This window comes from Trichomycterus rosablanca, chromosome 18 (assembly GCF_030014385.1).
Source record: "Trichomycterus rosablanca isolate fTriRos1 chromosome 18, fTriRos1.hap1, whole genome shotgun sequence".
Classification (NCBI taxonomy): Eukaryota; Metazoa; Chordata; class Actinopteri; order Siluriformes; family Trichomycteridae; genus Trichomycterus; species Trichomycterus rosablanca.
The window spans coordinates 27,727,591-27,871,129 of record NC_086005.1 but is presented as its reverse complement, the minus strand read 5'-3'; the positions used below and the strand labels follow the sequence as shown (position 1 = coordinate 27,871,129).

The following is a 143,539-nucleotide window of genomic DNA, read 5'->3' as shown; positions in this document are numbered from 1 at the left end:
TGCGCTGCCAGCGGCACAGGAGCAGCTCCACCTGTTCTTTGAAGAAACTGGTGGTCAGGGTGTACAGGATGGGGTTGATGGCGCTGTTGATGGGTAGGATGAAGATCACGACCCATGAGTTTATAGTACCTGCATGACAGATACATGTAGTTCCTTATTTAAAAAACAAAAAGCATCATTAAAATACCCCTTATACTCAGTGGATTAGTCTAGTGCTTTCACCTTACAGAGAGAAGGTACTGGGTTCGAAACCCCAGCAGGGTTAAGTCTGAGTGCTTGTCAGGCCAGTCGGAGCTACTAAAAATGGCTATTTGTGGACTGACAGCCGGCCAGACGTCTACACAGACATTATTAGAATAAGACAGGGTCTCCCTGCCTTGCGCCCAATGTTTCCTGGTGGAAAAAGGACCAGTCACGACCCTGACCAGGATAAAATGGTCAATAGTGCTGCATTTGCTTAATATATAGCTTACATTAAATGTTTATCCATTCATTTAATAAGCGGGAATAAATATATTATTACACCAAGGGCGTACATCTAATTTCTGTTTGGGGGGGACAATAAACAGTAGAATTTCTCAAGAGGGGTGCCAAAGGTGCTACCAAAAGTACTGCTGTAAAAGTTTTAAATAGGCTGCAAGTTAGAATAATCAACCAGTAATACCAGGAATGGCCTGTAGATGATGCACTACAGTCGTTTATAAATGTGGCACAGTTATTTTTACAATGATTTGGGGGGGGGCAACTGCCCTGGGATTTCCACCCCTGGAAAAGTTCAAATTAAAACAGCTCACTAAAGATAACACCATTACACAAGTCATGTTTCACAATACACACACCAAACTATAATAAACTGCATGTTACTGATGTACCTGGTATCTCCACCTTCAGCAGCGAGAGCGTTTTGACCAGGAATATGGGGATCCAGCAGAGGGCATCAGACACCACAATGAAAAAGAAGCGATTGGCCACGGCCACGTCTTTGTGCAGGCGACTGCGCAGGTCTGTGGCGTTGATGCCAGTCTTGTAGATGGAGTAGAACATACTGGAGTAGCAGAAGACGATGATGAGGAATGCCAGCAGGTTCAGTCCTGTTAACACACACATCCACGTGTGACCCAAGTGTGTGTAAGCAGGCAGGTCCTGCACCTTACACAACACATCAGCTCATTATCTGGGCAGCGATCGGTGTGATTATGAAATCTGAAGTCTGTGAATAACTCCCACGGGGATCGGGTATGCACCCCTCTCAAATTTCCTGATGGTAACTGATAACAAGCATTAATTATGAACTTAAATTTTACATTCCTTCCTTCCTTCTTTCCTTTGTTCCTTCCTTCCCTTACTCTCATCCTTCCTTCCTTTACTCTTGTCCTTCCTTTCTTCCTTCCCTTACTCTCGTCCTTCCTTCCTTCCTTCTTTCCTTCCTTCCCTTACTCTCGTCCTTCCTTCCTTCTTTCCTTCCTTCCTTCCTTTACTCTTGTCCTTCCTTCCTTCCTCCTTTCCTTCCTTTCTTCCCTTACTCTTGTCCTTCCTTCCTTCCTCCTTTCCTTCCTTTCTTCCTTTACTCTCGTCCTTCCTTCTTTCCTTCCTTCCTTCCTTCCTCCTTTCCTTCCTTCCTTCCTTTACTCTCGTCCTTCCTTCCTTCTTTCCTTCCTTCCTTCCTTCCTCCTTTCCTTCCTTCCTTCCTTTACTCTTGTCCTTCCTTCCTTCTTTCCTTCCTTCCTTCCTTTACTCTTGTCCTTCCTTCCTTCTTTCCTTCCTTCCTTCCTTTACTCTTGTCCTTCCTTCCTTCTTTCCTTCCTTCTTTCCTTCCTTCCTTCCTTTACTCTTGTCCTTCCTTCCTTCTTTCCTTCCTTCCTTCCTTTACTCTTGTCCTTCCTTCCTTCTTTCCTTCCTTCCTTTACTCTTGTCCTTCCTTCCTTCTTTCCTTCCTTCCTTCCTTTACTCTTGTCCTTCCTTCCTTCTTTCCTTCCTTCCTTCCTTTACTCTTGTCCTTCCTTCCTTCTTTCCTTCCTTCCTTTACTCTCTTCCTTCCTCCTTTCCTTCCTTCCTTCCTTTACTCTTGTCCTTCCTTCCTTCTTTCCTTCCTTCCTTCCTTTACTCTTGTCCTTCCTTCCTTCTTTCCTTCCTTCTTTCCTTCCTTTACTCTCTTCCTTCCTTCTTTCCTTCCTTCCTTCCTTTACTCTCTTCCTTCCTTCTTTCCTTCCTTCCTTCCTTTACTCTTGTCCTTCCTTCCTTCCTCCCTTCCTTCCTTCCTTCCCTTACTCTCGTCCTTCCTTCCCATGTAAAATGAGAAACTCTACAATGAAAATGCCTTTTTGTTCCTTCCTTCCTTTACTCTTGTCCTTTCTTACAAAAAATCATGGGTCAGAACCCACACCAGACACTAACCGAGGAATATTCCGGTCGAGTATCCCCTAGCAGTGGGCTTCTCCAGTCTGTCAGAATGTAGAGGAAAGCAGACGCCGTTGCGCCCGTAGTAGTTCCCGAAGAGGTCGTCGCTGAGCAGAGGCACGCCGGCGATGAGCAGCCCCAGCAGCCATATAGAGACCAGCACCAGGCCGGTCTGCAGCTTCCCGGGTCTCAGGTGGCTGAAGGGGAAGACGATGACCAGAAACTTCTCCAGAGTCAGGTAGGTGAGGAGGAGCACGGACACCTCGGAGGAGAGCATGGCCAGGAAGCCGATGGTGCGGCACTCCAGGCTCTCCATCCACAGCAGAGCGTTACGGTTGTACTCGCCGCGGAACTTTACGTCAAACACGCCCAAAAAGAACAGGTACACGCCCATCAGGCAGTCTGCACCTGCAAGAGTATATAGAGTATGGTATACTACAGAGTATGGATCCTATAGAGTGTGGATCCTATAAAGTATGAATCCTATAGTGTGGATCATATAGAGTGTGGATTGTATAGAGTGTGAATCCTATACAGTATGAATCCTATAGATTATGGATCCTATAGTGTGGATCCTATAGAGTATGGATCCTATAGAGTGTGGATCCTATAGAGTATGGATCCTATAGAGTATAGATCCTATAGAGTGTGGATCGTATAGAGTGTGGATCCTATAGAGTATGGATCCTATAGAGTATGGATCCTATAGTGTGGATCCTATAGAGTGTGGATCCTATAGAGTATGGATCCTATAGAGTGTGGATCCTATAGAGTATGGATCCTATAGAGTGTGGATCCTATAGCGTGTGGATTGTATAGAGTGTGAATCCTATACAGTATGAATCCTATACAGTATGGATCCTATAGAGTATGGATCCTATAGAGTGTGGATCCTATAGAGTATGGATCCTATAGAGTGTGGATCCTATAGAGTATGGATCCTATAGAGTATGGATCCTATAGAGTGTGGATCCTATAGTGTGGATCCTATAGAGTATGGATCCTATAGAGTGTGGATCCTATAGCGTGTGGATCGTATAGAGTGTGGATCCTATACAGTATGGATCCTATAGAGTATGGATCCTATAGAGTGTGGATCCTATAGAGTGTGGATCCTATAGAGTATGGATCCTATAGAGTATAGATCCTATAGAGTGTGGATCGTATAGAGTGTGGATCCTATAGAGTATGGATCCTATAGAGTATGGATCCTATAGTGTGGATCCTATAGAGTGTGGATCCTATAGAGTATGGATCCTATAGAGTGTGGATCCTATAGCGTGTGGATTGTATAGAGTGTGAATCCTATACAGTATGAATCCTATACAGTATGGATCCTATAGAGTGTGGATCCTATAGAGTATGGATCCTATAGAGTGTGGATCCTATAGAGTATGGCTCCTATAGAGTGTGGATCCTATAGAGTGTGGATCCTATAGAGTGTGGATCCTATAGAGTGTGGATCCTATAGAGTATGGATCCTATAGAGTATGAATCCTATAGAGTGTGGATCCTATAGAGTGTGGATCCTATAGAGTATGGATCCTATAGAGTGTGGATCCTATAGAGTATGGATCCTATAGAGTATGGATCCTATAGAGTATGGATCCTATAGAGTGTGGATCCTATAGAGTGTGGATCCTATAGAGTATGGATCCTATAGAGTGTGGATCCTATAGAGTATGGATCCTATAGAGTATGGATCCTATAGAGTGTGATTCTATAGAGTATGGATCCTGTAGAGTATGGATCCTATAGAGTGTGGATCCTATAGAGTATGGATCCTATAGAGTGTGGATCCTATAGAGTGTGGATCCTATAGAGTATGGATCCTATAGAGTGTGGATCCTATAGAGTATGGATCCTATAGAGTATGGATCCTATAGAGTGTGATTCTATAGAGTGTGGATCCTATAGAGTATGGATCCTATAGAGTGTGATTCTATAGAGTGTGGATCCTATAGAGTATGGATCCTATAGAGTATGGATCCTATAGAGTGTGATTCTATAGAGTATGGATCCTATAGAGTATGGATCCTATAGAGTGTGATTCTATAGAGTGTGGATCCTATAGAGTATGGATCCTATAGAGTATGGATCCTATAGAGTATGGATCCTATAGAGTGTGATTCTATAGAGTGTGGATCCTATAGAGTATGGATCCTATAGAGTATGGATCCTATAGAGTGTGATTCTATAGAGTGTGGATCCTATAGAGTATGGATCCTATAGAGTGTGGATCCTATAGAGTATGGATCCTATAGAGTATGGATCCTATAGAGTGTGGATCCTATAGAGTATGGATCCTATAGAGTATGGATCCTATAGAGTGTGATTCTATAGAGTGTGGATCCTATAGAGTATGGATCCTATAGAGTGTGGATCCTATAGAGTATGGATCCTATAGAGTATGGATCCTATAGAGTGTGGATCCTATAGAGTATGGATCCTATAGAGTATGGATCCTATAGAGTGTGATTCTATAGAGTGTGGATCCTATAGAGTGTGATCCTATAGAGTGTGGATCCTATAGAGTATGGATCCTATAGAGTATGGATCCTATAGAGTGTGATTCTATAGAGTATGGATCCTATAGAGTATGGATCCTATAGAGTGTGATTCTATAGAGTGTGGATCCTATAGAGTATGGATCCTATAGAGTGTGATTCTATAGAGTATGGATCCTGTAGAGTATGGATTCTATAGAGTATGGATCCTATAGAATGTGGATTCTATATAGAAATGACAATAAAGCACCTCTTAAACTTACAGCACAGGACTTTGATGCACGCCGCATGCAGGCTGTTCTCGGCACGAATGCACGATCGCATCCCGATGACGAAGAGGTTCCCGAAGCAGGTGATGAAGGCCATGACCCAGACCGAAACCCTGAGCACCACGTTGGCCAGCAGGTCCTCGAACGACGAGATCCCGTCCGTGTTGGGCTTGCACTTACGCACGTGTGGAGCGTAGGAACAGTAGTGGAAGTCCTTGAAGTATCTGCATGACAATAGAACTTCTGTTAAAGCAAACACAGCGCGTGAAACGTAAACCGATGGCGCGGCGATAAGACTGGACGTACATGTGAGACAGTTTGCCCATTGGAAGAAACATCTTGGTTTGTATGTCTGGAATCTCAATGGCCTCCAAACCTCTGCAAAATATAAATATAAACCATCACCGCCACAGGCATAACATTAAAACCACCTCCTTGTTTCTACACTCACTGTCCATTTTATCAGCTCCACTTACCATACAGAAGCACTTTAAAGTTCTACAATTACTGACTGTATTCTATCTGTTTCTCTACATGCTTTGTTACCCCCCTTTTATGCTGTTCTTCAATGGTCAGGACCCCAACAGAGCAGGTATTATTTAGGTGGTGGATGATTCTCAGCACTGCAGTGACACTGACATGGTGGTGGTGTGTTAGTGTGTGTTGTGCTGGTATGAGCTGATCAGACACAGCAGCGCTGCTTGAGTTTTTAAACACCTCACTGTCACTGCTGGACTGAGAATAGTCCACCAACCAAATACATCCATCCAACAGCTCCCCGTGGGCAGCGTCCTGTGACCACTGATGAAGGTCTAGAAGATGACCGACTCAAACAGCAGCAATAGATGAGATGAGCGATCGTCTCTGACTTTACATCTACAAGGTGGACCGACTAGGTAGGAGTGTCTAATAGAGTGGACAGTGAGTGGACACAGTGTTTAAAAACTCCAGCAGCGCTGCTGTGTCTGATCCACTCATACCAGCACAACACACACTAACACACCACCACCATTGAAGACCTTTAAAGTGCTTCCATATGGTAAGTGGAGCTGATAAAATGGACAGTTATGGCTGATCAGTGTATGTCATATATTACATTCACGTGTGAGTTACTTTGCTTAATAAGTTGGTTGTGACTTTTACTCACAAAGACTCGAGCTGAATCAAATGATCGAAATGGCCAGCATGAACGTCAAGCAAAGGATTGTGGGATATATTCCTGAAAAAAACACTCAAGAAATTAGCAAAGAAATAGATGCAAAACTGTAAAATATTAAAAAGAGAACATGTTCATGTTGCAACATACAGTTTCAGCAATGAGATCAAACTCTTGAATATCTTGTTGGGCAGGTCAGCAATCCTGTTGCAGGACAAATCACTAAAAAAAAGGAACAGAAAACGAAGAAATTAGAATGAAATGAGAGCATCTGGTTGAAGATGATTTAGTACAGCAAAGTGGAAATTGGTTAATTTGCTAATACAGAACAGAAGTGGTTTAACTTAATACTCACAGTTCCGCCAACACTCCGAGTGACTGAAACGTGTTTTCTGAAAGCATCGTGATTTTATTGTCATGCAGTGACCTGAAACGTGCAGGAAAATGTAAGTACACCGCTATATATAACCGCTGACATTAATAGAACACTACATCTGTGGTAATACATTGATACGTTTTTATGACTGCTTAATAAGAACATGTGAAGCCTTGGGCACCTTGGCATGATTTTTTTTATATTTTTGTATTTGTCGGGGTTTTTTCACAGGGGCACGATGACCTGAAGCTCGCACACATGGTGCTCTTTCATTCCCCGAGATGAGTCTGTGTTGTGCCCGACAGAATGGATTGTCCCCTACAGCACGGGACAATGTGCCAGCGTAATGATTAAGACCTACCGCCGAAGAACAGAGTGCGGCTTCGCTTTTCTCATCTTATGTACAACCACTGAAGAATGAATATCGCTGTGCTTTAACAATCGTAATAACGTTCATTTCGAAGCATCATAGTTAAAACAGGGACCGGGATAACAGGGACGAGATGTTTGGGAGACGTGGTGTAAAAGCATGACAGCATGGGGGGGGCGGGGGGGTGCTGGAGTCTATCCCAGCTTTTCAATGGGCGCAAGGCACACAGTAACACCCTGGACGGGAGGCCAGTCCATCGCAGGGCAGACACACGCGCACACACACACACACATTCTCCTATAGGGCAATTCAGTGTCTCCAATTAACCTGACTGCATGTTTTTGGGCTGAGGAAACCCACGCAGACACGGGGAGAACATGCAAACTCCGCACAGAAAGGACCCGGAATGCTCCACCTGGGGATTCGAACCCAGGACCTTCTTACTGTGAGGCTATCCACCGACCCATGCGCAACAAACTGTGCTGCTCTGTGTATTCTGACACCTTTCTATCAGAACCAGCATGAACCTCTTCGGCTCGTCTGTTGGATCGGACCACACGGGCCAGCCTTCGCTCCCCACGTGCATCAATGAGCCTCGGCCGCACTTTTGATAGATACTGACCACTGCAGACCGGGAACACCACACAGGAGCTGCTGTTTTGGAGATGCTCTGACCCAGTCGTCTAGCCGTCACAATTTGGCCCTCGTCAGACTCGCTCAGATCCTCACGCTCGGCATTTTTCCTGCTTCTAACATCAACTTTGAGGATAAAATGTTCACTTGCCTAATATAAGAATATCCCCCCCCACTAACAGGTGCCGTGATGAAGAGATAATCAGTGTTATTCACTTCACCTGTCTGTGCTCATACTGTTATGCCTGGTCGGTGTATAATGGACATTGTGGATGGTGTCCTATTGATCTTATCCTAGATCTGAATCAGGGCATCAAGGAGCTCCTGGAACTTCCTGACATACTGGAAACGTCTCACAGGTTCTTAACTAGATTCAGGTCTGGGAAACTTAAGGGCCAGTCAATGGCACCAATGCCTCTGTCATCCAAGAAGTGCCTACACACTCTGGGTAGATGAAGCCGGGCACTGTCCTGCATCAGGAAGAACCCAACACCAGCATAAGGTCTGACAATTGATCTGAGTTTGTGCAACCGTCCAAGGCTCTGCCTTCCCAGACTGGTCATGCTGGATGATGCAGTCTCCAGGCTCTGTGTGAACCTGTTTTTGTATGTAAATTTGTTAGGAAAACAGGGCGGAAGATATCGGGACCAAACATGCACACCAGTATGCACCTGGAGGTCATTTTGTAGAGTTCCTCCTCGCACAGAGGAGCAGATACCGGTCCTACTGCTGGGTCGATGCCCTGTTACAGCCCAGAATCCAGTTTTTTTTTGTAGGGTGAAATTAGCCAGAAACAAAGCACTTATTTGAGCAGTGTGTAGTTTTTGTGTCTAACTCATGAAGGCACAATGAGAGCGGTATGATGTGACCGGCTGCACGTTACATAAAACGCCTTGATTCACCGCCAGGCTCACACTGTGCTTTACGAGCCCTGAATGAAGCTGCTTCTTTCTGTCCTGTTATCGATCTGTAAAGCCCTTTGTTGGTCAGTAACTGCTACTCATGAGCAGCTACTGCTGAGATCTGGGGATCTAGGGTTCGAATCTCAGGGGTGCTGTCGGGGCATCTGCATGGAAACGATTGGGTAATGGCCGGGACGGGGGTCTAAAACTGCCCTGCAATTGAGAGGTGCACTTGTCAGATAGAAATAGAAATAGTAGGGTTGCATCAGGAAGGGCATTCTGCATTAAAAAAAAAACACATCAAGTCTATGGCGACCCATAATGTTTATAATATACACCGATCAGCCATAACATTAAAACCACCTCATTGTTTCTACACTCACTGTTCATTTTATCAGCTCCACTTACCATATAGAAGCACTTTGTAGTTCTACAATTACTGACTGTAGTCCATCTGTTTCTCTGCATGCTTTGTTAGCTGTTCTTCAATGATCAGGACCCCCACAGGACCACAACAGAGCAGGTATTATTTAGGTGGTGGATGATTCTCAGCACTGCAGTGACACTGACATGGTGGTGGTGTGTTAGTGTGTGTTGTGCTGGTATGAGTGGAGTTTTTAAACACCTCACTGTCACTGCTGGACTGAGAATCGTCCACCAACCAAAAATATCCAGCCGACAGCGCCCCGTGGGCAGCGTCCCGTGACCACTGATGAAGGTCTAGAAGATGACCGACTCAAACAGCAGCAATAGATGAGCGATCGTCTCTGACTTTACATCTACAAGGTGGACCGACTAGGTAGGAGTGTCTAATAGAGTGGACAGTGAGTGGACACGGTATTTAAAAACTCCAGCAGCACTGCTGTGTCTGATCCACTCATACCAGCACAACACACACTAACACACTGTGCTGTTAACACACTAACAGTGCTGAGAATGATCCACCACCTAAATAATACCTGCTCTGTGGGGGTCATGTGGGGGTCCTGACCATTGAAGAACAGGGTGAAAGGGGGCTAACAAAGCATGCAGAGAAACAGATGGACTACAGTCAGTAATTGTAGAACTACAAAGTGGAGCTGATAGAATGGACAGTGAGGTGGTTTTAATGTTATGGCTGATCGGTGTATACGAGAACAGCTGATAGAAATAGAAATAAATGACTTACAGTACTGTGAGCTCGGTGCATGTCATTAATGTGGAGAAGTTCAGCACCTCAATGTGGTTTTCTGCAAAATCCCTGTGGAGAGAAGCAGCAAGAACCAAACAGCATTAATGAGATCAGCGGAACGTCTTTATACTTAATTATATAAACAATAATTAATAGTTAAACAAGATTGAATATGCAACCATGCTGATGAAGTAAAAATAAAAGACTGGAGCGAATCGTTCGTTCATCAATGACAGGAAATAAGAGTCAAAGGTTTGATTAACAGACGCACAAACGAGTGCAGCATGGTTGATGAGACCAATAAGATGCGAGTCAGTGAATGACTACCCTACTGTCCACCGTTAGCTGTTCACCCCGGATGATGGGGTGCATGAATTCGGCAGCGCGTACGGCGATTCGTCAATGAGCGAAAAAGAAATTCAATAGAAGGAGGACAGCTCCCACAATGCACTTAATAATGCCTATTATTTTCTCTGTGCTGCCCCCCCATCATCACCACACAGAGGCGATACATCAAAAAGGTTTACTGTCATCCATCCGGATGATGACCAGAACCCAGAACCCAGTGCAAACGATTATCCTCCAGACGAAGCTATTAGGGTGAAACGGACAGCGGGGCGGCACAACTATTCATTTCTGCTCTTTTATTTTACAGGTCGAGATGAATGAAGTTATTTAAGGCGGTTCATTTCACCCCTAACGGCAGCGCTGCTTTTTGACAGCAGGTCATCGATGGGTTTTTTGCAGGGAACGCGTCAGAAAGCCGTTTGCTTCATTATGTACAAAGGCACAACGTGTTCCTATTTTACATTCCCATTTACTCCATTACTGACAAACCTGAGCTCTCTAACTACCATCAACACTCGCACACAAACTGATCATCTAATCTGGAGTCTCTTATACCGTCATACACTGTCTGGGGTTGATGGAATGACAGTAGAGCGTCAAAGTGATTCTTCATTAAACAGTACTCACTACACCTGGGAGAAATGCTTTAAAGGTGTACCTGGGACCCAGCTTTGAGCTGAGACTTTTGATTCCCTGATCCCTCTAGCTCTTAGTAGTGTTTTCAAGCTAGTTTTCGAGTTGGTAAACAGTAGTCCTACTGCTACTATTTTGCGAACGGGCGGCGTGGCAGCGTCTCAAGTTTGTTAGCCACTGCCAGATACTCCGAGTGTCCCTGTTTTGGTTTCCAGATGAGAAGGTGGGTTGTGGCTCGCTGGTGGATTGAGTAGCTGATGCACTCTTTGGTTCTTAAGCTCTTGCTAGCACTTTCAAGCTTTAGTCTCCAGGAACTCAGATGGTAAACGGTAACAGGGTTTTGTTTTGTATCTCACACAAATCTTCTTCTGTTTACTATTTTGTTAGCAGGTGGTGTAGCAGCTTCTCACGTTTGTTAGCCACTGCCAGATACTCTGAGCATTTGGTTTGTGGCTCGCTGGTGGATTGAGTAGCTGGCGGAGCTGCACCCTAACTTTCTTTTGTGCCTTTTGAATCTGTCAATCTGTTTTCTGTGTTCACTTGTCTGTTCTGTTTTCAAGTCCAGCTCTGGGCTGCAACTTCAATATTGTTTTGGTTTTGTTTTATTATTTTTTTAATTGTTTGTTTGGTTATTTTCCTTTTCTTTGGCTTTTGATCAACAGTATCGCTACGCCTTGATTAGGATTTATTCCTGGTCTTTCTGGCGGGTCATCTTGTCTTTCTGTGAATCTAAAAGCTGCATCCCTATTGTCACATTCTACTTGGAAGTTCGGGTCAGTCTGACCTAAGCCTGTAGTGAAAAACTCTTATCTCCTTTCAAGAAGTCCAGAGAGCTCTCCGAATACGACCTTCTCTCTCTCTCTGCTCTCTATTCCGTCTTAGATACAAAAACACGATGACAGACTTGCATGATGGACAAAAGAGCAGCAAAAAACAGACATAATGGACCCCTGAGCACGTCATACGTGTACGTTAGTGATTTACGTTTGCACTGCCTACGTGTGCATCTGGCAACTCAGTACAATAGGATCCATGTTACTGCCACTGTTTGTCTAAAGATGCAGCACAATAATTTCCTTGTTTTTATTACACTTAAAGTCTTTAATTTCCTGATGAACTCTTTGACTATTTTGCTAATGCTATTCCCAGCGGTTTCAAGCTTTTGCTTCCAGGAACTCAGTCGGTAAATGGTAGCAGTTTAGTTTTGTAGCTTCCACAGGCACCTTTCTGTTCTCTCAAGTGTGTCGCCTAATGAGCATTTAGGATGTGTTTCGCCAGTGGACTGAGTAGCTGGCGGAGCAGCACCTCAGCTTTCTTTTGTTTCTTTGCGATCAGATAAAGTAACTGCCAACCTAAGCTACTAAATGAACCAGCCACACCCAGTCTTGATTACTGCCAGACCTGCCGAATCTAAATGTCACTTAAATAGAACCTGTCTGGCAGTGTGCAGCAACCTAGAAGGTCTGAAAAAGCTGCTCATTATTCCACATTCACTGGCTCAGCCACAGAAAGAAGTATCATATAAAACGCACAAACGTTGTGTTATGAAGAAAGCCAAACTAAGCATGATGGCCCATATTTGGTATGGCAGGTGGGCACATTCCAGCCCACTTTTCAGACCTGTGCTTTGCACGTGCTAGAACATAAAGGCTAAATTTAGGCGGAGGTCCTGCGGGACACATACGACTCACAAGCTTCCTGTGGGAATGAAGCTAAAAAACTCAAACGCTTGACCCGATCCTCTTTCTTTAGGGCTAAACCTTGTTTATTTCCAGCATACCGTGAGCAGTCATGTGATCAGGAGCTTTTTAGGGATTAATACGCTCAGTTTATACTTAATAATAAGTATCATTATTTATTATTAATGATTAATTATAATTATAAGTATAATAATAAGTATAAATAAATAAAAGTATAAATATAATGAGTATAAATAAATAAAAGTATAAATATAATGATTATAAATGAGTATTAATAAATAAAAGTGTAAATATAATAAGTTCAAATATAATGAGTATAAATAAAAATACATAATTACAAATAAGTATAAATAAAAATGCCTATAAATATAGTATAAATGTGTCGTAATAAATACATATTATTATAAAAGTATAAATAAATAAAAGTATAAATATAGTGCATATAAATAAGTAAATACATATAAATAAATAAGCAAAAATAAATCAAACTATACATTTAATAAGTATAAATGTGTACAAATAATAATATATGACCCTAAATAAGTATAAATATGTGTATAAATGCAAATAAATACAAATAAAAACAAATAAATACAAATAAATAAAAGTATAAATTTAATGAGTTCCAAACAGGAATTACACTACTCTGTCCCTGTCCCATCTATTTTGGAAAAAAGCACTACTTTCTGTTCATATTTGCATATATTTGCACTGTCGCAGCTTTTTGGAATTAAGGTCGCACCAAATAATAAAATAACAAGTAAATAAAATCGTTCTCACAGCCAGCTGAGTCGAGGCATGTAGTGACACAGGCTTCGTTTAGAGAGCTGCACCAGGGACGTGTTCACCATGGACCTGAGAGAAACACACGTTATTACGTGACTCATTTTCATTTTCATGCTGCTCAAATTCATCCACGTAACTTTCACACTAAAATCAGAATCAGATCACGTCGGCCTCGAGCTCTCCTGCAGCCTGGAACCCATCACACTCAACAGTGCTGGATTCTAAACGGTATAAAAGAGCTTCTGATTCTCAAAACGATATAATGATAATAATAAAACACAGAGCGATCATATCCAGCTTACACGCTCAGTGGCAGTCGCAGAGTTATTTGCCAAACCCCGTTTTTGCCATCCTGCTCGGCTTCGGTAATCGGTCAGTATCTGATGTCCTGCAATGGACTGGAATTCATCACAGGGACACCGGACCCCAGGACACATCCATCTTTAAAATCACAGTCAGATCTGCATTTCCTGGCACCCTTAGTAAAATAAGTCATTAAAAATGTCTCTCTTTGATTTATTACCTCAAACTCAGGCTGGATATATTTAAAAATATCTGAACTACAATTAAATGATATATAATGTAAGAAAATACAAATTGGACGTTGGATATCTTGCACTATACTGTATAATGCCAGAGATTTTGGAAAATGGGAACAGAGACAACCAATGAGCAGCATCGTTTATGGGGCAGGACACAGACACACCACACAGTGATGCCAATACAGGACAACATGTGCTATAGCTGCCCCTGATAAATTGGCACCAAAGGCCCGTTACCCGGTCCTTCCCCACATCAGCTCGGCGTTACCGGCGTGCAGCGAGAGCATCCGTGCAAGTCCTGTTAAGCCAAATGCAAATAAAAAGCTTTTCTTGTAAAACGCGGAGTGCACGACTTTTAAGTAAAAGCACCCCTGCAGGCAAAACAAATCAAATAGATTAAAAAAAAGGGGGGATTTCCAGAGCACAACAGGGCACGTCCCCAGGAACGCGGCCGGACTAAACGGAAACGAGTTCACTGGGGGAAAAACAACTTAACTCCAGTTCGTCAGTGGAGAAGAAGCAGAAAGCGCTAATGATTGGAACACCAAGCATGAGAATAAAATACTATAGCACATTTGTTGGGGCTTATTAAACATTATTTTAACCATTACTGTTTGAAGTAAGGATTCTGCATCATTAGAATCTGAAGTGCACAAAAATGCATAAAAGAAGTGACATTTTTACAGTTCAGTTTTACAACAGCGACATCAAACATGCATTATTTCCTAAAAGTCTTAAATAAAAGAAATCTAATGGATCTAGGCAGGCCATTGGATGTCCTCCACACCAAACTCCACGTCTTTATGATATTTTCTTTGTGCACGAGGCCACGGACATGCTGGAGCAGACTACTGAGACAGAACTGGAAGCATATAATTTGTTCTATACATGTTCTGTACACGTTCCAGGGGTATCCGCATACTTTCGGCCAAGTTGTAGCCAAAGGAAATGTAATCTAGCAATCAGAAACCGACGTGACGCAGTTCTACTCAACAGCTAAACACGCAAGCCCTCCACTGCTGAGATTTCATGCTCTCAAGTTCGAATCTCAGCTCTAATCACAGACACGACTGGCTGTGTCTGAGGGTGGGCGGGCCGATAAGGATTCCTAATTCCTGCTGCAATTGCGACCTCTGCTGGCTGGACGAAGGATAATGGAGATCGACACGTGACTCTCGATACGTGACACTGAGCCCTGTGTGGACCCGCCTCAGCAGGTGAAAAGAAGCTGTCGGCTACTACACACATCGGGGGGGGGGGGGGTTAGGTACGACCCTCCACGGCCAGGGTCGGGGTCTGCACCAGTGGAGGACATACAACCGGGTAATTGGATATGACTCGATTTAGAGAAACAAGAAAAGATGCATGAATAGAATTTAAAAAAGAATAAATTACATGTTAAAGCCAGGCCAATATATTTATCATAATCAATATCCTAAAATTAATTTTACACTGAAAAATAGTCACATGAGATACAATAAACGTTAATTAGAAGGTGATGAACACTTACAGAAATATTAATGACCTGAGCCCATTGAATGTGTCGTGAGAGATGCTCCTCAGAGGGTTGTGATCCAGGACTCTTACAAATAAGAACATTTTTATTAGAAATAAACATACTTAACTACACTAACAGAACCACAGATTAGAGCTTATCTTGGTAATGCCATCATGGCTGTGCCACTCGAGCGCCCAAGAGCTTACATCACATTATACCAGTTTAAGGCCAAATATATATAATATTTACTGGAATTATTCAAGCTTATATAAAACATTTCTGGTTGTTTAAAATCCTGCACATTGACCTAATTGCCATAATTGTGGTGATAAAATCATACTAATACCTGACTGCTTATTTCATAACTTGTACCTTCTAGGTTCTGCATTATTTTTAGGACAAATATGGACACAGTAACATAATCAGTCCAGTTTCTCTAGCTGTCGATTTATATTGGGGTATATAGTGATATTACTAAGTTTTAGCATTGTATAGCATTTCTACTATTAAAATATATTAAAAACAGCCAAACTTCAAACGCTCCCCTTTAATATTGACGTTTAAGTTTCAGTCGGGTACTTTCAGTCCTGAAAGAATCGTGTGCGCTCCTTCTCTAAGCTCTTTAAAGCTAATCATACTGTATTTGGTTTCAGCTCGGTGTAGATTTCTGTCTCTGATATACTGTAAGTTTAAAGAACAAATCCATAATCTGATCGTTTTTTAAAAACGCCACGTCTGTGGGGTCCCTGGTACTTACAGCCACTGTAATTTGTGGAGATCTCTGAAGACACCAGGTCCCAGAAAGCTGATGTAGTTTTGGCTAAGGAATCTGTGTCAGACAGAAAAGGAAAATACTGTGTAAATGACATGCAACACCATCACACAGAACAGACCTAAACTCGTATCATTAAACATCATTCATGTCTGTTTTACCAGCGCTTTAGGGCGGCACGGTGGCTAAGTGGGTAGCACTGTCGCCTCACAGCAAAAAGGTCCTGGGTTCGTTCTGTGTGAAGTTTGCATGTTCTCCCCTTGTCTGCGTGGGTTTACTCCGGGCGCTCCGGTTTCCCCCCACAGTCCGAAGACGTGCAAGTGAGGTAAATTGGAGATACAAAACTGTGTTCGATATAACCTACTACTACTACTAAAATCCTAATAAACAAACAAACAAACCAGCGCTTTATTCTATTTAGGGTCGCGGACAGGTCACCAGTCCATCACAGGGCAATATTTACAGTATTTATTCACAGTATGTTGCACCAAGAGAATAAGCTCAGCACAGATGTTCAAAGTAAGCAATTTGGGGTAATAGAAGACGTATCCTTAATGTAAGCCAGTAGTAGCCATGAATATTTAAGGGGACCGAATCTACTGGGGGGCACCCATGGGAGTACTGACAGATCTTAACACTACACAAAGCTGGGTATGAATATGGTTGTATTTGACGATAGCATCACGGCTCTCATAGCAATATTGCTAAACATGTCGTACATGGTCATTATTCAGTTGTATTTTATTTTCTCTATTTTATTCCCTCTGTGTCTTGTGTTCCCTTATAAACCCTTGATGTGATTCATCGTTAGAGTTCCAGCATTAAAAAGCCATGAAGTGAACATTAAGGGGGGCAGGGGAACCAAATCTACCTGTGTATGGGGGGGGTTGGGGTTTCATTCCATTCTAAAACACTCCTGCTTTTAATAACTGACAGGAACACAGACAGATCTTAACGTTATGCAAAACTAGTGAGTGGAATATGTTTATTTATAAAGGGATGTAACGATGCACCACAAGACAGTTAGTAAGGATTCAAAAGTTCTGCGATTCAAATCGATTTGAGATGTAAATATGAATCGATATTTACATTAAGCAGCAGAGAGCACTGGCGCTATACACCTCGCCTGGTTGACGTCACTGTCACTATACGCCTGGTTGCCAGATTCGGGGTTTTCAAATTGGGCTTAATTAAAAAAATTTTGGCAGTTTGTACCTACCTCAGAAATAAAAGGGCATTCATTATTTAAAAAACAAAAGACAAGCACAAATACAGGATTTTCTTTTCTTTTTTAAGAGAATAAATAAAAGGAAACTTTGTCATAATTTTCTTTAATTTCGGTTTAAAAAGTCGGGAAAAGATCGTATCGTGAACCCAGTATCGTTACATCCCTATTCATTTATCATTTTTATTATTATCAGAACACCCATCTGATTTGGACTGCTGTAGTGGTAGTATTAAAAACAAAGCTGTTCTGATAACATAACTAACTTTTTAAAAAAATTTCAGAAAGAAATGAGACAACAGTCAAAATTGTACCCAGGTACATCGGGGTAGATGGAAATAATCCAAACGACTCACAGTTTTCTCAGTTTAAACAAACCGCTGAATGTATGACTGGACACCGTCTGAATACTGTTGTTCTGTAGGAACCTGTGTGAGAAAGAATTTCACCATCAGCTCTAATCCTCAGGTCTGAGGAAATCAGAATCACACTAAATTACATTTGAAATGTTCATAGTATCACATCAGGTACCACCAGCATCACTGAATTACACACAATTACGTAACAGTCACAATAAACACATGCATATGAATAATTAACGTCAGGTAACAGATCATTGTGCAGCCATCACCCGTTCTGCAAATTTTATTAACAACAAAGCATAAGGATGAAGGTTTAGGGAAAAAAACCTTCTATTCTGGCTTCCCAGAATTTAATTTCATCAGAGCCCAAATCTTGGCTGTGCGCTTTCTGTCTGCTCTCCACTTGCTTTTAGTTTTTAGTTCTTTTCTATCTCTTATTTCTAAAAGATAGAGCTCAGGGCGGCACGGTGGCTAAGTAGGTCCCGGTCCTTTCTGTGCAAGGTTTGCATGTTCTCCCCGTGTCTGCGTGGGCTCTTTGGACAATAGATAAAATTAGACACCTATCTATCCACTAGCCGTCAGACTGATCGATCTATCTATCCATCCATCCATCCATCCATCCATCTATTTATCTAAAGAACCAGGAGATCAGTGGAAAGTGTCAGGATTAATACGCTGAAAAATCTGGCTACCATTTATCTAATCTCCATGAAAGATTGTAAACTTTGATAAACTTGATTGAAAACTCCCAGTACGAGCACTGGTACTTAATGCTGTACGGCTGCAGCGTATCAAGTCAAGTCAAGTCAAGTTTATTTATATAGCACATTTTACAGTGGACATTGTCTTAAAGCAACTTTACAGATTCCAAGACCAACAAACCAAAAACCCCTGTTGAGCAAGCCGAGGGCGACAGTGGCATAGAAAAACTCCCTTAAAATACAGGAAGAAACCTTGAGAGGAACCAGACTCTTGGGGCGGCCTGGAGTGTATGTAGTTAAACACTTGAACATGTGACCTACAGATGATGGGGGCTGCTTTTCCGCATTGTTCTAGGCGGCAGAATCTGCTGAGACTGATGGTTGTAACTATAAAAGTCTCTAGTGCCTAAGTGGGCTGATTCTCAGCAGGATCGAATACTGACGCTCCTACATTTAGGGATTTTTTTTGAGTAACATGACTTTGTTTGTAGCATAACAGCACCTCTCACACACTCCCGGTTCTTCACTCCACGCCAGGTCACGGAGTTTAGTAAACCATCAATCCAAAGTTTTGCTCGTAGTCACATAAACACACATCCTTTACCACACAGATTCAACTGTGTGTGTGTGTGTGTGTGTGTGTGGCTAGTTCCTAAGCTCTTTTATACAGTGATTAATGAGTAAAAGAATTAGGCCTGTGTGTCACCTCATACTCATACCATAGAGAAACAGGAAATCCTGACACACTATGTAAAATATTTGTAACATCAAATATAAACAAATATATACTGTTAAATTTCACATTCAATACTGTCTATGGGAGCCAGCAATATGACATATAGATTTCTAAATCATTATAATTAATTTATGTTTAATAATTTGAGCCTTTTTCTTTAATCATTGTACTTCTAATAAACACATCTTCTGTCTTCTGTTCATGTTTTCCAGGGATGCCAATATTTGTGGTGTGTGTGTGTGTGTGTGTGTGTAAATGACTGTAAATTGTTCAGACCTACATGATAAAACTAAGACAGCAGATAGCGACTATATATCATAAACTAAGCCGCTAAATCACCAAACGCTTTCACTCGTAGGAAAGAACGAGCAGTGATTTAATTATAGACCACAGTCAGATCATAAATCCAATTCCACTAAAATCCCTCCGGCGATGTAAATCTGTCTACAATACTGGTCGGAAATAGAGCTGGAATGCGGTTCCTGTTCAAGCCACCGCTGACGAGTGAGTCAAATCTTCCAACTTACAAATGAACATCATTTTTCTTTATTATGTATTTTTTTCTTTTTTTAGATTGATGGTACGTTTAACATAGATCGTACTGTAGTAGTAAAGCTAGCCCTGTACTGCTGAGATCTGAGGATCCAGGGTTCGAATCTCAGCTGTGCTATCAGCCGGTCGGCCTTCTGCATAGACGTGATTGGCTTACAACTGAGAGGAGGGGGTGGCCAACGTTGGCACAGACAATAGTAGGTGCACTTGTCAGTGAACTCTGCTCTCAGTGCAGGTCCCAAGCCCGGATAGAAGGAAGGGCATTTGGTGACTTAATTCTTAAGTCCCTGCATTCTGACCCCAGCTTCCAAACAAGCTGGGAAATCAAGGCGTTCTATTCTATTCTATTCTATTCTATTCTATTCTATTAACAACCATGCCAAGTCTGGGATGTGGACCAGATCCCGTAATTACGTCACCATTAAATAATACCAGATAAATTGCAGAAATATTTTCATATTCTTTTAAAAAAGAGAAATAAAAGTAAAATGTATATGAATACGTGAGGGTAACAGGACTGAGTGAAAACCCGGGGACGTGACTAAAACATGGATTTTAACCACATTATTATACATTTCTTATGGATAATAAATATTAAAAACATTGATGGGATCTGGAGTCACCAAACACTGAAAGGACAACAGGATTTTACTCGTTATATTTCATTGTAAAGTGTCGTGTTAGAGAGTGGGGACATGAAGAAATACTATTTTTTCAGTGTTATAGGTTTTTTTTATTATGTTTTTAATTATTTATTATAAATTTGCAATTAGAGCAATGTGCAGGACACTTTGCTTAATTAAAACATATTTTTTTATATACATTTATACATATAATAAAAGTAATATTGGAAATTCTGAGGTCATTTTACACGACCTATTGATCCTTTGTTACGGTCCTGAGGGTTTTCAGCCCTTCATCTTTGGACATCTACAGAAAGGTATTATTTTTGAGTAACTGCAGCTTGTGGTTGATAAAAAAGCACAAAACCCTGAGAAATAACACACACACACACACACACACACACACACACACAGTGTGTATCTGCAGCTCCGTTTACATTCACAACAGAAGTGAACAGGAACAGACCGAGAAGATCTGGCTCAAAATCAGCGCAATAAAAAAATCTTCCAGGTTTTGGACAAAATTGCTGCATCTCGTTCATGAATCTCAGTGAAACTTTATTTGATTGTTTTATCAGAGGGTGAATAAAGTTTATGTTTTTAATGACTTATAAATGTGGTGTAGTGCTTGACTGGTCACACTCACAGTCTCTGCAGGTCTGTGTATTTGCTGAAGACGTCATCAGGAAGCTCTCTCAACTCGTTGCTCTTCAGAGACCTGCACAGTGACCCGGAATCAACTTTAAACTGTACGAATCACGAGTTCTGTTATTTCCAAACGTCGCACAACACAACGCACGGAGTCGGGATTGTCTGTGGCAGAGAGCAGAACGGAACGCTCGCCTCCGTCAGAAGGGTACTTACAGCCAAGTCACGTTAGCGGACAGGAGAGGCACAGCTCGCAGGTTCACGCCGACGCACTCCACCTCTGTCTTGGTGCAGTCGCAGCTCTCCGGGTACTGCTGAAGAGCTACATGAGAGCAGCACACACACACACACACACACACACAGAGAGAGAAAGTTCAGCTTGTTCTGACTACAGTCACAATGATCACTGCTAATAGACCGACGGGACGCTGCTGTCTTATCACTGCATTAAAAACCTCAGGGATTCGTGTTCATTTGTTGTTTGTTTATTTATTCATTTATAAATCTTAACAGATTACGGTCAGACAGAGATCCACACATACAGCAGGCATCAGTGAGGTCGTGGGGTTCAGTTTTGTCTATGATGGTGCGGTCGAAGATGTCGGCCCATCCGCTGTTATCGCCTGAAAAAGAGAAACATGGACGGTTAAATTGACCGGTGCTTCAGTAAATCATTTGGTTTACCTGAGTCTACACAAATCACTCTAGTTACAATAATAAATGATTTATAATTCCCGTCTGAATCTCTTCGTCAGATAAAGTAAATACTAATGCAGAGGATAAAAGGAGCCCCTAAGCAAGGCCCTAATCTGACTTCTTCTAGAGGGGCACAATAGGTTTGGGTTTTAAAATTGATTTATTTTAGGGATTTAATTAAGGCGGGACAAGGGCTGTATACAGAATGTTAAAACTGCACAAGGGTTAAGAGGGATTTTCTAAACTGAAGCTCAGTAGCAGGTATTTACAAGTTGTTGTTCATAAACACAGGATCGTTCTATCTATAAAATTTGACATAAGCAATACTAAAGAAAAACAGCAGGTTATTTTGGTCATTATTAATAATCTTTCAACTGCACCAGCAAGTTAACTGGACTCGGAATATAAAGCATGTGTTGGATTTAAGATTATACCGGCTCTGTATTAAAGTAAACAGGGGTAACAGTTACTGCGATCTGTAATCTAATTTAGTGAAGTCGCTCTTCGAAAGTTTACCTGCACTCCGTTCCAGTATGTAAATATACATTTAATTTGAAAAACGCATATTCATTTATAAACAACGCTTCATTGCTAAGCTAATGATACACACGTTTAAAGCAGCATGAGCCAAATGCAAGTCTGAGAGCCTTTAGGAATAACTTCTCTAATAACTATCTCAGTCACAATGAAGTACTTTTACATCATTGCATGGGTGGGTAGAACTGTCTGTTCACGGCGAGAAGGTCCTGGGTTCGATTCCCAGGTGGGGCGTTTTGGGTCCTTTCTGTGTGGATTTTGCATGCTCTACTAAAAAGTTCCCCAAGGTGTGTGTGTGTGTGTGTGCCCTGTGATGGGCTGGCGACCTGTCCGGAGTGTTTTCAGCCTTTCGCCCAATACATCAGACCCACAGCGACCCTGACCAGTGGTAAAACGGAGAATGAATGAATGATTGAATTCTTATTCTGTCCGGTTATCTATCTAGCTGTTTTAGATTGTACTAAACATTTGTGAAGTTGAGATTATATGATTATAAGAATCGACTCGACGGCACTTAATAATGATAATAACGTAAATAACAGAGATTGTTCAAAGTACAGATTGTTATGAAGGTTTTAATGAGGTTAAAGTAAAAACTACAAAAATTCCATCTGACGTAATGAAAAACAAGAAATGTGTGTGTGGTGTTGCAAGTTCCCGGGAGATTTGATCCTAAAACCACAAAAGTTCACAATCTTTGTCCCACCCTGATTGAATCGCATTGAATCAATTTCATAAACATGATAGACTCACCGCAATGATCCTCATCCGCTCCGTTTTTGCAGTCTCTGTGCCCGTTACACTGGAGCACCTGAGGCAGGCACACACTGGTATTTCCGCATGGAAACTGGCCGAGGGGGCAGCCCTCTACCTCCGCCCTGCTGGCGATCACGGAGAGCGCTGCCAGAGGAAAAAAGGAAAACAAAACCCAAAGAGATGAGAGACAATCAAACAAAGCTAGAGCAGATGTCTTCAAAAGAATAATGCAATGCACACGAGTCCAGGCGTCTTTCAGATCGCATTTTTAAAACGGTCGTTTTCCCAGCGGTAACGGCTACCGCACGTGACAAAGAGTCCGTCGCTCTGCAGTAGTTCCAAATCTGCATTCCAGGAGGCTGCACCTATTAAAAGGCCATAACACAGTCAAAATAACAAAGCTAAGGTCCACGATGCACTGCTGACAGGCCGGGCTAGGAGCATGTCTTACAAATGGTACCAGGTATGAATAACTGTGCAAGAAATCACACAGAAAAATACAGTTTATTTAGGGGTGCTTAGTAGGCACAGCGCTCTAATACTGCTGCTACTGATTCTCAGTCCAACATGGTGCTAAACAGACAGTTGATCATGATGCTCAAGAAAAGGATGGGCCTGGTGGCTGTACACGTCTTGGAGAAGGTGTGGTGTGCGCTAGTCCGTGGCCCTAGGCAGAGGTTACCAGAGTGCACAGGGCTGCATGTCTTTGGACTTGTGGGAGGAAACCGGAGCACCCGGAGGAAACTCACACAAAAAACATGCAAACTCCACACAGAAAGCACCCTAGCCGCCGACCAGGGATCAAACCCAGGACCTTGATGCTGCCAAAAAAAAAAGTCAAATATGTTTGTGTTTTATTCTGTATGCCACACTGTGTAATCGTTCTTTTAGGTTGAATATGTAAACGCGTGCGTCCGGTTTGAAGGGTTTCTGTGTTAAAAGACATAAAGACATGACAGGACGATTAAAGCAAGTCATGTTAACGTCAGAGTTCTGAGTGTACGAGCGACTGGCTGCACAGTAATTAAGATCAGTGATGTGAAACGTCCAGAGATATAAAAATACTCTTCGCAATTCACGTTCAAAGCACTTTAAAAACACGTCCTTCTGCAAATCCGTGTCTTTTAGAGTGTTTCATCAAGCACCAATTTGCTAGTGGTGAGTTTCCAGGCTTCGTCGTCAGAAAAGCCTCACTGTTCTACTCCGGTGTTATCAGGGCATCGAGGACTTTTACTCGTTCCAATTATAGCACTGGAAGGAAAAATTCTGCCTCTGTGTCGTGTTGGGACAGTTTGTAAAACGCAATAAAAGCAAGAATCTGTAGCTTGTTTATTCTTATGAATATTTATTTCACAAGCAAATGTACAAAAATAAACATTCCAACGTTTTTACTGACCAGCTGTATTGTATTTTGTAAATATTAACAAATTTAGCATGTAGACCCAACAAAAGCTGGGACGGAGGCGTGTTTACCCCTGTGTTTCATCAGCTTTCCTATTAACAAGACTTTTTACTGGTTTGGGAACTGAGGACACTGAATGTAATTAGAATTTTTGCTTATTTGTTCTTGGTTCCAGACCTCATCTGCTTAACAGTCTGTGGTCCTATTTATACATTTCCAACGGGAGACAGATCCGGACTGCAGACAGGCCAGTCAAGCATGTGCACTCTGTCTTTACAAAGCCTGATGTTGTCTTGTTGAAACAACCACAGACTTTATGGGAAAAGAAGTGATCATGATGGTAGAATGTATCTCTAAAATCCTGTCAGCGGTACATAGCGAGGGCACCAATGCACCCCTATGCTGTGACTTGAAGCTTTCGCTGATAACAGTCTGGATGGTCCTTTTCATCCACGATTAACTCAGGCCCAGAAATTTAAAGCCGGGTCTCAGCAGTGGTGGGCTGGAGTAACAGACCCTAGCGCACCCCAATACCATTTCATTCTGAACATTTTGTTTGACTGCGTTCTTTATTATTCTTAAATCTTTCCTGCTTATACGTTTTAAAAGCCTTCCATACAGCTGAGGAATTATCCGTACTGTACTCGATTTCAAAGCAGGAATTTAAATGCTCTAGTAGGACTGTGCTGAATTCCATCCCCTTTACCTCTTTACGTCTCCTTCGTGATTTTATCTGAGTTTAAGTGCTAGACGCTCTTGGTAAAGACAATCAGGATAAACTGGAACTGTCTGTTAATGCTGGTACATTTGTTGTGTTCGGGTTTGAAAATGAACCTGCGAATGAATGGGACTCCATGATTACTGTATTATTTTTTGTTAAAATTAAATAATTCCCCAGTTTTACTGCCTTTAAAGACCATCTGTGCTACAGGGTGAGGATAAATCAGCAACAACAGAAGAGACTAACACTGCTCTGCTGGATTTAATTTGGAACGAACAAAAGAGAAATTAACAAACAAACCACACGGTCCATCAAACACGCAGTTAGCTAAAACATTAAGCGTTACGCTACATACAGGGTACACTTGCTCTTGATTGAGGACGGACAGGACCGCTGTGTGGGTGCGTCTCCTCGACACAGGGTTTAATCTTGAGGAGTCTCAGCCATTTAAAGAAGACGCCAACGATTGTTTCTTCTCATTAACATCAAATGTTTTATGGAAAGTACAAGGAGACTTTGTTAGCGATTATCTCGAGGAGCTGCTGTCATGTTTAGTGGGCTCAAAGGACTCCCACCTCAGGATTTTATTAATGCTTGTAAATCAAAACATCTTTAAAGCCTGGTGAGTCTTCCAGGATTTTATGATGTTCCTCTGATCCACGGGTGGTCCGTGCCAAAAAACACAAAATTATTCAAACCGATTATATCCGGCGGTGTGTTACAACACTCAATCAGAAGCAAAACAGCTTGTTCTAGGATACAGATGGGGTAAAAATCCACAATATCACAGCAAAAGAACAAAAGAAGAAAAAACCTGTGGTGTGACTGATAAAACACAGACGTCTGTACATTTACTTTATCTTTTATTTTATTACAAACAGGATGAACCTGAGATATTTCATGTTTTATCTGGTCGACTTCATGTCATTTATTAATAAACATCCAGTTCTGCATTTCAGCCCTGAGACACATTCCAAAAAAGTTGGGACGGTAAAGCATTTACCACTCTGTAAGGTTGCCTTTCCTTCTTACAACACTTAAACAAAGTTTTGGCACCAAGAACACCGAGCGATGACGTGTTTCAGGTCCTTATTGCTGTGAGGCAACAGTGCTACCCACCGAGCCACCCTGTCGCCCATTTTGGTAACTTGGTTTAACTAAATAAAAGCACAGAGCTGTCAGGTGTTCACAGCCACCTGTATTGGACTTCTACAACTGTTTTTGTTTCGTAACTTAATGATTAAAAAAACACACTTAATATTTGGTTTTATGACACTTTTATTGGCCATTAACAAGATTTTGGCACAACAATCTTTGATCACTGAACTACAGAATTGGAGTTCATTCAGTTCTGATGTTTTAAACCCAGACTTGAAAGTTTAGTTTAGTTCACATATTCTCTTTAGTATTAGGATCTGACTTTAAGGAGACAATTCCAGAAGCCTGAGCCTTAGCCTTCCAATACCAGTACCAGTGTTGGCATGTTTTTGTTTGTCCTGCTAAAAATAAGGGGAAAATGTTGCTTAGAAATGCCTTCAAGTACAATTCCTGATTTTGTTTAAAAAAAAATGACAATACAGAACTTTCAACATCACCACATAAATGAGGTTTTTTTTATGTATTTTATTTTTGGTCAATTAAAATACTAAGCAGCACAATGAAACAAATGTAGAAAACCACACAACCCAATTTACTCCAAAAAATTAAAAGTAAAAAAAAAAATAGTTTATTATTATTAGAGTTAATTATCATATGTATATCTTTGAACTCCAATAGATTTTATTATATTTTTTTAAAAAGAGAATTGTGTTTTAATTATTCATTTACCGAAAACACACTTTCAGAAATAATTCAATAGTACTTCTCAGACATGCATGTCTGTTATAAGTGTATGTAAACATTTGATCAGATTTTTATAACTGAATATCTATTTTTTTTATATAATGATGTAAATTCTGGCTGTAAGCTTTTTCAATGCAGATAACAAGTGGTCATGTTTCACTTGGACCATGATCAGACACGAGCATGAAGCACGATGTTCTCACAGCAAGGATGTGCAGGATAATGGCATGACCGAACAGACGCGTGAACACCACTGCAGGTTTTTCCAGCAGATGCAGGTTTAATAAGCTTCCTCAGATGGAATCAACCAACTGTCCCATTCGCTCGAATGATCACAGAACAGCAGAGGTGTGGAGCAACCTCATCTCGCTGTTTGTGCCTTTATTACGGGCCAAGTTATTAATGCGGTCTCTCTAAATTAACTCTGCAGAAGGCTGAGCGGACGAACGCATCTGTCAGAGCGCTGAATTCCTGGACAACAGAACGTGATATCTGCGACTTATTACAGCACCATCAAATATTTTCATCTCTAGTTCTCTAGTCGTCGGCTCTCTTATCTTCTACACTGTACAGTTTCCATTACTGTTCCATTACCATTTAGTTATTGGTTTAAAACAAGCAAGCAAAATGAAAAACATACTTTAAAGCTGGAAATATTAGAGTCTGTCTAAAATTACAAACATTATAGGATGGAATGAATTAAGCAGTAATGCGAGACTGTAAAACCATCACCACTTGACATTTTATTGGATCTTTGAATCATAAAACTCATGCAAGTTTTAGCACTACAGACAAAATCTTAGCTAGTTAAATAAATGATTCTTTAGTCATCTGTATCAGCCAAACAAGCTGAGACCTTCACTGGATTATTGCTCTATAAACGGAATTGGTTTTAAAAACACAAGGCGGATGATTTAGGAACTACACAATTAATGCATTTTATTGCATTTTTTGCAAGGTGTCTTAACCTCTTTGGAAATGGGGTTTGTAGTTAGCCTGCTGACACAAGTATGCTAATGAGGCTTAAGTTATTTGAAGGGTAGTCCTGGAGGACTTGACTGGAGAGACTGCTGGGTGAGTGTTGCTTTAAACGGGTGGAAAAAAGAGTGAATAAACCTTTTTTTATTAATAGTCTGTCGTTTAGGCTAATCTACGCTTGAGCTCAAATTTAAAATGACTCACAAATTCCACATTACTTTATAAACCGTGTGTCTGATTAGAGTGTTTAAATAATTTAGTTACACTCAGTGTAGGAGAAAGGAAGCAGTTTGGAACGCAGCTCAAAAATCCCTTTTGAATAATAAAAATCAAGCACTGTCGTATCCCGGCAAGAAGGGCCTGGGTTCGATTCCCTTGGCCGAGCAGCAATAACACAGTCCCAAAAATTTAAAGACGGGTCTTAGCAGTGGTGGGCTGGCATTCCAATAGTGGAGTTTGCACGTTCTCCGTGTCCATGTGAGTTTCCACTGGGTATTTCGGTTATTTTTAGGACTGCCTTAATTACTTTCTAGCCACCAAAAACATCATTTGTTTCATCAAACATTTGTTGCCATGGTGATGGTGGACGCTGGCGCATTTGGCTGCCGCTACCGTTACCGTATTTTACCGTATTTTACCGTATTTTATTGTATTTTTATCGTTTTTCGTTTTCATCTTTTTACACACCTTGTGGATCTATTTCTTTTATGTTACTTTTGATACTTTTATTTGTGCTTTTGATACTTTTTGTTCTTTCTACTGTACATCGCGTCTGCGGCCGGTGGTGAACGGTGGATGAGTTTTCCTGGGATCGGCACGATGTTGAACTATTCCGTTGACCAGCTGAGGAAGTTCAACAACTGCACTACTCCATCGTGTATTTCAGTCATCAAACAGCTTGGACTCCTTCGCCGGCCTCGTTATATTCACAGGGGCTCCCGGAGAAAGCTTGTTTATCTTCGAAACGGTAACGCTATTCCATCCTTCTGGTCAGCCGTGCGCACTGTCGCTCCGCAAACACGTCATCAGAGCGCTGCTGCCTTGCACACCAGTAGCGGTGTAGTCTCCATGACAACGCTGTCCACGGAGTGGGATGGGAAACGCGGAGTGGACTTAGCAAATCTCCGTTCTCTTCCTCGTTCCTCACAGCCAACTACACAACAATACCACTTGAAAATGGCATTGCTTAATGTTCGTTCACTCAACACAAAAAGTACTGTACTCAGTGAATTTATATCTGACAGTGAACTAGACTTTTTCTGTCTCACTGAAACTTGGCATAAACCCTTGGATTATTTTACGTTAAATCAGACCACGCCAATGGGATACTCGTATATTGATGAACCTCGTATGGAAGGGCGAGGTGGTGGTGTTGCTGCAGTCTATAGGGATGATATTAAAATAACCACTTTGTCTTTTCCTGCTGCTCTTTCTTTTGAACACCTGGCTTTCAAGTTGTCAGGGCCTACTCCTCTGGTCACTGCTGTAGTTTATCGTCCGCCAAAGCCAAACGCTTCCTTTCTCTCTGACTTTTCAGATTTTTTAACCCAGCTTAGTGCCCTCTCATCCTCTGTACTGCTTATGGGTGATTTTAACATCCATATTGATGACAACAACTGTAAATTTGCCAGGGAATTTTTGGAATTGTTACAGTGTTTTAATTTCACACAACATATACATTTTCCAACTCATAAAAAAGGTCATACTCTTGACCTTGTCTGCTCTACTGGTGTCCTAGTTCATCAGCCGTCCAGCCATGACCTTACTGTCTCTGATCATTTGACAATCATCATGGACATTGAGGTCACTAGGCCCATCACTAGAGCTAAACGTAAAATATCCTTCAGGAATCTTCAATATATCTCTCCCTCTGCTTTCTCAGATTCTCTTGTTAAAAAGATGTCTGTCTGTCCTGTACTGTCTAGTAATTCATCTGACCTTGTCGATTACTATAATGACATACTCGCCTCATGTCTTGATGAGCTGGCTCCTTTGAGAACCAAATTTGTTTCATTTAGTCATTCTGCACCATGGTACACAATTGAGCTTCACCAAATGAAATCCCGTAAACGCCAGCTTGAAAGACTTTATAAGAAAACCGGTCTAACAGTACATTATCAGATTTATTCTGATTATCTTCAACATTACAAAGACGCTCTTACGGCAGCCCGATCCACTTACTATTCCGAACTCATACATGCTGGATCAACAAATCCTAAGACTCTCTTTTCCACAATAAATAAACTTCTCAAACCAGTTGACAATACTACCAATTCCTTTACAGTTGACAAGTGTAACTCTTACCTCTCATTTTTTCAAACAAAAGTTGAGAATATCCACAATTTTCTGACAGTTTCCCCTGTCATCTCTGTTTCTCCGCCTATCTCATCTCAATTTATTACCCAGCCTCTGTCTCAGTTCTCACCTGTGTCTCTTTTGGACCTATCTGAGATCTTAACAGGGATGCGAAGCTCCACTTGTGTTTTGGATCCTGCTCCATCAAAACTTGTTAAGGGTTGTTTTCCAGTTATCTCATCACTTATCACAGAGATAATCAATTCCTCTCTTAGTTCTGGCTCAGTCCCTCAATCACTCAAATTGGCTGCTGTTACTCCCATACTTAAAAAACCTGGACTTGACTCTAACATTATGAGTAACTTTCGGCCCATTTCCAATCTTCCATTTCTGTCGAAAATACTGGAACGTGTTGTTGCCTCACAGCTCAAAGATCACCTAAATTCCAATAATCTATTTGAATCATTTCAGTCTGGTTTCCGCCCCCAGCACAGCACTGAGTCAGCCCTCCTCAAAGTCACAAATGACCTTCTTCTTTCCTCAGACTCTGGACAAATTAATATTCTCGTCCTCCTTGATCTTACTGCAGCTTTTGACACCATTAATCACTCCATTCTTCTGTCCCGCCTTGAATCCTCTGTCAACATCACTGGTACTGCCCTTTTGTGGTTAAGGTCATATCTCATAAACAGACAACAGTTTGTTAATATCAACAATTGTAGTTCTGCCATTGCTCCACTGTCCCAAGGCGTTCCCCAAGGCTCAGTGTTAGGTCCCCTTTTGTTTATTCTTTATATGCTCCCCCTTGGTGACATCATACGTCGGCATGGTTTACATTTCCACTGCTATGCTGATGATATTCAGCTTTACATCTCCTCCAAATCCATTAATACTGAACTTCACTCCACTCTGACAAATTGCATCACTGAAATGAAATTGTGGATGAAAGCTAATTTCCTCAAATTAAACTGTGAAAAATCAGATATGATCATCGTAGGTCCTACAACCCTGGCAAAAACCACAAAAAATTTTCAAATTACCATTGATAATGACACTTTGTCTCCGTCTTCTAACATCCGAAATCTTGGTGTAATTTTTGATAGCAACCTCTCTTTTGACCGCCATGTAAATCACATCACCAAAACTGCTTTCTTTCATCTAAAAAACATAGCACGTCTACGTCCATCACTCTCCTTTTCTGCCGCCGAAACCTTGATTCATGCTTTTATTACATCCAGAATTGATTATTGCAATAGCATCCTTTATGGTACATCTAACAAAATCCTAAAAAAACTTCAGTATATCCAGAATTCAGCTGCTCGCCTCCTTACTCATACTCGCTCCCGTGATCATATTACACCTGTTCTACAAAAACTTCATTGGCTTCCCGTTGCTCAACGCATTCAATTCAAAATTCTTCTATTCACTCACAAAGCTCTCCATAATCAGGCCCCATCCTACCTCACCGACCTGCTCCATCAGCACATTCCCTCCCGTAGCCTTCGCTCTTCTGAGGCTAACCTACTGTCCATACCCTCTAGGACCAAGCACCGGACCTGGGGTGACAGGGCCTTTTCCATAGCTGCTCCATCTTTATGGAATGCTCTCCCCAAACACCTACGAGATTGTCCTGACCTGTCCAAATTCAAGTCACTTCTCAAAACTCATCTATTCAGAGTGGCATTTAACTTGTAACAACACAAAATAAATGCTTTTATTTTTGCTATTCTTTTTAATAGTTTTTATACTTAGATCACAACAGAAATGTGAAGTCCTAGATCCTAAAACTTGTAAAGTTTTCAGTTTCCTGATTGCATGTAAATCTGTCCTGCTTCTGTCAAATTTTAAGAAATTGTTCTATATTTGTTGTTCTCTCTCATAATTTAGCTAATTTTTAATGAACTGTCTTATGCTGCTCTCTTTGTTTTTATCTGAATTATTCTTGATGTTGATGTACTATTTTGATTTTGTACTATGATTTGTATGGTGTATGTACGTATTTGTTTTGATTATTTGTCTTATGTAAAGCGTCTTTGAGTATCTTGAAAAGCGCTATATAAATAAAATGTATTATTATTAAAAAGCATTACTGGCATTTATATAAATGTGAGGTAGGACTTCAGCACAATAAGAGCTGCGACACTGGGCTAAACTACATTCTCTAGGATTAAACAAGGTGATAGAACAGAGGTGACTGCAGATTTCCCTGTCATTCTGTCCTTAATTTCACACCAGCATAACAACAGAACACCAACAGTGTACAATCTGTAATAATAATAACAATAATGATTCTAACACATGCTTTAATAATTACCTGTACAAACTCATAGATTTTAGCAATTAAATAACGGAAGAATAAATAAAACGTAACTCTTAATGTTAGTTCGTTTAAGGACACCTAGGAACGTTTAACCCAGGGAACACGGTGTCCTTAAACTCACCGGTTTAAAGTTACACAGAAACTCAACAGAATTAGAGCCAACACTGGAAATGAGTGACGGAAAACAAAGCAACGTTTTCAGAGCTAAACAAACACCTAGAGAACCGAGAGTTCTGTATCATCAATCATAGAAAGGAGAACAGAAGCACTTGTGTGTGTTTTCTGTTTGTTGATATTTTGGTTTTACTGATACAGAACAGTTTTTGCACATCAGACTAATCGTCTCGATCTCTGCGGGGTCTGAATACATTCCAAACCCTCGTTTTTGATTATTTCTAACTAAATGCTAGTTTCTCAAACAACCATGGCATTAACAGTAATCTATACAGCGCCATAAAGTGCCATTAGTTTTAGCTGGTATTAATTTGCTCTGTGTGGGAGAAAAGGACACGACTGGAACCCCTCCTGATTCCTAACAGACTGCCTATACATTGTTCCTATTTAATGAATCCTCACACCCACGTGCTCCCCATTTCCTCTACGGCTCTTCACATTTTTGTTTTCTAAATATATAAATAAATAAATAAATAAATAAAAAGGAGGTTTTGGCTGCTCAGCACAAAGCAGGAACCACACTGACCTCCAGCCCACTATCCTCAGAGTTCCCAATCCTTCCCTTCCAGCCTCCAGTGTTGGTCAGCTGTATGGAACACTTACGTGTACCAAGGCCGTAGCCATGAATTGAACACTAGGTTGGGGGGGTTTGGGTTTCCTGCCATTCTAAAACATTCCTGCCACCGATAACTGATGGGAACCCTGACGGATCCTGACATTATGCGATGACAGTGAGTGGAATATGTTTATTTATCATTTGACATCACTTTATGGGCAAAGGGGAAAGATTTTAAGCATATCCGAATATTAAGGAGACCCCTCCAAGAATGCGTAGTTTGCATCTTCACATCAGTGTTTATTCCTGCTTTGTTCAATTTACAGCAGCTGAATAAAAGATGGCAGGAAATCCCCCCAGGGCGATGTTTCCTTCACATTATCATTAAATCTCAGTATTCCTCCTCAGCTGCTGTTTCAACGTGCACAGATGCTATTTCAATATTTACTTCTAAAAATAGAAAACATGTCTAAGGCATCATGTTTGATTGCAGAAGTATTTATTTAACAGTAAAGTGATGGGTCTGATTTCCGCATTAAATAACAGACAAGTTTATCCTTGAACAAACTTGTCTTGCACCACCTAAGCGGCTTGCTTACCAAACAGACTAATATAGTCGCCTTATTTTAGAATACTAGACAAATTAATTAATGGATTTAATGTTGACCTGAATTTACCCGAAATAACATTGAAAAATTACGTTACATGCTAAATTTATAATGGGTGGCACATTGGCTAAGTGGTCCTGGGTTCGATCCCCAGGCGGGGCGGTCTGGCTTTTATCTGTGTGGAGTTTGCATGTTCTCCCCTTGTCTGTGTGGTTTTCCTCCGGGAGCTCCGGTTTCCTCCCACAGTCCAAAAACATTCAGTCAGGTTAGTTGGAGACACTGAATTGCCCTGCAGGTGTATGAGTGTGTGTGTGTGTGTGTGTGTGTGGCTGCCCTGCGATGGACTGGCGCCCCGTCCAGGGTGTTACTGTGTGCCTTGCGCCCATTGAAAAAGCTGGGATAGGCTCCAGCACCCTGTCTACACTACTGCTAAGATCTTGGGATCTATGGCTCGAATCTCAGCGTTACATCGTCTAGATGTAACTTCTAAATTAGGGGGTTGGGGGGGGGCATGACACACCCTAGCCATTGGGTGGTGCCCTTGTCCTTGAGCTCTCAGTGCCGATCCCAAGCCCGGATAGAAATAGGGTTGTGTCAGGTGTGAGTGGGCGAGTATGTGAGCGAGTGTCGCTCTTAAATGGACTGGCGCCCTATCCAGGTATAGTCCAGACAGACAGGCAATAAAGAAGCAGCTCTGGATCATCATTTTAAATGTGGGTGTTTGTTGGTTTTGCCACTTGTTTACTTAGTGTTTACCAACAGAACTCTTACCTAAAGACCATTATTACTACTTTGTGATTAAGGAAACACTGTAAATCAAATGAATTACTTAATTTATTTAAAACTAAAGTGTTTTTGTTTACTCCTAGAAGATGAAATGGACACAATTGGACATCATGCAAACTGTTTGTCATTATTAAACTCAAAAAAGGACATTTAGTGAATGAAGGGAACATTTACATGGATAATAATACAAATAATAATAATAATAATAATTGAGAGGGCGATGGGTCAATGCAGCTACATTATGTAAGACACAGAAGGAGACATTTCACAATCAAATGTGTTAGTTTTGTTGATATATTTTACCTCATTTTTTAAATAAAAAGAACTATAATAACTATGATAACGTTCAAATGTCGACTGTGAAACTCTCACTCACTCACTCTATAAAACCTAGATTAACGGAAGACCGTGACACAAAAAGGTCGAGATTTTTCAGTATTAAAACACACTGACACATTAAAATCCCTTTTTACTTCTTTAAAATGCATTAAATCGGACTAAAATGTGAAAACAAGCATTTTTTTACCTTCAGGAGTCGTGATGCTGACCCTCAGAATGATGACGGTTAAATCCGTTAAGGTGAATCTCCCGCGGTTCATGTTAGCGCGCGCTCTGTGTGTTCACGCGCTCCCTGCGTTCCTTCACGCGCTCAAGGCGCGAACGTAGAGAAGCCCGAGTCCGGCATTGTTTATTGTATATATTGTGTATATTGTGTATTTTCCATTCCCGAACCAGAGCCGAGTTGTCGGTAGAAGAATCCTCGTCGTATCCCGAGTGAAGACGCGCGTCTCTCCGGGCATCTCCTGACGCGCCGAGTCTCCGGACGAACTACGGCGGTCCGGTGCGCGCGCGCGGATCCTCCTTCATTCAGTTAGTTTCGTCACTGCTGCGGCGCGCGAGGCTGGAAAAGACGCGGGAAATGAAGAGGCTCGTGCAGTTAGTGGAGCTGAACTCAAATCACCTCACAGAATAATACATGAGATTAAGAGTTAAACTTGCTTAGAATATGTACAATATACAGCCAAAAGTATGTGGACACTCCTCCTAATTGTTGGGTTCTTTTCTAACAGGTGTCCTAAATCAATTATATAAAATAAACCCTTTATTTTTAGCATGGTGGGTCCATAAAGTATAAAGTCATGTTCCCTTCATTCACTGAATACATTCTTTTTATGAGTATTAATAATAACATCGAGTTATCCAATTGTGTCCATATAACTTTCAGGATTAGACAAAAATCACTTTAGTCCTGAATAGGGACAGTTGATAAGACGTGGTTTGACTAGTTTGTTGCGAAGTAATTCAAATGGCTCGTCCAGGGCTTTGACCTCAACCCTTTTGGTCATTTGGCCATTTTTCACCGTCTTAGTCACTCGTCACGCAAATTATGAGGCTAAAATCCATTCATCTGTAGAGATATCGTTCAGAAATGGAAGGGTGCATACTGCATAGGGGACAACAAGTGTCCAGAAGATGTATGGACAGGTGACATTTCGTAAATTCCGTGCTTATTCCGCGCTTATGTTATAGCACAGGTAACATTTCAAGAGACGTTCCATGTCACGCTGGATAAGAGCAGTGATAGCTCAATGGTAAGGCACCGGACTACTGAGCGGAAGGTTGCTAGTTTAAGCTTCACCACCAAGTTGCCTCTGTTGGGCTCTTGAGCAAGGCCCTTAATATTCAAAGTTGTATTACCTATACAAGTTGTATTACCTATAAAAGTTGTATTACCTAAGTTTAATTACCTATACAAGTTGTATTACCTATAAAAGTTGTATTACCTAAGTTTAATTACCTATACAAGTTGTATTACCTAAGTTTAATTACCTATACAAGTTGTATTACCTAAGTTTAATTACCTATACAAGTTGTATTACCTAAGTTTAATTACCTATACAAGTTGTATTACCTATAAAAGTTGTATTACCTAAGTTTAATTACCTATACAAGTTGTATTACCTAAGTTTAATTACCTATACAAGTTGTATTACCTAAGTTTAATTACCTATACAAGTTGTATTACCTAAGTTTAATTACCTATACAAGTTGTATTACCTATACAAGTTGTATTACCTAAGTTTAATTACCTATACAAGTTGTATTACCTAAGTTTAATTACCTATACAAGTTGTATTACCTATACAAGTTGTATTACCTAAGTTTAATTACCTATACAAGTTGTATTACCTAAGTTTAATTACCTATACAAGTTGTATTACCTATAGAAGTTGTATTACCTAAGTTTAATTACCTATACAAGTTGTATTACCTATAAAAGTTGTATTACCTAAGTTTAATTACCTATAAAAGTTGTATTACCTAAGTTGTATTACCTAAGTTTAATTACCTATACAAGTTGTATTACCTATACAAGTTGTATTACCTAAGTTTAATTACCTATAAAAGTTGTATTACCTAAGTTGTATTACCTAAGTTTAATTACCTATACAAGTTGTATTACCTATAAAAGTTGTATTACCTAAGTTTAATTACCTATACAAGTTGTATTACCTATACAAGTTGTATTACCTAAGTTGTATTACCTATAAAAGTTGTATTACCTAAGTTGTATTACCTAAGTTGTATTACCTATAATATATGGCCTAAAGTATGTGTGGGTGCTCCAGCTCCAGGGTCCTGTCTGTTAGGAGTGCTTAACTGAAACAATCCCTATTAACACAGCCACATACTTCACTGCAACCAACATCACACACACACCATTTCTGAATGTCCTGAGACATATCTTATCTGCACATACCACTTTTGCAAGAAAATAAATAAATAAATAAATAAATAAATGAAAACCCAGAAAACCTTATCTCATGCATGAATTAAATAGATGACAGCGCTGATGGATCAGATACACACTGAGAAATAGAGGATGGCTGATCATGTGACCATGGTCTGTGTGTGTGTGTGTGTGTGTGTGTGTGTGTGTGTGTGTGTGAGTGTGTGTTCCTGTAAGAAGGTATTTCACACTTTCGGGTCTAAAAAGTACATAAAAAGCAGACCTGGAGTAAAAAAGAACATGCCGTCCCACCATTGCTGACAATTCGAATATCAGCTGTGCTATCGCCCAGACGGGCGCCTACTGTATAAGGACAAGGCGCTGGATGTTAATGTAAGAGTTAGCTAGCTTCTAAGTTTTAGAATTGTGTCAACTGCATATTGATAAGCTAACTATCGACCCAATCAAACTGTAGTTTATACCGCTTTTTTGTGGGTCCCAGTATTAATGAGGAAGGTCAGACCACCCCAATCCCTCTGTAATTCGAACCATGGTAACAACATTCCTTTTTACTTTATATAATTTTTAATAAATGTAAATCTTTAAAAATACAACAGTAACAATAAAAAACAAAGGAGGCTCGGTGCTTTTTATTTGCACAAAAACTAAAGCAATCTCAAATGACTTGCATTTTAATACTTCACCATCTGTACCATATTTTAAATTCTTAAAATTATATTCTCCTCAGGATCCACTTTTTGGAACGTGCGATGGGTTGGCATTCTGTCCGTGGGTGTTGAGGTGGGTGAACGAGATGCGAGCGAGAATAGAACGGAAACAGAGGAGGCTGTCGGGGGCTCGCTGCAGTTTCTCTGTGACCCATAAAGAAAGACGCTGCAATGCATTCGTAACCGGCATCTCTGTAAACACTTGTTGTTACGCTAAAGTGCTCTTCTAAAGTACTCGAAGTAAACTGTTCAATAAATCAGTCCCTACAGGATTCTTCTGCTTGCAAATTCATGCAAATACACACAAGTCTTTCCAGCATCCAATCATCAAGCGTCGTTTTTTCCACTTGAAATATGAAGACGTTCAAAAATGCTGGTGCAATTACCATAGGTGTCCTGCGAAACCATGAATAATACAAAGATCACATTCAGAAAACAAATATACCACATAAAGACAGAAAAAAGGCAATTCATGAACCATAAAACAAAAGCAAACCACTGAGGTCCGTGTGTTTCACAATCCTGACTGCAGGGCCCTGATGGGACTGTTTATGTTGATGTGCGTCTAATAATTCTGCTCTATAACATTCAGGACACAGTAAACCAGTATTAATCCATAATTATTCATTTATTTTAATTTTAAGCACAGGGCAGATCACTAAATGGTTGCAGGACACTTGCGCATTCACTCACTCACTCACTCATACACAATTTAAAGAGGCCAATTTTGGAAGAGACTGGGAAAACATGCAAAACACATGTTTTCCCAGGGTCACCAGAGGCATGGATCAAAATCAGGATCCCATGATGCCCTACTCATTAATTGTCTGTTTGACCACCGCAGTATCCAGGTCAGGGTCGTCATGGGTCCGATTCATTGGGCGAAAAGCAGGAAGCACCCCAGACAGGTCACCAGTCCATCACAATATTATTATTCTTTTCCTTGGCCTTTGTCCCGTTCGGCTGTGGGGTCAGCTCTCGGCGGCTCACGATCTGCCTCGATTTGGCAAAATTTTTACGCCGGATGCCCTTCCTGACCCAACCCTCCCTATTTTATCCGGGCTTGGGACCGGCACTGCAATGCACTGGTCTGTGCATCCAGCAGCTAGGTATCTATAGGACAATTCAGTGTTTCCAATTAGCCTGGTGGCATGTCTTTGGACTGTGGGAGGAAACCGGAGCACCCGGAGGAAACCCACGCGCCTGGGGATCGAACACAGGAACTTCTTGCTGTGAGGCGACAGTGCTACCCACTAAGCCACCGTGCCGTCCGTCCATCACAATATTATTAAAATACTAAAATAATCAAGCTTGAGGTTTAATGTGTTCTCATAATGACTGTAAAACTGTTCATTTGGGGATGAATTAAAATCAGCTGTAATTAATCAGTCAACATGCTGTGTCTTCTTAATCAGCCACATTTATCCAAATCATGGCTGAATACAGTTTGAGCAATTGAGGGATAAGGGCTTGAACAGGCAACCATCAGAGGTACAGACCAGCTCGTTGTGAACTGAGTCTCTGCCAGGGTTTAGACAGACTGAAGTTAAATTTTGCCCAGTCCTGTTGAATCAGCTCCTCTTTGTCTCTGCTCGAGGGGTAAAATATTACCCGGACACGAACATCGTACAATTTAACCTGATGAAAACGGGCAGGAAAATGACAGAGGTTTGTTATTCCAAATCTCCCTCGTATGTGAGGATTTACTCCACGTCAGAGTCACAGTGGGTTTATTGCAGTGTGTTGTGCACTAACTCATTAAAACCAGATTAAAGTAGACACCTCACCTACTTACATGCTTTTTAGAGGCTGGAGAAATCCAGACCACCAAGAAGAAGAAACTCAGACAGTGAGGTTAACTGCAAACATCACAAAGTCATTCCATTGAGGGTTAAACCCAAATCCCTGTAGCTTCCTGCTGTATCCTTGAGTCTCCCCAAACACAGAGGTTCATATAAAACAAATATTTACAAATGAACACAAAAACTTGAATGAAAATATTCCAGTAGCTGTGACTAGTTTATTTAATTAATAAAGATTATTTATTCATTGTTGGTTTCAGGGTTTGGGCTGGCATAGGAGGCACGGAGGCGCAGATGACTAATGCGTCAGTTCTATTTAACTGACCATAACCTGCGTCTCTAGAGTGTTAATCACTCCAGGTGGAAGTTCTTCTATATATCACGGTTTCTTCCTATCAGATTTGCCAGCTCCTCTGTCTGGCAGACCTGCTTTTCTCTGTGGAACTGTGATCCTGATGTAGGTCCAGTCCACTTTTCCATTTGTGAGACTATATGAGACTAACATCCTTTATCTATTTTCAGTGTATTCACCACTGTGCTGTCCTGATATTAATGACTGTGTGAAAGAAACAGATTCACAAATGTAAGCAATTATTTTAGTAAATGTTTCTATTAAATGTTGGCAGCACATTTGGCTCAAACCTCCTCACATCTGACAGGAACTGGTCTGGGACGTGAACATGACCCCAATTAAAGCACAAGGAGTTATCCGAGTTCCAAAGTTAGCAAAAATCAGAGCTACCAGTGAGCCGTGTGTCAGCAGTTTCTCTTTCACATTGAGATCTAACCGCAGAACGTTCAGAGGATAAAAGCCGCTGTGAGAAATGAAAGAGGATCAGCACGAGCTGATGAATTCAGCCAGTGCGATCGTCCTGCTGTAGGTGACTGTTTACTGTCCGACTTTTATATTCACTCTTCAGGTCAGATAAATTAAAAATATATAAGAAAAGACTTGATAACGTGATTATAAATGTTGCTCAATACAGATATGAACAAGAAAATGTGGTTGGTGTTTTATTTCAGTCTGTTAGTGTAAAGACGATTTAAATAAACAGCAAAAAACTGGATTTTTTACATTGTTGTACTTATAAATGAAGGATTAACTCGACAAAGTGAAAACGTTTTAGCATTTTAGCATCTGCAGCTGCAAATCTTCCTGGCTACACCTACAGGCTTTGTGCACCCGGTTTTAGGCAGTTTATCCCATTCTTCATGACAGATCATCTCAAGCTCCGTCAGACTGGATGGCAACAGGGTTGCCAGATTTCTACAGTACCGTATTTCAAAACCCGGCATAATGCACGGACAATCGCCCAAACATACTCATGAAAATCATTAAACTAATTAACTGCTAATCTCTTACAGATGTGATATTATACATTCGTAGTGAAATATTTTTATTTGCAATGTCGTGATACCATAAAACTTGCCAATATCCCATACACTGGATGGCAAGCATCTGTAAACTGACACCTGAAGGTCTCTCTACTGATGTACCTGGAAACACAATATGGAGCACAACAGCAGAGATTTCAGTTTTAATTTGTAATTTTATTTCCGCTTCATCATTATGTATAGATGTATCATAATCACAATAGATGAAATAGGCAAGAAAATTCATTTAAAATCAAATCAGTGTTGTTTTGGCTGTATGCTTTGGGTCATTTTCACCCCATTTTTGAGTTTGAGAGATAAATACTGCCCAATTCACACCTTCAGCTACACTGGAGTGGTTGAACATGAAGAAAACTGAGTTCCAGTTGAACCTGATCGACATTGCTGTGCCACCACTGGTAGAATCTAAAGCAAAAATGTGCCCATCAGGTACAAAAACACACAAGCTACTTTCGATGTCATTAAATTAAAAGCATAACATTTTAACAACTAAACAGAACATTTTTTATCTTTTACTGATCTCTGCTTTACCACACCTGTCCGACAAATAGCTGACTAATGTTTTAAACATTTGCTAATGTGCTGAAATGTTAATGTGCAGCGCAGGTGTAGAGGAAATGTTCCAAATTATACATTTATATGCAGTAAAACATTTATTCATAAACTCAAAAATAGTCTCAGCACGGTTTTGTTTAAACAGAATACCTCAAAACCCTGAACTGCACAAAGCAAATAGATTTTCAACAAAGCTTTACACAAAGTCTTTACACAAAGAATAGAAAATAAAAATGTAACCTGGTCGATCATCTGGATCATCTGAATCACCCAACAGCTTCTCAGTATGTAAACTGGCCCAGCTTTGAATGAAGACCTGTGATGTCCTGAAAAGGACTGGTGCCCTGTTTAGGACGTACGACATTCCTGAGCTCATGAAACAAAATAAATAAGCGATTAAGCCTAAAGCTCTTCTCTAAGCTGCTGAAACGGCTCTTCAGTGTCCATCAGCCACCGCTGGTACGCCGCCACAGGGTCCATGTTCCAGTGTTTATGGAAGGAGATGGGGCTCTGACGAAGCAAAAGCTCTTTGGGGTAATCGTCAGGACGCGCCTGTGAACCACAAACGAGATTGTTACGACACCACAGTGAAGCATGTGGAGCATTACAATGCTCAATAAAAAGTTGTTGCCTTTTAAGAGCTCTGGGCTAATGTTAGCACTGAATGTCGTTTTGATCAGGACCATTTCCACTACGTGTGCAAAAGTATGTATTGGAACCACCCATGATAATCCAATTCTTATGTTCAGCATTAAAAACTCCATGAAAAATCCATAAAGCTCTGAGGAAACATGTTTTTTAAAGTGAACTTGGTGCATAACCAAGTTGTGCTTCTTCATCATATGGACTAGTTACCAGACATTCAGTAATTTGTTATGATTTTTTGGTAGAGAGCAAAAATCACCAAGGCAGCAGAGCATCCCTGAATCATGACAGTACCATCACCATGTTTGATGTTTAAATAGTTTTGAGTGAAATGCTGTATTGAATTTGTGCCAAATGTTACAGAACAGAACGTGGTAGGCCGAGTGTCCTGTATACCTTGTGTGTACGTTCACTACCTGGTGAAACTGTGGACTGTGCGTGACTGGCAGTCCGAGCGCGGTGAGACACTTTCCCAGCACCATGTCGTCAGGAGCATCGGCACTGTAACAGCTACAGCTACTGGAGAGGATTCTAAACACTGCCGCTCTACTGAACACCATACTGCAAAGAAAACACACACATTTTTACGAGGACACAATACAAAGCACTGGCGCTGTTGTTGTGAGTATCGACTGAAAGAATATGCAAGCTAAAGTCTAAAATCACAATCTGAGAAGCATCGAACAGAAATGGTAATACGTAGTCAATGGACATTTCATAGAAATGATGTGATACGTTCTGATTTGCAGGTCAGGGAGAAAAACACTAGCAGATGCACTCTGAGCATAGTAAATAGGATCTGGAGGAAAGACCAAACAGCAGCGTATTAATTAATTAATTAATTAATCTAGGTGGGTTGTGAACAAGCATGCACTCGGGTTTCGGCAAGTGGAAAAACACTCAGCACAGCACAGGCAGCAAAATTACACAAATCCTTTACTTAACTAAAAGTCCAAAACCTTTTCCATAAATACATTTTCTTCTTACATAAACATAAACTTCTTTTTTTAAATCACGCTCTGTAATGGAGTTACATCTTATCTTCAGCTCAGGAACATATGATCTCACTGTCTCCCTAAAACTGTCTAATTAAGGTGGTGTTCAAGCTCACCTTTGAACGTCAGTGGTGCTACAGGTCTGGCCGTGCACTCAGCAGACACAGCCGGCCATTATTGTTGCTTATGAGAATGTCACACAAGCACCGATGATTTTGCGATGAGGTGTGACTGAGCCCTAGGTGTGATTTCAGCACGCCAGTTACTACAGTTCATGGTTTTTCAGGCTCTTATTGGAATCCTAGATCTTTAGACATGGGTTTGTAACATTTGCCAACATGTTTTGTCTTTGCTCTGCTGGTGTTTCCTCAGATTGAAGCACAGTGTTCTTGTAAAAAAAAGTAACTGCTTGCACTTGATGGTAAGGTTGGGAGGAGCAGGCTGAAATCAAGACTGGCTATGTCTAATGAACTAAAATGGCTTGTCATTTTAGCTAAATTCATGCGATTTTGAACACAGCCTTTGCCTTTTCGACGGCTTTACCATCACAACTGAAATTCCTAAGAAAGCGATCCCTGTAGGATAAGGTTTTTAAATTCAGTTCTTCCTTTTCAGATCTGTTTTCAGGATTGTCAGAAAGTAAAAGGCTTACCCGCCTCCACCCGTGATGTAGCTGTAGCTACCCGTGCCGAGGCTGTAGCCGTAGCGCTCTCCAATACTGACCGCTTCGTTGGGGTCATAGCAGCGCAGGAGCCTCCGGAGTCTGGGTAGACTGAGGAACAACCGCAGCACCGTCGGATACAGAAACACGTCAGTACATGACTGTCTGAGAAAGCTTTTTAACTAAGTAAATTTTATATTAAATACAAATTGTTCTTCCAACTGTGATTAATATATTTACTCCCTTTTTATTGGTATATAATCAGATTAAAAATGAGACTCTGATCATACGAGAGCGCAGTAACAGTGGGTCTCCGTGGCTGGACCTGATTTTCATGCTCACGTTCTGGATTCTGGATCAGCACGCTACAGGTGAGGGGTTTTGTTAACCTCTAGACAGTGTAGGGAACAGCGTGTACCTGTTGGTTTTGGCGGAAGATTCGCTACCTGATTAGGGTGTCGTCATCCACTATGAGCAGCCACGGTGCGCCAGTCACCCCTCCACTGGCAAACCGCCTCAGAATGGCAAATGACTTTGCACAGTGCCCTGAGAGATTAGAACAAACAATTACAGTGATCTCAATTCTGTACCTGATTACTAATACTGCATACACTACATTGCCGAAAGTATTCGCGCGTCTGCCTTCACACACATATGAACCTGAGTGACTCCCATTCTTAATCCATAGGGTTTAATATGATGTCGGCGGCAGCTATAACAGCTTCAACTCTTCTGGGAAGGCTTTCCACAAGGTTTAGGAGTGCGTTTATGGGAATTTTTGACCATTCTTCCAGAAGTGCATTTGTGAGGTCTCACAGTCTCCACTCTAATTCATCCCAAACGTGTTCTATCAGGTTGAGGTCAGGACTCTGTGCAGGCCAGTCAAGTTCTTACACACCAAACTCACTCATCCACGTCTTTATGGACCTTGTAGTGTATACTGTATTAACTATATAGTCAAAAGTATTTGGACGCATTTCCTATTTATTAAGTCAAAGTGTTTTAGCCACACTCTATACTATACTCTATACTAACAGGTATATTAAGTCAATTTGGGATAAATTAAAAAGTTAAGGTCCAACATCATTGCCTGACAATTCCCATAATCTTGTAGAAAGCCTTCCTAGAATAGTGAAGGGTGACGGGGCAACCTGAAAATATATAAAATACTCTGGAGGACTGTATTTTTGTCCCAAATTTATGAAGAACTTCAATAAAAATTTCTTCTTTCGTTGGACAAGTCGATTGCCGCATCTAGGGGTCGTTTTGTAAGCAGAAAAAAAGATCTTCCAGGTACTGCTACATTTATTAGAGCTGATATGGCAGACCTGAGCTGAGCCTTTACGTTAGCATGACTCAGGCGGGAAGGTAAACATCAGGTGTTGAGTTTTACACCATTTAAAACTACTAATGAACTTTGAGAGAGCTCTTTATATCAAAAAGAGTCTACATAAGTGTTTTATTGTTTATTATAAGATTCTGTTGATTTAGGTTGATCTGCGGTGGACCGAGTAGCTGGTTTGCTTGATTTGGTTGCGCCCACAAGTCCCTAGTTTTAGTTAGCATTCTAGTTTCCCTGGCAGAGTCTAATTTTCCAATTTTAGAGTTAATATAAAAATGCCATGAGCTGTACCAGCATTTTATCCTTTTGGAATACACAAACGCATCTACAGTGTATTCGTTCTCTTTAATACAACTTTCACAAGTTTAAAATTAGCATCATGATTGTTCTGAATTGTTTGTCTCATTACAGTCCAAAAACGATCAGTCCCAGAAATAACTGGACGCACTCTGGAATGTATAAAAAGAAAAAAAAAGCACTAAAAAACAAACTGATTCATTTGGGGGGAAAAAAATCGCGGCTGCTCTGGAAAGCAATCAGAGCTAATCTGTTCTTTGTCTCATCATCATCGAGTAAACAAAAGTGGCAGAGTACTGCATGCATAAACGAGACCAGTAAACAGACAGAAAAACCACTTTAAACCATAGAAAAGGTGTCCATCCATCAGCAGCTAAAGTGCCTGGAGAAAATTTTACCAGTTATAATCTTAAATATCATAAAAGCAATAGTACAACAATTCTGATCTAACATTATACTGTTATGAGGGATCAGCCCCTTAGAGCAACCATTACAAATTCCAATATCATCCTTACAACACCACAGCAGAACAACTGGCCTAAAAAATAATATATATTAATTCATTTATTCATTAATCAGGGTCGCAGTGGGTACGATTCACTGGGCAAAATGCAGGAAACACCCTGGACAGGTCGCAAATCCATCACAGGGCAAACACACTCACACACAAACACATTTACACTTAAGGCAATGCAAACTCCACACAGAAAGGAATCATCAACGGCTAAACCTAGGATTCAAACCCAGAACCTTTCTGCTGTGAGGCAACAGTGCTACGACTGGGCTGAACAGGAGTTCCTCATCTGCTGCAATTACGACCTCTGCTGGACAGAGACGGAGGATCATGCAGACTGAGGCACTTTGTGCGCTATACGGATTCCCATATGAACCCGCTGGTGAAAAGAAGTGGTCAAATATGACACATAATTTACACATATCATTAATTACATTATTAAGTAGTTATATTCATTATAAACATGAGTTCAGTCTTGTTTCCACCCCCTAACTGACAGTGTGACCATGTTATTTTATTATTTCTGTAACTTCTCATGTTCTTATTTTTCTCTGAATGAATTATTGAAATATTAAATACATTAAACGATCTGTTACAAATTTAAGGTCGCTTGTAAATTGACTAAAAATATAGTCTGAGACCCCTACAGCATAAATATAACCACACGTTTTGAAAAACAATCGTACATTATTTCAGATTTGTTTTGTGTTTGTTAGTAATGACAGCATACGGTCCATAATTTTAAGCATCAGCGGGTCGTTTGCTGTTACGATACTGTTATGGGGGTGCTTTAATGTTCTAAAAGTTTTATAAAAAAACAAATTCCTCCCTGCAGTAGCTGCTGAAAACCCAAAACACTTTTTACACCCAGCTGATCTCTGGATCCGATGTGAAGATGGATGACTTCTAACAAGCCATGCATTACAGTTTGTTCTAAGTCATTAATAATAAGGCTCCCTGAGCATGCTGGGGGTGTATTAATCAAAAACAGGGAACACACAGTACAGCAAAGAACATATCGTATGTATATCTGACTGACCGCTCTCTGTGTTGGGGATTCCCAGGTCGATGGTGGGGACAGCCGGGTCAGCGAGGTCACTGTAAAACTCCAGCGATGCGGCATCTTCAGCCCAGGTCTTCTTTACTACGGTCACTGAGGGGAAAAAATACGTAGATTAAGTGTATTTCTGAATTAATAATATATATAAAATTGGGTGTAATTAATGGTCATTGTGGGCATTGATGATTCAATTAAGAGCTACTCAAAGATAAGAAGCACAAATGCATGTGCAACAGCGTAAACCTGCTTAAAATTCAAGTAAACAGACTTGGAAAAAGGTTTTGGTCGAGGCCGTGTTATTTAGGGCATCATTTACCTTCCCAAAGGTTTCTGTCTTGCCATTCAGCCATAAAGGCCCAAATCTGCCATAAAGGCTTGACAGTCGTTCTGCCTCTCACATACGATCACTCAGGTTTGCTGATGGTGAGAGAGGTGGCCGCTGATGTCCTGAGAGAGCCCTCACCTCAGGTACCTCAGGCTATACTCTTAATATTAATTATTTTGTTTATATTGCATTTTAATGTCACTTTAATGATAATTCGATGTTTTACTGAAGACAGAAACACTTTGTTGTACGTCATTAGTTCAGGTAGAATGCATTTTATGCATTTTAGGACTAATTAATGCAAAAATCCAGGTGCTGCGACTACAAATACGATAACCACACACGCGCCGGTTCCATTTTCGGCATTTCAGTGCGCTGTTTAGCTTTTACACACGCTTTTAGCTAATGTGTGCTAATAAGGCTAAAAATGCAGTACCTTTTAGCACCATTTAACATGCAGCAGTTACTACAAACCAAGTCTGATCATGTAAATTGCTGCAATTATGTGTGGCGAACGTGTCAGCTGATTTGTAGGATCGTTCCCAAAGTACTTATCTCCTCGCCTGTCCCGTACCACAGAGAGAGGACGGGCATTTTAATTTATTATAAGATTCAGCTAACTGACCACAAATACTAGATCATTGCTGGAAAAACACAAAAGTATTTCAGTAATTCAGTGCTGAGAAAAATACATTTGCTCCCTTTTGATGCTCTATATTTTTAGCAAACTGTAATATCAAGCTCTCGAGGCCGAATCTCAGCTCTGCTATCAGCCGGCCAGACGCCTACACAGACAAGATTGGCTGTGTGTCTATAAAGGGCAGGACAGTGGCTGAACGGGGGGGGGTTCCTCATAACTGCTGCAATTACGACCTCCGCTGGACCGAGACGGAGGATCATAGAGATCGATAGGCACTTTGTGCACTATACGGATCCCCATATGAACCCGCAGATGAAAAGAAGTGGTCAAATATGACATATGATTTACACATATTATTAATTACATTATTAAGTAGTTATATTCATTACAAACACGAGTTTAGTCCTGTTTCCACCCTCTAACTGACAGTGTAACAATAAATATTTATAGAATTTCTAAACAAAAGGTAATCAAGAATGCTGAACACATATTAAACTTCATTTGCATAATGTTCTCTTCCAGATTTTTTGTGTTATAATTTAAGTGTACTTAAAAATCCCAGATGTTCATGATCCACATTTTTTGAATCAGAGTCGAATTATCAAGATGATTTCATTACCGTTTTATTGTTATAGGCTAATTAGACTGATTGGCCCGACAGTTGTTTCTAATCAAAAACACGGTTCAAATAAAAATGAAAGGAACAACATGTATCATAAATTCAGCCTTGTTTTTATTAGAGCAAAGATCATAGCCAGAAGCTCATACTACGCACCTCTGTTATGGTGGAATTTTTGACAAGTCTTCACTGCGACAAACAGATCCGTGCTCTCCACGAGGTTCCCCTAAAGAGAGACGCACAGCAGCAAACGTTCCAGCCGTACCATATAAATAATATTTAAATAAGAACTTCTTAAGACATTATAAGAGACGAGCGGTGCTCAAGGTTAAACAAGACACAGAGGAAGCTGGTTTGGACTGAAAAGGTTCTTCTCCAACCAGGTGGAACGTCCATTACGGAGCAGTTGTTCAGCTTAGGAGGTGCCAAAGGTGCCACACACCTATAATGAGCAAATAATGTGCTGGAACAATATACAACATTATACAGTGCTGTAAAAATAAGGAGGATTTTGGATCTTCAAAAAGCATGTAGCGTTAGAGAGAAGTTCTTGGTTCGATTTTGTATTTGATTCTACAATTCTCATCTCTGCAACTGGCCAATTACTGGCTCATCTATGGTGTGGGAATGCAGAAGGGGGTTCCTCATAACTGCTGCAATTACGACCTCTGCTGGCTGATCGATGGTGCTGCTATGAGATTCTCAGTGCATGTGGTCGGTGCTGGGGCCATATTAATTATGACCTTTATCAGTCAGGAGTGAAGGTCTGCAGCAGCAGAGGTGAAATCTGATCGGGGAATTGGATATGACTAGATTGGGAGGATTGAACTACATTGGACAGTAAAAATAAATAACATTTCTACAGTAGCATTAACATCAGAGTAAATCAGGTAAATGTACTTTTCAGGGCAAACTGGTAGATTAAACGTGACACTTATAAAGTAATTAACCAGTTAACCTACACAGCTCGGCAGATACGTGTTGACGGTAGTAGCGCAGTGCTCAGTGTTTGACGAGTCGTGCAGTTCAGAGCAGAATTCACGCACAGCAGTCAAAGCAGGTCCTCGTCCATCTTCCCAAATATACAGAGCAACCTGTAAAGGTGCAGATAACAGCTCAGTACAGAAAAAACTATATATATATATAGAACATACATGGATTAAAAAACTACAATAGAAATATTATAAGAAAGTGAAGAGAATGTTCCGGAGACGGTCAGGTGTCCATAATAGGAAGGACCAGACAGTTCGGAACATCCTCTTGGAGCTGGAAATCAATATAAAAGAATAACCAGGGTGGAGATAGAGCGCTATGGCAGCTCTCTTTTAGGAACAGGGAGTCTTATTCCTCCTGACAGAGAAAGAAAGAGTAAATGAAAAAGAACTGAAGTCTCTCAGCATCACGGATGCTCAGACTTCCCAGCAGCGACATATTTGACAAAAGCATCACAGTGTATGATCGATGCTACCGAAAATGAAGAGGGGAGAATTAATGGAAACCAGATAAATGCTGGAGGGACGAGAACTGGCTGCGTTCCGTAAGCGTGAACCAGCAGAGACGAGAGAAGCCGTGGGGAGAGGTATTTTTTGAAAGCTTCACACGTTGTTAAAATAAAAGTAAACCTAATGTTTAGAGCAAGTTTAAAAGTGGCTGAGGGATTACTTTTAATGCCCTGCTCGCTAGACGTGCCATTCTTCGTCTACCCTCAACTGGTGGCTAGAGGAGCTCGTGGGTAATATTAAACTGGAAAAGCTAAGCGCCCACAAGTTGGGGTCTCTAGATGTTTACCAAAAGCTGGTCGCCTGTGCTCAGTATTACTGATGAATGTTGTATCGCTCCAGAGGGCGACACTGTGGCTAAGTGGGTAGCACTGTTGCCTCACAGCAAGAAGGTCTTGGGTTCGATCCCCAGGCGGGGCGGTCCGGGTCCTTTCTGTGCGGAGTTTGCATCTGTTTGTGTCTGTGTGGGTTTCCTCTGGGTGCTCCGGTGTCCTCCCACAGTCCAAAAACATGCAGCCAGGCTAATTGGAGACACTGAATTGTCCTATAGATACCTAGCCACTAGGATGCATAAACCAGTGCATTATAGTGCCAGTCGCAAGCCCGGATAAATAGAGAGGGTCGTGTCAGGAAGGGCATCCGGGGTAAAAAACTGTGCCAAATCAATAATGCTGATCACAATCGAGGAAATAGTTGTATTACTCCAGAATAGGAGACAGAGGTGGGTTGTTGTCTTTTTAGCTTCATCTTTCATTCCTTGTAGGTTTTTTAATAAAGAAAAAGGTTCATAAAGAGCCTCTAAACTTAGTCAAAGAAGCTGTTTGACATGTTTTTATGTTGCTACATAATAATTAGTAATGAAGTGTGAAGACGTGTCACGTCAAAGACGTCAAATTGTTAGTCATACAGACTCATTATTATTTTTATTTGGTGCTCTGATAAGTGAATAAATAAAATCACTCATAATCAGAAATAAAAGCTGTGGCGGTGCCCTCGAGAATATTCTGTACGTTTCGTACCTTTGGTTTGATTTCTTTAAATGGTTTTAAGTAATTCATTTTATCCACCTGTTAGGAACGGATGTGGCAGAAACACCTAAACTCAATCAATGAGGACTGTCCACATACTTTTGACCATGTACTATAAGACGAACGTACCTCGTGCTTAAGGTCGATGGTGAAATCCGATCTGGGCGGCTCATGCTTCACACGGTCCGCCAGCCTGAAATATCAACCCGGTGCATTAATTACACTTTATATTTACAGTTAAACGAGCTGCTTGTAATTAAATCACTGCAGAGTCGAGCTCACTGTGTAAAATCTCACCTTTTCACCAGAGAGCAGCTCAGGGCCCAACCAGCAGCAAAGTCGGGGTAGCTGAAGGCCCCCAGCTCTTCTGAGAAGGCGTAGTGGTGGATGATGGTGGCTTCATCGTCAGTAAGAGCTCGTCCCAGAAACCACTCCTGCCGGGCGACAGTTTTCAAACACACCACAAAAGCAGGTTATTCCATATTAGTGTTTTTATGACTTTAATAAAAACACCCGATTCAACCAGTGAGTCCTGATGCCAAACACAGATCACAGCAGTTGTTTCCTCGTTTGAGATTCAGGTTCGAGTCTAGATCAGATTTCAGGACCGAAATCAGTGCGAACGCCGGAGGCTAGGATTTCACGATTCTAAAATTACATCTAGAATAAACAGCACTTGTACTGATTTTATCCTGGAAGTCAGTCCTGCTGAGAGAGAAAGAGAGAGAGCGTTTTCCAGGTATCGACTCATTAAAATAAATAATAGATCGATCAATCAGTGCATGTCACATGGCCAAAAGACTCCCAATGCCAGTAATTAAGAGTGGTTTCTATATCACCAAATGACTGCTAACGATACAATAAAATCAAGCCGTCAGTTTGATTAAACAGCTCGGTAAATTTTTATATTACTGTCATCTGATGTCTCAAGATGCTCCAAACCACTGCGATCATTATATGAAGTGTTTGTATAGTCGAGCAGTCACACACTAGTCTAAGATCAGAATGTCGGGGATCAGGTGGAGCAGTGTAAAGCACATCACTGTTAGACTCTTGAGCTGTGGAGCCATTCTCTGCCCACATTTGATGTCTAACCTACAATCGTGGGCTTTGGGGTTGAACCCTACCTACCCAAATGTGTGAGTATGCGCGTATATGGGTGTATGCAAACTATAAATATAAAGTTTAAGGGTAGTGAAGGTGTTGCGTAGCCTTTTTTCAATCAAATACTCAAGCAAATACATTTACGCTGCACTGTATGGGGCAATATTGTCCAATTATTGTCAAACAGTAGCAAGAACAGCAAACCGGAAGGAAAACTCACTTTCTTCGAGTCAAATCTTCCAAGGACTTGCAGAAGTCTGGTGAGATCGAGAACAGTCTCCTCCTCCAGGAAGAAAATCCATGAGGAGCTCCGGCAGTATCCGTCAGCCAGGCTAGGAGACGAATCCAAACGGTAAAACATCACCAAAGTGCGAATATGAGACGAATCTGCATTTGTGTGGATTAAGCATCAGATCCAGTGTTACAGCTCCACATGTATCTGTGTTCATCTGGATTTTCCTCCCTGTTTCACTTTTACACTTGTGTTACAGCTCAGAATCAGAATCAGAATCAGCTTCTCCCAGAGTCTCAAACGCTTCTGGTTGAAAATAAAGCTTAACGTGGTTTAATGTAGTAAAAGAAGGAGACAGGAGCACTAAACTTCTCTTCATTATTACTGCTCATAAGTTCCTCCCCTAATCACATTCCTCACTCGCTGTTTTACTACAATAAGTCACGTTAAGCTTTACCGCATCATATCAAACAGTTCGTCTCATTGGAGGAGCTTTGAAAAGGTCAACGAACAGCAAACAGGATCAGAGTTTAATCAGGTGAACTTTAATGTACTTTAGTGTTTATGTAACCTTGGTGTGTTTATTCGGACACGAGTGGACTCACCGAGGCAGCGTCGGAAGGATCCCCCAGTTCCCGCTGTACTCCGACAGCTTGTGCAGCAGCAGAACATCTGGAAACCCCTGTAAAATACAACAGGCTTTGTTTTTTTATAAGAGTTAAAGTTACATTTGTCTCTCGACAAGAACACAGAGCAGACGATGCTGAGGTTACTAACCACGCTCAGACTCAGGTGCTGGTGTTTATACTGGGAGAATTTGCATTATTAGGAGCATCTGGAATTCTGTGGAAAATAAAATAATTCCATGGAGCAGTTTTGCTTCTGCGTTTAATAAAGGGGGCAGGATGCTTAGCCAACGAATGCATAAATATATTTCAGTCAGACGTTAACAAACGATTTCTGAGTGTTGTCAAGAAAGTAAGGCATTTATTTTCAATGTTATCAATGTGGGTTTTATCAAAATAGACATAAATATTATATAATAATAATAATTAAATAAACTTGTACGCGGACGCCCCCTTGTGGAGGCTTTATGTTACATGTTGTGTATACAGAGTAGAACGCATTGTGTTGAAAATCATGGACAAAACCCTGTTGTAGGACGGTCTATAATGCCAGTAACTTTGTGTCAGCAACCCATTCCTTGCTAGTGATTGACAAATTCCTTAGAAATGGACTGTCCCCATTTCCAAACAAACCTCGGCAGGGTAAGAATTAGCGTCAATAATTCACACTCAGCAAAACAGCTGAACGATTAGCTAGATCTACCTGTCCTTGATGAAGAAGGTCAGCTCTGGTCTGCTCTGCCCTCTGGATGTGGTACGAGTTCCTCTGGCTCTGAATCACAAATACGACCTTCCTGAGAGCTGACCGAGAGACGGAGAGTGGAAAAAACGGTCAGATAAAAAAAATAATACGACATTAAACACTTTTCCCTGTAATAACACAGCCAAAGTGCCTTAAAAAGTGCCAAGCCTATAAACATTAATTTGTTTATTTATTTTCACTTATGCTTCATTCTGGTCAGGGTCACTAAGTGCACGGCAGGAGTTTAGCCTCATCAGGATGTCAAACTACTTCATTTTCACACAGAAGTCACAATCTAGGGGGAATATATCATAGCAAATCCACCTTTTGCTGGATGGTGGGAAGAAACCAGGGTACCAGGGAAAGCCACATGAGGTCATGGTACCACTGACCATAAATAGAAACCAAGGAGATTGGACCCTCAAAGGCGAGGAAGTAATAATAGAAATAAATAAATAAATAAACTAAGTGTTGTTGGTGCTAGGGCAGCGGTCCCCAACCTTTTTTGCACCACGGACCGGTTTCATATAAGATATAATTTGACGGATTGGCGGGGCGGAACGATTTAACAATACTACTCACAAATTATGTAAAATGAGCTTTTTTGCTGCAACGAGATGCTGCTCCCACCTAGTGGTGATATGAGGCAATAACACTCCAAATGAAAGCAGTAAAAACAGCTTTTCTTGAGATCTACGGGATGGAAGATCCCTTAGCAAGTTTAAAATCTTTATTAAATATAGTTTTATTAATATAGTAGATTCCCACATGGACACAATTAATCCAGCCAATCCACCATCCGAGTGTTTTCAGGATGTGTAAAGAAAACCAAAGTACCAAAGTCATAGTGTCTGAAAGCTTCCAGGTTGTGATGATCATTTATGTAAAGAAAGGTTGGGTAAATAATTCTTACGATGTTTAGCCCAGAACAAGCACTAAAGGTACAACAACTTTTACATTACAAAGATCATTGGGTGCACTCCTAACGCATTAAGTCCAGGCAGGAGATATTAGGCAGATTACCCTTAAAAGCCCTTAAATAAATGCTTAGTTCACCTAGAGTAAAAAGGCAAATCATAGTTAGATCCTCAGCATTTTATAACTCCTGGACAGATAATCGATAATGAAGAGACAATGTGACCCTGGGCATGTGGGTAAATTTATTAAGCTTCCTGTAAAAATAAGAGTAAATCCTAATACTGCGGCTTCACAGAGTGGTTCAGTTTCACAGGATCACCAGATTACAGGTTTGAACCAGAACAGAAAGAGACAAGATAAGGAACGATTTCTGAAATGCCCCCAGACATCATTTTTCAGACTTCCATCTCTTTAAATTGGAGACCTGGTTTCATTTCTACTAAAATCATATAACACTAGGGTTTTAAGTCATTTTCTGGTAACTTCAAACCTTAATTGGGTTGAACCCTGGTGCGTTTACCTTCTCGGTGCAGTTTATTTAGGTGGGTGACTATAGTACCACAATGCAGTGACCCAAATGCAGGAAAACCAGAACGGCCAGTGTATTCTGTCATATCAAAAATTGCACATTTCAAATTTAATTAAATTTAATACAATATATTGGGCCATATAGTGTGTGTGTGTCCATTATCTTAAATAGCGTAGAAACATTTTCCCCTTAAATGAACACTTTAAGCAAGTTTTTAATTTAAAAATAGCATGGTGTAAGTGAATAAGCTGATATTCTTCATTATTACAGAACTCACCGGTGAGAGGACTGACGGCGCTGTGCTTGTCCACTTCTCTCTGAGATGAAAGAATAAAGAGCCGAGACTGAATAACAACAACATACAACAATAAACCTTCAATAAACCTGAATAGTTTCATTACCAACAGCTACTGATAAACTCAATTGATCTTGATGTTAATTTTACCCCTCAAAGTGCTCATTTGAGTCCAGCGAGTATCAGACATTGAAAACAAAGCAATGGTTTTGGTGATGTTAATTAGTTAAGTATTCTAATTATAATTAGCTGCTAACACAGACTGTGTGGGACACTCAAATAAGTGTTTTTCTATTTCTAATTCCCTCATAAAATTAAGTCAAATGACCGATAAATATGTACTTAGCAAGATCCAGCCCCTAATCTGCTAATGAAATAGCCCCTCTTAGGTAGTAAAGCAGTGGAACAAGAGGTATCATCTCAAATCTACACTGGATGATTGAAAAAGAAGAAATTCCAGTGATGAGAAGAAAGTCAGTATATGTTTTGTTACTGTGTAGACCACATTGGATGTCCTCAAATACCAGAGCATCTCAGTAATCAAAACAGAATCTCTACACCAATCAACAAACCACAGATCCACAGTCCTGACAGAAAATGGACAAACAGACTGGTTCTATTTTGGAAAAGGGGTCAGACACATCTGCATTCAGCGTGCATGTCACCGTTTCTGTTTGATTCAGGATTTAAGATTGGTGGAAGCAGTAGTGAACTCACTGTGACACTAAATCATCGTCCCTGTAACATCCCCAACCCACCATGATGGCATTTTAGGGCCACTGTTATTTATTTACTTATTTTTGTTGTACTTATTTTGAAATTAAAGTCACTATTTCAAGAATTAAGTTGTAATATTTTATAAAAACTGCTTTATCATAGCTTTATAGTATAGTTTAGTATAATAACTTTATACATTCAATATATCACTACTGTTTAATTGTTAAAGTGTATTGTAAAACGTGTTACTGTATTATTATTACTCCACATAGTGGAAAACATGCTGATTGTATCGTGACAGCCCTGCTACACAGACATGTTTTCATCTCTCTTTTTTACACATTTACCAAGGTTAAAGTATTAATTCTCGAATTGACTGAAACTGAGTAGAAATTACACTTGGAAGTCTCAGAAACGATGCTCATACGAAAAGTTGGAGACTTGAAAACGTCAGTTTCAGTGGCTAGTTTGGAGTAATTCTTTATTTATCTACACACAGCCAAATGGTTTCACCTACAGTTAGGTCACAGACACTAAAATAGCAAATAATTCGTAACTACTACTGTTAAACAGTACAGTACAGTGAGCACTTGAACGTTGCATGAACCCAAACGCAGTTCTGATTCTCACTTGAAATCCACCTACTGTTCCACCAGTCCTGCCACTGTACACAGCATCTGTAAAACACAGAAAATAGGTTCTTATTGAGTAGTCAGGAGCATATAAAGAGCATAATTATTACAAGCTTGTGTCGAAATGATGGGTTGTAGGAACTGGACGAGGCTACTCACCAAACCAGAGAAAACAGCAGGACAAAATCAGACAATGCATCTGTTAAGCACGTTTTTTATAGCCGGATACGCACTGCTGTTCAGAACGGGTTATAAAACGAGCTCTATAATAGCGATATATTTATTTTTACTCATATATATAACAGCCCAAAATCCTTAATTACGTTCCAGATACCGTTTATGTAAGTAGATGCTCGATGAATGAGCAGAGCTATTATGGGTAAATGGCGCCCACTAGCGGTTACTGGTGTTCATTACATATGCAGATTCTATAACCAACAAAAACAAAGACTATACTGGATTATATTCATTATTATATTTACAAAATGCTTCTTCCTGACTGGGGTCAGCAATACACCTTTGTCAGGGAGCAAATCCATCGCAAAACACTTACACATTTACTCAGTTATACACAGGATTTATTACAGTAGGCAGTACACATTGTGCACGTTTTGAAATTGACAGGAAACCTTAGTACCCGAGCAAAAACACACAGACACAAGGTGAAGAATTTATTACAGACAATAAATCGCCTCTGAGGACATTTAATATAGTTTTCAAGTTCTTTGTGCATCCTGTCCCAAGCACTAAAGACTAAACAAAATCTACCTACCTCATCTTTTACACTCCTGGCTTTTTAAAACAGGCCAGTATTTTATTATTGTGATTAAATATTCATGCTTTTTCTAATATTGTGACATCACTTATAGATCACTGGAATAAAGTGTGCTTTGTTTTCCAAACCATAATGTAACCACAATGTAACCATAATGTATTGGTTATTATCTGGTTATTATCTGGTTATTATTATTTGTTTGAATTATGGAACACACATGACCAGGTAGGCTTGGTGGGTAGCACAGGTCCTGGGTTTGATTCACAGGTGGAGCGGTTCAGATCCTTTCTGTGTGGAGTTTGCATGTTTTCCCTTTGTCTGTGTGGGTTTCCTCCGGGTGCTTCGGTTTTTGCTTCAAGTCCAAAGACTACACAACAGTCAGGCAAATTGGAGCTACGTAAATTGCCCTGAGTGTGTTGTTTGTTTGTGCTGTGATGGACTGACGGCCTGTCTGAGGTGTTTCCCACTATTTGCCCTCTAAATCGGACCCACTGCGACCCTGATGACTGAATGAATGAGTCAATAAAGGAATGAATGAATAAACTCACCAAATAAATTACGTCACTTGCATACTAGCCCTGTAATACCGGTTATAACCACTAAATGTCACTGCGGTCTTTCTTTCCTGAATTCAGACAGACAGTGAACTGAATGAGCTCATGATGGTGGTGATGTTTACTGCAGCACATCAGTGATGATCTCATCCTGTAGTTTCACTTCATTTAGGTCTTAGCTGGTTTGTTCCCAGTCCTACAGGCAGTGATGTGATGGACCTGTTTCCCAAAGCCTCTCACGCCATCCCTAACCTAAGTGCTAACAAATGAAACCATGGTAGACCTTTGCTTATAGGGTAAGTGATCATATGTAACACATAAACACCTTTATGGATATTAAGGTCAGCCTTGAATTAAAAGCTGCTGGAACAACAAGTTAGTTTTAATTAACCATGTGCTTAGTTAGAAGTTGCTGCTCCAAATTCAGATTCATGGACTTCAGCCTTGTATTACACTCTCTAACACCAAGGCTGTGTAAACCTCACCCATGTTCCAACAGACTCTTATTTTTGGAACACCTATTTTTAGTGGGTTGAATTTACATTTGACTATCCAAACAGAATTCGATTTTTACCACATAATCACACTTACTATATCAGTCACAGGAACAAACTGTAGGAACATGCATTAAAAACACAAATAAAATATCCTTGCTAGTGTTTATAAAAGTTACATTTGTTTTTGTATGTGATTTAAAAAGTCAAGATTATTATAATTGATGTTGTTGCTGTTATTAACATATTGTTTTTAATAAAGAATGAATATAAATGTACACCCTTCCAAAGTCGTGACAATACTCTTCAACCACTGAAATAATTTGTGTTTTACTATTATTATTGTTGTTGTTGTATTGATTAATATTTCTACACTTAAGACACACATGCAGGTTTATCAATTCATAATTTATATATAATCAACATATAAAATAAGTTATAATCAATTTAGAATGAACAGAGCAACTCAATGTAATTTGTTATTGTATGTTATTTAAAATGCACACCTGTCCAAAGTCGTGACAATACTCTTCAACTACTGACATAATATGCGCTTTATTATTATTATTATTGTTATTATTATTATTATTGTTGTTGTTGTTGTTATTATTATTGTTATTATTATTATTATTATTGTTATTATTATTATTATTGTTGTTGTTGTTGTTATTATTATTGTTATTAATTTTATTATTGTTGTTGTTGTTATTATTATTATTATTGTTGTTATTATTATTATTATTATTATTGTTGTTGTATTGATTAAAATGTCTACACTTAAGACACACATGTAGGTTTATCAATTTATAATTTATATATAATCAACACATAAAATCATTTATAATTAATTTAGAATGAACAGAGCAGTTCAATCTTTTGACTTTTCTAATGTCTTTTTGACTTTCCAAAGTCGACAATACTCTTCAACCACTGACATCATTTGCGATTCATTATTATTATTATTATTATTATCATCATCATCATTATCGGTGTTGGTGTTGTTGTTCCGATGATCTACACTTAAGACACACGTGTATGTTTATCAGTTTATTATTTATATATAAACATACAATATAACTTCTAATCAATAGAGCAGCTCAGTGTTTTTGACTTTTCTAGTTTGTTATTGTACCTATGTGAGAACTCTGATGATCTACACTTGAGACACACGTGTAGGCTTTTCAGTTTATAATCTCTATATAATCAACATATAAAATAATTCCGAATTAACAGAGCAGCTCAATGTTTTTGACTCTGTTAATGTTATTGTATGTTATTTAAAATGCACATCTTTCCAACAACTGACATCATTTGCGTTTTATTATTGTTGTTGTTGTTGTTGATGACTTAAGACACGTGTAGGTTTATCAGTTTATTATTTATATATAATCACACGATCATATAATATAATTCATGATGAACAGAGCAGATCAGTGTGTGTTTGGACTTTGCTGAATATTTAATGAGGGATTTTAGATCATTTGCTTTTGTCTGTGACTATACATGACATCACTGCCAGACATCTGACATCACAGTCCCGGTTCCGTTTCCTCACAGGTCTCACATCCTAATAAACGAACCGCTTTTAATCACCTCAGCGGTTATAAACGATGGAACATGAACATGAACAGCGAGTCTGGATGGAACCGATGAACGGCGGATAAACGGCGGCCGGATGAACCGTAAACACACCGGGGCGGCGCGTTCTTTGTTGTCTAGGTGAACGGGAGCTGGGGGCGGGGCTTATTTACAACTAGACGGTCTGTGTCGTGACGCGGCCTCTGATTGGCTGAGATTTCAACCCAGCGACTGAGAGGCGAGCCCCGCCCTCCCTGTACCGGGAAAGTGGCTTATAACTAACCGAGGCGGAGAACCGAGGTTCAATCAGGACCAGCGGTGCGTCCGGTGCACGATGCTCACTACAGCGCTGCTGGGTGGAACTGAAGAGAAGAGAGACTTGTGAGGAGTTACAAGCAACTGTTGCAATTAGGACCTTTATACAATACTGCAGATTTCATTTTTTGGATTCATCTTTAGGATCTTTTTCAGTGTTCCACCTTTAGGAACGCTTTGACTCAGTGTTTTTATCTTCATGAACGCTTTGACTCAGTATTCCACCTTAAGGAACGCTTTGACTCAGTATTCCACCTTTAGGAACGCTTTGACTCAGTGTTTTATCTTTAGGAACGCTTTGACTCTTTAGTGTTCCACCTTTAGGAACGCTTTGACTCTTTAGTGTTCCACCTTTAGGAACGCTTTGACTCTTTAGTGTTCCACCTTTAGGAACGCTTTGACTCAGTGTTTTATCTTTAGGAACGCTTTGACTCTTTAGTGTTCCACCTTTAGGAACGCTTTGACTCTTTAGTGTTCCACCTTTAGGAACGCTTTGACTCTTTAGTGTTCCACCTTTAGGAACGCTTTGACTCAGTGTTTTATCTTTAGGAACGCTTTGACTCGTTAGTGTTCCATCTTTAGGAACGTTTCACCTTTTGGAACGCTTTGACCTGAACTTGTTCAGATGTGCAGCTCTTAAAGACTTAAACTCTTAAACTCTATTTATTAGTTTGGTTAAACTATACAAAAGCCACCAGAATGCCTGAAGCAGGAACAGACATGAGCATGGACAGACTTTTTGACCTGAAACCTCCAGCTTCCTCGGGCACGGAGAACATCCCGCCGTCCTCCCTGACCAGTGGGCCTCCGGGGGACATCCTGAAAAACTTCTACCACACCAAGAGGGTCGGAAATTATCTGATCGGAAGGAAACTGGGAGAGGGGTCGTTCGCCAAAGTGCGAGAGGGGCTGCATGCCCTCACTGGAGAGAAGGTGAGTTCCTTCAGACTGTCATTCACCCACAGCACATTTCAAAACACTGTACCGAGGTCTGCAGGATGGGACTTTTGATTCATTGACTAAACTGTACAGATTAAACTAGTGACCACAAGTGTGCATCCAATTACACCATGTCAGTGTGTGGATTATTGTTTATTTATCTTTAACAAATATTGTGTAGTGATCAGGGTCACAGTGGGTCTGGTGTCACTGGACACAAGGCTGGAATGCACCCTGGACACACAACTAACCTGGAACAGTTCAATTTCTACTTTAAATTGCCCGTGTCTGTGAGTTCTGGATGTATTCCCAGTTAGCGCCTAGTGTTTGCAAGTGGGCTCCAGACCCACTGTGACCCCTATCAGGACAAACCAGCTACTTCTCTCCTCGTCTGGTACATATTGATACTGTTTACTAAGTGGACCGGTCACAGTGAGGTAAATATGGCCGGATTTTGGACAACAGTGGAGCACTTGGAGTACCTCTTACCATCACTCGAAAGCACCCATGACATAGTTTCACCTGCGCCGGAGGAGCTTAGGAATTTCTGTTGATCAGTTGTATTGATCTGAGCCGCCGGGCTTCTCACTAATCAGTGAAGCTGAAGCTCACTGAAGCTGATCAAGTGAAAGGAACTGATAAGCCAGGTGACCGTGCTGATCCTGCCCTGAGCTTAAATGGTACCTTTAGGCACCTGAAAGGACCTCACTCGCACCCAAGTGTAGGATAATTAGCTAACACCTGTAATCTGTGAGGATTATTGAGAACTAGGTGTCGGGATTAAGCTTAGATTAGCCCGGAAATATGATCAATCTGTCCTGGAAGAACCTGAAGTAAATGTATCTTCAGTAATGCTTTGTCCTACACTGATAAGCCATTTAGAGTAGCCAGTCCACCTTCTGCATGTTTGTTTCTGAGAGAATGGAAGCCTGGAAACCCATATGGATACAAGGTGGACATGCCAAATTCCTAAAACAAGATGTCAACCCAAGACCCTGGTGCTTTGCTTTAGAACTTCAGCTAATAAGTCAAAAATAGAAGCAGGTGAGCAAAATAACATGTCTGGTCCAGGTAGTAACAAAGAGCTGAACGTTATGTTCACTGTTATTGTTCATACAGGAAGAATAACAGCCTCTCTCCAGCACGGCACTGATTCTGTACCAGCCACCGCCTTTGTTCATTCACCCAGCAGAACACTTAGCATATTCTGGAATAGAACGAGTGCTCTGGTTTTTAAACAAGTGACCCCAGATTCCTGCCAAATCTATGATGGATTAGTTCAGCCTCCCAGTCGGCACCTCTCACTGTTGCTGTGGGGAGACAAACCGAGTCCGTCGGTGGTGATGCAAACCTTAGAAATCTCAACCAGGAGCGAGCATGCCTCATACTCCACGCTGCTCATTCGTCCTCGCCAGAGTGACGTCACCGGGAGGAACGGGGTGGGGGGGGGCTCAGGCGGGGCGGGGCGGCGAAAAACACAGCACATGTTTCTCTGGCATGTTTTGATCGTGTGTAACCTACTTTCATCCTTTGTCTGTGGAGAAGATAAACATGTTAGCCCCTTAGCCTCCAGCTCTGGGGTACCTCTCCCCTCCCCCTTGCTTGATATCGACCCCCCTGTTACCCCCTTCGGCGAGACAGAGCCGATCGCCAGCGCCCGGGTCAAGATCGAACCGCGAATCTGCATTTGCATTTAGGTGACGGTTTCGGGTGCAGCGCCGGCGGGCTTTTAGGCTCCGTTTTACCTCCCTGTAACCCCCGTGTTTGTCTAATTGATGTCATTATTTGCTCAATTGCTCGTGTATGACCTGTTTGCTTTATTCTCTGATGATTTGTCGTGGCGGGGCGGGTCACCTTTTGAATCCTTTTCAGCTGTTCCACAGAGCCGAGCACTTTGATCAGCGGCGGAACAGATAGCGCCCGGCTATTGTCACTGTTTCGGGGGAGAATTCAGCCCTGCACAAAGGAAGCATGTCTGGGTTAATAAAAAGGCTCCCAATTCCATTAAAATAACAAAGTGGGTCGTGAATAGGTCACATTTAGCACTTAATTTGGGCTTCATTTATAAATAGTTACTACAGTGTTGATTGCTAGTGAAAAAGAAGTGTAGTAGCCTGTACAGAACCATAACAAAAGATCCATCATAAATATTGATAATAGGAACCTTTTGAGGTTCATTTTGTGCTATTAGGAACCTTTCGAGATTTATTATGGCCAAGATACTAAATTAACAAAATACAATAACATTATTCATGGGTGTGTAATGGGTTCCTGCCCTTTCCCCAGTGTTTCCTGCTGGATCCAGACCTGTTGAGACCCTGACAAGAATAAATGTAGTATTTTTTTTGTCAGGAAAGCGAGGTGTCAGTGATTCAGCCCCCCGTATGTAGAGTGTTGAACACATTTGTCACCACTCTGTTAGCCCGAGTGTTTATTCAGCATTAGTGGTTTGCGGCGTCTGTCGAGACAAATGGAGAGCATTAACAAACCATTTGGGGTCTCATTCTCCTGGGTGGACGTGGTGTAAAGGGTTCGGGAACTCGGCACTTCTATCGGTCATCTGTCCCGTCTCCTTCCCTGCACCTCCTCCCTCTCTGCGGTCTTTAGGGTCGAGAGGTCGAACCGTGGGACTCTGGTCCATTTAAAGGAGATTTATTTGTTCTCATGGCTGGACTGATGATAATGGGATTAAATATGGTCATTATTATAATTCGTGGCATATTTTAATGGGCTACTGTAATATAATTTGCAAAGAATAACAGTATCTAGTGCAAGATCCTGAAATTTGGATTGGTCAGGCCAGGGTTTGGTCCTTCTCCTCTGGCCTCAATAATGTTGGTTTGTAGACACCCAACGGGCTGATGGTACTGCTGGGGATTCAAACTTAGTTCCCAGTGGTAGTGGGCTTGCATAATTTCTATACCTGTAACAAATGTGAACTAGTTTACCAGCAACTGACCTAGGTGACTGGGTAGTTAGAAGAAGAACCTTTATTGTCATTATACTTGTGTACAACGAAATTTAGTTTGATACTCTCCAAAATATAAAAAGAAGAAGAAGATAAAGTATTTACAGAAACATATGGGTATTTACACAGGATAACCAGTACAATTTAGAGTATGGATTTTGGATAAATAAAATAAATTATGGTTGAATATGAATATACAAAGTGACTGTGCTCTGTGGAAATACCGGTTAAATTTCAAAAATGATTATTTTATGTTTAGATGAAAAAAACAACAACGTTATAGTTACGAGTATAACAAGCATTAGCAATAGTTCCAGGCAGTGTCACAAACTCAAGTTGAATGGGTGTGGCTGGACTGGCAGAACAGCCTTGCATTGTGCTATAACATGTAAAGCTTAAAGCTTTACGAGCGATTACTCCTCCTCCCACCCTCACCACTTATAACCAAAATATAAAAGTGAGCAAACTTTTTGAAGATCCCTCGTATAATAGCTCAGTTAAATGACACATAAAGGCGTCTTTCTTGCTCCCAGCAGTGATCTGGAGATCTCACGGTCCGTCCTTTTCCACCTCTTTATCTTCTAGGTGGCTGTAAAAGTGATCGACAAACGGAAAGCCAAGAAGGACTCGTACGTGACCAAAAACCTGCGGCGAGAGGGTCAGATCCAGCAGATGATCCGCCACCCCAACATCACTCAGCTGCTGGACATCCTGGAGACGGAGAACAGTTACTACCTGGTGATGGAGCTCTGCCCCGGAGGGAACCTAATGAACCTCATCTACGAGAAGAAGCGGCTGGACGAGCGCGAGGCTCAGAAATACGTCCGACAGCTGGTCATGGCTGTGGAGCACCTACACAGAGCTGGCGTGGTGCACAGGTACGACATGAGGGATTCAAACGGGGGCGGTTGTAGCCTAGTGGTTAAGGTACTGGATTAGTAATTGAAAGTTCGCTGGTTCAAGCCCCCCAGTTTGCCACCGTTGGGCTCTTGAGCAAGGCCCTTAACCTTTAATTGCTTACACAATATACTGTCACAGTAATGTAAGCCGGTTTGGATAAAAGCGTCGTCTAAATGGCAGTAAAATATTGACACATACATTTTTGGATAGAAAGGAACAGTGCTCACTCAAAAGCACATCAGGGGGCCAAACTTTATCTTAACTCGGGTACTGTGATAATAATGTGAAACGAACAGACAGAGGAAATCCTTTCTGTGCTAATTAGCATTGTTAGTTTATCTGCAGCCGCTGATAGCCACGCTGACCGTGTTAATTCTCTGTTGTGTTTGTGATTCCGACAGAGACCTGAAGATTGAGAATCTGTTGCTGGATGAACAAGACAACATAAAGCTCATCGGTGAGCCTCTCTGATTTATTAGTGTTTCCTCAGTTATAATATGATTGTAAAACTGCTCACACGGGTTTATTTTAGCTTTTCTCGTTCGTGTTCAGCCTCTTTCAACACATTGCATCATGTAAATGCTTCGCCTCACAGCACACACATCCCTGAACACTGGTTTCCTGTGAGTTATTAACATATCCATATAAGTACATTTCCTTCATTATGATGGCAAAATCATTTAGTCTATAATTACTGCACAACATTTCTTTGTTTGCTTGTGTTCATGAAATACAATTTTTGTTTATTAGCATCTCTGTTCATAAAGTCCAAATTATACAGTGAAGGGGGGGTCAACTATCTGTCTGCCCATCTATCTATCTGTCTGTCTGTCTGTCTGTCTATTTATCTGTCTGTCTGTCTGTCTATCTATCTATCTATTTATTTATCTGTCTATATTTATCTATCAATCAATCTATCTATCTGTCTATCTATCTATCAATCTATCTATCTGTCTATCTATATATTGGTCTGTCTGTCTGTCTATCTATCTATCTATCTATCTATCTATCTATCTATCTATCTATCTATCTATCTATCTATCTATCTCTCTGTGTATCTATCTATCTATCTGTCTGTCTGTCTGTCTGTCTGTCTGTCTGTGACCCCCCCCTCCCCGAACGTTTATTTTTATTTCTGTTTGAGGGGTCCGAGTACTACTCGGAAGGGTCAGACTTCCCCACCCACCCCCATCTCAATTCCAACCATGATCCAGTTGGATTCATATCAGACCATTTAACATTAACTACTGGGATCCAGGGCTCGACCACCACTCAGAGATATGGGCTGGTCGCCTGTTTCTGTGGTGGAGGGGATCGCCGAGGCCCAGAGAATTCAGGGAAGCCTAATTCACCGTGACCCTGACCAGGATAAAACCCTGCTGTTAAATGACACAACCCTCCTATTTCTATCCGAGCTTGGGACCTGCACTTAGAGTGCACTGACTGACTGAGTGCGCCTCCCAATGGCAAGGCTGTTTTGGCAATCCTCCCCGCTCGGATATTAGTCGTGCAGACGCTCGATTCGCTGAGATTCGAACCCCAGATCCTCAGATCTTAGCAGTAGCGAGTTAGCGTACTTTACCGCTGCACTGCAAAGTGAATCGAACTGAAAATTAGCATTTAGAGTGAGATTCAGGTTTTAATTTTCCGAAGCACACAGTGATTCGTTAGTGAAATCGTAAGTGAGACGCGTCTTCAACAATGAGCCTTTTCACTAGGAAACAGCGACCCAGTGCTAATCCTAACTAAGCGGGAGGAAACGACCCCCTGTGTCATGTGGTGAGCCCTGATGGAGCAATCAGTATCTCATTAAAAGCAAACAACCTCTCACCTCCGCGAAGGTCCGCTCAGCATACTGAGACGCAGCTTAACGGCCGGGCGTGACAGCCGAGGTTAGCGTTACATGGCCGTAAACCCCGCTCGGCTCTCACAGACCTCATGAGGACCGACGCCATGCCTAGCTTGTCCCACGTCGTCGTTGTCGGGCCTGACAGTCCTGTTCTCGCTCTGTGTTCTGATCCAGATTTCGGGCTGAGCAACTGCGCCGGGATCCTGGGGTATTCGGACCCGTTCAGCACGCAGTGTGGCAGCCCGGCCTACGCCGCCCCCGAGCTGCTCTCCAGGAAGAAGTACGGGCCCAAAGTGGACGTCTGGTCCATGTAAGTCTCACTGAACCTGCACCTCAATTTATACATCTTTCATTTGCATCTAGTCGCTCTTGAATCTTAATCATTTAATCATTACCTGTTTTACCACCGCTTGATCCTGGTCATGGTCGTGGTGGGTCCAATTCATTGGACGAAAGACATTAAACCTCACTCCTGGGCATCAGCAAACACAGCAAACCCTTATTTGAGGGCTGCACGATGGCTTGGTGGGTAGCCTCACAGTAAGAAGGTCCAGGGTTTGATTCCCAAGTGGAAAAGTTTGCATGTTTACCCTGTGTGCATGTACAGGTGCTCCGGTTTCCTCCCACAGTACAAAGACATGCAGTCAGGTTAATTGGAGATACTAAATTTCCCCTAGGTGTGTGTGTGTGTGTGTTTGCTCTGTGATGAATGGGTGACCTGCCCAGGGTGTTTCCTACCTTTCGCCCAGTGAATTGTACCCCTGATTCGGATAAAGTGATCATAAAACAGACAATGAATGATTAAATGTCTAATTTATTATTTTATTTTAGTCATTTTGGTTCTATATTGTAACAGACGAGCGTGGTGTTTGTGTTTTCTAATGCAGAGGGGTCAACATGTACGCCATGCTCACCGGTACGCTCCCGTTCACGGTGGAGCCGTTCAATCTCAAAGCCCTTCATCAACGGATGGTGGACAAGGACATGAACCCTCTTCCCTCTTCTGTCTCTTCAGGTACGTACACGCGTGAACCTTAGGTTTGTGAGTCACATGAGTGTGAGACAGGTACCCCCAGGTTGGTGTTTATTACTTTAAATACACATCCGCCTGATCCATGGATCCCATCTTATATACAGTATGTTATCAAACCACATTATCCATCATATATATAGAGATCATATCAATGAGTATGAATCAGAACTAATCATAACCATGTGCACAAGAACTTTGGGTTTATTACGGGCTCTGGTTGTGTATCACCATGCACATACTCTGTTATCTATACAGTTTTAATGACTTTAATCCATAAACGCTTGACTTCTTCTATAAAAGCCATGAGCATTTAAATTCTCAGTTATTTCCTTGCAAATCTGGTTTAGTTATGATAGTGTCAAATGCCACAGCTTATAAAGATGCACTTGGCCTCCTACACATGGCCTGGAGGAAGCACGTGCTAGCCCTAACCCTTTGGATTGGTGTCCAGAGGGTGCGATATCGAAGACTTAGAAAGTCTTCATGCCTGAATCGACCAATAGTCCAGTATGACTGCTCCAAAACAAGTCTAACCATAAGAATATACATTACGTTACACATACAGTGAGGACCAAAAGTCCGAGATCAGCGGTAAAAATGCTTTTATTTTGCGCTTTCCTGCATTTATTACAGTATATAATCAGCATAATAGTATGAATGCAACATAATCTTTAAAAAAGTACACAAATTTTATCATTCTGTAGTATGTGGCGCTGTTTATTAGGTCATTTTATTTGTCCAAATGGTCAGATTTTGAGTTTGAGTTTTATCATTTCTATTGAAGCACATGTTCAGTCGACTGTGGATGTGGATTATGACTATGACCGTATTAAATACAGTCATAAAAAAATCAGATTTTTGTATACAAAACCTTTAAATATTCAACATTTATTTCAAATTTTGCTGATTATAGGATTATACAATTGATTTCTAATGAAAAATACTATTAAATGTAAAAAAATATGCGCAAAATAGAAGCATCACTAGTGGTTTCACATCTTTGGTGCCCACTGTAAACAGGTGGTAGATGTATATATAAATATTTAAATAAATATTGGCGTTTTATACGGACTTATATTGAACTGCAGGAAATATTGCTGCTTAACAGCAAACTTGCTTACAGATGTAAAATAATTACAGCGTCTGTGTAGTGGAAGGTAATAGGATGAAGAACTGATATGAGATCATCCCTGTTATGTAACAGAAGTATTTACCGTATTTACCATCATGGACGTAGGTGTCTAATCATCAGTCTAGTTGCGTAACACTAAGGCGGCTTGGTTAACCGGATTTTACCACATAATTAGGACAGCGTGAGGTCGGTAGTGAGATATGTTCTTCTGCTAAGCTCAGATCTGATGAGTGGTTCATTCCAGGTCAGCTATAGATCTGCTGACCACAGTGTGTATGCTCAATGAAGTGGAAAATGCGACCGTAATGACCGCGAAAGAAAGATGGACAAACGGTCTTCTGTTTTAACCCACAGCTGCGGTTAGCTTACTGAAGAGCCTGCTGGAACCCGACCCCGCCCAGAGACCCAACATTCACCAAGTCATGGCCGATTCGTGGTTACAGCTGGGCAACCCGCACACCGGGATCCCGTACCTGAACAGGTAAAACCACACCCTACAGAGAGGGAGAGAGAGAGAGAGAGAGTTCGCTGATTTGGCTCGGCGTCGTGGTACTAACGTTATTCTGTTACTCAGGATTCACATAGAGGAGATCAACCACACGGTCCTGCTGCACATGACCGAGCGGATGGGCTACAAACACAGCGAAGTCCTGAGCGCCGTGCTCACCAACAAGGCCTGCCACACCCTCACCGTCTACTTCCTCCTCAACAAGAAGATGAAAAGACTTTCCAAAGAGTACCGGGTGAGCGTCGAGCATGTTTCACCAACCAATAAAACCATTGTTATCACATCTTAGACTGATTTAGTATCAGGTTATACCATCAGGTGATATGAGGGGTCTTCAAAAAGTTTCTGCACTTTTTTAAACTCAGTTCATCACTTTTCTACATCCTTACTTTCCGATGCATTTTCCCAACGTTGTACCAACTTTCTAACACAGTACTGATGCGCCGCTGCTTTCACATCATCATCACATTAAAATCTTCCCCTTAAAGCTTCTTTGAGGGTCCTAAAAGTTGGAAATCAGATGGAGCTAAATCCAGACCCTAAGAGTCTCTCTCAGTCTCTCAGACACGAGCGATTACTCCTCCCGTCCCGCCTTCACCGCTTATAACCAAAATATAAAAGTGCTGAAACTTTCTGAACACCCCTCGTATTTATCAAGGACTCATGATTTATACGGACGCCCGCTTGTACGCTGACCGCGGCCCTGTTTGTGCACAGGAAAAGCAGTACACGGTGGAGAAGGAGAAAAAGAGCGAGCTGTTCCAGACCCAGTGGAGGAAACACGTGGAGAAGATCACCATCCCCCCCAAGCAGACGCCCGTCTATCTGGCCGTCAGCAAAGGTCCCACCAAGGAGAAGAAACAGAAAACAGGTGAGTTAGTCTGAGAACGGCCGTGAGGTCAAGATCGGTCGGGATGAGCATTTTAATCCACAGCGTTTGTATCGTGTGAGCAGTTATTACTGTCAGCGTAGTTCCCTGTGGATAGAACACAGCCGGACGCCTGTTGAAAGTCTACGAGCAGTTGTTAAGCTCTATAACACGAATTCACAACTGTTATGTCAGGCAGACATGGTGCAGTTTGTATGAAGCGACCTGTGTTGCTGTGAGGCACTCTGTCATTTAGCAGACGTTTTAATCCAAAGTGACAGTGTACAGTCTAAGCAATTAAGGGTTAAGGGCCTTACTTGAGGGCTTGAACTGGCAACCTTCTGATTACTAGTCCAGTACCTTAACCACTAGTTAATTTATGCTTAATTGCTTGTAACTGACAATTAAAACATAATTGCAACCCTCCTCATCATCCGGACGTGTGAACAGGCTGTTTCAGCCACCATCCCTCGGACATTAGACGCCAGGTTGGCTGATAGCACTGTCGAGATTCAAACCCTCGATTTCCAGATCCCAGCAGTATGGGGCTAGACCCACATGACTATAACGTACTGTTTTCCCCGGACAAGTCCTCTTTTTAGTCCAGGACTCAGCTTTTGTAGTCTACGTGCACTATTCTTTATTTAAATCCCTACTTTATACACTTTGCCATGGTGCCACCAAATACACTGCCAATCCAACCCCCCCAACCCAAAACCAAAATATGGTCACCCTACTATGACATTGGAAATGAACAGTTGTTTCCATTATTCTACGAGCCGCCCTATTATAGGTGCATTTTTTATTGCACGTAGTAGAGACGTGGTTGATTCGATTGAAAATGCTCGGGACAGAACAAGAACACACGTAGGAATGTGTCTCTTTATTTAATGCACTTGACATTGGCTAGAGCAAGTTAAGTGACTCTGATTATATTCGGAGGAATGACAGCGAGATGGATATTTATTGTCCGGCTAATTCACCGTCCTTGTTCGCTGAAGGACGCAACGTCCAAGGATTAAAGCTATTACTCATTTTTATAGGCTTAGCCCATCGTAACAGTGTGTCTCACCTCCTCAGGACTCCTCAAAGCCATGACCGGCCTGAAGGACGCCTACTCGCGACAGGCCGGCTGCATCACCAGCTCCTCCCTGGAATACTTAGAGATCCATCCGGTGTTTCCACAAGCGCCTCAGAACGGACACCACAAAGACGCCCAGCCGCCTAAGAAGGACGCCCCGAGAGCCGTGGACGTGCCCGCGCGGCCTCCCTCCTCGCTGGGCGCTCACTCCTGGGCATCGGCCAGCAAAGAGCCCAGCAAGGAGTCTCCGCCGTCGCCCTGGTACAAGCTCACCAACGGTGCCCTGTCGCCGCCGCGTCACGTCTCGGCTTTCCACCTGGCGGACAATTCCTACCTCAAAAAAGCGCCGATTCCCAGCGTACCAGTGGTGGTGGTAAAACCCCAGCCCAAGAAGAGTTCGGAGAGCTCGGACAAGGGCTGCAATACAGACTGGCACAACACGCCCGAGTCCAGCAGCAGTGGGGGGAGCAGCGAGGAGCCCAGCAGTCCGCAGCACCGCTCCAAGTTCCCTTCGATGGGGATTGGGCAGATTTTAAAGAAGAAGGTGTCACCGTTTGCCTTTCCGCCTCCGGCATTCAAGCCCGAACCGGCCGTGGAGGTGGAATCGCCGACCCCGTACCACATGCAGACATTACTCTGTGCCGGGGCACTCAAGACACTTTGTTGACCACGAAAGTGTTTATTTCTAAAATGACAGAATTAAGTTTATTCAGTACAAAGCACCAGAACTTATGAACTGAATAAAACCATATGCAGTAATTTTATACTCATCCCCGATTGTTATTCCCTACCAAGCGCCAGGGCTTCCAGCGCGACAGGGTGATCGATGTTAACCCCCTGGGGAGCGAACCGGTCCTTGGTATGCATAGGCAGAGATGCCTGTAAAGAGCGGGCGCACCCCAGCTCTGAGCACTGTGTTATTTATTACCTCTAATGACGCCGCCACTGGCGTGGCGCTCGCTTTCCATTTCAGCCACCTGACATTGAATCCCGTTCAAGGAGTTCTTTCTGTTTTAACGGTAGGAAATAATGCTGCGTCACTGCCAGTCCACCACGTACCTTTACAACGGAGCGCCTGCGGAGCAATACGGCCTGAGAACGGCCTCGTGGAGGTCCACCTTAGACCCTCAGGTCTACTTTACAGAAGAAAATCTCCCTTTAGAAGAACGTCTCGCTGTGTATGCCTGAACTTAAACTTGAGGTTGAGGAGATTGCTGAGTCCTGTATAGCCTTAAATTGTATTTAATCCTTCACGACCAAAATCTGGGCGGGTCACATTCCACATTCCATATCGTGAGTTCATTATTTTGCATCCTTGTATCACCCATGGTGTTAAATACAGTAGATATATAGTGCAATAGTGCATCCGTGTCGTCTCTCCAGTGTTCATCATCGCCACGCCCTCATGCCGCGTTCGTGTCCACCGAATATTTCTTCTTGTAAATAAGAAACTGGAGCGTCTCACGTCCGGTCCATTCCCTTCCTCCCATCACATGACTGTCGTCGAGGTGAAGAGCTTTCCACGTGATTACTTGAAGAGATGGCGACGAGCTGTTCTGACTGTTTTTTCCCACACAGACGGCGTCTTTGCATGCGTTCGGACGTTTTTGAAACACTCCGTGTCGTCTTTTGGAAGATTTTGTTACCTCTTTGTTACTCCAGGTCTAAAGACGTTTTGGATTCTGCAGGCCTTTTTTTGTACACGTTTTCTAATGAGTTGTGTGTTTACGTGAGAGATTTTATGCTGTAAAAAAAGATTTTAAATATTTATAAAATATTTCACAAATGTATAAAAGCGTTTGGTGTTTTCCTTCTGCACTCAACACTCTTTATAAAGCTTTATTAGGATCAATGATACAGCTCTGGTAAAAGATAAGGAAAGCGTTTTAAAATGCTGTGGAGAATAACTTCACTCCAGTCATCTACAGTCCAATCATTATGGTCTTTTGCTTCTCGTTGATGGAGCACCTTTTCTAGCCTTGTACGACTTCAGCCCTGCCCTAAGTGCCTGTTTCGAACCGTCCTGACTGTGCTCTTTACCACGGCTTGGGAACACGAGAAGCCCTGCGATGGACTAGCATCCTGTCCAGGGTTTTCTTGCCTTGTACCCAATGTTGTTTCCCAATGGGAAAAGACTGGTGCCCTGTAAATCATGTATTCCTACGTGGTTCTTAGTGTTTTCAGGAAGCCAGGTGGTTGACCGAAGCCCTGCGATGATTTTAACATGATCAGTTTATCTGGTTTTACTATTGAAAGGTTTGTGTTGGAGTAAAGTGAACATTTGTGCTTTATTCTCTAAACTGCTGACAACATTTGTTCCAAATTCCAAATAAAATTAGTCATTATTACCAAAATTAAAAAAAATTGTGTTTTTAGACCTTGTATAATGCAAAAAAACTGAATATGTTTAAGACACTGTGGCTTCTAGACCTCTCGAGGTGTCCTTACACTTATCAGAGGGAATAATCTCACTCCAGTCATCTACAGTCCAATCCTTATGGTCTTTTTTGCTTCTCATTGATGAAGCACTTTTTTCCAGTCTTGTATGACATTGCTGGTGTCTGCTATTTGTATACACTTCTACTCTTGGTTAAGAAAGGCTTGGTTCAAGTATACTTTCTGTTTTAACCTGTGCTAGAATCTATTTTTGTAAGAAACCAAAGCTAGTCTTAAGTTAGGCCTCTTGATGTAGTAATTTGTGTAGCTGCATGCATCCAGTTTAAAACACTGATGCTCGCCTACAAAGCCAAAAATGGACCAGCCCCGAGCTACCTTTGGGGTCTAATCAAACCCCGCTCTGTAGCACGCAACTCGCTCGACTTGATCCTACACCCAGGACTCGAGAAAGACGAGCATCAAGGATCTTCTCTGTACTGGCACCCAAGTGGTGGAACGAATTTCCCTTGTCTGTCCGAACTTCTGAGTCTCTTGCTGTCTTTAAAAAACAATTAAAACTTTGGTTCTATCAGGGTTTCAGCAGATGAATGTTCTTTGACTGTTGTCTACTTAAACTAGAGTAAGGTAATGTTCACTATGGAAGCACTTCTGTAAGTCGCTCTGGATAAGAGCGTCCGCTAAATGCCAAAAATGTAAATATGACCTCAGTCCTGCCCTAAGCGTCTGTTTTGAACCGTCCTGGCTGTGCTCTTTACCCCAGCTTGGGAACGTCCGAAGCCCTGCGATGGACTGGCATCCTGTCCAGGGTTTTCTTGCCTTGCACCCAATGTTATTTCCCAATAGAACCAGACCTGCCATAATTCTGACTATCCTGTGATAGACTGGTGCCCTGTGTTGTTCTTAGTGTTTTCAGGAAGGCCGTGGATCAATCGTGACTAATCAGGATGAAAAATACACAATTACTAAAAATTACTGATAAAAATGACTTGATTTTAGGTGCAGCTGAACAGTTTAAACAATTATATTGAGCTTGTGGTTAAGAGGTGAATTACAGTACCATAAAAACTGCAGTTTAATAAATTGTATTTAGCACAGCACAGTATTTAACATGACTATTAGCAAACCAGACGTCCCCTGATTGCGTAGAGTAAACAACTACAAACTATTTTACACTGACCAGAATCCAGTAAACCCCAAATCATAGCAGATCATCCCACCAGTATGAACTTCTATACCTTCCACACCTACTAACCACTGACTGCAGAATGTTTTATGACACGTTAGCCAGCAAATGTCTCCTACATACAGCTGAAATTCGAACCTTGACATTTGTTTTCTTTTTCTGCTGTCCACTTTTCCCACAAGACACCTGTGAAATGAGTGGCAGCTGAAATACCTTCTGGCCTCATTTAATCTGGTCAGCTGCACCCATACACCCCCTAATACCCAACACATGGCATGTGTACATACTCGCGTACCCCTCATAAACAAGAATGGGGAGGGGGGTTAAACGTCCAGTCCTAGAATCATCTGAGTGGATAATCCACGGGCACACGAGTGGGTGTAACGTATATTAAAAAGACGCTTTGTGTGGCTAAAGTGACAAACAGCAAACAACAACAACAAAAATTTAAAGAGGCTTAAGATGTCGGAGGACGTAAACACCAGGATCATGTGTCTAAACACTTAGAGTGAATATACAAAGGAAAATAAAGCTTATAGGAAGATGTTTTCAGTTTAATGACCTAAATGCATCCACTAAAAGTCAAGGAACAACTTAAATTTGTCCCAATCAATCATATAAATATCAAAAAATGACCAGTACCAAATCTATACTTTCCTCCAGACCCCTGAATGTGCCATTTCAGGAACAGAAACACTAATTGATGCTTTTATAGGTGGGTTCTTCCAAAGGATACTTGCTCAATAGGCACAAAGAAACTGTTTTTGTCCCCAACTCACCCCCTCCAACACACCACCACCACCAAAAAAACAAGAGCCCAAAACAGGATTAGTCCCAGTCAATTTCCAAGCCTCAACAGATTGAGCAGAACAAGCGGCCACAACACAGTAAGAGGCTTTGGGCTCGTTGTTGACACCAATAAAGTCCTTAACCAGCGCCGACTGCCAGCGAGAGCTTACACTGGTTTAAACGCCCAGGCCGGAGTACCGGGCACAACTGGAACGAACTTCACTTTCCAAATGTGTCGACTGTGCTGTTTGGGCACAGTGGCCCGGTGGGTAGCACTGTCGCCTCACAGCGAGAAGGTCCGGGGTTTGAATGTTCTCTTTGGGTCTGTGTGGGTTTCCTCTCTCAAAATTGGCCGTAATGAATTATGGGTAACCTGTAACTACCTGTCCTGTCTTGAATCCCCTACAGTGGGGTCAAAAAGTATTTAGTCAGCCACTGATTGTGCAAGTTCTCCTACTTAGAAAGATGAGAGAGGTCTGTAATTTTCATCATAGGTACACTTCAACTATGAGACACAAAATGAGAAAAAAAAATCCAGGAAATCACATTGTAGGATTTTTAAAGAATTTATTTGTAAATTATGGTGGAAAATAAGTATTTGGTCATAACAAAAGTTCAACTCAATACTTTGTAACATAACCTTTGTTGCCAATGACAGAGGTGAAACGTTTCCTGTAAGTCTTCACCAGGTTTGCACACACTGTAGCTGGTATTTTGGCCCATTCCTCCATGCAGATCTCCTCTAGAGCAGTGATGTTTTGGGGCTGTCGCTGGGCAACACGGACTCCACAAATTTTCTATGGGGTTGAGGTCTGGAGACTGGCTAGGCCACTCCAGGACCTTGAAATGCTTTTTACGGAGCCACTCCTTCGTTGCCCGAGCGGTGTGTTTGGGATCATCGTCATGCTGGAAGACCCAGCCACGTTCCATCTTCAATGCTCTCACTGATGGAAGGAGGTTTTGGCTTAAAATCTCACGATACATGGCCCCGTTCATTCTTCCCTGAACACGGATCAGTCGTCCTGTCCCCTTTGCAGAAAAACAGCCCCAAAGCATGATGTTTCCACCCCCATGCTTCACAGTAGGTATGGTGTTCTTGGGTTCTTCTTCTTCCTCCAAACACGACGAGTTGAATTTTTACCAAAAAGTTCCATTTTGGTTTCATGTGACCACATGATATTCTCCCAATCCTCTTCTGGATCATCCATATGCTCTCTGGCAAACTTCAGACGGGCCTGGACATGTACTGGCTTAAGCAGGGGGACACGCCTGGCACTGCAGGATTTGAGTCCCTCTCGGCGTAGTGTGTTACTGATGGTAGCCTTTGTACTTTGGTCCCAGCTCTCTGCAGGTCATTCATCAGGTCCCTCCGTGTAGTTCTGGGATTTTTGCTCACCGTTCTCATGATCATTTTGACCCCACGGGATCGAGGGAGATTATCAATGGTCTTGTATGTCTTCCATTTTCTTACAATTGCTCCCACAGTTGATTTATTCACACCAACCTGCTTGCCTATTGTAGATTCACTCTTCCCAGCCTGGTGCAGGTCTACAATTTTCTTCCTGGTGTCCTTCGACAGCTCTTTGGTCTTGGCCATGGTTGAGTTTGGAGTCTGACTGTTTGAGGCTGTGGACAGGTGTCTTTTATACAGATAACGAGGTCAAACAGGTGCCATTAATACAGGTAACGAGTGGAGGACAGAAGAGCTTCTTAAAGAAGAAGTTACAGGTCTGTGAGAGCCAGAAATCTTGCTTGTTTGTTATTGACCAAATACTTATTTTCCACCATAATTTACAAATAAATTCTTTAAAAATCCTACAATGTGATTTCCTGGATTTTTTCTCTCATTTTGTCTCTCATAGTTGAAGTGTAGCTATGATGAAAATTACAGACCTCTCTCATCTTTCTAAGTAGGAGAACCTGCACAATCAGTGGCTGACTAAATACTTTTTGACCCCACTGTATATGTGCGACTTCCATTCCAGTGCTGTTTAGGGACAGTGGTGGTGTAGTGGACAGAGCTTTGAGCAATCGATTGAAAGGTTGGGAGTTTGAATCCCAGCTCTGCCATGCAGCCACTTTTGGGCCCTTAAACAAGGCCCTTAATTCTCTTGACTCAAGGGGAGCTGTACAATACCTGACCCTGCGCTCTGACCCCAGCTTCCAAAAGAATTTTATTGTACGGTACACGTGTATCTGTATATATCACAAATAAAGACGTTCTATTCTTTTCTATTCTATTGTTTGCGTGTACTGAAAATAGAAACCATTTTTTTTCAGTGGTGATGGGATTGCTGCGTTTGTTAGCTCAGTTACAGGAACGCTTCCCTGAATTCCTAATTCCGAGATGATCCTGTATAACATGTCCTTCAAGCTCGTCCGCTTTACTACTTTGTCCTTTTGGTTTTATTGCCCTGCCAACTCCGCGTCCTCGCAAGGACGGCGCGTCTGCGCCCTCGTGATGCGATGTGACACGCGTGCTGCCACGACAAAACACTTTTCCTCTCTGATCAATGCGGTATCTGTTTCTTCAGGAGCAACAAATCATGGTTATGGGTTACCGGAGTAATTAGTTTCTGTCTGATGAAGTATAAATTTAACAAAGGCTTAAAGAAAGACTGACGTAAGGGCATGACAACTAGAGCGTATGGTCGAAAGTATGTGGACGCATGAAAATGAGCTATTAGGTGTATTAGGTAGGGCCTTGGCTATGGTCAATCACCAATTCTTAACCCAGTGAAACATCTAAAGCAGATTTTGGACCCTTGTTTTGGACAGCGCTGTCCACCACCACCCCTCCCGTCAGACACAGCCCCAGACTGTGACCAGTAGTAGCCCTGGGGATTTGAACCCTTGTATTGAATAGAGCGAGGTCAGGGCTCTGTTTAGGTTTTTAGGCCTTTTTCTTACATGTGACACAAAGTTAGAAGCTCATAATGATTAAAAATGTAAGTGTACGCTGTTCACGATCAGATCTTTGAACTGTAAGTTGGTAGGATGATCCGTGCATATGCCGAACCCTGATTGAATCCGTTATCCTGCCGTGATTCATCAATTCAGACGTATTTAAACTCATCAGAGTCCAATGGCAATGTGCTTTACACCACTCTAGTTTCTTATGAAAATAATCAGACAGTGAAGAGTATCAATGGCAGGTAAGGCACAGCAGTTCAAATGGACCGGGCAGATCATGGCAATCTGAGCATCTGTGCCCACCGATTACTTCACGCGGAGAGGTTACCCTCCCCCGCCGACCTGTCCGTGTCATTTATCACCAGGTAGACGGTCCACGCGTGAGTGCACGCGCGTCTGGAGGTGAAGGAGTGAAAGGACGTCTGCGAGCGCGCGCATCGATCGCACGGAAAGCGCAGAGCGTCAGCGAATCACCTCGGGCGAGATGCAGCTCACGCAGGCCGGGGCGAGCGCATTAATCAAAACGACAGCGGCCGGAGAGGTGGGCAGAATTAAGGGCCGGGGCGAAAACTCTCCCCACAAAAGGATACGGCGGAACATCTGGGCCGCGGAAAAAACGCTCAGAATGAGGAAGAAACGACGCCCTTTGTGAGGCGGGCACAGAACATCCTAATATGCCACGGTGCCAAAGTGCCAAGCTGCCTGATTGCTACTCCTGGCAGCTCCTCGTTCCAATTTTGGAACGGCGGCAGGACTCTGGCGGAGAAGGAGGGGTGACGAGGGAAGGTGGAAGAGTTGAGAAAGAGAAAGAAAAGACACCCCTGGGGATCAGAGAGGGGGGCGGCTCCGCCCAGTCGGATGACAGACGGGCGGCCGAGCGAGCTGGCTGGCTGGACGAGGATCCAGGAAACAGTCGGCACCGTGGCAACAGGCATGCCGCGTAGCTCGCTGTTTCCATGGCAGCCAGGCCTTGGATACAGGCCACTGGTTGGTCTGCGCTGATTGATTTCAGCATCCGCGCTGTTGTTATGCTGCTCCAGCGCTCAGAATTGGGAGGGAAGGGAGGAACGGGCGGGGGGCGGGGGGTGGAGAGAAGACCTGCCTCCGTTTTCGGTACAAAGTGTTGCTAGGCACATCGGGCAGGTATGTAAACAAAAGAGACCAGTAGGAAAAATGAATAGAAAATATTAAACAAGTGTCGCCCCCGCCCCTGCGCTTAACCACCGAGCAGTTTATTAGAGATGAATCAAAGAGTTTTAATCCCACAAACAGGGGAAAGAAAAACAAAAACACAACACACAACATTTCGGATTATACAGAAAGAGCTTAAGAAGCAAATTGCTGCAAATAAGTCTGAAATAAAACAAAGAAAACAAACAGATAACCCACACCAACGATAAACAACATAATAAGAACAGCCGGGTGTGTTACGATGATAATTTAAGGCCGGTAAATCACAAACTTTATATAAACAAGATTGTTAACAGCCGTGTGCTTGTTTTCCACATAATAAACTACGTTTCGATATATAAAGATGTCAAAAACATGACAGAACAAACAGAAAACGGACAGGCGGGAATGAAGGAAACGCCCGTTAGCTCTCCGACTTGCACTGAAGGTCCATCTCGATCTCCAGGAGCCGCTGTCCTATTGTAACTGCCAGAGATTTGATCTGTTATAATAATAAAATAAAATATCAGAAAAATCAAGGTCCTAAACGCTCATCCTGCCCCTCTTTTCCCTTAATATCCTAATCTAGATGTATCCAATTCCCCAGATATTTCACCCCTACCCCGATTAAGAAGGGGTACATAACACACACCCATTCTGACATGTGTAATAGCCAACCGCTTCTTTTCACCTGTTAGAGCAGAATCGTACAACCACCTCCTTGTTTCTACACTCACTGTCCATTTTATCAGCTCCACTTTGTAGTTCTACAATTACTGACTGTAGTCCATCTGTTTCTCTGGTGGTGGATGATTCTCAGCACTGCAGTGACACTGACATGGTGGTGGTGTGTTAGTGTGTGTTGTGCTGGTATGAGTGGATCAGACACAGCAGTGCTGCTGGAGTTTTTAAACACCGTGTCCACTCACCGTCCACTCTATTAGACACTCCTACCTAGCTGGTCCACCTTGTAGATGTAAAGTCAGAGACGATCGCTCATCTATTGCTGCTGTTTGAGTCGGCCATCTCCACTGATCCACTCATACCAGCACAACACACACTATACTTCCTATACCGCCTCCTGTTTAAATCAAGCTCATACCAGTATTGGTCAGGTTTAAAAGTACCAGTAATTTTAATAGGCTGTTAAGTACCTGAAGTCCAACTGTTACAAGTGATTATAACAAAGATCTGAGCCGTCTGTTTACATTAAACCCAGAGGACGATTAAAATCATCATTTACTGATGGAATTTATTAAAGCTGTGAAAATAAATGGATAAATCTGCTGCCAACACGTGTTTCTCCCTGAGGATGAAATTCCTGAACAGAACCTAATGGCCCTTTGTTTGGTTTACAGTGTGGCCTCAAACAAAGAAGGCTGGACTGCCGGGAAGAGCGCCCTCTACAGTCTGGTCACAGTAATACAAAAATACAAAACATCTATTGTTTATATTTGTACAGTGAGGGTCCATATAAAAGAGGGCATTTCTTATTAATATGTTGGTGGCTTCAATATATGCACTCAGTCACAAAAAAATTAATATTCTGTTATTAATTAATTAATATGGTCATTTTAATACATTTAAAAACAGGAACAGTAAAAATGTGATCATTTAATATAATAACAGTTTAGATGATTACAATAAATAACAAGGTAAATTACAGATGACATTTTAAAATTATGTATTTGTATCTGGTTGCTTAGCACAATTATATAATCATAGTTTTTATATATTTTTCTCAGTTATATTTGAGAAAATAATAATATATAAACAATAAGGCATTATCCCAACTGGAAATAATGCTAAATAAGGCAAAAATGTCATAATTGTGACAGATATTAGTATATAAAGTTAAATTCTTACTCTAAAACAAGGTACTTTTATGCTTTTGGTTTTTTTGTTGTTGTTATTGTGGTCTCATCCACAGATCAACAGACACAAGTCGTGATGTTAGAGGGATGAATTTTATTACCCTTATATAATGAACCTGTCATATCATGTCACTACGCTGTGTTTACTTTGTGATGGTTGGCTGTACAGATGCCCTTTGTCTGGTGTTGCTGGGAGCAGACTGGTCCTTACCTGGCTTATCTGGAGCTCCACGTTGTCCTGGTATTCTAACGTCACTGGTCTTTCTTCCTGGTCCAGCGCTGCCACCTGCTGGTTAGGGGAGCCTAGAACATAACTGCACAAAAACAGGACAGGACAGCCTTCATACCATCATATATACAGTACATGTGTACACTACAGTACAATAAAATTATTTTACTGCACACTGTATGCTGCCCCTGGAGCCTAGAGGGTTTGGGGCCTTGCTCAGGGGCCCAACAGTGGCTGCTTGATATTGATTGATAGCGCGAAGCTCTACCCACTTATCTTCTACCCTCTCAAAACGACTGAGGGCTTAAGGCTTTACAAACCCGACAGTGCCCAGGAGTGGCAACTTAAAGGTAGTGGAGCTTGAACCAGCAACCATCTGATTGCTACTCCAGTACTTTGCTCACTAAGCCACCACTGCCCTTGTTTTTTCGCCCTAGTTAAAGGCATTACAGCATGAAAACAATAAGTGTATTAAATGAAAATGTGAGCCACAACTTCATAGTTTGTGAGCCACAAATGACCCACGGGCTCCTGACGTGTTGTAGGTTGAGGATGTAGATTGAATGGTAACTATTTTTCTCCTGTTTACATGGTCTGGATGAGCCACAAAGTCCAGCACACTAACCCTGAACATATGGTATATTTTATTAACAGCTATTAGAATATGTAAAGTGTTTTTTTTTGTTGTTGGTATATTGATGTACAACCATTAAAAAACAGACTGATATTATTTTCAAACATTGGTAAATACCTTTCAATATTTTCAACACTGAAGCAAAAGAGGGACCTCTTGTAGTCCAGGGACTTTGGGGTGGATGTGTACATGAGTCCGAGATTCGTGGAGCATCCGCGACAGGTGAGATTTACCACAAGGCTACAAGGGAAGACAAATAAGAGACAGATTTCAGTAACAAACGGCGTGAACAGACATCCAGAGGGATCAAGGATGAGTCTTTTTAAACTACAGTAGGACTGAATTAAGACTCTGAACATGTTAAGCTGAATGGCTGAATGAAAATCTTACCAGCCTTGTTCACTCTTTGTGCAGCAGACGAAAGGATCTTTGCCAATCGCGATGTTCTCGTTAACCCCTGAAAGAGAAATGAAGGTTAATACTAATAATCATACAGCCTGTTGGCACCGTTGCTGCATCCTGGTACCTAAAGATTAAATTTAACGTAAATGTATCGTCAAGTTCTAAACGTCTGAATTACTTAGCTGGTCCTGGACTGTGGGATGTTGCTTCCCTTGATGATCTCGCTCTATAAATCGCAGCGGGTTGCAAGAGCGCAGCAAAAGCAGTTATAATTGCATAAATGCAGCATTATTTAATTTTTAATTTGAAGACACAGTCCTCGGATCTTCCCTCATTGGCTATTTAATCAGGCATACCTACTGTACAGTGCCCTCACAAATACTGGCACCCTTGGAAGACATTATAACCTCTTTTAAATAAAACATACTCGTGAGAATGCTTTTAATTATTCCTACTTTTAAGAAAAAATGAACTTTTACTCCATTCCTAAATAAATAAGATTTTATTCCTTGATTTAAAATAGCCTGATGTAGGCGCCCAGGTGGCGCAGCGGGATATTCCGAGATTCTGAACTCCTCGGTTCAAAACCCGATGTTGCCACCGGTCGGCTGGGCGCCGTCTAGCGGGCATAATTGGCAGTGCCTGCGGCAGACACGTCTCTGCTAGGGCGGGATGACCGGACTACGTGGGTGGACCCCGATTAGCAGATAGAGAGGCGCCTGTGCAGAGAGCACGGGTGAAAAAGGGTTCCGCTAAGTGCTGCAAGCGGGTTGTAGGAGGCGTGAGCAGCAATATACCCACCTCGACTGCAATCAGGTAAAAAAAATCTCATGGAGGAAGATGATCAGCAATGAGCGAGTGTATGAGATGGCCAGAACAGAACCATATTAAGTCAGTACTTTGGGGTTTAACACATGACGATATTGAAGGCGGTGTTATGACAGGACTTGGATTGCATTATCAGGGGACATTCTGCTACAAGCCAGAAGAGACAGAAAGCATCGGAATACGCTGATCTGTGCAGGCAACCATCACAAAGCCATGACAGCATCATGACATGACATGACATATAATATAACATGGGTGCAGTTATCCAGCAGTAGGAGCTCAGTGGTTGAGGTACTGGACTAGTAATCAGAAGGTTGCCACTGTTGGGCCCCTGAGCAAGGCCCTTAATGCTTAATTGCTTAAATTGTATATCAGTGATTATTTTTAGTCGGTTTGAATAAAAGCTGCAAGGGTTAATAAATATATAAAGTAGTCACAGTGTTCCGTACAGTACAGTACAGTACATAGGGAGGCATTTTTATCTACAGTTGTACTTTTATAACGTTTTATTATTTGTAGAATGTAGAATACGTCTCTGTATTGTTTAAAACATGACATTTGACTCTAAGGAACTAAAAATAATGGTTAATATTGTTATTTATTGAATAATGTCATGCTGATGTGGTGTACGGAACACCGTTAAACAGCAGCAATGCTGATATTAACAGGGATACTCAGGTGTAATCTGCACACCGCCAACTAAATGAAGTGTTTTAATGAAAATAAAAACATAAATGAAGTAATAATATAAAAACACAGATTATAATTCGTACTCCTGAGCAGAATCTGATTGGTCTCGTCGTCGCTCCCGGCCCAGCACAGCGAGTCCCCGAGCGGCAGCTTACACTTCCCGCAGAGGAAAACAGCCGGAGCGTCGGCTTCTCCATCCTCCTCCACCTTAGTGCTGCCGTCCGCCACCTCCGAGGTCTCGTCTGAAACCACGTACGTGTCCTCGGCTCGGTTCATCTCCACCTTCCCCGCCATGAGCGCACAAACTCCGGGTTTGTTTACAGAACAGCTCCGCCGGTCGCTTCCACTTCCAACCGCGCGCGTTTATTCTTTCTCTCTGACTCAACAGTGACAGACGAGACTGTACAGCTGCACAGCGCCATCTACTGTACCAGAGCGCGAATTTCAACACATAAGCCCCCTGCTCCGGGTCGCGGTGGGTTCCGAAATACATCACGCAGGAGAGTGATACACTCAACGATAATTTACTCACATCTAGATGCTCTTCACAATAGCCTGTTTGTTTACCTTTTTTCTGCGACGCCCACAATTCCTGCTGTGTCACCTCTGTGCTAAATACATTATAAAACTCCCAAACCCATCACAAAGTCAGTGATGGCTGCCCCAGAGAACAATGTCCAGTCCCACAGCGGCCCTGACCAGGATAAAGCGAGTACTAAAAAGTCAGGGATGACACTGAAACACGTTTGAACAAGAACGTGTCCTTCTTAAAAATGAAATAACGGCCAATGTAAATTAAATAACCCAAAGATACAGTAAATGGTGATTATTTACTATCTGTATGCAGTGGTGAGGTGTGATTATTTAGTGGTTGTATACCCTGTCTCTATACAGTAGTGAGGTGTGATTGTTCAGTGGTTGTATACCCTGTCTCTATACAGTAGTGAGGTGTGATTGTTCAGTGGTTGTATACCCTTTCTCTATACAGTAGTGAGGTGTGATTGTTCAGTGGTTGTATACCCTGTCTCTATACAGTAGTGATGTGTGATTATTCAGTGGTTGTATACCCTTTCTCTATACAGTAGTGAGGTGTGATTGTTCAGTGGTTGTATACCCTGTCTCTATACAGTAGTGAGGTGTGATTATTCAGTGGTCGTATATCCTGGTGAATGCTGATTATTTACTGTCTGTTTACATTTGTGAGTAGTGATTAACTACAGGTTGAATGTTTTAGTGGGTGTAATTGTTTAGACGTTGTATGATTATTTGCTGTCTCTATACAGTGGTGAAGGGTGATTATTCAGTGGTTGTATACCCTGTCTCTATACAGTAGTGAGGGGTGATTATTCAGTGGTTGTTTACCCTGATATATGGTCATTATTTACAGATTGTAAACAGTTGTAAGTGGTGATTAATTACAGGTCGTATGTTCTGGTGAGGGGTGATTATTCAGTGGTTGTTTACCCTGGTGATGGATGAATATTTATTATTTTTTATTGATTATTAATTACAGGTTGTATATGTTCTGATGAAGGGGGATTATTTAGTGGTTGTATACCCTGTCTCTATACAGTAGTGAGAGGTGATTATTCAGTGGTTGTATACCCTGTGAGTAGTAATTATTCAGGGGTTGTATACCCTGTCTCTATACAGTAGTGAGGTGTGATTATTCAGTGGTTGTATACCCTGGTGAATGCTGATTATTTACTGTATCTATACAGTTGTGAGTGGTGATTAGTTACAGGTTGAATGTTTTAGTGAGTGTAATTGTTTATGTTCTGATGAGGTGATTATTCAGTGGTTGTATACCCTGTCTCTATACAGTAGTGATGTGTGATTATTCAGTGGTTGTATACCCTGTCTCTATACAGTGGTGAAGGGTGATTATTCAGTGATTGTATACCCTGGTGAATGATGAATATTTACTGGTTGTATACCGTCTCTATACAGGGTGATTATTCAGTGGTTGTATACCCCGGTGGGCGGTACCCAGGTTGCTGTATGCTTATTCTCCCGCCTGACAGCAGCCTATAGGAATGTGAGGGACTCAGGGAGGGCCACGCCCCCTCCGGTCCTCACCGACACCACCTCAGATCTTATAAAGTTTATAACATACAGGAGCGGCGGTGAGGAACATGAACTGAATCACTGAGCTGAAGCTCTGAAGATAAAAAGCCTCTAATATTAAACCTGGATCAGTCTGAGGAAGAACTTTATGCGACTCTTTTCACTTGTTGCGCACTTGTTATTTCCTCCTGCTGGGTCCGAGTTCCTGAGGAACATGTGTCCTAGTGTCAGGGGCGGGTGGTCAGTCTAACCATGCACCTCTGACCGACTGGAATGTAGGTGAGCAAACATCTGGACATACGAACAGCTGTCAAAGTGCATGACATAGCGTATTTTATTCTAACAGGAGTTCCGGGAACATTCCCCGTCTTCAGGGCTTTAGCGGAGCTTTGATGGAAAGGCTGAGCTGCTGATCATGGTCGCGGTGGAGACGGGGACCTTCTGCACTTCTCACAGAGCTGGTTGCCTCTTCCACACTGTCTGCTGCTGCTGTCTCCTCCTGCTGTGGAGCCCAGAGATGGACGGTCTCTCCGACTTCTCGAGTCAGTACAACCAACAAAACTGCTCATTATTAATGTTCCGTTATTAATGATATCAGTTGTGCTATCGACCAGCCGGGTGCCTGCACAGACACGATTGGCTGAGTGTTATTGGCAGACGATTGAAAGAAGGTCCTCATGCTTATCCATTTTAAGGACAAAAGGACCTTCTGGCATGTTATCAGTTATCTGTCATAGTGTGAGAAGCATCACTGCAGCGTGGATGAAGCATATGTTGGGATTTAATGTTCTTAATAAATCAGGCATAAATCTGAGTAAAATAAATGCTAAGTGCTTGAAAATGCTCATATCCACTGTTACTTATTATTATGGACTTATTATTAATATTATTATTAATACTTATTATTATGAACTTATTATTATGAACTTATTATTATGAACTTATTATTAATATTATTATTAATACTTATTATTATGAACTTATTATTATGAACTTATTATTAATATTATTATTAATACTTATTATTATGAATTTCGTAGCTTATTTGTTCAGGATAATCAACAGTCACTCGGCGCGTGCTCGTGATGGTCAAGTGTTGCTGCTCTTGTGTCCACGCCACTCCACGATCTCCATGCGGTCTGCCTTCTACGGACATCACAACCCTCCCTCAGACTGCACGGCACCCACAGCGCTGCAGGTGAGAAATGACCATCACAAATCAATACTTACTGCATTGTGAAACCTGTAAAGTGTGGTGGAGGGAGTTAGTTCCAGTAAAAGAAATCTCAAAGCTACAGCGTACTAAGACATTTTGGACAATTGTATGCTTTTTAACTCAACAGTTTGGGGAAGGACTGTCTGTTTCAGCATGATGGTGCCCCAGTGCACAAAGTCCATAACGTGTGGCTTTGACTTTGACTGGTCTGCACAAAGTCTTGACTTCAACTCCATCGAACACCTTTGGAATGAACTAGAATGGAGATTGCGAGCTAGAGCCTGTCCACAGTCACGCTCCAAAATCTTGTAGAAAGCTGTTATAGCTGCAAGAAGGGGAAAAACTCCATATAAACACCTACAGATTTAGAACAGGACGTCATAAAAGCTCCTGTAGGTACAATGTGTAGGCGTCTCCATACTTTTGCCCTTATAGTGTATCTATATGACATTGATCTAAATCCTTATGGTAACCAAGTCTACAGAAAAGAAAAGGATTGTCCTGTTTTAAACAGAAGATGTTGTCTGAGTGTCAGGGCAGGAGAAGCTGTCAGGTCCTGGTCCATCACCGTCTGTTTGGAGAAGACCCCTGTCCTGACACCCTCAAACATCTGTACGTGTCATACAGCTGCAAACCCAGTAAGTACGTCACCCACAGATTCTCAGATGTTTTATATTAAACATATGAAAGTAATACAGGGGCATTCGGGTGGCACAGAGGTAGAATACACTATACTACTAGTGCTGAGATCTGGGGATCCAGGCGTCGAATCTCAGTGGTGCTGAGGTGGCCGAAACAGCCTAGCTGTTGGGAGGTGCACTTATAAGTGCGCTCTCAGTGCAGGTCCCAAGCCCGAGTAGAAACAGGAAAGTTGTGCCAGGAACTGTGTAAAAACTGTTCCAAGTCTGGTATTAGGACCAGATCATCCGATGCAAACCCCTAAATATGGGCGCAGCTGAAAGAAGAACTTAAATAGATCACAGTTTATCACATCCATATCACCACTGTGAGAACATAGTTAATAGAACGTCTTTATTGGTCATGTATACAAATACACGTGTACAGTACAACATAATTCTTTTTTCTTTATTTGCATATCCCAGTGTGTTTTAAGAAGCAGGGGACAGGGTTAAGGGCCTTGCTCAAGGGCCCGACAGTGGCTGCATGGCAAAACCGAGATTCGAACTATCAGCCAGTTCTCTACATTTAATAGATCACAACCTGGCTTGATTTCAACCAGCTTACCCACTAAACCTTGCTAATAAAGTCGAGCAGTCATTTTAAATAAGGTTCCAAAGTCTTCAGGACCCCACCCAAATGGGGGGTGAATACTTTTCTTTGTTTTTACAGCTGTGTGTGCATTGTGTTCTTCTCCTGTTAGCCGAGCACAGGAACAGGACGCGATGTGAGGGAGATCGGATGCTCCTTCACTGCAGGTATCCCAAGTTGTTGAACATCTACTCTGCAGTTTACGGTAGAGAACCGGAGCAGAGAGAAGTTTGTCCGACCGAAGAAGAACAACGACCACCTCCCTATGGTGAGATTTACTATATTAATCCCAGATTTCTGAGGGTTAGGCTTCATCAGCTTCATGTCGGTACCATGTACAATACTGTCAGTCATGGTCAGGGATGCAGGGGGTCAGATTTATTAGGTGGGAAGGACAGGTTGCCAGTCCATCACAAGATGTTTACACACACTTAGGGAAAGTGTCTTTTTGGACTTGTGGGAGGAAACCCAGACAGACACAGGGAGAACATGCAAACTTCACACATGTGATGGATCAGCATCCTGCCTAGTGATCCTATGGAAACACCACCCTAATGTGACCCTGACCAGGGTAAAGCGGTGGTAAAACGTCTAAATGAAATGAAAAGATGGTTAATATTTTGCTGCTCTACTGAACTAGTAAACAGAAGGTTGCTGGGTCAAACCCCACCTTTGCCAGGTTGCCTTAACTCCTAATCGTTTAGACTACATGCTGTAAGTCGCTCTGGATAAAAGTGCTTATTCATTTGTATAATTATGTGTGTGTAACAGAGTGTTTATATCATGGCGCTTTGGATGCAGTGAGAAGTAAATGTTACGGAAAGCAGCGGTGTTTTCTCTCTGTGGACGATCAGCATTTTAGAAACCCCTGTCCTCCCGGAGCAAAGAAGTACCTCACGGTTCTTTATTCATGCGGTATGTACTCAGCCTACAGCTCATCTGTACGTTTATTGTTCTGTAGTGTGGGAAAGTCGAGTCGCCTGGCTTATCCATACATTTTCTTCCTGAACTGCGATGACATCATTAAGCGAGAGAACGTACGAGCGGAGAAAGTTATCCGCATACAGATTCCGTCACCTTCCTGTAGGACTTCCTGCGATTGGTCTGAACGCCAGGCTTTTGTTTCTGATCGGCATTGAGTGGTTTTAGGAAAGGAAGCAGGATTTACTCATCGGTCTCGGGAGATGCTTTGTGTTTTGTTTTCGTGCTGAAGGTGGAGACGTTCCACTTAGATATTGTGTTTTTAACATTCCAGTGTGTGAGTGGTTCTGATAGGTTACTTCTAAAATATTCTATATGCCCGCCTTCCCCAACAATCACCACCTTCTCTGTGGATTTGATTATGTTTTCCGAATCTCAGGCGTCCACTGGGGATGTGGTCGAAACATCCTAGCCATTGAAAGGTGCACTTGACCTGTCAGTGCGCTCTCAGTGCAGGTCCCAAGCCCTGATAGAAATAGCAGGGTTGCGTCAGGAAGGAGGGCATCTGTGATCTGTTCGAAAGCCTGGCTCTCTCTCTACACAGACGCATTTTACGCATCCTACACTCCCGAGAAGAGGGCGTGTCTAAATTCTTAGATCCCTTAAAATGCTCCTACTGAGGCGCCTTAATTCTGAGTGATGATCTGACTGAATGACGAGGGAGCGTCCGACGCCTCCTCAGCGCTGAGGGCAATCCCAGCATTCAGTGCGGCACGACTTTTCTCACCAAAAACTACAAACGTGGCGGACGGATAAAATACGGAGCAACCAACGGAGTTCTTTTCACATGTAAAAAAATTCTTGTTGACGTTTAATCTGTATAAAGGTGTAATTATGTAAGTGTGGTTTATTTGTAAACTGGGGCATCAGGGACGGTTTAACCGTTTTGGGCACACGGAGGGAGACGTTAGCTGACGTGCAAGCAGGTTGTGCCGCCTCAGCCTGTTGGTTTGAAAGGCCCGAGGCTAACTGTGTTAGCTTAGTAAGCTAAAAATGCGTCGAAATAATCAGACTTATGAGCTCCAGGTCTGATTAGAATCCTCTCTGCTGAGGCAGCTGCCCAGGTAGGCAGTAGGCAGCTCACTAGGTTTTCAAACAGACCCACTGATTTTATCCCACCTTCCAAAGACACATCAGCAGGTGAATTGGCTAATTTGAATAAGTCTGGGACCTTGTCCAGGCTGTATAACCCTTTTGTAGCCGGGATTCTGGGATAGGTGCCGTACGAACACTGATCTAGGTGAAGCAGCCACGGAAAAAATACATTTACCTCCACCGGCGTTTACATACACTTGTAAAAAAACGTGTGCGTCATGGCCAGGGATGTCAGTGATGGATGGATCGGCGTCCTGTCCAGGATAAAGCCTTGGTTCACTACAGTAGTGTTGACTAGTATTCCTACCAGTGTTTATGATTTATACATAATTTACACCTTTTACCCTTTTCTACTCACAGTTCCACAGACTTTATTTAAACAAGCTGACCCTGATCTTTTCAAAACCACCCCAATTCCACACGAGACCACCGAGGCAGGTACGAACACGCAGCAACATTAACGAGTCGATTTTGCTCGTTATGGTGTTAATTAATCTGCACGATTAGTTTTTATTTTAATAAATAAATAAATTTTGTATTCCTAGAGGACCAACCACAGGTCAGAGATTCCAGATTGCCGGAACAGAGAGCAGTGATCGTGAGCAACTCTCTTATGGCGTTCGTCTTCATAAAAGGTTTTTTTTATTTATTTTTTTACCCTTTTACTTGAAGCTTGTAGGAACAGTCGCTAGAAGGTTTTGAGTACGTTTTACTTTGCAGAACATCCCGAGATGGCTGGACTGCTGTTCATCTCCAGCGTGTGCCTAGGACTGCTCGTCGTCCTGCTAGCCATCTCGACCAGGCTGACCTGCACCGGGCGACCTAAAGCTTTAAACTGTCTACGCAACACCAAGGCCGACGAGAAACCAGACACTGAGGACGAAGACGACGACAACAGCGAAGATGATGAGGATGAATCCGAGCCACTGATGGACAGGTCCTTGATGTCGGAACAAGGCGGGAAGGTGTACCATTGGGAGGACGTGGAGTACACCACCGAGGCAGCCGAGCTGATGGAGAGGCTGGAACGACGGGACCTGATCATCCAGGAGATCAGAATGAACGCGTACCTTAACGGGAACTCCTACTCTCTGCGCTGATGGTCCACCAGCTCCGACGGCTAAACAAAACCGTGACCACTGTGTGGTCTTTAAACTGATTTTTTCACTTGTGCACCTTAAACTTTTTATTTTATAAGTTTATTATTAAAATAAGTTATTCATAATAATAATTTAATCCTAGTATTTTAGATATTGACTTCCTATGTATTTACACGACTTCTACGAACCCGGGGTAGACCAGAGTGCCAACACCAGCTTTAAAGACACAAACCCGACTCCTTGCAGCGTTATAGGAACGTTTATTCACATTTAGATTCATGTCACACTGATGCTCGACCCGCGGTGTGAGTGTTTGATGCCCGGTTAGTACCAGGTACCCGGTGTTTGATGAACAGACGTTAAATGTGTTGAGAATGAAACTACGCTGCACGGCAGAGCAAGACCGAACTCGCTTTACATAAAATGTGAGAAGCAGCAGCCGTATCCCGTCTGTACTGTTTACAGCTGAGCAGATACAGTCGAAGTGTGGTGACGGGCAGTGTGGGTGGCGTACGGCCTCACACGCCTGATGTCCAGGGGTCTGACCCTGCGTCTGGTCAGTGTCACGTCTGTAGGGGTTTAATGTACTTCAATCACACACACACACAAATATCCAAAAACATTAAAATCTAAGACTATAAATGAGCAAATGTATATTACCCAGAGGTGTAAATCATTAATAATGCCCGGTGCGACTCGATCAGGACGAAACAAGGCGTGTCCAGACGTGTATTCCCCTCACAAGCTCATATAAACTATCTAATCATATCTGGGCCTGTAAGAGTTTTGTGCAAGTAAATACACTATATGGCCAAAAGTATAAGGACACCACTGCTAATTATTAAGTTCAGCAATCAAAATCAATTATATGCTTTTAATTTTGCAGCAAAAATTGGGTGCCAATAGTGACAAATGACTAAATGAGCACAGATACCCACAGACACACTCCAAGACCCCTTTTAAGAAAAGTGAGGGCTGTCGTAGCTGCTCGCAGATGAGAGTCGAAGGTGTCTAGATACTCGTGGCCATACAGTGTATCTGTGTAAGACATGAACGATCAGCGGTCAGACGCTCCTCTCCGGTTATCTCGGACCCCATCTGATATTCGTGAGTCCTTGAAATTGTTTTTTTAAAGCCTGTCTGTCCGACCAATCGGACTGCAAATAGGAATCGTCGTCTGCTTCATCCAGCTTCTGCAAAGTACAAGAAAACAGTACAGATATAAAATAAAGATCATAAATCAAGAGAAGTTTCAATAAAAACAAAAGATTCTGATTCTTACTTTGAGTTCTTCTTGTCTTTTGTAATAGTGCATCATCATCTGTTTTTGTTGCTCCTCGCTGACCAGTGGTTCCCGTGCCGGTGCTCCCTGGCCTCCCTGAAATTAGGTTAATAACGAAGGTTTTATGGTCACATCTCTAAATAATTTAATTAAAACGTTTATATAATTCACTGCTGCTTTAGCTACAGAGATGAATGTAAACAGTGCACGCAACACAGACGCTCGGGTGGCGCAGCAGGGTTCAAATCCCTAGAGGTGCTTTCGGCCAGTCGGGCGTCTACATACAGACGTGATTGGCTATGGCAGATTTTCCGAGGCCCCTGGCGTCCTGTCCAGGGTGTGTTACTGCATTGTGTTCAGTGATTCTGCATTGATTATGACATTACCACTGCGACCCTGACCAGGATAAATTGGCGGTATAACATGAAATTGAATGCATGGTTATAATCCGCTGGTTCATTACAGTTCATAGTAATAACAGTGCATAATGTTTTAGTCATGTGACCAGCAAAGCTCTATATTACGCATGGACAATTTTTTGTATCTGTATCTCCTGATCTAGATTTTACTCCGCTGCTGCTTGCACAATCTCCGATCTGATCAAGGAGAGCCGGATCTCCACACGCCCCCTCCCAGGCGCGTCCAATCTGCAGGCACTATAGTTTTGATGGGATATAGTGCCCCATCATATGGTACGAGGGGTCACTAACTGGGCTGATGTGAATAAAAATGATCCGGTCTTTGGTGTCACCAGATTCTGACCCCATCGGTACATCTATGGTAAATTATAGGCTGGTGTATTGAACACTATTGAATAGCTGGAATACATGTGCTGAATTGTAATGTTAACTACATGTGATGAAGTCAGTAGAACAGTTCGTACACAAAACTAAAATACGACAGGTGATCTCGGTGATTTTAGGATAAACAGAAAGTGGCACGCTCACCCGCTGGATCTTCACCACGAGCTTCGTTTTCTCGTTTTTGCCGACGTAATCCTGTAGTTTTTTGCCCCGCTGAAGCTCTTTAGATGCCCACCAGAGCTGAGCCTCCTCCTCTGGGATCACTTGCAAAGACGCCTGCAGGACACGAATCACATGACCATCAGAGTGTCTGATTATTGCAGTCTGAATTCCTGCTTTTAACACTGTAATTACACATTTAAAAGCATGGCACAGTGGTGGGCACAGTGGTGGGCACAGTGGTGCAGCTGGTAGACCGGGTGGCTACTACAAACGACCCCTAGATATAAAGTGGGTGTAAGAGAGAGTGGAAAATTCAATGGACTGGTGCCCTATTCAGGGTGCGCTCCTATTTTGCTTTCAGTGGCACTATACCCACCATCCACTTTGACCTGGGTCAAGTGATTTCCACCAGGAAACACAGGTGCCAATCAATCTCCCTCAGACATACCCAGTCGTGTCTGTATAGATGCCCAACCGGCTGACCGCTGCACCACCCTCGAACATTAGTAAAGCCCACCTGTGTTCCAGCAAGGTCCTCCTGATCCTCAAACTCCATTCTGATTGGATCATGTGGCGGCAGGCCCATGGGGTAAACGATCATTACTGCTCCTCGCAGCTGATCCAGAGCCTCTTTGACCATGTCCACGTTAACGCAAACGTTCGCCTGCACTTGTTTCTTAAATTGAAAACGAAGATATGAATTAATGTCACGACACAAGCATCAGGTCTAACTACGGTCAAAAACTTACTTTTGAAATCAAAGCTTTGGCTTCTTCCACAGTCTTCTTCAAAACCGTCTTCATTTTTTCACTGGGGGCTAAACGAAGAGAAGAAAGAAACTGGACTCAGCTATGAAGCACTAAGATTATATTTACATTTTTGGCATTTAGCAGATGCTTTTATCCAAAGCAACTTACAGTACTGTGACAATGTATTGTCTAAGCAATTGAGGGTTAAGGGCCTTGCTCAAGGGCCCAACAGTGACAACCTGGCAGTGGTGGGGCTTGAACAATCAAGCTTTCAATTACTAGTCCAGTACCTTAACCACTAGGCTACATCTGCCTACTGTTGTACTGCCTGGTCGAGATGGACAGAAGGCTCTGTTGGGTGCCCAATCAGATATGGGAGGGAAGAATCGCAGACTATCACGCGCCCCTTCCACCACTTCTTCTCACCAGCCAGAGCTGGAATCTTACAGAGAGTGGGATCGCACACGGAGGGCCACGCCCTACCATCTGTGAATCAACCATCTCTCGTGCAGGCGCCTCGACCAGCCAGCAGAGGCCGCAATTGTAACAGCAACGAGGTTCCCATCCGACACAACCGGTCATTTCTGTGTGGACGCCTAAAGCAGCACGAGGGGCTTACCGTGTCCATTCCTGCGCCCCAGCTCATCCTTCTTGAACTCCGCTCCTCCGCTGGGGATGCACCGGTCCTCCCATTCGTCCTTTAGGTTCAGATCTGTGATCTGATCGTCTGCAAGGCCTTGCATGTTTGGGGGAAGCGCGACACCATGATCCGCCAGTTCAGGAATTTCTGTATAAGACAACATATGGGCAACATTTATCCACATTTCGATCATTTGAGTGAAACTTTACCTGCTTTTGGGGAACAAAAGGAGAGAGTTTACAGTGGTAGATGGGACAGTGAGGTTTATTTTATTTCATTTTTATGTTTTCATGTTTGGTGGGTGAGGTTTCCCCAGTCTACATAGTAAGCCAATCCATCACGAGGCCTCACCCTGAGACATGGCCAATTATGTCCGTGGGTAGACGCCTGCCTGGCCGCTAGCATATCTGGGGAGTTGAACCCTGGATCCTAAGGCGCCCATGAGCTAAACAGAATGAATAAGAACTTAATGGTTAATGCAAGGTCTTGGTATTCCACACATATACACGTCAGTACCAGCGGTTTCGAAAGCAGTGGTGTTGGCGTATCTCAGTCTTAAGCCCTGATTGGTTTACTTTCTACCAGTTCAAATACAATTTCTATTCTGATTATAACTGAATGAGGTGTTAATAGGTGTTAATAAGTGTTAATAAGTATCCATACATACAGACCAGGTAATATCAGCCCTATATAAAACCCTTCCCTACGCAAATGTTTACCCAGATCAGGGTCAGAGTTGATCTGGAGCCTAACTGGAAACGCAAGGCGCAACAGCATCAACTTGATTCATTCACTGTCTGTTTTACCAACACTATATCCTGGTCAGGGTCATGGTGGGTGCAATTCACTGGGCAAAAGGAAGGAAACATCCTGGGCAGGTCGCCAATCCATCTCAGTGCAATCACGCACACATTGGGCATGTTTTTGGACTGTTGGAAGAAATGGGAGCTCCTGGAGGAAAACTTCCATACAGAAAGGACCCGGATTGCTCCACATGGGAATCGAACCCAGGACCTTCTTGCTGTGCTGTGCTATTTTATACAATCTATGAAAAGTACATTTTTAATAGGACTGGCCTGGAGCAGATGAGTCCAAGACCTCCAAACGTTATGCCACTGGCCTGGTGGTTCTGCTAAATAGGTTCTCCTAAACTAAACATGGTCCCCGTAACAATATAAGCACTCACTCAATTTCTTAACCGCTTATCCAATTAGGGTCACTGGGGATGCTGGAGCCTATCCCAGGTTTTCAATGGGCGCAAGGCACACAGTAACACCATGGACGAGGCGCCAGTCCATCACAGGGCAGGCACACACACCGATAGGGCAATTCAGTGTCTCCAATTAACCTGACTGCATGTTTTTGGACTGTGGGAGGAAACCGGAGCTCCCGGAGGAAACCCACGCAGACACGGGGAGAACATGCAAACTCCGCACAGAAAGGACCCGGACCGGACCGCCCCGCCTGGGGATCGAACCCAGGACCTTCTTGCTGTGAGGCGACCGTGCTACCCACCGAGCCACCGCAATATAAACAGAACAATAGAATTATATGTAAGGATTTCCACAGAATAGAGTGTAGCTTACCGGAGCAGATTCTGTCCACCTTCAGTCTTCCGTTGTAGGTCTGAGTGACCTGCTGGATGAGCGTCTCGATGGAAACGTCCACTGTGCTGTTAAACACAAACTGACTCTCATCTCCGCGTTTAACATGGAGCTGCACCATCTCTGCTGATACTAAACACAAGGACAAAACAACAGCACGAATTCAGTATCGCGGTATCGGTATGACGAGGTATCGGTATTAAAAGACCCCGATTATCGTTCAACCGCTGTTAGCGTTACCATGGTAACCCTACCACACAGAAACTGCTAGCACTTCCTTTAGCTTGCACTAAAATAACACGGAAAGCTTTTAAATCACAAAAGCGTCTCTAAAATACCACGTACACATATAATAAAGCCAAATAATGTTTTAATTCGCAACTAAACGAACCAAAACACACAGAATGTACGTTGTTGTACTTACAAGCATTAACTACACGAGTCTCCACACACAGCAACACAACACAGGCCTCGGGAGCAGTGACGTCACGATAATACCGTAATGTTTGGTATATTCGAGCCCCAAAAAAATTAACCGTAATGTGTCTAAAATAAGAGCATAAAGATATTTGTTGACATAAACCTTAGCTGTTCTTATTTAGTCCACATTATTAGTAAATAAATAAATATTTAAGCACTTTATACAGTTTAAAACCACATTTATTTATTAATAATGTATTAATTGCGATATAACAACGTACTCTCCTGCATAACAGTCTTGCTTCGTATGCTTTTGGTTTTCAAATGTAGTACTTCTAAAAGACTGCCACCAAGACGACTGTTGCCCTTCTTTGTTTGTTTGTTTGTTTATTAGGATTTTAACGTCATGTTTTACACTTTTGGTTACATTCATGACAGGAAACGGTAGTCACTCATTACACAAGATTCATCAGTTCACAAGTTTAATATCGAACACGGTCTTGGACAATTTAGTGTCTACAATTCACCTCACTTGAACGTCTTTGGACTGTGGGAGGAAACCGGAGCACCCGGAGGAAACCCACGCAGACACGGGGAGAACATGCAAACTCCACACAGAAAGGACCCGGACTGCCTCGCCTGGGGATCGAACCCAGGACCTTCTTGCTGTGAGGCGACAGTGTGTTGCCCTTCTTAAAAAGTAATAAACAAATACGTAAACAAAAGTAGAAAAGTTGTTCGCTGGTTCAAGCTCTTCCCTGAGGACAAATTCAGGTCTACTTTAAATTGGCCTTTTTCAGCATTTGTTGTTTTTTAAACATATTTCTAATGTTTTTTCCTGCTAACCTTCCTGTTTTACCAGCTAATCCAGCATAAAACCAAAAAACCCAGACAGTATTTGGCAGCAGAGGTCAGTTTGGACTCATCTAGCAATCATCTACTAGACCTGTTTGTGTTGGGTTTTTATATACAGCATGAACATTCCGTCATTCATTCATTTTCTTACCGGCTTATCCAATTACGGTGGTTGGGGGGTGCTGGAGCCTATCCCAGCTTTTCAATGGGCGCAAGGCACACAGTAACACCCTGGACAGGACGCCAGTCCATCGCAGGGCAGACACACATACATACACATACACACACCCAGGAAATCCACGCAGACACGGGGAGAACATGCAGACTCTACACAGAAAGGACCTGGACCGCCCTGCCTGGGGATCGAATCCAGGGCCTTATGCATTCTCTAAGTATATATACACAAACGTATATGTGATATATGATCAACTAAAATGCACACTGCTCTGAAATGAAGAGAATACAATCATCACAATGTAAAACAATTAAACTTCATGGATTTATACTTCAGTGATTGACCAGCTTAGATGGTTTTAGAGGTGGTGGCCAGACTTATCATTCCTGACTGATTCTTCTCTAGTTTTGTGGTTTGCTAGAGTTCTTGTCACTACTGGTATCATAAGGTGGTACTTACAGCCCATTCAGGTTACACGGACAGTCCAGCTCCTTCAGGACGGCACATCTATTGGTTCTGACGCTTCGTCTAATCAGGATTTATAGATACTGTATAAATATTAGTGACAGGCACTGACTTACGTATATCTAGCTAACAAGTTGGGAAACAAGAATTCTGTCAGTGCCATGAGAGCTCTGTGCTAAACTAATAGACATCTAAATGATACAGATAGATTGAAATCTAACATGATTGTGTGGTGAAAAATAACCCACAAAGACCAACAGTACATGTCCATGTCCATTTATTATTGCATACGCACGACACCGATTACTCCATACAGCTGTGCAACTTGATATGACCTCGGATTACAAGTTAAATACTAAGTACTGAATTGCAGTCATGGTTTGTGTTTATACTTACAGTCACGCTACACATCGCTTAACACGAATCTTTATACTACTGAGCTGAAGTTACGAACATCACGAAAGGAATGAATAGTTAAACCTCGGCTTGATATTTTAGTTAGCTGGATACACATTAAAAGTACAAAGTAATGCTTATACTTTTCAGTGGTTATGATTTTCACCCAGAAGCTCAAATAAAAACACATTTACTCACATTCAGTCAGACTTTATTTCAGAAATCTTTTATTTAATGGTTGATAATGTGTCACCGCTCAAGTCTTGTAATGACCAAAGAGGGCCTTTCCATTAATATTCAACAAGCAAACCTCCTCTACGTGAAGCAAAACACGGAGGAGGGTCGTACTAAAAATGAAAAGTCGTTTTACTATTACTATAAACATTCAGACACCAAAAAAACCCCTAAAATCTCATCACGACGCAATGAAACTTGAAAATACAGACTGAGGAAACCCACAGTAGAAGACGTCTCCGCTACCCTTGCTCACCTAGCAGATAACTGCCGTTATTATACAGAAATTCCCCATGAACCCAAAGTGTGCCAGTATGCACATGACTCTACAACTCAGATCAGCAGCGATACCCACACCCGAACGAAGAATAAGAGTGGCACGATGAACACTGCACGAGAACCAGCCTTCCCCAAATACCAGGAAAAAATATCTGCGCCCGAGAGCAAATTCCAGGATCAAAACGGAGCAACACGGGACGGAATGTGCTCGTTATAATACACATCTAATCCTCAAACGACACCGAGTATTAACAGTGTCAGCACGGGCAAGTGCTAATCGATCGAGGAGTGCAAGTGATATGTCTTTTTATTCTGCTGTGCGTGTTTAAACATGCTTGAAGACGCCACACATATTCAAAAGGCTGGTTAATTAAATCGAACCTGCCGTGCAATGGAACCGCGGGTCAGCACCTCACCAAAACACAAACAAGTGCGCACACACACACACACACACACAGTGCATATATGTAGACAGACGACACCCATCAGAACACACCAAGTATATTAAAATAAATAAACGTTTTCCAGTGAAGTACCAAAGAAGAAACATGAGAGTAAGAACACCGACACCAGAACTCACTAAAATAAGCACATTCTGTAAACGCACAGGCGGACTATTCCAAGCTTTGGATGAGGTTTGGCAGGACGGGGTGAGCCGGTGTACGGGAACACGAGCACACACAGCACTCTCCAAAAAAATTATGATTAAAAGACCTTAAGCGTGAGAGCTTTTTCAGTGTAATACAAGTATGTCAGGAATATATTAATTAAGAGAGAATATATTTATCTATAGACCACAATGAATGTACATATATTTACAACTAAAACACGTCAGTCTAGAGAGATACAGAGAAGAATACACAGAGTACAGAATATAGAGTATAGCCATACACAATAGGGGTGCTGCGATACATTAGGTACATTAGGTTTGAACTTGGAATGCATTACAGGATCCTGCATTTACAGTGGAAATCTGTATTAATAATGATAATACGATTCTGACATGCCTGATGATAGTGCTGAAGCTTTACTTCTTTACATAGGCGCCCCCAATGCTGTAGGAAGCATTTTCAATCCGGGCTTTTGTGCGCGTTTAAATTAGAAATGGGACGAAAGGGACGGAATTAACACCAGGTACTTGATGGCACTCTAGAACAAACTACCCACATTTTGTCTATGATCTTTTTTTCCAACCCAGGCAAAACAATGCAGCAATGCATCTTACTCTCACTGTGGTTTACAAGATGTGGCATAAAGCCTCCACAAGGGGGCGTTCGTGTACAGGTTATTATTTTCCTCTGCGACACATTTTATCAGCTTTAAATAGCAGGATGCACTGCACTGTAGCTACACAGTACATAGTGGTGATATAAAACACACACACAAAATGAAAGGTGCTGCTTTTTAATGATTCGACCTGGTGCATCGTAATCAAATGTGGGCAAAGGGTTCGAATTAATTTATCTGCTCATGTGGTGCATTCACCGATATCTTAGCTAAGCACTAATCCCACAGTGTGAACGCATGATGAGCACTAACACCAGTACAGGTACGAATGCTTTACCCCTGCAGTCTGGTGAATCTACAGTCCAGTGCTTGAGGAGGGGGATTTTATTGGTGTTTTTTTATATCTTGATTATTAAAATGAATCTACAGACTGCAATATGCGCAGAATCTTTGCATCGCTACACCCCTATTACAGAAGGAATGCATATTTACGATACGCTGTGTGGTGGAATTGTAGAAATTAAAACCGATTAAAGATACATTCATAATGACAGGAAATCCAGAAAGAATCTGAGTTTAAAATATCTAGGAGTTGTTATAAGTAAGTGCAGTTTTCTTTAATTTCTTTAGTTTTCCGCACCGGTGGCCAAAAATGCATAAAACTGAAAATAAGACGCATTAATATTGCACAATCTCTCACACACGTCCCTGTGTGACTGTATATTCATATATTTTCGTATAGATACAGGTACCAGGACCGTTATTCAGTCAGAAAGGAGCCGCCGTGTTTCTCGATTTCAGTAAAACAGCACACCATGGACACGGTACAAACAAATACAGGATTCTGTCTGATCACCACACACACACACACACACACACACACACACACACACACACACACACACACACACACACACACACACGTCCCATTCAGCACAACACTACATCATACATTATTATCTTTCTGTAAACTCCGGGATCAGGGGGTTCCTTGGGGTTATGCTGGGATTGGTCCTGACTGCCACAGGAGGGGGCAATAAGGGCAATGCGGGTGTGGTGAGGGGCGGCCAGTTGGTTCGAGGGTCAGACCCGAATACCGAATAGCTGTTCTGTGTTTGCTGGTTGGGCCCTGTGAGCGCGTTCGACGGTGGAGATTTGACCGTAAATTTCAATCCCGAATCGTCATCGTCGAAGGTCACCCACTGCTGGACGCGCTGGGTCGCGTCGCGGGACGGAGGGAGGGTGGAGGCGCGCAGTCCCGGCTCGACGTCGAAGTCGGGCGTGAGCGAGCGCTGCTGTAGCGATGCGGATCTGCCGGAGAAAGGGTTGGTGCTGCTGGGTCTGGGTTGGACGTCGGGGTCCGTCACGAACGGGTTCGAGGAGACGGGGAGGACCTCCTGCGAGCGGCTGCGAGAGGGAGGGGGCGGCGCCAGCAGAGCAGGGGAGGGGTCGGCGGGGTTCGGCGTCCGGTCCGGCTGGGAGAACGTAGGAAGCGGAGTGGAATTCAGGGAGCGCGAGCACGTGGACGGGGAGGAAACGGGAACGGAACTGTGGATCGAGGAGCTTCTGGACACGGACTGGGTGATAAACCAAGGACTGGAGGAGAGGAGAGAATCCAGGGGGTCCGGCGTCATTTGTGCTTCTACTTGGATGCCGTTTGTCCAGTTCTGGAGAGGAAAATAAAACAGAGCATGACAGATAATGTGTATTTATAATTCATTTCAATATTTGACTCGTTATGATTCTGTGTTTATATGATTTATGAACAAGTGGGACCTCTTGTACTATGAATTATGGGTAAGCGATATGAAGTCTAGTTTAGTTGTCCTGTTGCTTTAAAAAGAACGTACCTTGAGGTTACCGGTTCAAGCCCCACATTCGCCAAGATGCCCCTGTTTGGCCCCTGAGCAAGGCTAAATACACTATATGCCCGAAAGTACTTAAACGCCCGACCCTGAGCGTGCTGGACGTCCTATTTTAAAAACAATCGGTATTAAACTAGAGTGACCTCGGTGAGATCTTCAGCTGTAACAGCTATAACAGCAGCCGCTCTACTGAGCTGGTAAAGCGGCCTCAGACTTTTCACTGCACAGGTTTGTGCTTTTAATATTAAAATGCGAATAAAGCATAAATAAAACCCCAAAAAACCAAGAAAACTCACTCACTACTCACTAAACGCAGGACGAGCTGCAGATTTTGGCTCTGTTGGACTGGCGTTGTGAATGTTGCTGTGACGCAGACATGACGTGCAGTATTCTCACTGTCTGTGCATGATGACTGGACGACACCGAGTCCAGATACTGAATTACATTAATTATTATTTAGAAAAAGCTAGTAAAAGAGGCTGATAAGGCTGATTTCATGATAATCAGCCTTGACTGGTGCCAGCGTCGCCCACATGAGCTCAATCCATGATAGGTGTAGGTGGTCTGACCATATATGATAAAGTTCAGTCGACTCGACGGTGTGCAGGAAGTGGATGTTTGAAATGGCGAATAAAACAATGATGAAAGACAAGCTGGGTGATACAAGACACAACTTTGTTCGAACCTTTCAGTCCTTGTAAAACATGTAGTTACCAGTAAGACCATCAGAGTTACTCAGAGAAAGCGTTCGAACAAAGTCTCACCAGACATTTTACATCATACCACCAGGTAACAACAAACTACCTATAAATACAGTAACAATAATGAACTGAAACATGTAGGGGGATGAGCGAGTGGAACAGATGCTGATGTATGAGCATCCACTGGGATATTGAATTTTATCCCAAGGTAGTAAAGACGAGTTCATGAATAATGACCAGACCCGACTGTCACTGGTAAAAAGATCAAAGCTGGTATTTCTAAACCCCTCCCTCTACCCCAGTCTTAACCAAAAATCAGATTAATTCCACTTTGATAAATAAAAGTTTGATAAATTTAGATACACACCTCCATTTATTGGATTTAACAGACAAACTCAAATATCCGGTCTGATTGTTTAAAATTCCCACGAGAATCGTACCGAGACCTGTACTTTAGTAACTGTCCACTAGGTGGCGCATGTCTCTCTGTTTAAATAAGCGAGAGGCTTCGTTTCGCCGGGAGGCTCGCTTCGTTCTCGCCTTTATCTCTGCGTTTTATGCTTCATTTGAGCAAGTTCTAGAGCTCAGATATGGTTTTGAAAGAAAAAGGAATTTATTTACAGGTTTTACATGACTTTTTTACATTTCTAGATAGATATACAGTTGTACAGTACAATGAAATTCTTTCTTTGCAGCTTGTTTTTGGAAGCTGGGGTCAGAGCGCATGGGGTCAGCCATCGTACGGCGCCCCTGGAGCAGACAGGGTTAAGGACCCAACGGTGGCTGCATAGCAGAGCCTGGATTTGAACCGCCAATCTTCCAGTAGATGGCCCAAAGCTCCACCCACTAGGCTCCCACTGTCCCTATTCACACTATTCATTTTACTGTGGATCATATGTGCATGTTTAGCACTTTTGTGGACCTTAGTGCGGTGTTTCGTGCCCCCTGAAAAATAAAACCATCGCAGTTTCAGACAATCGCATACAGAGGTTCCACTGTAGTATTTCTGTATTTGCTTTAGACCAAATGCTTCTATCCCTTTCTTCCTTCCTAGTTTATAACTTATTCATGAACCTTTCTTCACAACCGTAGGACAAAATTTCTGGGATATAAAGTGATGCTTCTGTGAAGAGAAGAATCTACAAGAAATACCTTTCAACCTGAGGATTGCTCCTGCTTTAAAGAGAGAGAAAGTTCAACACACAAACACACACAAGTGTCAACACAAGCGGGAAGTATCAGAAAAGATAAACACACACACACACACACACACACACACACACACAGAGAGAGAGCTGGACTTACCTGAGAATCAGAAGCAGGAGCTGCCTCCGGTGGCAAGGCGTGGGTGGAGCGGCTGCGGGGCGGCGGTTTGGGTGACGCCAGGCCAGGCTGAGCTGGCGTGGCGGCTGTCGTTCCCGTGGCAGCTGGCTGAGGCTGCATGGGGGCTGCCAATGTGGGCACCATGGGTGGGGGTAGAGTGGGTATCATGGGAGGGGGCAGCTGGGGCTGGATCGGAGGCCGTATAGGGGAAGTGGCTGGAGGCTGCACGGGAGAGACCATCTGAGGCCTGACGGGACCGGGAATCGCGGGAGGAAGAGCTAAAACACAAATAAACACAATAAATTAATAACAGTAGAGAAATACTGTCGTTGTGTAATTTAATTTAGTCGTCCACCCACCCAGAGGCAGATCCGCTGGTTTGTTCTGTGGATCCGGGACAGGTCTAGGAGCTCCGGGGTGGTTGTCCGATGTGGGTCTGGGGGCCCCGGGGTGAACCTCAGCTATAGGTCTTGGTGCTCCAGGATGAGCCGGAGGAGGAGGCCTGCTGATAACTCCTGCCCTAGGAGGGATGTTCTAAAATAATCGAATAAAGAACGCAAGATGTGATTATTGAGTAATGCTATTCTAATCTGGCAAATAAACATTACAGTACAGTGGAACCTCCATTTAACGGACAAAATCTGGAAAACTGTCTCAGTTTACCCGCTCTGATTGTTTAAAATTCCTGCAAAAATTGTACCAAGACCAGTAGTTTAGTAAATGTCCGCTAGCTAGCGCACCTCTCTTTGTTTACATGAGCGATAGGCTTTATTTTGTTGGGAGGCTCGCTTCGTTCTCGCCTTTTTCTCAGTGTTTTATGCTTCATTTTAGCAAGTTCTAGTGCTCAGTTATGGCTTCAAAAGACTAGAAAAGTGAGATAGATAGATAGATAGATAGATAGACCGACAGATAGATAGAGATAGACAGACAGACAGACAGATAGAGATAGATAGACAGACAGATAGAGATAGATAGATAGACAGATAGATAGAGATAGATAGACAGACAGACAGATAGATAGACAGACAGATAGAGATAGATAGATAGACAGACAGATAGAGATAGATAGACAGACAGATAGATAGAGATAGATAGACAGACAGACAGATAGAGATAGATAGATAGATAGATAGACAGACAGATAGAGATAGATAGACAGACAGACAGACAGAGATATATAGATAGATAGACAGACAGACAGACAGATAGACAGACAGACAGATAGACAGAGATATAGAGATAGACCGACAGATAGATAGCTAGATAGATAGACAGACAGACAGATAGACAGACAGATAGACAGACAGACAGAGATAGATAGACAGACAGAGATAGATAGACAGACAGATAGAGATATATAGATAGACCGACAGATAGACAGATAGATAGATAGAGACAGACAGACAGATAGACAGACAGATAGATAGAGATAGATAGACAGATAGATAGACAGACAGATAGACAGAAAGATAGATAGATAGATAGATAGATAGATAGACAGATAGAGATAGATAGACAGATAGATAGACAGACAGATAGACAGACACAAAGATAGAGATATACAGAAAGATAGACACAAAGATAGACAGACAGATTATAGATATAGACAGATAGATATATAGATAGATAGACAGATAGATAGAGATAGATAGACAGACAGATAGACAGACAGACAGATAGATAGACAGCAATTGTGTGTTCGATACTTTGGCTTGAATTATAATTAAAAATAGCAGCAGTAGTCTATATAATCTTGTTAACAATATATACAAATATATGTATTACCCATACACATTATGATAATCATAGGTATATATATCGGTATGAATGAATATACAGTGTATCACAAAAGTGAGTACACCCCTCACATTTCTGCAAATATTTTATTATATCTTTTCATGGGACAACACTATAGAAATAAAACTTGGATATAACTTAGAGTAGTCAGTGTACAACTTGTATAGCAGTGTAGATTTACTGTCTTCTGAAAATAACTCAACACACAGCCATTAATGTCTAAAATGGCTGGCAACATAAGTGAGTACACCCCACAGTGAACATGTCCAAATTGTGCCCAAAGTGTCAATATTTTGTGTGACCACCATTATTATCCAGCACTGCCTTAACCCTCCTGGGCATGGAATTCACCAGAGCTGCACAGGTTGCTGCTGGAATCCTCTTCCACTCCTCCATGATGACATCACGGAGCTGGTGGATGTTAGACACCTTGAACTCCTCTACCTTCCACTTGAGGATGCGCCACAGGTGCTCAATTGGGTTTAGTCCATCACCTTTACCTTCAGCTTCCTCAGCAAGGCAGTTGTCATCTTGGAGGTTGTGTTTGGGGTCGTTATCCTGTTGGAAAACTGCCATGAGGCCCAGTTTTCGAAGGGAGGGGATCATGCTCTGTTTCAGAATGTCACAGTACATGTTGGAATTCATGTTTCCCTCAATGAACTGCAGCTCCCCAGTGCCAGCAACACTCATGCAGCCCAAGACCATGATGCTACCACCACCATGCTTGACTGTAGGCAAGATACAGTTGTCTTGGTACTTCTCACCAGGGCGCCGCCACACATGCTGGACACCATCTGAGCCAAACAAGTTTATCTTGGTCTCGTCAGACCACAGGGCATTCCAGTAATCCATGTTCTTGGACTGCTTGTCTTCAGCAAACTGTTTGCGGGCTTTCTTGTGCGTCAGCTTCCTTCTGGGATGACGACCATGCAGACCGAGTTGATGCAGTGTGCGGCGTATGGTCTGAGCACTGACAGGCTGACCTCCCACGTCTTCAACCTCTGCAGCAATGCTGGCAGCACTCATGTGTCTATTTTTTAAAGCCAACCTCTGGATATGACGCCGAACACGTGGACTCAACTTCTTTGGTCGACCCTGGCGAAGCCTGTTCCGAGTGGAACCTGTCCTGGAAAACCACTGTATGACCTTGGCCACCATGCTGTAGCTCAGTTTCAGGGTGTTAGCAATCTTCTTATAGCCCAGGCCATCTTTGTGGAGAGCAACAATTCTATTTCTCACATCCTCAGAGAGTTCTTTGCCATGAGGTGCCATGTTGAATATCCAGTGGCCAGTATGAGAGAATTGTACCCAAAACACCAAATTTAAGAGCCCTGCTCCCCATTTACACCTGGGACCTTGACACATGACACCAGGGAGGGACAACGACACATTTGGGCACAATTTGGACATGTTCACTGTGGGGTGTACTCACTTATGTTGCCAGCTATTAAGACATTAATGGCTGTGTGTTGAGTTATTTTCAGAAGACAGTAAATCTACACTGCTATACAAGTTGTACACTGACTACTCTAAGTTATATCCAAGTTTCATGTCTATAGTGTTGTCCCATGAAAAGATATAATGAAATATTTGCAGAAATGTGAGGGGTGTACTCACTTTTGTGATACACTGTATGTAGTAGAAGCAGTAGTATAGATTATAACCAATATATACATGTAATTATAAATATAAGAGATAAAAATGTCATATGTAGGTTTGACATGACGGTATGAGTGTCAGTGCGCGTGAGTTAAAGTCAAAGTCCAATTTAACGACCCCGTCGTAGTGTGGTGTTAAACAGTCTGAATGCCTGGGGTACAAAAGACCTTCTCAGCCTGTCTGTGGTACCCAAAACGGGCATCTAGATACTGCTGAGGAACATGTGAGGAATGTGGTTCTGTATGAAATATGAAATGTAGTACAGTACACCCATTTTAATATTTATTTACAGGTTTTACACTACATGCTTCCGGAACCCCCAGGAAAAAACACATTTAACAGACCAGTGCTCCTCTTTTTAGTCCGTTAAATCGAGTTTCCACTGTATCTTATCATTATATAAACTAAAGGTTTTTTTATATACTCTTTCTCTAAGGGTACCCACCGGTCTTGAGCCGCCCGGAGCTCCTGTAGGCTGGCCTCGTCCTGGAAGACAGCAGCAGCAAAGAACATGTTGTTTTTCTTAGCAATAAATGTGAGGGTGGACTCAGCTTCAGTGCATTCTAGCTATCCAACCCTCTTCCATGCCAACTGGCTCACGCGTATCACTCGCAAGGTTTCAGAGCCACTGTGTTCAGAGGCCGCTGCGGTTCTCTCATCTCCAAGCAATTTTCCCCCCACCCACCACCTCCTCGATTCACCTCTTCCTGTTCGACACGGGGTCAAACGCAGCTCGAGAGTGCGCTCCCTTTCTCACGCAACTTAAATAACCGGGACGCCTCGAATGGGCGAGTCAGGAAAATGCCAGGCCAAGTGCCAGCAGGCAGAATGAGATTACTGTACCAGTCAGGTTAAGTCAGGCTATATTTCTGAAGAATGCTAATGGATTATAGCACTAGGGCACAGAGAGGGTTCATTTCATTGCACTTATACTCACCGGCAACATCTGCTCTGGGTAAAGCAGGGCTTTTTTGTCCTTGGCAGCATGGAGGAGAAAATAATTCACTATTATTGATTAGCTTTAGATTATTGATCACTACAGTGTGATAGATTTACAATAAGATATTGAATAATTAGCCCCTTATTCTGCCACTAGGGAACAACAATGAACAATAATGGCTAAAACGTTAATCACGATGTTTAGAAAATGAGGCCGAATTAAAGCAATTCCACTAAGAAGTCATTCACATTCGATATCCAGCCCTGCTATCGGCCTTCCGGGTGCCTGCACAGACATGATTGGCTGTGTCTAAGGGTGGGCAGGCTGAAGGAATCAGTACATGACACAGTACAGTACAGAAGCGGTTGGCTACTACACACATCAGAAAGACGGCGTGTCTTGGGTACGGCCCTCCAGAGTCACGCTGATAAGGAAGGGGGCAAAGAGGCAGATTTACCTGAAGGAGGTGGGGGACGCTGTGGAGGTGCGGGTCTGGCTGGGGGGGCATTCGGCCGTGGCGGAGGGGGGCGTTTCGGTTCCAGTCCCTGAGACACTGGAGCTCCCGCTGCTTGATTATCGAATGGAGAACCTATAGAGGTCAACATCAGTGATGATTAACATCACCATAATACACAGGCAGCATCACATGGGCATAGCAGAAACATCTGCACAAACATCTGCAGTACTAGAAACATCAGGAGAACATCAGGCAGGTAAAAAGACAATCAATACACTTATATTTTTCATATACACTTATATACCTTTATATATTAATAATATACAATATATGAATCAATAAATGTAAATGATTAACTTTTTCTACGATCATATTTCGAAACAGCGACACACAAGATCTGGCGCTTTACCTTGAGGGGGTCCGGCCGTGCGCGGAGGAGCTCTGCTGGGCCTGCAGGGAGGCGCGGGCTCTCCGTGGGTTGGCGAGGGGCAGGGGCTGGTGCGAGGCGAGGCAGCGGGGGAGGTGCTCGGGCCCATGCCCAAACCTGGCTGCAGGTGCTGGGGGAGAATATCCTCCAACTCTTCCTCCACGTCACCTTCAAACACAGAAACATTTAATTTAATTCCCTTGAAGAATATGAACCGTCTCACAGCAGGAAGGGCCTGGGTGTCGGTGCTTTCTGTGTGGAGTTTGCATGTTCTCCCTGTGTCTGTGTGGGTTTCCTCCGGGTGCTCCGGTTTCCTCCCACAGTACAAAGACATGCAGTCAGGTCAATTGCGGCTAACAAAAACTGCCATAAGTGTTAATGTGTGTGTGTGTGTCTGCTCTGTGTTGGACTGGCGACCCGTCCGGGGAGTTTCCTACCCGTTAGCTAATGAATCTGACCCACCGCAACCCTGACCAGGATAAAGCGGTGGCCGAAACATACAACGAATGAATGAATATGAACAATGCGAAGAGGAGGAGGTTTTAAATAAGATATAGATTGTGTCAGTCAGGTAATGTGATGACACTAGAAGGATTTAAGCAGGTAAAGCATCTGTAAAATTTAGTTTTATTTATTTTTTATTTTATATATTAGGATTTTAACGTCGTGTCTTACACACTTTGGTTCCGTTCATGACAGGACAGGTAGTCACTGCACCCCCAAGACTATGATACCCTACGTACCCTCCATATCGAACTCGTCTCCCATGTCGGTGTCCTCGGCGAGCAGCGTGGAGCTGGCAGACGTGGGGACGCTGCCGCAGATCCTCTCCACACTCATCTCCTCTTCTAGACTCTTGATCCAGCCGGGACTCTTCAGACGGATGTCAATAGTTTTCCCCAGAACCTGGATGAACAACGATGTGGGACAAAACTTTAGACTCAGGGGCTGGAAAAAACCCCAACAAGAAACGACTTTTTTCAGAACACAATCGAACACACTCCAGCACAAAAGGTTCTGCGGTGCCCAGTGCTGAGATCCAGTGCTAGCTGCGCATCTACACAGACATGACTGGCCATGTCTGATGGATTGCCGGCCTGTCCAGGGTATCCCTGCCTTCGCCCAGTGTTTACCGGTGGAACCGGACCTGCCGCGACCCCGACCAGAATAATATTGCCATAATAAACTAATAACCTTTACTTACAGTGGACGCACTCAGTGAGAGCGCAGCCAGTGCGGAGTACCCTTCCAAAAACGTCACCCACATCTTCTCCTCCACAAACCTGTTCCAGAGGAAAGATGATTTAAAACAGCATACATACACCGATGAGGCATAACATTATGACCACCTTGCTAATATTGTGTTGGTCCCCCTTTTGCTGCCAAAATAGCCCTGTACCTTTCTATCAGAACCAGCATGAACTTCTTCAGCTCATCTGTTGGATCGGACCACACGTGCATCAATGAGCCTGTCGCCGGTTTACCACTGTTCCTTCCTTGGACCACGTTTTACAGATACTGACCACTGCAGACCGGGAACACCCCACAAGAGCTGCAGTTTTGGACACGCTCTGACCCAGTCGTCTAGCCGTCACAATTTGGTCCTCGTCAGACTCGCTCAGATCCTCACGCTCGGCATTTTTCCTGCTTCTAACATCAACTTTGAGGATAAAATGTTCACTTGCTGCCTGATATAATAATAATCCCCCCCACTAACAGGTGCCGTGATGAAGATAATCACGATTTTCCCGTTTTGTGAGAGCTTGGAATTAAATGGTTGCAACTTCATTCATGATGCTGAAATGGTTCAGCTCACAATGTTTATATCTTTTTTACATGGTCTTATTCAATAAGACGTCAAATAAATGGACTAAACCAACGTTTTCCTCATCCTACCTGATCAGGATGACCTCGCCGAAGGTCGCGAACTTGTCCAGCAGCTCGTCGATCAAAGCATCGTCGAAGTAGTCGTCGGGGCCCGAGCTGCACAGCGACACTAGGATGGTGCCGTCCGGTGGCCCTTGCAGGGCGATGACGTCTTTGTACACCTGGTGGCGCGCTACCGGGTCCACCTCCAGGACGTCCACGTCTATGATGGCCACCACTGGCCTGTAGAACACCGATATGAAATGAGAAACGAGCCATTTCCAGTGTTATATGCAATTTGCTGTGAAACTCGAAATGTACCACTGGTGGTACACGTATCCTAGAGGTCAAGGGCGTGTCAAAGCAGAGGACGGACTTCTGTTTGTCATACCTGTGGTCTGAAGTCTTGAGCTCGGCTCTGTTGTAGTACTTCAGCTCTCCAGGGCTCCAGGGATGCTCGCCGTCCTCGTCTAGTGGAGCTCCAACTACGTTCAGGTCCAGCTCCTCAGCTAAAAAGAGACATACGAACATAATAACAAGTCTGACCTCCAGCACAAAAACAGTACAACCCTCCCAAAAAAATAAACCCCACAGACACAAGCAAGCTGACCAGTTTTCTGAAAATCCCACTTCCTTCTCCTCCAGAGGATGCGGTCGGTCCAGGCAGGCGTGCGGCACTTCTCACTGGTGTCGTAGTCGTCGGAGAAGAGGTCGTACTTGTAGGTGGGAGCGAAGTCCAGCTTTCCTTCGATGAAGCCCTTAAATACCTGACATAATGATAGAAAAGTGCCTATGTTTATATAGTCTTAAATGTTATGTTTAATGAAACACAGAAACAAAACATCGTGTGTCCATAATTTAACATTTAAATGTGTAAAAAGCATTAGGAATGACTTTAAAAATGATTTTAAGTGTCAGGGAGTGCAGACCGTTAATGTGAATGCAGTTCTTACCTGGCCGGCGTTCTTCTGTTCCACGAGCTGGTCCCCTGCTATAAGGGCGTCCCAGTTCTGATGCCTGATCAGATCTTTCACCTCCTCGTTGGGCAGGCTGACGCGATAGTTGAAGTCCCCACACCAAAACACGTAATCGTGGGAGTAGAGCAAACGACCCTGATCACGAACAGAAAGAAAATGAATCAACCAATAAGCCCTAATAAATACAAACAACTACAATGTGGGCAAATTCTAATGTATTTGCTAACAGGTGTAATAAATCAATATATAGAGACAATGACAAAGTTCAGGCAAGGTTCTATCCTGTTCAAGCATGACTGCACAAACAACCTCTATAAAGACGTGATTTAAAGAAACTCCTGTGCTTCAGCCCCATTAAGCAGCTTTGGAATGAACTCTTTTGACTGAATGGGCACAAATTCCCACAGATATACTTCAAAGTCTTGTGAGAAGCTGCTCAGAAGAGTGGCTGTCGTTATAGCTTGTTTGAGATGTGATGTCCAACAAGCTCACAGTGTCCAAAACAATTCTGTCCATTTAGTTTACCTACTCTCCCATATGTCAAATTACCCTGGGTAAAGTAAATATTTAATATTTTTTTTTATCCAAATGCAATTACTGTACCATCCTGTCAAGGGAAATAAAAGCAGAACTTTATTTGTCGCCGTGGTTACCATAGGGAACGAGAGCCGGCGACTGATCTCGTTGTAGTCGTCGTTCCGCTCCTTGACTTGCGATTGGCCGGCAGCGAAGTGCGAGCAGAGGAAACATATGCTGGTGGTGTGGAAGAGCATGCGGATGGCCACGCCCCCTTTGTTCCCAGTGGCGCCGCCCATGCCGGTCTTGACCGTGTCGACGGCCACGTCCCTGTTCAGATCAATCAATCAATTATTCTGCACCAATGAAATGATAAAGAAAATAAATGATGTCAAAATATTTAACCATTATAGGATATAGCTGATCTTAAATCCTACTGCTGGTCTGTAGGACCTAGAGTTACTGTAAGCTGTAATGTGTTATTATGGCCTCCAATTCAAAAAATTCAGTCGGCTTTAGGAATCCACAGTAGAAAAGGGTTGGTGCATCCCCTAACTTAACATTTAAATGTATGAAAAGTATTAAAAGGACGAGACCTTGGTGTTAAATCAGTTTATTTTTGAGCCAGTAATCTGCACTGATCAGGTATTTCCAATTCATAGCCATTGCTCTTTGTGTCAGGTTGCATTGATGGACTAAATGTGCAACCAGGACCGCAAACGTTAGAAACCTCCGTCTTCTACCTCAGGGGTTTTAAACTTGTTTTTAAGCGACCCGCATTTTGTCCATGATTTTTACGCGACCCAGGCAACCCAAGCAATGCATCTTACTGTCTATGTGTATTACAAAGCCTCCACAAGGGGACGTTTACTTACAGGTTTATTTAATCATTAATATTTTAATCTGCGACACATTTTTTTCAGCTCCCGACCCTTAGGTGGACCCTCCCTGTGGTGCTGGACTAGGTCATTAAACCCCTGTCCCACCTGATCGCCCCAGGACCGAGTTTTGGGTTTTTTGTTCGACTCTTCCAGTTATTCCTCGACAGCAAACCAGTGAATGTCATAACAGCCTGAACCGGTGATTTACCTGATGAAGGCGGCGTGTTGGGGCCGGATGAAGATGAACAGACAGACTCCGACCAGCTGCTCTGAAGCCAGCAGGACGTATTTATGATCCCGCGAGATGCTCTTCTGCAGCTCGGCCGCCCACAGCTTCTGATTAGTGGTGCTGCAAAAAATGATCTCAGTAACTACAGCTCCTTATGGATGGATGTACTTGACCACACGATCTATTACTCTTGCTTGGTCTGGTAATGTGCATTAAATAGAGGTAAATGTTTACCTTGCGCTGACTATGTTGCCAGCATTCAGCTCCACCATTTCCTCGAAGCCGATGGCGAAGATGTCTGGAGGCTGGACTTTGCTGTCTGGGATGCACATTTATCGTAATTAAATACAGCAGAATGTTTTGTACACTGTGGACACAAGCAAACTGGATAACTAAGGTGAGGCAATGTTTCTGCTGACCACTGGGTGACGCTGTAGACCACTAGAGAATAAACTGACCCACAATGTTTGTGTTTTACAGGGATTATTATAGGGTTTTTATCCAAAGCCACTTACAGTACTGACACATTATACAGTCTAAGCAATTGAGGGTTAAGGGCCTTGCTTAAGAGCTTAACAGTGACAGCCTGGCAGTGGTGGGGCTTGAACCAGTGACCTTTTGATTACTAGTCCAGTACTTTAACCTCTAGGCTACAACTGCCCTGAAATACACCGATCAGCCATAACATTAAAACCACCTCCTTGTTTCTACACTCACTGTCCATTTTATCAGCTCCACTTACCATATAGAAGCACTTTGTAGTTCTACAATTACTGACTGTAGTCCATCTGTTTCTCTACATGCTTTGTTACCCCCTTTCATGCTGTTCTTTAATGGTCAGGACCCCCACAGGACCACCACAAAGCAGGTATTATTTAGGTGGTGGATCATTCTCAGCACTGCACTAATACCTGCTCTGTGTTGGTCATGTGGGGGTCCTGACCATTAAAGAACAGCATGAAAGGGGGTAACAAAGCATGTAGAGAAACAGATGGACTACAGTCAGTAATTGTAGAAGTACAAAGTGCTTCTATATGGTAAGTGGAGCTGATAAAATAGACAGTGAGTGTAGAAACAAGGAGGTGGTTTTAATGTTATGGCTGATCAGTTTACATTAACCCAAGAACGTGGACAGTGGTAGAGCTTTGGACTAATGAACAGAAGGTTGTGTGTTTGAATCCCGAATCTGTCATGCAGCCACTGTTGGGCCCTTGAGCAAGAGCCCTTAATCCTCTCGGCTCCATGAGCGCTGCACAATATCTGACCCCGCGCTCTGACCCCTGCTTTGGTAAAAAAGCATTTCATTGTACTGGAGCAGTTGTAGCCTAGTGGTAAAGATACTGGAATAGTAATCAAAAAAGGTCACTGGTTCAAGCCCCAACACTGCCAGGTTGGGCCCTTAAGCAAGGCCCTTAACCCTCAATTGCTTAGACAATATACTGTCACATTGCTGTAAGTCGCTTTGGATAAAAAGCGTCGGCTAAACGCTGAAAATGTAAACTCTAAATAATTCATCTTGAATAGTGACAAGTGTCTCACCCTGGACCTCGAGGTGGCCCGCCTTCTTAGGTGCGTCCAAAAGCCAGTCGTTCAGGGTCTGATTCCTGTACGCGATGCTGCGGAACTGCTTGCCCCCGTTGACGTTCCACGTGCCCACGCACACGCGGATCTTTTTGGGCCGGGTGTATTTGTGGTGATTCTGACACATGCCCAAAAGCACCCTGGGAGACGCTAAAAACGAGAGGAGAGGCGGTCAGACACGAACAGAGGGGATTTAGTTCTACATTCAGGGCTATAGTTGTACATTCAAGGGCTAGAAACACGGCACATGTATTCCAGACTGATCAGAGCGGCGGCGTTTTTAAAGACAGGATGATGACGGTAGTAAAAACAGCAAACACAAACACAAGCCTCATAAAGAGGCAGTATAAACATTTACGAGTGTGCCACACATGCTGTACCTGATTGTAAAATGGGCTCAGAGACTGACCACGTGAGCAGTAAGAGAAGGGAGAGAGAGATAAACACAGGGAGAGAAGTAGCACAGTTAGCCGTTAGCCAGCGGGGCAGATAACAACACCAGCGCAACGTCTTTTAAAGCTAATCTCACACCCCGAATGGCTGCAGAGGAAGATTAGCATGCTGAGAAGAAGCCATACGACCGTGACAGAGCATCAGCCAAGCGTTTTCGCTCGAGTTTCCAACTTTAAGCAAATATGAAGTGATTTTGCTTCGCAGCTTAGAGTTAAATTGTAAATAATTGTAGCCCTGCAGGTTTCTATGATATAACCAGCAGAAATACTGAACATTTACAGTTATACAGTATTTATAACTGTATAACTAAGTATTGCTATTATTATTATCCATATATTACCACTATTATACTCATCCATACCTACAGTATGTCTGATACATATTATATCTGATACACAGTTTATATTCATATTCTATTTTAAATACATATATATTAATATACCCATAACCAATACATTGTATATATTTATAACTATAACAATATCCTTATCGCTATATTTATTCGTATATATCTGTATATATTCAGATACAATACTGCTTTTATTACATGTACCAGATGCACAATTTGCACATCTATCTATCTAATACATACTGTACATGGATCTACTCAGACCTAAAGCTATACCTTAAAGCAAGTTTTTGAATCTCAAGGGTCACAGGAAAAAAAGGTACATAAAAGGTACATAAAAATGAAATAAACTTGTACACAAACGCCCCCTTGTGGAGTCTTTACGTTACATCTTGTAAACCACAAGTGGGACAGGATTGCCACCAATTTTTATTATTTAAGTACATTTCATATGCACGATATATTTTGGTTTTGCTGGAGCACATAAGCTCATCTCAGCATCCACAAACATCTCTAAGGCACTCGGGTAAAGTAGCGGTAAATATACTAGATCAACTACGGCTCAGATCCGGGCTTTTTATCTCAGCTGTGCTATCGGCTGGTCAGGCGTCTACACAGACACGATTGGCTAAGTCTGACGATGGTGGTAAAGGGTTGTCAGTGCGCTCCCAATACCGGTCCCAACGCCAGATACAATAAGCAGGGTTGTGTCAGGAAGGGTATCCGGTGTAAATACTGTGCTGAATCAGGTTTCGGACTATAATGACCCTTAAAATACAGAAAGCAGCTGAAAGAAAGGGAACAAACACCTTTAACAGGATTTGAAAATAATGATATTAAATTGTTGATTCCACATTAGTTGAACTGGGATTATTATTATGTGCATTAAAACAAGGTTCCAGACATATTAAAGTATCATTATCTGACAGTATAGTTATCGGGGTCAGTTACGTACCGTACAGACTGCTGGTGGTCAGGAGGGCTCGAGCTTTATCAGCCAGGTCACTGTTTAAAGTGCTGCCCAGTCTCAGGATATCGATCGCTTCCTGCTTGGAGCTGTCGAAGAAGTTGTTCTGGATGGTCCTGGTGACCGACCGGGCCCCGTCTTTCAGCTTTCCACCCTACGGTACGACACAAGCGCTGAACATGGGGCGTGTAGAAACGAGTGCCAAAGCAATGAACAGAACAGACCAATCGAGCACAGCATGGATTCGCATGATCAGTTTACAACACTGGGTGATAAAAACGGTCACAAATGTTGAACAAAACACCTCAATAATGATTGTAAATGATTATTTATCATGATCACAGACTTCGTATCCCAGCAATTTACCCTTGTGTGATCACTTTTGTGGTTTATTAAAGTGCAGGCGTGATATGCTTCATCAACCCCAAACATGATCCCAAATTTAGCCGGAGAAGGGCGGAGAGAGGCTGAGCCTAAGAGAGGTGAAAATGAGCAACAACACTCGTGGTATACATATTGTTTACGTGACCCAAGCAACACAATGCATCTTACTCTCTCTTTACAAGATGTAACACAAAGCCTCCACAAGGGGGCGTTCATGTACCAATTTATTTATTTATAATTATTTTTCTCTGTTAGAAAACCCCTGATATACAGGATGTGTTCACGCTGAATAAATAATGCGCTCGGGTGGCGCAGCGATCTATATTTCTAGCCTATGAGATCCGGGTTTGAATCTCAGCGATGCTATGTGCCGGCCGGGCGTCTAGACAGACATGATTGGCTATATCTCATGGGGAACAGCCAGCCCGTGCGCTCAGTGTTTACCAATATAAGATATGAATTTATTTATCGGACCCAGCCGTCACCCGTACTGTCTAGTGGTCTGGAAACCTAAATCAGACAGTTTGATGTTTGGTGTGCTTCCTCACTATCTCTCTCTCTCTCTTTTGCTCTTTTAATTTCCTTCACACAGAATCAGAAACACAGAAAGAAAGACGAACACAGGAGAATGACAGGACATGAGCCCCCCGAAGCTTGTCAACTTACCCCACAGGTAAAGGAGTGTCCAAAGGAAAGCAGAACACAGCACACACACATTTAAGAGTTAGGAGACAGATATACAGGAGTACAAAATAATTGTGCATTAAATGGATGTATCTGGGTCTTCACAGGAAATCTCACTTCCAGGCCTGTCCTGTTTGATAAATATTTGCTCATTTATTAGAACAATTAAATTCAACCTGAACTGATGCTATCACTGGTATAGTTGTGTACGGCATACCTTCGCTTTTCCATCCAGAGCCCCTGTGCCTGCGTAGATCTTGCTGACCGAGTCTCCGTTGACTGACCACATGGTGCGGAAGACCTCCTGAAAGCGCGCCACGAGCTGGGGCTTTTCTGTAAGACCCATGGCCTCTAACTGCTGAGGCAGCATCTGGACCAAAAAATAATCATAGAATTATTATAATATTAAACAAATTGGACTTAATTAGGACCTGGACTTCAAGAAATTGGACATTCAGCCGAACCTTAGCACAGTAACACAGTAACCAATACACAGGTGACCAAACATATAGAAAAAATAAGTAATAAGTAAATAAACACTAAATAAAACCCTAATATATAAGTTCTATATATGCTGCTGTAAAATGCACTGTGTTCCAGATAGATAGAGAAATAGATAGACAGACAGATAGAGAAACAGACAGACAGACCGACAGTTGGATATACTGTACATGTATAGATAGACAGAGAGACAGATATACAGACAGATAGATTGGTAGACAGAAAAATATATAGATAGACAGACAAACAGACAGACAGACATATGGATATACAGACATGTAGATAGATAGAGAAATAGATATACAGATAGACAGACAGATGGGCAGACAGACAGATATACAGAGAGATAGACAGGTAGTGAGACAGATAGATAGACATTATATACATATATACAGTGTATCACAAAAGTGAGTACACCCCTCACATTTCTGCAAATATTTTATTATATCTTTTCATGGGACAACACTATAGAAATAAAACTTGGATATAACTTAGAGTAGTCAGTGTACAACTTGTATAGCAGTGCAGATTTACTGTCTTCTGAAAATAACTCAACACACAGCCATTAATGTCTAAATGGCTGGCAACATAAGTGAGTACACCCCACAGTGAACATGTCCAAATTGTGCCCAAAGTGTCAATATTTTGTGTGACCACCATTATTATCCAGCACTGCCTTAACCCTCCTGGGCATGGAATTCACCAGAGCTGCACAGGTTGCTACTGGAATCCTCTTCCACTCCTCCATGATGACATCACGGAGCTGGTGGATGTTAGACACCTTGGACTCCTCCACCTTCCACTTGAGGATGCGCCACAGGTGCTCAATTGGGTTTAGTCCATCACCTTTACCTTCAGCTTCCTCAGCAAGGCAGTTGTCATCTTGGAGGTTGTGTTTGGGGTCGTTATCCTGTTGGAAAACTGCCATGAGGCCCAGTTTTCGAAGGGAGGGGATCATGCTCTGTTTCAGAATGTCACAGTACATGTTGGAATTCATGTTTCCCTCAATGAACTGCAGCTCCCCAGTGCCAGCAACACTCATGCAGCCCAAGACCATGATGCTACCACCACCATGCTTGACTGTAGGCAAGATACAGTTGTCTTGGTACTTCTCACCAGGGCGCCGCCACACATGCTGGACACCATCTGAGCCAAACAAGTTTATCTTGGTCTCGTCAGACCACAGGGCATTCCAGTAATCCATGTTCTTGGACTGCTTGTCTTCAGCAAACTGTTTGCGGGCTTTCTTGTGCGTCAGCTTCCTTCTGGGATGACGACCATGCAGACCGAGTTGATGCAGTGTGCGGCGTATGGTCTGAGCACTGACAGGCTGACCTCCCACGTCTTCAACCTCTGCAGCAATGCTGGCAGCACTCATGTGTCTATTTTTTAAAGCCAACCTCTGGATATGACGCCGAACACGTGGACTCAACTTCTTTGGTCGACCCTGGCGAAGCCTGTTCCGAGTGGAACCTGTCCTGGAAAACCGCTGTATGACCTTGGCCACCATGCTGTAGCTCAGTTTCAGGGTGTTAGCAATCTTCTTATAGCCCAGGCCATCTTTGTGGAGAGCAACAATTCTATTTCTCACATCCTCAGAGAGTTCTTTGCCATGAGGTGCCATGTTGAATATCCAGTGGCCAGTATGAGAGAATTGTACCCAAAACACCAAATTTAACAGCCCTGCTCCCCATTTACACCTGGGACCTTGACACATGACACCAGGGAGGGACAACGACACATTTGGGCACAATTTGGACATGTTCACTGTGGGGTGTACTCACTTATGTTGCCAGCTATTTAGACATTAATGGCTGTGTGTTGAGTTATTTTCAGAAGACAGTAAATCTACACTGCTATACAAGTTGTACACTGACTACTCTAAGTTATATCCAAGTTTCATGTCTATAGTGTTGTCCCATGAAAAGATATAATGAAATATTTGCAGAAATGTGAGGGGTGTACTCACTTTTGTGATACACTGTATATATATATACAGTGTATCACAAAAGTAAGTACACCCCTCACATTTCTGCAGATATTTAAGTATATCTTTTCATGGGACAACACTGACAAAATGACACTTTGACACATTTACATTTACATTTTCAGCATTTAGCAGACGCTTTTATCCAAAGCGACTTACACAATGAGCTGAACACAATGAGCAATTGAGGGTTAAGGGCCTTGCTCAGGGACCCAACAGTGGCAACTTGGTGGTGGCGGGGCTTGAACCGGCAACCTTCTGTTTACTAGTCCAGTACCTTAACCACTGAGCTATCACTGACACAATGAAAAGTAGTCTGTGTGCAGCTTATATAACAGTGTAAATTTATTCTTCCCTCAAAATAACTCAATATACAGCCATTAATGTCTAAACCACCTGCAACAAAAGTGAGTACACCCCTAAGAGACTACACCCCTAAATGTCCAAATTGAGCACTGCTTGTCATTTACCCTCCAAAATGTCATGTGATTTGTTAGTGTTACTAGGTCTCAGGTGTGCATAGGGAGCATGTGTGTTCAATTTAGTAGTACAGCTCTCACACTCTCTCATACTGGTCACTGAAAGTTCCAACATGGCACCTCATGGCAAAGAACTCTCTGAGGATCTTAAAAGACGAATTGTTGCGCTACATGAAGATGGCCAAGGCTACAAGAAGATTGCCAACACCCTGAAACTGAGCTGCAGCACAGTGGCCAAGATCATCCAGCGTTTTAAAAGAGCAGGGTCCACTCAGAACAGACCTCGCGTTGGTCGTCCAAAGAAGCTGAGTGCACGTGCTTAGCGTCACATCCAACTGCTGTCTTTGAAAGATAGGCGCAGGAGTGCTGTCAGCATTGCTGCAGAGATTGAAAAGGTGGGGGGTCAGCCTGTCAGTGCTCAGACCATACGCCGCACACTACATCAAATTGGTCTGCATGGCTGTCACCCCAGAAGGAAGCCTCTTCTGAAGTCTCTACACAAGAAAGCCCGCAAACAGTTTGCTGAAGACATGTCAACAAAGGACATGGATTACTGGAACCATGTCCTATGGTCTGATGAGACCAAGATTAATTTGTTTGGTTCAGATGGTCTCAAGCATGTGTGACGGCAATCAGGTGAGGAGTACAAAGATAAGTGTGTCATGCCTACAGTCAAGCATGGTGGTGGGAATGCCATGGTCTGGGGCTGCATGAGTGCAGCAGGTGTTGGGGAGTTACATTTCATTGAGGGACACATGAACTCCAATATGTACTGTGAAATACTGAAGCAGAGCATGATCCCCTCCCTCCGGAAACTGGGTCGCAGGGCAGTGTTCCAGCATGATAATGACCCCAAACACACCTCTAAGACGACCACTGCTTTATTGAAGAGGCTGAGGGTAAAGGTGATGGACTGGCCAAGCATGTCTCCAGACCTAAACCAAATAGAACATATTTGGGGCATTCTCAAGCGGAAGGTGGAGGAGCGCAAAGTCTCGAATATCCGCCAGCTCCGTGATGTCGTCATGGAGGAGTGGAAAAGCATTCCAGTGGCAACCTGTGAAGCTCTGGTAAACTCCATGCCCAGGAGAGTTAAGGCAGTTCTGGGAAATAATGGTGGCCACACAAAATATTGACACTTCAGGAACTTTCACTAAGGGGTGTACTCACTTTTGTTGCCGGTGGTTTAGACATTAATGGCTGTATATTGAGTTATTTTGAGGGAAGAATAAATTTACACTGTTATATAAGCTGCACACAGACTACTTTTCATTGTGTCAAAGTGTCATTTTGTCAGTGTTGTCCCATGAAAAGATATACTTAAATATCTGCAGAAATGTGAGGGGTGTACTCACTTTTGTGATACACTGTATATATATAGACAGAGAGACAGATAAACAGATAGACAGATGCATAGTATAGATGGACAGACAGATAGACAAATAGACAGACAGATGGATAGACAGACATACAGACAGATAAATAGATAGATAGATAGATAAACAGACATAGACAGACAGATAGATACTATAGATGGATAGTATAGATAGGTGGATAGGTAGACAGACAGACACACAGACATATATACACATAGATAGACAGACTGACAGACATACAGACAGATAAATAGACAGATAGATAAACAGACATAGATACTATAGATGGATAGTATAGATAGGTGGATAGGTAGACAGACAGACACACAGACATACTGTATATACACATAGATAGACAGACTGATAGATAGACAGACAGATAGATAAATAGACAGACAAACATATACTTTATTTATCCCAAAGGACATTAAGGGATTCAATTAAGAATTAAGGGATGAATTATTTTTTATGTTGATGATCACATCTGGATAAAAAATCATTAAGTAAAAGTCGATCTCAAACCCAAATGTCCTCAGAGTGCAGCAAAACTGAAGGAAATCACCTCGCTGTCCCAATACTTTCGGAGGGAAGAGTAAATGAAATGATCGTGTATGATGTTGCTATACCTCGCACATTAACAAACCTCAAGTGCGAAGAAGGCCTGGACACTGTTCGTCCGGTCCAGACAGTCCAGACAGTTGACTCTTGTGGTTCCACTCTGACATCTACAGAGGAATAAAGACATGATTATTCTGTATACTGCACATAATACACTGATGAACAATCGGTGAGGGATTTGAACCCACCTCTCGATCCCAGTCTCAGCGGAATAATAAAAGAAGCCACAATCATCCAGGAACCTGCTGATCTGCGGCTTCAGTACGGTCAAGAGTTTCTCCGTCTTCCCTCCCTTAACCATCTGGTGGTAGTCGAAGTTCACCATCTTCACGGTGCCGGCGTGCTCCGAGGCCTTCAGGTGACTCTGTGAGGGTTCGGATAAACGCGTGACAAGCGCCGAGATAAATTCCAAAGAGCTGAAAACGACGTTATGTAAATAATGAGGAGAGAACTACAGGAGAAACACTGACCTGGAAGGCTTTGCTTAGCATGTGCTCGCCCTCTTTCATTCCCAGCAGGTTTATGATCAGCTGTTTACCGTAGAGCCGCCGCAGAGCTGTAAAATGCCTACACAAGAGTAAAATAAACATTTGCATTTAAGATTAATTACGTGCGCTGAAATTTGCATCGTTACAACCCCAGTGTTTATTTATTAGGTTGACATAGAGGCACATTATTGATATTCTGTGTATTAGAAGTATTGCAAACACAAAAAAGCCTTTTTTGTTTATTTAATCATATCGTAAGCCGTAGCCTAGTGGTTAAGGTACTGGACTAGTAAGCAGAAGGTCGCAAGTTCGAATCCCACCACTGCCAAGTTGCTGCTGTTGGGCCCTTGAGCAAGGCCTTTAACCCTGAGATGATCAGACAACATACTGTAACTGTAATGTAAGGATTTCAACTCTACTGCTCTTGTCCGAGGAGGGTCGTAATTTACACACACTCCCTCCGACGTGTGTGCAATACCGACGCCTTATTTTCACCACCCACTACACCTGAGCACCCACGTATGATTCAAATCTGTGCGAGATGCTAATTAAAGCATCATCAAGCATCACTTGCGTTAATTACCTCTCAAAAGCTGGCGCGTTGGCCTCGAATCCACGGGACAGCTTGACGCGATGGGAGCCGACCTTTACACATCGAGAGCGAGGACAGAAAGAGGAAAACATCACATGATTACTATAGAGAAATTAAGTTGGAAAACAAATTCAGGTATAAAGAAACGATCACAAGCATCTAGCCGCCCAAAATACCTCGGTTACGTGGAACATTTCCCCCTTTTATATCTGATTAGACCAACATGTTAGTGTAAAAATGCAGAATACAAAACACCCATCACTGTCCTCCGTACTTCAAAAGGTCAAAACCGCTAGGAATGGTTCAGTGGAAGAAAGCTTCCCCGCTCGGGAACAGAAGCACAAAGGTGCGGGAAGTGACAGAGTGCGAGATTTAAAAAGTGATAATGGGTATAAAAACAATCAGGCTGCACTCAGAGCAAAGCTGCTGTGTTTGGATTTGGTATTCTACCACTGCTCTAGTGACATGTAGCGTAATGGATGTTCTCCTGGTGCTTATTTGTTTATTTTTTTACATATTCCCTAGTATAGACCAGGCATAGGTTTGCCATTGTCCTCTAGAAGGTCTGTCCTTCATCAAATATTTAATGCCATCTCAGCAGCAACACCCGAAGTGTCTTATGTTACATCATTCTTCAAGGGAAAATATATCAGAGGCTTTTTTTATCAATGTGCTATCATGAACAATTCCCCCAGGCTGCCTAAGGACCCAAAAGAGATGAGAAATTAGCAGAAGCAAAAGATTCCCTCAGAAATATTACGTGTAAATCCACAACCCTGATGCAATGTCAACGGAAAACCATTCTCACCTGCTCGTATATAATCATCGTACCTGTGACGCTCAGCCAAATTACAGGCAGCCTGTTTACCGCTGACATTACACAAAGCCGTATTAGTTAAACAAAGAACCGTGAACCGAGTCTGCCCGTAATACCCGAGCGGATTTTTAAATACCACGTCTGTCCTCCTTGTTCCTGAGTGCCAGGATTCATTCCGCTGCAACAAAATGACCTAAACGACATGAAGGAGGTTTACTGACCGGGGTGTCATTCAGCGCGTTCGTCAGCCATCGTTGACCTAAATTTCAAGCTACGTTTAAGATACCCTGCTGTGTAACGTCACACACGCCGTTCGTTTACTCACCTGAATACCTGGCTGCTCCCAGAACAACGGAATTGAGCCGCGGATTTGAATAAAAGAGGAGACTTTATCATCCAGGAAAATGACCTGCGGAAAGCAGAAAGCGATATTAATGATGCGTGTGTTATTACACGGTTGTGAATCAGTCATTATCATACTGGTTATCATACTGTTATTCTGTTTTATTGCATTTGCGTCAGACTAAATGACTTCAAGAGACTCCTTTATCCAAAGCAATGGAGGGCTAAGAGCCTTGCTGAAGGGCCCAACAACAGCAACCTGGCAGTGGTGGGGCTTGAACCAGCGACATTTTGATTACTATTCCTGTACCTAGGCTACAACTGCTCATTTTTTGTACAACATGGTTCCTGTACAAACCCAACTCACTCTGATGGCCAGATTCTAGAGCTTAATAATGTAATAAGCTTTAAATGAGCTTAATTGGCATATCAGTTACACTTAATAAACTTTTAAACAGCCAAGGGGCAAGTTTGGTTGTGTAAATAAAGCTCTAACAACCAAATGCCAAATTCCATAAATCAATTATTAATACAAATAGCTAAAAACAAATATCACTATCAATGAACTACAAAGGATTGGCATCCTGTCTGGGGTGTGTCACTGCACTGCGCCCAGTGATTGCGCGAAAGTCGGACCTACTCGACCCTTATCAGGTTTAATCCACACTGTTGCATTTAGCAGACGCTTTTATCCTGACTCACAAATGTGCACAAATGCAGTCAATCGAGGGTTAAGGACCTTGCTCAGGGGCCCAACAGTGCCAATTTTGCAGTGTTGGGGCTTGAACCATGTGACATTGATGCTATCTTTTGTAGTTTGGCCACAGTTTCTCAGTGTTTTATCAAAATATAAGCACAAATTGCTTTACTGTGCATACGTAAGTCTTTTCTGTCTCTTTTACTTGTTATATGTAGCAGCACACTGGTGTGGGTCACATCCCAAATGATTTCTGACGGTCTACGTCCAAACACAAGGCACAAGGTAGCTCATGTGAAGTCAGATTAGAAATAATTAAGTTATTACTGATTATATCCACCATGGTTCATAAATAAATACACATTAGACAGTATACATGCCCTAAACACTCTATACGATATAAAATATGGTTTATTCGTCTCCGTTTACACACAAATGCCGTCTCGATTAGAATCGAGAACAAAACCAGACCCACCTGCTCCGTCTCCACGAAGTTGGCCACTTGTCCGTCGTCGTTGGTGCCGCGCACGTTGAATCGCGTGCCCGCCCTTTCGGAGCTGAGGCGGGAGATGACGCAGGCCTTGGCCTGCTTGTGCCCGGCGTAGATGGTGCGGATCTCCACGCCGCCGCACATCAGCCTCAGCAGCCAGTCGTCGCAGTTCACGCCGTAATGCTTCAGGTGCAGGTGCAGAGACTGGTTCCTGAATCAGACCGACATGGAACACAAGTACAGTACATTTGGATGTTTGGATTACATATAACACACATATGTGGTTTTCAACTTCTATTACATACTTAACACAGGACATAATTAATAAAACATACAAAACTAAGAAAACTTTTACAGAAGAAACGCTATTAATACGTTTGGCTTAATTTTTGGCTCTTGTTTAGAGAGGGAAACGTTCATTAAATTAAGGTAAATTATAACCCATCGAGTTCTCATACAAATTTTAGAGAAATTAACACACACAAAAGAGTTTTTATAAAGGTAGGAAAGTATGAAAGATAAATACTTGACACGAAGTACAAATACCCAGCGGTAATGATCATGGATCAGTAAGAAGCAATGCACGTCCACTGTGTACTCATACTAATACTAATAAATGATAACCTGAATATAAACAAGCTGCCTAAATTATTTAGGAGGGTGTTCACATACTTCTGGCCATCTAGTGTAGCCATACAGGATTGCATTATACTTTAGAGGAAATACCGGTCCAAATTTCTGAACCTACCAGAAGAAGCGATTGTCGGACGTATCCTCTCGGATCCTGCGGTGTGCGTTCAGACTGAGGTCCAGGCTCACTCCGGTGGAGGACCAGGCGAAGTAGAAGTTCCCGGAGTTCAGAACCTTTCGCACCTCTGCGATCCTGTCCTCGTCCGACGGGTCGTTCCTCAGAGAGATGAAGTCTGTGGCCGTGACCCGGAACACTTCGGAATCCTGAACCTTCCCCACTGAGCTGCACCCGGTCACTAACACGAGGCTGTGCAGCATGGCGTCTCCTGGTGATGGAAGCAGATTGTAATATTATAATAAACTGTAATTATGATAAACAACCTTTAATACTTGTGTCTATAATAACTGTAATAACACACAATACACACACAAAAATCTAATAGCTAAATTACAGTAAATAGAGAACTATTGTGGGATTTACTCCAGTTATGTCAACACCACCACCAGAAAAGCAAAGCAGAAGTATAATCGCAGAACTTGCAGAAAACACAGCGTTATTTTTGTATAATTGGTGCTTTCTAGACTTTCCACTCACCAAGGTTGAGACGAAGAACACCAAGGATGCCATAAGCATCCAGCATTTTGGTGTATGTGTTCCTGATGGCCTCCTTCTCCGCCGCCGCTAAAGACAAACAGCAATTTTATTATTAACAGCCAGTGCTAGACTCAAACCAAACTGTATCCAACATGCAGAGTCTCTTACACAGCACAGCCACAGCTCCGGATTCGAACATCAAGCATTCGTTGTGGTTCCTTGTTTCCACAATCACGCTGTAGGGCGGCGGGTCCAACTTGTGATAAACGCGATATCCTTTACTGAACGCCATGGCTGCTGGTCAACACAACTGGTTTCAGTCCTAGAAAGAGGACAAGGTTTAAACCTCACCGCATGAGATCTTCTGACAGAAAGTACACACGTAAATCAGCTAATGAATGGTTGACAGTTTATGAGATGTGTGTTCTGGAATGACCTTAACACAAGGCATCTCAGTAATACTGATGAACTGAAATGCATTTGCAGGGAGAATCGGTCCAAAATTTTACCTCCACATTGTGCAAATCTTATTAGCAGCCGCAGTAAACGTTCGGAGGAGGTGATTGCTGCTAATTGGTGATCTACAGGTTATAAAATCAAGGGTTCTTAATCACATTAATTGTATTGCATTGCATTATTAGGGGCTTGCCTGCTACAGGAGGCAGGAGGCAAGAGGCAGAGGGCACTGGAGAAAGCTGACCCCATATGCGCAGACAACCATCCCAAAGTGATGACAGTGTATGACAGGCATGACATGACATGCATTGAGGCAGAAACGTTAGTATCACACCGGTACCTTAATAATGATGCATAATTATATCTCGAAATTCCCAATGACAAAAAGGCAAGATAAAACTGGACCAGTGACGTCACTGTGTCGTTTTTCAGACGTCTTTTTTTACAGATCAATCTATGAGGTATAAAATATTTTCTCTCAGCTCGATACACACACAGTGATCCGTTCTTTTTCTGACTTTTTTCCTTATTTGTGACCTGATTGATGAATGATTACAGTCTGTACTGACACTGATTGAAGCTTGTTAGAGCATCAGTATAGTAATGCTTCACGGTTAGCAGACCATATTCAGTAAAAAAGCGTACCAAATAGACGTCCATAATTTAAAATTAAATAAGATTAATTTAGCGGGTTGGTTTTTGGTCAGTTCATCTATGTAAAGTCCAACAACTTACCTTTTTTAATATATTTCTATAATTGTAAACATAGCTATTCGTTATTATGGCTGCGTCCCAAATCTATCTGCGCTCCACTAAAAAGTACGTCAGAATAATCACGCCACCGTTAGCAGTGAGCTCATCTAGCGTACTACTTAGTGTACTCAGTGTGCGGTTTGGGACACAGCCATTGGCGCTCTCTGGTTTAGCTTGGTTAGCTGACAAACATTTCCGGCTGCAAATTTCACAAAAATGACGCAAATTATTATCTGCTGGATCAGAAAGAGGATAAAATAGCGAGATAAATAGCTAACTAATGTCAAATCGAGCTTAAAAACAGGCTACTCCAAGAGATGAGTTCAAATCTGACCAGCATCGGTTTTCACCGTTACCGGCCACTGCTTGGATAAATACAGAACGATTTTTATAAGTCAGCCCCACTTATCCACACTGACACTACTAATGACACATAAGCGGATTTATTTCCAGTAATTCCGTGTTAAATAATAAACATGTAATGTTAGATTTCTGTACCTGTCACGTCTTTGGTCTGAACCGCAATGAAAACCAGCTTCAGATAAAATGACAACAGCGGTCAGCGGTTCCCTAAACTCCTCCCACTTCTGTACGATTTAAAAATGCGTCATTTCCGGAATCTGTGGCCTTAACCGTTTGTTCATCCTCACCTGGTCAGGGTCCACCTTAGAGCATATTATTTTCATTTATTTATTAGGATGTTAACATCATGTTTTACACACTTTGGTTGCAAACACAGTCATGGCCAATTTTGTATCTACAATTCACCTCACTTGCACATCTTTGTACTGTGGGAGGAAACCGGAGCGCCTGGAGGAAACCCACACAGACACAGAGAGAACATGCGAACTCCACACAGAAAGGACCCAGGCCTCTCCATCTGGGGATCGAACCCAGGACCTTCTTGCTGTGAGGCGACAGTGCTACCCACCGAGCCACAGTGCCGCCCCCTTTAGGCACATTAACCCATGCACTTGTACCTAGGAGAAAATTTAGCATAGCCAGTAGTCAGTACACCCTCTGCATGTTTTTGTTGGTGAGAGAAAACAGCAACAGTGCATTTTTATGTTTACATTTTCGGCATTTTAGCAGACGCTTTTATCCAAAGCAACTTACAGTACTGTTACAGCATACAGTCCAAGCAATTGAGGGTTAAGGGCCTTGCTCAAGGGCCCAACAGCAGCAACCTGGCAGTGGTGGGGCTTGAACCAGTGACCGTCTGATTACTAGTCCAGTACCTTAACCGCTAGGCTAAAATTAAATATAAACAAATACAGAATTTTATATTTCTTCATTTGGAAACACTGCTTTGATATGTAGCCTAATTAGATATGGTAATAAGCAGAGCTGCAACACACACACACACACACACACACACACACAGTTTTCCTGTTCAAACATCAGAGCTGAGGGAAAATGTATTTTTGTGATCACCTCTGTTATTGCATATTTGTTATATGCAAATTTTTCAAATGGATAAGATATTAAAAACATTAATTTACAAGAACAGAACAAATGTGCCTATAAAGTTCAGAAAGTGGGCAAAACGACTATTTTTCACAGAACTGTGGGTGGCTTCATAAATATTATGACATGAAAACATACAATAAAATCAATCAAGGTTTAAAATCAATCAAGAATACATTCATGAATACAGTGACTTAAAAGGATTGCTCTTTCTTAATGCCTCTATTTCTGCAAACTTGCTGCAATAAATTGTTTGTTATACAAAATAAAAAAAACACATTAGGAAACACAAGACACGAGTTTTAATGACCATTTTCACCCATGTAAACAACAACAACAACAACAATAATATTAGGCTTATAGTGTATTCATTCATTCATTGTCTGTTTTACCACTGCTTTATCGTATTCAGGGTCGCGGGGGGTCTGGTTCACTGGGCGAAAGGCAGGAAACACCAGGGCAAACACACACACACATACACACACACACTTAGGGGGACATTAGTAGATTCAGTTGTCCTGACTGCACGTCTTTGGGCTCTGGAAGAAAATTGGAGCACCCAGAGTAAACCCACACAGACACGGGGAGAACATGCAAACTCCACACAGAAAGAACCTTCTTGCTGTGAGGCAACAGTGCTACCTACCGAGCCACCGTAGGCTAGTAATAATAATAATATATAATGTTGCCCCTCAATAACTGGTTGTTCCATCTTTTGGAACAACTACATCCAAATATTGATGAGCTTACATAACAAGCGGGCGGCATGGTGGCTAAGTGGGTAGCACTGTCGCCTCACAGCAAGAAGGTCCTGGGTTCGATCCGGGTCCTTTCTCTGTGGAGTTTGCATGTTCTCCCTGTGCCTACGTGGGTTTACTCCGGGTGCTCCGGTTTCCTCCCACAGTCCAAAGACGTGCAAGTGAGGTGAATTGTAGATACAAGATTGTCCATGACTGTGTTTGATATAACCTTGTGAACTGATTAACCTTGTGTAAACAAGTAACTACCGTTCCTGTCATGAATGTTACCAAAAGTGTGAAACATGACGTTAAAATCCTAATAAACAAACAAACAAACATAACATTCATGAGCTCTGTGCTATAAGCTCTAGTTCTTTCAGTTTTCATGTTCACATTTCCTTGTTGAATTGTTTTAGTTGAATGAAACATGATTCTAGAAATGACCTTTTAATAGTGTATTGTACAATCACATGAATCCATTTCCTTGAGTATTGTTAAAAATGGTAATTTGAGATGTTGTAAGCCTTCCTGTAAACCAAAACTGAGGATGGAAGCATTCAAAAACATAATTAAATCAACAGTAAATGAATGAGTGAGTAGGTCTGTGTTTTGCACTGTCATGGATTGGCGGCCATTTCAGGTGTTTTTGGGTTGACAGGCCTGCCGCGACCCTGACCAGTATAAAGTTAGTGAAAATGAACGAATTAATATTGGGGAGTACATACATTCAAACGTTACCGAAATAAAACACGATGTACGGAATATCGTGAATTGTGAAGTCCTTACTGAGTAGAGCACTAATATGATTGACAGCTCGACAAGCCAACCAGATTGCACTTGATGGGCGGGATCAGCCGGATTGTCCAATGAGAAACAGCGATGGGTTCAAAACAGGAACAGTACTTATCAGCTCAATTTCATACTCAGTCAGACAATCATTATAAGCAGATGTAAAAGGAGTTTCTGGTTCTGTTACACTAAATGTCACTAAAGGTAAAGTTCTTTAGTTAAATACGCTTCAGACCATATACTGTGGCTATAATAAACAGGTTTATTTGAGGTTGGATTAGTGCATCAGTAATGATTTATTAATAACATGAGATGAAGAGTCACGTGTTGGGATGGGTTATGCACTTGTCCGTGTTTACATTAGTCTCTTCCTCTTTCTGGTTATCAGGTCACTAGTCGCACTCTGACCGAGTTTATTGCTTGATCAGCCAAGCAAAGAGATCCATGCTGCACCCGACCTGACTGCTCATCTCCTCGGGACGGAATGAAGCGCCTGTACCTGGTGGAGCCGGTGGTCGCCGTGTACGCCTTTGTCAGTTTTTTGGGTTACCCCCTGCTGAGCCAGTATGTGTACCGCCGTCTGTGGCAGCAGATAACCAACAGCTCGTACCCGGCACTGAACACCTCCTCACGATGCAGCAACCGCAGCAGCACCAACAACCACAGCAGTCAGCTGGAGGTGAGTTACAGTCGGTCTGATATAGTAGGTACAATTACTAACAGTACAGTTCTAAACTGTTTTAGTAAAATAACATAACGTTGCATGAATGTTCTTCATGTATTTAACCTGATCAGGGCTGCACTGGGTCCGAAGCATACCATAAAACACTGGACACAAGGTTTGTTTTGTCAGGTGGAAATAATTCACTGTAAATAAATGAGTGTTGAATTATTATTATTAGCATTATTATTATAGTTTTACTGTAGTATTATTGTTATTATTATTGTTATTACTTCTAATACTACTTCAGGATTACCACTATTATTTTTATTATTATTATTACTATTTCTATCACAATGATTATTATTATTAGTGCAGTAGTATTATTAATAAAGTATTACTATTGTATTATTATTATTACTACTACTACTACTACTACAGTACTACTATTATAGTATTACCACTATTATTATTATTGTTATCATTATTATTTCAATTTTTATCATGATGATGATTATTATTAGTGCAGTAGTATTATTAATAAAGTATTACTATTGTAGTATGGTTATTATTATTATTATTATTATTATTATTATTATTATTACTACTACTACAGTACTACTATTATATTATTACTACTACTATTATTATTATTATTATGGTTATTATTATTATTTCTCCTATAATAATGATGATGATTGTTATTAGTATAGTAGTATTATTAATATAGTATTACTATAGTATTATTGATATTTTTCTTATTATTATTATCATCATCATTATTATTATTATTATTTATTATTATGATAATGATCAGTATTATTATTTGTGTTATTATTATAGTATTACTATAATATATGGATATTATTATTATTACTACTACTATTATAGTTTTAACTTTTAATATTATGATAATGACGATGATGATTATTATTATTTTATTAATAGTCTCTGACTTGAACATCACTGTAGATCTGTTGGTAGATATTAAACATGCTGTGCAAGATAATTTTTATATGAATGTCACAACATTGCATCAAACCCTTCTGTGTTCTGTGTACTGTGGCGTGTATTCTGCTCTCTGCTTCCTCTTTTCATTCTCCAGATGTTGTTTAGTCATGATGACAGACCCCTTTCCATTAAGACTAATAGCTGTGATTATTATTTGTTTTATTTCTTCCCGTAGGCGGTGCAGGAAGCGGCCTCGCTGTTCTCCATGGTCTCCGAACTTTGCTCCATGATCCCCAGTCTGGTGGTGACTCTTGTCCTGGTGACCTACAGTGACCGGTACGGACGTAAAATCACCATCATCCTCCCGCTCATCGGCTCCCTGGTCTATTGCTTGTCCTTCATGGCTGTGTCCATCTTTGAGCTCAACCTGTATCTGCTGATTGCAGCGTCTTTGGTCAGCTCCCTGTCCGGTGGCATCGGCACCATCCTGGGAGGCTGCTTCTCTTACGTGGCCGACCTGCATGAGGACGGAAAGCAGAAGACTCTACGCATGGCGGGGCTGGACATGATGATCGGGTTACTATCCGGCGTGGCCTTGATATCCTCCGGCTACTTTTTAGAAGCGACCGGATTTCACTGGCCCTTCTTCACCGCTGCCATTTTCCAGCTAGTCAATTTAATTTATGTTGTTTTTTTTCTAGAGGAGAGCAGGGTGATCGAACGTACCGAAGCTAACGGCTTTACGGTGCGGAAGCTCATCCTGGGGATCTATAACCTCTTTGCGCAGGGCAGCAGAAGGAGAAACTGCTTTCTCTTGCTCCTGATTACCGTCTTGTGCTTGTTTAGCTTCGTCTACTTCGGGGGTCTGAGCGTGATCACGCTTTACGAGCTGAACGAGCCGCTGTGCTGGAATGAGATCCTCATCGGCTACGGTTCTGCTCTCACCACGGCTGTATTCGCTGTCAGCTTCCTCGGCGTGTTGTTGTTTTCACGCTGTCTCCCTGAACTGACCATTATTTTTATAGGGATGCTGTCCGTCTGTGCTGGCCTGATGATGATGGCCTTTGTCAAGACCACTCTGCTGATGTTCCTTGGTAAGAAAACTTTGCATATTTAAACAGCATGTTCTCCCTGTGTCTGTGTGGGTTTCCTCCGGGTGCTCTGGTTTCCTCCCACAGTCCAAAGACCTTAAGTGTGAGTGTGTGGACTTGGTGACCTGTCCGGGCTGTTTTCTTGCCTCATGCTCAATGAATAAGACACCTGTGACCCTGACCAGGATAAAGTCTGAAAGTCTAATTATGTCTGATACCGAAATTCATTTTATACCGTGAAAATGAAAGGCTGTGTTCCAAATCGCTTATTGCACACTACATAACGTGTCAGACCACTAACAACACCTTGGAGGTGCTGCAAGCACCTACCATGTACACGCAGGCATCATAAATAGACCTCAGAGCAACAAAAGAAGGTCGACCAGTCTGACAAATCCTGTTTTCTCTAAGATAATATTAACAGCCGGTCATGTTTGTATCACTTATTTGTGGAAGAGATGGAACCAGGATGCTCTGTAGGACCACCAAGGCACGTTCAGATGTCTTTGTCTTGTGGAGTCCATGTCTCGGCAGCTCAGAGCCTTTTTGACAGCGTATTATGCAGGTGGTCATATTGTTTTGGCTCATCTTGACCCTGGCGTGCATCAGCTGATATGCTGAGGTTGTGCAAACACGTACTGAGTTACTTTATCTGACCTAAATTTAATGAAACACGTGTAGCTCTTGCTAAATATTCAATAAGACAGAGTTTGCTTAGTTAAGCTCTCTATTATCTGTGTTAAGACAGAAAAACTAGTTTATACATGCAGGCCAATAGATTGAAATGCTTATCTGTTATATGACCGAGTGTCCAGTTCGATCGGATTTAGTCAGAGGTTACTTGCTAAAGGACTCAAGATAACAAGCTTTTATCCTAAAAGTGCTGAAGTTGCCTTTAAAGCTGAAGTTAATTATCTGGAACACACACTCTCTCTTTCTGAACATACACATACACACACACACACACTGTAATGTGTAACTGCAATGTAATCTTATACTTCTTGCAGTGAGGATTCCTATGCTCCTGGCCATCATGCCTTTCCCCATCATGCGCTCCATGATGTCGAAGGTGGTCTCAAAGTCTGAGCAAGGTGAGTCTGAACACTTAAAGCACTCATCTGCACCGAGAGGCTCTTATTTAATCAAGTGTCTGTTTCACAAGTGTCCTGAAACAAACGAATTCAGTTGTGAATGTACTGAGATGGTAAATCCTTGATCTCTCGGTCACATCTTGAGCCGATTAGGGTTATGCCTTAATAAACAGGGCTGATAAACAGTGTTTATAATTATTTTTCTTTGTTTTAGGTGCCCTCTTCGCCTGTGTGGCTTCCGTTGACAACCTCACCGGTACAGTAGCGAGTGCAGCGTTCAACAGCATCTACGCCAAAACAGTGGGCTGGTTTCCAGGCTTTACCTTCCTTCTGGCTGGGGGACTTTGTCTTATCCCTATAAGCTTGCTAGGGTAAGCGTACATGCATATTTATTCATTCATTGTCTGTGTTACTAGTGCTTTACTGTGGTCAGGGTCGTGGTGGGTCTGATTCATTGGGTGAAAGGTAGAAAACACACCACACAGGGCAGACTATGAAAACCTACCCATACACAGGGAGAACATGCCATTTTCATACAGAACCGAGGCCCTTTTTGCACCCCTGTGCCGCCCAGTCTTACTTTGCTCCTGTCCGAACTATTGTTGGTGTGGTGCAGGAATCCAGATAAAATCGGTTTGTATTTACGAAATACAATCAAGCTGGTCAGTCAAAACAAACATTAAAAGTCATTTCTTTATATTTGTGTCAGTTACATAAAGAATCAAGAGAATTAATAAATCACAGATTCCTTTTTATTGCTTATATATGTATATAATTTATATATAATTCAGGATTCATTAATTCTCTTGATCTGATATATATACTTGGTGATTGTTTTACAAAGTTGTAGTGAAACTTCAAAACATTTTTAACCGTTTTGTTCTTGTATAAATAAACTAAACCACTTTGTTTTATTTCCTCTTTCCTCAGCGTGCTTCGATTCCTTCGGCAAGAGGACGTCAATGAAACCGAGAATCTGTTAGCAGAAGAGGGAACTCAGGACTCAGATCACACACCTGTAGCCTAAAAATGAGGTGACCGTGGTCGCAGCTGCGTGTCTCCTCTTTCTCCGAGGCTCTGTGTAGATTTGGATTCCATTATTACATTCTTGTCATTAGTTGTGCACTTTGCACTTTGCACTTTCTGACCCGAAAGCCACGATTGCAAATATGCGGCGCTGAGCTGCAGGAAAAGGTGCAGAGCCAAAAAAAACAGTCTGGTCAGTTATTAAGGGAAGTTTAGGGGAGTTTCTGTTACATTATAGAGTGAGTGTGTGTTCAGTGTTCTGCAAACTATTAGAATAACTAAATAGATAAAAAACTATTTATCTACAGTTGTGATTGGGAATATTCAGCTCCTCTGTAATTTCCATTACGCACACCTTGGCTTTTTATGTATGAACTGTAAAGTTTCATGCTAAAGAACCTGTTACATTAAAGAAGGGAGAATTAATTTGGCAAATATTATTTTATTGCTTACCAGTTTATCAAATGTTCAACCAAACTCTAAACAACCTTTATCCACCTCACATCTGTGAGCAATAGTCTATAAGATATATCCAGTGCCAAAAATATGCAATAGTTTATATGTTCGTCATGTGTATTAAATTTCCTACATAATTTCTAGAGATATCAGCCAAAAAAAGTCGACCAACCAGTTTAAATGACCAGATCAGCCTTGCATTATTCACACAAAATATAAAATAATTTCTAATCATTTCTAGTTGATAGAAATAAATATATAAATATTATAAGTAAAGATCAAGAGTATATTATGTAGGAGAATGTAGTATCAGTCCTGGTACTTTAGGGAAAAGGTTTCAGCTATGCAATAAATAAATAATACATTTTTATTACATTTTTATTACCAGGTTACAAGGTATATTGAAGTGCCTTTATAGTGTGTGTATATTTACTTATATTTGCAACATGTCAGTTATCCTGTTATATGATTTTGTGTTCAGAAGGGAATACAAAATACTTTTAAAAGTCAATTTTTTCATCTTTTTAGTGAAGCTCATTTTTTCAGCTAGTGCACTTGTCAGTGCGCTCTTAGTGCAGGTCCCAAGCCTGGATAGAAATAGAAGGGTTTCTTATGTTGTCGGTGTGTAAGAGGTCAATTATGAAGTATTTGCTCCTGATTTTATATAAATATTCTATTCCAGTGTGTGTCTCTTTAATTTCTTGACTTTTCCAGATACGTTACTCAGTACAATTTCCCCAATGAAGGAGTAAACAACTGCTGCAAAGAACTAATGACACATACATCTGATTAGGTTTTGTGTGTCATTGTTACTCCAGGAACCAAAGTTAGTGATTATATTTCTAGTTTGCTATATTTTATGTATAATTTACATAAAGAGTGTTTAATACCAGGCCAGCTCGAGGCCGTGCCAGTGTAAAACATGTTAATAGAGAGTTTTAATAATAATAATTATTATAATAAAGAAATGATTGAAATAGTTTTACTCATTGTGTTGATTATTGGTGGTTACAGGGTTTTCATACCAAAATTGTAAACACATTTGAAGGTAACGAGCTTTTATTTATAGGTCTTTTGAAGTGAATGTATTAATAAAATGTGTTTACAAGTTTTTTAATTATTAATTTAGTAATTTTAGTGTTTCCTACATGTAACCCAACGTCATTTGTATAGAGATGCTTTGAATAATGGCCATATCAGCCAAAAAAGAAGTCAACCACACAGTTTCAGTGATTAAATCATCTTAAGGCTTGTTTTATTCGTGACTTAAAGCCCTGCGTTTACCATAATAATAAAGAATAATTAAGTTTAATAATATAATAAAACAATCGGAGTAGATTATGGAGGTGAATGTAGTATCAGTCCTGGTACTTGAGGAAAAGGTTTCGGTAATGCAAAGTAAAATAGAACGATAAATAAAATCAGCAATAATTAGATCTTTATTACATCTTTATTACCAGGTTACTATATATTTGTGCTATACTATATCTTTATACTGTTTGTATATTACTTGCTTTGGGAAAATTGAGCAAACGAATTATATGCTAAATGACTGCGGTCAAGCCAGCCTCCACTTCGAAATGCTCAGTCAAATCAGCCCCCACGTTGTTTCTAAGGATGTGCGTATACGGTAATAGCGTCTGGTAAAACTGATAAACGACCTGAACGTGACTACATCAGTTATAAATATATCAGTTAAAAATATATAAATGTATCAGTTAAAAATATAGAAAACAGTTAAAAATATATAGATATATCAGTGAAAATATATCAGTTAAAATATATAAATGTATCAGTTAAAAAATATAGAAATATATCAGTTAAAAATATAAAAAAGTATCAGTTAAAAAAAATAGAAAACAGTTAAAAATATATAGATATATCAGTTAAAATATATAAATGTATCAGCTAAAAAATATTTAAATATATCAGTTAAAAACATATAAATGTATCAGTTAAAATACATACATTTATCAATTAAAAAAATATATACATATATCAGTTAAAAATGAAAAATAAACCCATTTCTTCCTGCAAACTGTATTAGGGATACAATTTCAAGCTTTGAAAAAAGAGTTGTTAATAACCTGACAGCTATTCTGATGTGTCATTTCTAAATAAAGGCCTTTTATATTGCCACATTTCTATTATTTTCAATATAGACTGTTATTAAAAGGAATTCTCTAGTTTCCACAAAACAATTCCACTTCATAATGATAGTACACCATCTGTAGATGTCACTCAATTAATATCAAGCAGTTCTGATGTGTCATTTCTAAATAAAGGCCTTTATTTAGAAATGATACATCAGAATTGCTTGATATAAACTGAGTGTAAACTACAGATGGTGTACTATCATTATGAAGTGGAATTGTGTGGAAACAAGTAGAGTCCTTTTAATAACAATAAAAATTAAAGAGCTAAGATTAAATTTTAGTTGACTTTAAATTTAAAGTAAAATAATAATGTCAGGTTATTAGCAACTCTTTTTTTCAAAGCTTGAAATTGTATCCCAAATACAGTTTGCAGGAAGAAATGGGTTTATTTAATTATTCAATTTTTAACTGATATATACAGTATATATAATTTTCACTAATATATTTATATAATTTTAACTGATATATTTATATATTTTTAACTGTTATATTTATATATTTTTTAGATGATATATTCATATTTTTAACTGTTATATTTATATATATTTTAACTGATATATTCATTTTTTTAAGTGATATTTTTATATATATTTGTAACTGATATATTTTTATATTTTTAACGGATATATTTATATATTTTAACTGATACATTTATATATTTTTTAAGTGATATATTTCTATATTTATAACTGATGTAGTCACGTTCAGGTCGTCAGTTAATTTTTAGTTTTATCAGTTTTACCAGACGCTATTACCGTAATGTTTACCGTAATGTTTACCGTAATGTTTACCGTAATGTTTACCGTAATGTTTAGTATACGCACATCCTTAGAAACAAGGTGGGGGCTGATTTGACTGAGCGTTTCGAAGTGGAGGCTGGCTTGACCGCAGTGCTAAATGCTATGTACTGTATGTATGTATGTATGCTATGTAGACGTAAATGAAATGTTGGATAAATATAGTATTTACAGTAAGTTGGCGGTCCTGATTTTATTTAATATATGGATATTTATTATTTACTCAGCTTTTAGTGCTGTTCTTGCTTGTTAATTTCAAGACATCTGTGTAAAAATAAAGGCTGTTAGCTTTTCCAAATCGGTCAATAGTGGTGCTACAAAGCAATTTTCATCATGACCACCAGGTGTCAGTATAGACCAACGTGTTAAAAACAAAGCTGCCCGCTGTTCATTCATTCACCGTCAGGTTTACCATCACTTTATCCTGGTCAGGGTCACGGTGGGTCACAGGGACACAGGGAGAACATGCAAACTTCTCACATAAAGGATCCTGGCTGCCTGGCTAGGGAATACAACCCAGGCTCTTCTCGCTGTGAGGCTGCAGCACCACCGTGCCTCACACACATCTGCAGATTTTAGTTTATTCATTTGTTGGTACAGAACGTTCTACAATGTGTTTAATCTATGTGTCCTTCTAATTTCTCTTTATTATTGACTACTTTATTATTGACTAGAGCTGGTGACTTCTTTGGGGCCATATGAATAGGGCTAGTTTTACTGCCCCAAGCATTGCAGTGGGAAGGTCTAGGAGCTCTAAACAGATCTCAGCCAGCAGTTTTTACAGCCATGTGTAAGCAACCTGGTTGAATTTAATCAATGGAACCTGAGGACCACAAGGAAACTGGAACACAGCTAAACTGTCCACAGTTAAGTGAGCTTTTCATACCCCTAAAACTCCCCAAAATAGCACTATAAGGCTTGAGTTAAGTTTGTGGATTCAGAAAGTGTTTTCTGACTTTCTGCACACTAGATTTGATTATAAATAGATAGAATTGCCACTTATACCCACAGATCTACACTTAAATTATATGTAATGAAGTAAAATG

At 41.9% G+C, this 143,539-nt stretch overlaps 8 protein-coding genes across 18 annotated transcripts in view; 3 read left to right on the top strand and 5 right to left on the bottom strand.

The window, feature by feature from the left end:
* fryb (furry homolog b (Drosophila)) overlaps positions 1-35,276 on the bottom strand; it is a 96,071-nt gene extending 60,795 nt beyond the window's left edge. For 2 of the 4 annotated variants that reach the window (XM_063013848.1, XM_063013849.1), the window contains exons 1-15: positions 35,105-35,276; positions 22,894-23,040; positions 21,450-21,530; positions 21,124-21,229; positions 20,906-20,977; positions 17,642-17,713; positions 16,046-16,117; positions 15,301-15,372; positions 13,243-13,317; positions 9,779-9,850; positions 6,685-6,756; positions 6,480-6,551; positions 6,321-6,392; positions 5,480-5,551; positions 5,168-5,397 (exon numbers count right to left, since the gene is read on the bottom strand). In XM_063013848.1, the coding sequence (XP_062869918.1) occupies positions 5,168-5,397; positions 5,480-5,551; positions 6,321-6,392; positions 6,480-6,551; positions 6,685-6,756; positions 9,779-9,850; positions 13,243-13,317; positions 15,301-15,372; positions 16,046-16,117; positions 17,642-17,713; positions 20,906-20,977; positions 21,124-21,229; positions 21,450-21,530; positions 22,894-23,040; positions 35,105-35,177 (1,360 nt within the window). In that variant the 5' untranslated portion in view covers positions 35,178-35,276. Of the gene's footprint in view, positions 1-5,167; positions 5,398-5,479; positions 5,552-6,320; positions 6,393-6,479; positions 6,552-6,684; positions 6,757-9,778; positions 9,851-13,242; positions 13,318-13,550; positions 13,619-15,300; positions 15,373-16,045; positions 16,118-17,641; positions 17,714-20,905; positions 20,978-21,123; positions 21,230-21,449; positions 21,531-22,893; positions 23,041-35,104 lie in introns of those variants that run through there. The other 2 variants (XM_063013850.1, XM_063013852.1) reach the window with 2 other exon arrangements.
* A 6,676-nt stretch (positions 35,277-41,952) lies between these two features.
* b3glctb (beta 3-glucosyltransferase b) lies at positions 41,953-57,986 on the bottom strand. The gene is made up of 15 exons (XM_063013801.1): positions 57,982-57,986; positions 57,248-57,254; positions 55,843-55,909; positions 54,080-54,177; positions 53,356-53,432; positions 52,739-52,850; positions 51,712-51,848; positions 51,544-51,607; positions 49,850-49,981; positions 49,044-49,113; positions 47,283-47,396; positions 44,537-44,636; positions 44,082-44,201; positions 42,851-42,995; positions 41,953-42,341 (listed from the first exon to the last, which is right to left on the bottom strand). Exons 1-15 carry the CDS (start codon positions 57,984-57,986, stop codon positions 42,192-42,194), a joined length of 1,398 nt encoding a protein of 465 aa, XP_062869871.1. The 3' UTR covers positions 41,953-42,191.
* A 3,617-nt stretch (positions 57,987-61,603) lies between these two features.
* hunk (hormonally up-regulated Neu-associated kinase) lies at positions 61,604-73,946 on the top strand. The gene is made up of 9 exons (XM_063014198.1): positions 61,604-61,858; positions 65,418-65,710; positions 66,134-66,189; positions 67,756-67,891; positions 68,469-68,596; positions 70,101-70,227; positions 70,321-70,489; positions 70,972-71,125; positions 72,203-73,946. Exons 1-9 carry the CDS (start codon positions 61,625-61,627, stop codon positions 72,868-72,870), a joined length of 1,965 nt encoding a protein of 654 aa, XP_062870268.1. The 5' UTR covers positions 61,604-61,624; the 3' UTR covers positions 72,871-73,946.
* A 6,750-nt stretch (positions 73,947-80,696) lies between these two features.
* On the bottom strand, positions 80,697-85,679 carry mis18a (MIS18 kinetochore protein A). The gene is made up of 5 exons (XM_063014350.1): positions 85,396-85,679; positions 83,783-83,849; positions 83,510-83,632; positions 82,741-82,843; positions 80,697-81,157 (listed from the first exon to the last, which is right to left on the bottom strand). Exons 1-5 carry the CDS (start codon positions 85,604-85,606, stop codon positions 81,080-81,082), a joined length of 582 nt encoding a protein of 193 aa, XP_062870420.1. The 5' UTR covers positions 85,607-85,679; the 3' UTR covers positions 80,697-81,079.
* A 1,961-nt stretch (positions 85,680-87,640) lies between these two features.
* Positions 87,641-93,214, top strand: eva1c (eva-1 homolog C (C. elegans)). 2 transcript variants are annotated; one of them, XM_063014032.1, is made up of 9 exons: positions 87,641-87,654; positions 87,726-87,921; positions 88,420-88,577; positions 89,110-89,233; positions 89,977-90,132; positions 90,636-90,779; positions 92,301-92,378; positions 92,486-92,575; positions 92,661-93,214. In XM_063014032.1, the coding sequence occupies exons 2-9, from the start codon at positions 87,795-87,797 to the stop codon at positions 93,038-93,040; spliced, it is 1,257 nt and encodes a 418-aa protein (XP_062870102.1). In that variant the 5' UTR covers positions 87,641-87,654; positions 87,726-87,794; the 3' UTR covers positions 93,041-93,214. The 2 variants fall into 2 exon arrangements, with proteins under 2 accessions (XP_062870102.1, XP_062870103.1); XM_063014033.1 differs by lacking the exon at positions 87,641-87,654 and having other exon boundaries at positions 87,833-87,921; positions 89,946-90,132.
* Positions 93,215-93,284: 70 nt separating this feature from the next.
* cfap298 (cilia and flagella associated protein 298) lies at positions 93,285-98,778 on the bottom strand. Of its 2 annotated transcripts, XR_010015245.1 has the most exons (9): positions 98,705-98,756; positions 98,263-98,412; positions 96,656-96,823; positions 96,037-96,104; positions 95,805-95,963; positions 95,270-95,401; positions 94,323-94,418; positions 93,701-94,233; positions 93,285-93,609 (listed from the first exon to the last, which is right to left on the bottom strand). XR_010015245.1 is itself a non-coding variant. In XM_063014034.1 (8 exons), the coding sequence occupies exons 2-8, from the start codon at positions 98,399-98,401 to the stop codon at positions 94,123-94,125; spliced, it is 873 nt and encodes a 290-aa protein (XP_062870104.1). In that variant the 5' UTR covers positions 98,402-98,412; positions 98,705-98,778; the 3' UTR covers positions 93,285-94,122. The 2 variants fall into 2 exon arrangements, 1 of the variants encoding a protein (XP_062870104.1); XM_063014034.1 differs by having other exon boundaries at positions 93,285-94,233; positions 98,705-98,778.
* Positions 98,779-100,455: 1,677 nt separating this feature from the next.
* Positions 100,456-131,801, bottom strand: synj1 (synaptojanin 1). Of its 6 annotated transcripts, none has more exons than XM_063013563.1 (30): positions 131,767-131,801; positions 130,228-130,381; positions 130,060-130,146; positions 129,523-129,790; positions 128,760-128,985; positions 127,571-127,654; positions 126,420-126,481; positions 125,819-125,915; positions 125,537-125,712; positions 125,374-125,455; positions 120,605-120,757; positions 119,308-119,473; positions 117,509-117,700; positions 116,204-116,288; positions 115,949-116,089; positions 114,997-115,189; positions 114,320-114,478; positions 113,977-114,133; positions 113,758-113,875; positions 113,397-113,609; positions 112,705-112,783; positions 112,244-112,406; positions 111,483-111,668; positions 111,074-111,205; positions 110,614-110,652; positions 110,122-110,162; positions 106,580-106,754; positions 106,203-106,498; positions 106,050-106,073; positions 103,918-103,998 (listed from the first exon to the last, which is right to left on the bottom strand). In XM_063013563.1, exons 2-29 carry the CDS (start codon positions 130,349-130,351, stop codon positions 106,053-106,055), a joined length of 3,915 nt encoding a protein of 1,304 aa, XP_062869633.1. In that variant the 5' UTR covers positions 130,352-130,381; positions 131,767-131,801; the 3' UTR covers positions 103,918-103,998; positions 106,050-106,052. The 6 variants fall into 6 exon arrangements, with proteins under 6 accessions (XP_062869630.1, XP_062869631.1, XP_062869632.1 ...); XM_063013564.1 differs by having other exon boundaries at positions 106,050-106,070; XM_063013560.1 differs by lacking the exon at positions 106,050-106,073 and having other exon boundaries at positions 100,456-103,998.
* Positions 131,802-134,384: 2,583 nt separating this feature from the next.
* si:dkey-5g14.1 (lysosomal proton-coupled steroid conjugate and bile acid symporter SLC46A3) lies at positions 134,385-140,525 on the top strand. Its single transcript, XM_063014005.1, has 6 exons — positions 134,385-134,468; positions 134,653-134,943; positions 136,112-136,970; positions 137,975-138,058; positions 138,273-138,429; positions 138,989-140,525. The coding sequence occupies exons 2-6, from the start codon at positions 134,749-134,751 to the stop codon at positions 139,083-139,085; spliced, it is 1,392 nt and encodes a 463-aa protein (XP_062870075.1). The 5' UTR covers positions 134,385-134,468; positions 134,653-134,748; the 3' UTR covers positions 139,086-140,525.
* The last annotated feature ends 3,014 nt before the right edge of the window (positions 140,526-143,539 follow it).

What these genes read in the sequence shown, in the direction of transcription:
- mis18a (XM_063014350.1), bottom strand. Translation starts at nt 85,606, where the DNA reads ATGGCGGGGAAGGTGGAGATGAACCGAGCCGAGGACACGTACGTGGTT. An exon ending in CAATCAGATTCTGCTCAGGA is followed by an intron (nt 83,850 to 85,395) that starts GTACGAATTATA and finishes TTTCTCTTTCAG; the next exon opens with GGGTTAACGAGAACATCGCG. An exon ending in TGGAGCTCCAGATAAGCCAG is followed by an intron (nt 81,158 to 82,740) that starts GTAAGGACCAGT and finishes TTATTATAACAG; the next exon opens with ATCAAATCTCTGGCAGTTAC.
- synj1 (XM_063013560.1), bottom strand. Translation starts at nt 130,351, where the DNA reads ATGGCGTTCAGTAAAGGATATCGCGTTTATCACAAGTTGGACCCGCCG. An exon ending in AGACGAGTTCGATATGGAGG is followed by an intron (nt 111,669 to 112,243) that starts GTACGTAGGGTA and finishes CTGTGTTTGAAG; the next exon opens with GTGACGTGGAGGAAGAGTTG. An exon ending in ACCCAGAGCAGATGTTGCCG is followed by an intron (nt 110,163 to 110,613) that starts GTGAGTATAAGT and finishes GCTGTCTTCCAG; the next exon opens with GACGAGGCCAGCCTACAGGA.
- si:dkey-5g14.1 (XM_063014005.1), top strand. Translation starts at nt 134,749, where the DNA reads ATGAAGCGCCTGTACCTGGTGGAGCCGGTGGTCGCCGTGTACGCCTTT. An exon ending in CACTCTGCTGATGTTCCTTG is followed by an intron (nt 136,971 to 137,974) that starts GTAAGAAAACTT and finishes TACTTCTTGCAG; the next exon opens with TGAGGATTCCTATGCTCCTG. An exon ending in GGTCTCAAAGTCTGAGCAAG is followed by an intron (nt 138,059 to 138,272) that starts GTGAGTCTGAAC and finishes TCTTTGTTTTAG; the next exon opens with GTGCCCTCTTCGCCTGTGTG.
- b3glctb (XM_063013801.1), bottom strand. An exon ending in GAAGATTTGACTCGAAGAAA is followed by an intron (nt 51,849 to 52,738) that starts GTGAGTTTTCCT and finishes GTCGCCCGGCAG; the next exon opens with GAGTGGTTTCTGGGACGAGC. An exon ending in ACACGTATCTGCCGAGCTGT is followed by an intron (nt 49,114 to 49,849) that starts GTAGGTTAACTG and finishes GTCTCTCTTTAG; the next exon opens with GGGAACCTCGTGGAGAGCAC.
- eva1c (XM_063014032.1), top strand. Translation starts at nt 87,795, where the DNA reads ATGGTCGCGGTGGAGACGGGGACCTTCTGCACTTCTCACAGAGCTGGT. An exon ending in GTCATACAGCTGCAAACCCA is followed by an intron (nt 89,234 to 89,976) that starts GTAAGTACGTCA and finishes TTCTCCTGTTAG; the next exon opens with CCGAGCACAGGAACAGGACG. An exon ending in ACAACGACCACCTCCCTATG is followed by an intron (nt 90,133 to 90,635) that starts GTGAGATTTACT and finishes TGTGTGTAACAG; the next exon opens with AGTGTTTATATCATGGCGCT.
- cfap298 (XM_063014034.1), bottom strand. Translation starts at nt 98,401, where the DNA reads ATGGTGCAGCTCCATGTTAAACGCGGAGATGAGAGTCAGTTTGTGTTT. An exon ending in GGTGGACAGAATCTGCTCCG is followed by an intron (nt 96,824 to 98,262) that starts GTAAGCTACACT and finishes TGTCTTATACAG; the next exon opens with AAATTCCTGAACTGGCGGAT. An exon ending in CCAAAGCTTTGATTTCAAAA is followed by an intron (nt 95,964 to 96,036) that starts GTAAGTTTTTGA and finishes TTTCAATTTAAG; the next exon opens with AAACAAGTGCAGGCGAACGT.
- hunk (XM_063014198.1), top strand. Translation starts at nt 61,625, where the DNA reads ATGCCTGAAGCAGGAACAGACATGAGCATGGACAGACTTTTTGACCTG. An exon ending in AGAGCTGGCGTGGTGCACAG is followed by an intron (nt 65,711 to 66,133) that starts GTACGACATGAG and finishes TGATTCCGACAG; the next exon opens with AGACCTGAAGATTGAGAATC. An exon ending in GACTTTCCAAAGAGTACCGG is followed by an intron (nt 70,490 to 70,971) that starts GTGAGCGTCGAG and finishes GTTTGTGCACAG; the next exon opens with GAAAAGCAGTACACGGTGGA.